Consider the following 136,530-nt stretch of genomic DNA (forward strand, 5'->3'; position numbering starts at 1 on the left):
GTGCTGGGATTACAGGCGTGAGCCACCGCGCCCGGCCCATCAAGCCTTTTAAAGCAGTTAGCAAAGGCCAGAGAATTATACAGTCCTTATTATTTCCCCCACATCTTCTATTACTGTAGCTGCCAGTATTTTACCTTCTACCTGTTGCAAGTGCAATACACTATAGGTAAGATTCTTAGCCATCATGATACTACATTACCCCAGGAGTTATCACCATTCCACTGAGCACCAACACATCAGTTTTCTTCCAAAAGACCTCTGAGACACATGAAGTACAGATTTAGAAATGAAGTACAGATCTATATTTGATGGTAATGAAAATAACATTCATTACAATCAAAACCTCTAAAAATCTAAGTGGTTTGACTCTATCTTACTTTTGTCAAGCAGCCAACTTGTGATTTAGCTATAATGCACATTCTATGGTAATTTCACTTTGAAACTATAAAAATGGAAAGATGGGAAAAGCAAAAGAAAATCATCACTTTCATCACTTAGCTATACTGGATGAGGTCAGTATCAGGAATATAGACTGATGACCAATAAAGTAAGACAGACTCTACTCTGAGTCCTGGGATGAGATTTTAAGTTCTGCAGAAAATGAAAACAAATCTTTAAAATGTCCTTTTACTTAGTCTTCAATGAGTAGCTGTACCTAAAACAAGAAAAGCCTATTTGCAGAAATTCAAATAATCATTAAACTGTATTAGGCATACCATATTTGTATTCCTTCATTTATTTTTATTTTATTTGAAAACTTTCCAATAGTTCAAAAATATATGCTGGTATTATCCCATTTAATTTTTAAATATTCATACAATATGTCCTGAAAACACATACTGAAATACAGCTTTGCCAGACTTAGGATGGTGTGATTAGTCATTTTCTTCTTTTCTCTTATGTATGTTTTCTAAATTCCTTACAGTAAAAATGTACTCTATGCAGAATAAAACACAACTGGCCGGGCACGGTGGCTCACGCCTGTAATCCCAGCACTTTGGGAGGACAAAGTGGGCGGATCACAAGGTCAAGAAATTGAGACCGTCCTTGTCAACATGGTGAAACCCCCTCTCTTCTAAAAATGCAACAATTAGCTGGGGTTGGTGGTGCGCGCCTGTAGCCCCAGCTACTTGGGCGACTGAGGCAGAAGAATCACTTGAACCCAAGAGGCAGAGGTTGCAGTGAGCCGAGATTGCACCACTGCACTCCAGCCTGGTGACAGATCGAGACTCTGTCTCAAAAAACCCCCCAAACAACACAACTACATTACATTAAATTTTTTCAACCGCATTTAGAATATCGAACAGTTGCTTGAGCCAGGTAATGTGTCAGGCATATATTCTGTTATCCTACCTCTACCAAATATTCCAGCTTAGTCCTTATATGTAACACTATTACAAATATAAATATCCAGTGAAGATGATGTCAGCCCTAACAACAAAAGTGATTAAGGATAAACAAATACATAAATATTTGCGAGACCTTAACAAAATCTTAAAGTGGGCAGGATTTATTTTATATTGATACTCTACCTTCTCTTTCTATACTTTTTCACTAATCCGTGCTCATCTTTTCACCATGTATCCAATGGTCTTAAGCTGTAGAGCTTCTGTGGCATCAGAAAAAAAAACCAAAAACACCTAATAAATTTATGTTTCCATGGGCATATGTTATTTCTTCTAGGAATATTTACATTATAAAAATAAATATTAATAATAAAAAACAGTGAAATTTTAGGCATTAGCAGGAGATATATTTTTTGCTTCTAATTCTCCTAAAATCAACCATGCGGGAAGCCTCAGGTGGCTAAAAACACCTCTAAGTTTAGCTGTCCCTTTGTAAATGAGAGATCTTCAGGAATAATGTGCTATAATGCCTTCTTTATCAGATAGAGACCATTTACTGCGTAACTTTGGAAAACTTATTCAAGACTTCTGAGCCTGAGGTTTTGTAGCTATAAAATGGGAATAATATCTACCCTGCAAGGCAGTTGTGAGAAGAACAGTAATGGCATAATGTGTGTATTGCATAGTACCTAGCACACAAACAGCTTCTCAGTAAAAAAAAAAAAAAAAAAAAAAAAAAAAAAAAGTTTTCTTCCTGCCTTTCCTCCTGTGTTAGTTTCCTAGGGCTGCCATAACAAAGCACCACAAACTACATGGCTTAAAATATCAGAAAAATATTCTCCCATTTCTAGAGGTTAGAAGTAAGTCCAAAGTCAAAGTATCAGCAAGGCTGGTTTCCTCTGAAGGCTCTACAGGTGAATCTGTTCCATGATTTTCTCCTAGATTCTGGTGATCACTGGCAGTCCCTGACATTCCTTGCCTTGCAATTGTATCGCTGCAATCTCTGTCCCAGCCACCACATGGTATTTTTCTGTGTGCACCTTTGCCCTCATATGGCCTTATTAGAAGGACACTAGTCATTGTATTTAGAGCCTACTCCAATCTTAACCTCATCTTAATTTGATTATATGTACAAAGATGCTGTTTCGAAACTAAGGTCACATTCATAAGTTCCAGAGGTTTGAATTTCAACATATCTTTTTAAGTGACACAATTCTACCCACAGCATCCTGATTCTATAATGACAAAGCATAGGTGGATTCCACAGTGTAACTGAGAGACTAACCTAAGTAAAGATGATTGAAGGAGTGGTACTCTATTAATAAGTAGAACAAGAACATGGCAGAAGTAGCTCAATAATTGAGAAATGTTTGTCATTTCGTGCTGAATACAGCACACATGTATACAAATAGTATACGTTCTCTCAGGCATTCAACATTGTATCAGTTCAAGGGCAAAATCCTTTTGGATATGAGATGTCCAGAAGTTTTTCTTGGTATGCATAGAAACGCACTTTACTGCCATTTCCCACTCCTTCTTAAATTCTATTACACTTTCAAACACTAGCAAATCTTTTTTCCCATTTTGAAAAAACGACTAAATTTCTGCAAATTCTCACTGCAAGCCATCATACTACTGACAGGCACTGGAACACAGAATTGAAAGAAAAACTCATTTCTTACTACACTCTTTTTACTTATTTTAATTTATCATCTGCCCATATTACCTATTTAAAATAATTGAATTTTAAAAGTTACCTGATATCGATCCACTTCTACCATCTTTCTCTGTATTTGTAAGTTCCATCTACTTAAAAAAACCCTCTTGCCAAGAATAATGTCTTCATCAATCTCCAAAGCTCATGAATATTTCTATTCTGGATATTTTTGTCATTCTTTCTTAGAAAATTTGTCTCTAGACAATGAAGTGTTGTTAAGGAATAGTCTAAGTGTGAAAGGCTGAGAAATCCTTGAATAAATCTGTTAACTGGACTGTTTTACATTTGTTCCCTTTATAAATAAGATTTGTAGCCTCATAAAACTACAAGGAAAATATGAAGCAGACAAGAAGCATATGCCAAATTATAAATGATAGGACATAATAGAAAATAAAATCAATTCATAAAGACTTGTACATAAATCTAGAGGAAAATGAAACAGTCATTCTTTGAAATGAGTTCAGAGTTGCACAAAATAAGATTATATCTCTCCAATTCTATAAAGTTATGTCTCTATTATTTTATGAAAATATGAGCTATATTTATAAACCCTTTCTACTCACATGGCAATGAAAAGGTTATATGAAAGAGCTTGAACTCAAAATTCCTTGGTTGAATTCCCAGTTCTACCCAATTCTACCTGCATAATTTGAGGAATCACCAACTTTGGTATTCCTTTCCTCACTTACAAAACTGCTGCTAAGCATTATGAGATATATATGTAGCATGATGCCTTGTAAACTGTAAATGTAGGTATGACTAATAAATAGAAATGTAGGTATTAATAATAAAAACCACATCTCCCAAAGGTAAAACAAAATACTATAAAAATGTTTTTTCTGTCACTTTAGGATTATCTAATGATCTCATAACTTTGTAAACACTCTAACATATTCAAACTGCAAAAGAATAAAATTATACCAGAAACTATTGCGCTAACAGCAAGACATTAGTAAAACTTTACAATAAATTACCAAATATATCATGGGCATGGCTGGATGTGTGTGTGTACATGTGGCTTTGAATATAGCTGAAACATCAGCTGTAAACCAGTGAAACTCAGAAGCTCTTGGATTAAAATTCATAAATTATCCAGCTACTGAAGAGCACATGAAAAAGATGGTCCCCAGCCTTAAGAAATGAGGCTGAAACCAAGCTATCAATGTAAGGCATATGGCAGTTTAAGGTATATGCAATATTTAGAAAAAAAAAAAGATTCATTGACACCTTCAGATGATGCCATGAAACAAGAAAGAAAATGCTCCTCTGAGAGAGTAGAAGAAAGAGGAGAATGACACTCTACATATATGCAGGAGATGTGAGAGTCAGAATCCTAAAATGATCCCATTGCCCCTCATCCTGTATAACCCTATTCCCTTGTGTGTGGGGAGAACCTATGAATATAAGATTCTCCTTATATTCAGTGATTGTTACATTGCATGACAAAAGAGATTTTGCAGATATAATCAAGGTCCCAAATCTGTTAACTGAGTAAATCAAAAGGTAGTTTACCTTAGTTGTTCTGACCTAATCAGTTGATCCCTTCAATGCAAGAATTTTCTCTGGTTGGCTTAAGAGAAAGAAAGCAAATACTGTAGCCATGTTGCAAGCTGTCTACAGAGAGGGATGGCCTTTAATTGCTTAGTGAGGTGCCCAGACAACAGCTAGTAAGAAAACATGGACATCGGTCCTGGAGCTGTGAGAAATTAAAATCTGTCAACAACCTGAACGAGCTTGTAAAAGGACCCCAAACCCAGATAAGAACCACAGCACAGCTGTCACTGGGATTGCAGCCCTTAAGACTCAAACAGAGAATTCAGCTAACCTGTGCACAGACTCCTCACCCTGGAAATCCTGGGACAATAAATTAGCAGTGTTTTAAGCTTCTCACTTTGTAATAATTTGTTACACAGCAATAGAAAGCTAAGACAGTAGCAGAACTGTGGAATCTGACTTCCCTCTCCAAATGCCTAGTATTGGCTTTTGTTTTTGAAGAAGGCATACACAAAAACATAGCTTCTGAATGACATGTTTGACATTTAAATGTTTATGCCTAGTGAGTTGACATTAACAGATGTTTAAAAACAGCAATTTTGTCATAAATCAATTCTCCTCCGTTGCAGAGTAATTTCTTCCTGTTTATCACAGAGATTAAAAAGATTCTTAAATATTCAAGTTGACATCTCTTCTGGATAATTTAAGAAGTTACACCAGATTGCAAGCTTTAATCGCTTTGCATTTAGGCGTATAATTTTCTGAGATTTTTATGCCTGACAGAAATGCTCTTACCTAATATATGCCCACATAGTAGAAAGAATAACAGAATTTAAATCAACAATTATTCAGTGGGCACCTTCTCTGTATCAGATATCAAGTTAGGTGCTGGAATCAAAGACAAATTCCCAACCATTGATTACAAGCAAAGATATGGTCAATGGTGAACTGTTAGAAACATTGCCATTAAAAGCAGATACAAAGTACTCCCCATGACTACATTATTTGATGTGGTACTAGAGGTTGTCCTAACCATGAAGCAAAACAAGAAAAAATAAAAATATGGAAGGGTTGGAAATAAGGGAAACAAAAATTGACATTATTATCAGACAATGTGACCACCTACATAAAAATCCTACAAGAAACTATAGACAAATTATTACAGTAATTGGATGTAATGTACCCAAAATATTCCTAAACTAGGAATAAAGAGGTGTATAATATAATTTTAAGAAATATCCTTTGTAATAATGGCAACAAAAATGTCAGGTACCTAGAAATAAATGTAGCAAAGTATATGTGAGACATTATAAGACTTTACGGAATTACATTAGAGGAGACCAATTAACATAAAGACACACATTCTGCCCAAATTAATCCGTAAAACTGATATAGTTTCAACTAAAAATCCAAAGAAAATTTTACTTATTCAACCAGCCGATTCTAAAATTTATATGAAAAAAATCAAAGGGCCACTAATAGCCAAAACCATTTTGAAAAAAAAAAATATATATATACATGAAAAATATGACAGGGGAGAGGGGGCTTACCCTACCTAACATGAAGACTTATAATACAGTTTAAATGGTATACTATGACCTCAGAAGTAAATAGAACAGAAGAAAGAACCAAAAACAGGTATGTCTTGAGAAACTTGATATTTCACCATAAGGAAAAGCTGAAATATCCAAAAAAAAAAAAAAGTTTGTTAGTAACTGGTTATCCAGTTATCTCAAGATAACTAAAAACCTACATATTAAAAGGAAATTTTTATACAGAAGAGCTTAAACAAATTTAAAAAAATAAAAAAAAAACTTTTTCCCAAATAGCCACAGCAATCCTAAGCAAAAGGAACAAAGCTGGAGGCATCACACTACCCTGCTTCAAACTATTCTACAGGGCTACAGTAACCAAAACAGCACAGTACTGGTACAAAAACAGATACATAGACCAATGAAACAGAATAGAGAGCGCAGAAATAAGCCTGCACATCTACAACCGTCTGATTTTTGACAAAGTTGACAAAAACAAGCAGTGGGGAAAGGACTCCCTATTCGATAAATGGTGCTGGAGTAACTGGCTAGCTACATGCAGGAGATTGAAACTGGACCCTTCCTTACACCATATGCAAAAATCAACTCAAGATGGATTAAAGACCTAAATGTAAAACTCTAAAAACCCTGGAAGACAACCTAGGCAATATCATTCTGGACATAGAAACAAAGATTTCATGATGAAGATACCAAAGCAATTGCAACAAAAGCAAAAATTGACAAATGGGATCTAATTAAACTTAAGAGCTTCTGCACAGCAAAATAAATTATCATCAAAATGAACGGACAACCTACAGAATGGGAGAAAAATTTTGTAAACTATGCATCCGACAAAGGTCTAACATCCAGCATCTACAAGGAACTTAAACAAATTGACAAGAGAAAAACAAACAACTCCATTAAAAAGTGGGCAAAAGACATAAACACTTCTCAAATGAAGACATTTATGCGGCCAATGACCATATTTTAAAAAGGTCAACATTACTGATCAATAGAGAAATGCAAATCAAAACCACAATGAAATGCCATCTAACACCAGTTAGAATGGCTATTATTAAAAAGTCAAAAAATAATACACACTGGCAAGGTTGCAGAGAAAAAGGAACACTTACACACTGTTGGTAGGAGTGTAATTTAGTTCAATAATTGTTGAAAGCAGTGTGGCAATTGCTCAAAGACAGAAAAACTATTCAACCCAGCAATTCCATTACTGGGTATATACCCAAAGGAATATAAATACTTCTATCGTAATGACACATTCATGCATATGTTCACTGCAGCACTATTAATAATAGCAAAGACATGGAAACAACCTTAATGCCCATCTATGGTAAACTGGATAAGAAAATGTGGTACATATATACTATAGAATACTACGCAGTTATAAAAATGAATTAGATCATGTACTTTGCAGGAACATGCATGGAGCTGGAGGCCATTATCCTTAGCATACTAATGCAGGAACAGAAAACCAAATATCTCATGTTCTCACTTACAAGTGGGAGCTAAACGCTGAGAACACATGGACACAAAGAAGGGAACAACAGACACTGGGGCCTAGTGGAGAGAGGAAAGTGGGAAGAGGGAGAGAATCAGGAAAAATAACCAATCAGTACTAGGTTTAGTACATGAATGACAAAATGATCTGTACGATAAACCCCCATGACATGAGTTTACCTATAACAAACCTGCACATGTACCCCTGAACTTAAAAGTTAAAAAAAGGAAAAAGCTCTATAAGATCTCCTAAAATAAACCATAAGAAAGTAATTTATAAAAATTTAAAATTTTTGAAAATTAAGAGTCCCCATTTTCAAAAGTGAAAAGACCAGACATAGACTAAGAAAACTTATCTGAAACTCTTTTATGTAGCAAATGATTAATATCCCAAATATATATTTTTAAAAAACTTTGGTAAGAAAAACAGTCCAAAAGAATAATGGGCAAAAATTGGAAAAAGTACTTGACTTTACTAGTAATGAGGGAAACACTAATGAAAGCTACAGTGAGATTTTTTACACATCCATCCAATAAATAAAAATTTTAAAATCAAGTAATAGTAAACCCATGTGCAGTTTGGTGCAAGTCACTTTGGAGAACAATTTGAGAACATCTGATAAAGTTGAAGATGCACAGATTCTATAACTTGCAGTTCTGCTGCTAAAGAAATTTTTGCAAATATGCCCAAGGAGTCATATACAAACATTACTTGTAAGAGTAACACATTTGGATACAACATAAACGCCCATCAATGACAGAACAGGTATGTAATTTGTAGTATATTTATACTTTGGAAACCACATGGCTATAAAAAGAATAACACAGAAGCACATGTACTAAAATAGGAAAACCTCACAGTGGCAGAAGGATAACTAAAGTACTAACATTTATTTGAAGTTTTGAAACTCCACTATATTGTTATGGGATGAATACAAGTGTAGTTAAAATAATGGCATGCATTTGGCATGAAATGATAAGTACCAAATACAGAATAGTGGTTCCTTTGGTTTGAAGAGGAAGGAAGGAGGGAATTTGATTGAGTTTAACGTTTAAGAGAAAGACACCACTGCCCATCTAAATAACCGGGTGTCTGGCAAAAAGAAATATCCTTACCATAAAATGAGTTCTAATTAATTAATGCACTTGGATCTATGGAAGCTCTGGATCAAAAATATCAAAGCCTTCATAATGCCAAGAAAGTGCCAGCCAGAGTGATTTCTGTTTTGAAATTATTCTAATGAGATACATAAGTCAAATAACAATGTCTCTTTTTCATTCTCGGGCTTAAAACAATACATATTACAATAATGGCATGTGGCACAATTATTTTTCTCAAAAAAAAGTAAACTCAAAATACAAAATAGTTGTTGTCAAGGGTGGTTGTTAGAACATCTTCTTTTAAAGTTTATAAAGAATTTTCTTGAAAATTTTTGATCAAATCAAACATTGTTTTTTCCAAATGGTTTTGTTATGAAAAATTATAAACATATAGAAAATTGATAAAATACTACAATAAACTAGATTTTTTCAGTTTCACTTTTAAGTTTTCAGTAAAAAAGACTTCAGAAGTATAAATTTTCTTGTCATAAAAAATATACATGCTTACAAAAACAAAAATTGACAAATGGGATCTAATTAAACTAAAGAGCTTCTGCAGAGCAAAAGAAACTATCATCATAGTGAACAGGCAACCTAGAGAATGGAAAAAAATTTTTGCAATCTGACAAAGCCCTAATATTCAGAATCTACAAGGAATTTAAACAAATTTACATGAAAAAAACAAACAAGCCCATCAAAAAGTGGGCAAAAGACACGAACAGACACTTCTCAGAAGACATTTATGTTGCCAATAACCATATGAAAAAAAACTCAACATCACTGATCATTAGAGAAATGCAAATCAAAACCACAATGAGATACCATCCCACACCAGTCAGAATGGCAATTATTAAAAAGTCAGAAAACAACAGATGCTTGTGAGGCTGTGGAGAAATAGGAACACTTTTACACCGTTGGTGGGAATGTAAATTAGTTCAACCATTGTGGAAGACAACGTGACGATTCCTCAAAGATCTAGAACCAGAAATATCATTTGACCCAGCAATTTCATTACTGGGCATATATCCAAAGGAATATAAATAACTCCATTATAAAGATACATGCACACGTATGTTCATTGCAGCACTATTTGCAATAGCAAAGACATGGAATCAACCCAAACGCCCATTAATGATAGACTGGATAAAGAAAATGTGGTACATATACACTACAGAATACTATGCAGCCATAAAAAGCAATGAAATCATGTCTTTTGCAGCAACATGGATGGAGCTGGAAGACATCATTCTCAGCAAACTAACACAGGAACAGAAAAACAAACACCCCATGTTCTCACTTATAAATGGGGAGCTGAATAATAAGAACGCATGGACACAGGGAGGTGAACAACATACACTGAGGCCTGTCGGCAGGGAAGGAGAGCATCAGGATAAATAGCTAACGCATGCAAGGCTTATTTCCTAGGTGATGAGTTGATAGGTGCAGCAAACCACCATGTCACATGATTACCTAAGTAACTAACCTGCACGCCCTGCACATGTACCCCATAACTTAAAATTAAAATTTAAAAATCCCCCCCCAAAATGCACATGCTTAAATTAATAAGCACACATAAATTTGGCTTAATGAATTAAAAATTACTACATTTTTTTAAAAATCATAGACAAGGGGCTGGGCCCAGTGGCTCACGTCTCTAATCCCAGCACTTTGGGAGGCCAAGGCAGGTGGATTACCTGAGGTCGGGAATTCGAGACCAGCCTGACCAACATGGTGAAACCCCATCCCTACTAAAACTACAAAATTAGTGCGGCGTGGTGGTGCATACCTGTAATCCCAGCTACTCGGGAGGCTGAGGCAGAAGAATCGCTTGAACCTGGGAGGCGGAGGTTACAGTGAGCCAAGATCATGCCATTGCACTCCAGCCTGGGAAATAAGAGGAAAACTCTGTCTAAAAAAAAAAAAAAAAAAAAAAAAAAAAACACACTCAAAGGGGTAAAGCTTGACATGGTAGCAAGAAACAGAGATTTTGCCAATTGCCAAGTATGTCTATTCCAACTCTACATTCAGGAACCAGGGAAGAAATCACCAGCTAACTTCTACCTCTATCTAAGTCTCTATCTATCACCTGGCCACCATAAGCTCCCATTTGACTGGTACAGTACAGTGAGTTTGGAGTGCCCAGGAATAGCATCCGTTCATGTTAAGTATCTAGGAATACCTGAAAAGTGTGGGTATTTCCTTTTTCCCTGCACACAGTCATGGTCTAGGTATCTCCTTTTTCCCAGTGCACAATCATGCTAGTAAGTCACCCTTTGGGAAAGAATCAGGGGAAATTTTACATTATATATTTGGTTCTGCTGTAGCATCCTTCTTCAAAAGAACCCGGCCTCCCCTTCAATAAAGGGGTTCTAACTCTGTGAACTAGTTTAGGTCTAAAAACTAGGTAGAAATCCATCATTCTCCACTGGGTGGCTCAAGTCAGGTTTTTAACCACCAGACCTGCAGTTTCTGTTTTATAAATTAAGCAGTGTTTTAGTAGGCTGCTCATCGTTTTCATTTCTGGTAACGACACGAATTAGTCACTACCAAAAATTCCTGCAGGTCAAAACAGTCTGATTACCTTTTCAGTAATCAGAATCTGCTGGCCTTTATAACAAATATGACTGCTTTGTCTTTGGCAGTTAAGTATTGTCCATTGGCTTCTGCTCTTTCAGGGCAAACGATTCTAACAAATCATTCCTGTTCGAAGATTTTAGAATCCTAAACTTTTAGATTCCTTTCTGTACATCTGAAGTCAACAAACATTTTCTGTAAAGGACCAGATTGTAAATATTTTAGACTTTGTAAGTCAACAGTCCAAACAGAAGAGATTCTGTCGCAGAGGGATTAGAATTGCTATATCTGGAAAAGACAGAACCATCCCTACTGGAATCAGGCAACCCATCACAATGGTGGTATTTGCCACCGTCATATATGGCTTACATATGAGAGCCACCACAGTGCTCCTCAGAATGTGGGTGTTCCCCTCACTAATGTGTTTCTCACTGCTTTCAAGGGAGTATCTTCTGGGTCTCCTCAGACAATGCAGTTGAGGGTAGAGGGACACAGTACCCATGTAACAAATCATTCCTGTTCGAAGTCTTTAGAGTCCTAAACTTTTAGATTCTTTTCTGTACATCTGAAGTCAACAAACATTTACTGTAAAGGACCAGATTGTAAATATTTTAGGCTTTGTGAGTCAACAGTCCAAACAGAAGAGATTCTGTCACAGAGGGATTAGAATTGCTATATCTGGAAAAGACAGAACAATGTCAATGCTCAACTTCCAAAACTGCAACCCAAAATGGGAGACTTTATAATTTCCAAAATCTCTTTCTTTCAAATAAAAAGTAAGCCCTTGGGATCTGAAAATAGGGCTTTATTAAAAGCCATAGTGTAAAGAATACTTGAGATATAATATCAAGGAAGTCCCATTAGAGATATTAGAGTCTGCTAAGGGAAAGGATTGGAGGAGGGAAGCGGGATGGTGCTGATGAAGATGCAACACCCCTCCCAACCCCTGGACTTCAGTCAAAGGGAAAAGAGATTCCTAAATGGGTGGAGAAGGAATCCAAAATTATCTGGGAGGCTGCTCCGTCCTTCTCAGTGTAGCATGGCTGAGAGGTATTAGTCCATGATCAGAGAGCAGTGAGTATTTAAGAGTAGCCTGACATAGCACCAATTCTCCACAGCTAACTTATGGTTCCCAAGGGCTCAGAGACGTGGAATTTGTAGGGGTGCTGAGAAGGATGCTGGACAACTAGGGATCTGCAGTCAAGACAGGAGATAGGGGCAGGCACATCACAACAATGACAAATGGTAGGAACCATGGACTTAAGCAGAGGGCACTTACACGTGAGTGTTACAAGCACAGCTCTGCAAGTCTAGACCAGACCAATCAACTTCACTTCAGTGGAGACTAGCATGAGACCAAAAAAAGGCAAAAAAAAAAAGAGAGGCCACCAAGAGTAACTGTAACCCACACACACACACACATGCACACGCCTAGACAGTCTCTAGAAATGCAGGAAAGGGCAGAGAGGTGTTGGGTTCGAGCCCAAACTGAGGTTCAAGGGGGAGTTGGTGGATGAGTGGTAGGTAGTTGAAAGAACACTCAGGGGGCTGTAGTCAGGTGAAATATGGCTTTATTCTCTCTCTGGGCACAAGCCTTCGTCTCTGCTGCCTGCTCCCGCCATAGCCCTTCTCAGCAGCCAGCTCTGTGGCTCCTACTGCCCCAACACCTGCAGCTACACTCCCTGGAGCACTCGCCGTTTCCTGGCTCCCCACTGTCCGCCTGTAGGGTGGTCAGCTCTGGCTCTTACAGAGTCAGCAGCTTTACTCTCTCTCTCTCCTGCCCTGTGCGAGCCGGCGGCAGCAGGGCAGTTACACTCCTTCAGACAATAGTGGCTAAGAGCCAAGTATGAGCTTAACAACAGGTTACATAATGCATAGGATTGTGAACCTGTGCTCCAAACCCACTGAGTCATGCTAGACTGGATGTTTACCTCGGCCTATTCTTGACCACAGCACATCCATTTTCCTTACAAGAGGCCTTTGATAGAAGAAACAGCCTTTCAGGAAGGTTGAACTTTGAATTAACTGTTTCCCCCAAAGAAGCCATTCTAGACTGAAGAGACCAAATAACCTTCAATAAGGCAAGATTAAGCGTACTAATCCTCCACTCACCCCAGATGCACTATTTACAGGACTCCAAAGATCATTCCTCAAAACAAAAGGATACTACTTGTTTTGGCCCATTTTGTTTGTTAGGTGTGACTTTTAATACAATGGCCCAGCAGGGTCAGGTGCTGCTTAAAGTGTTGGGAATTAATGTTTTGACAAAGTCAAAGACTGTCCCCAGATGTGGGTTTTTAACCATCTTTTAACAAATATTCCCACCAGTCAAGGAGAATTTGTTGAATTTTTGCTATAGTTTCAACTCATTAAAAAGCTGGAAGTTTTTGTTTTCTATTTTCAGTCTCTTCTCTGACTTTACCTTTTGCTAAGATCTCACTCTTCTTTAAAACAGCAACCTTCACTAGACTATTTTTCCCTTCTATTAAGCATGTCATTTCTTTCCCGTCTTCTTGGTTAAAGATTTTTAATGAACTCCCCATCAGGCATATTTTCATCATTAATTCTGTTTATAATCCCTTGTATTTTACATTCTATTCCCACAGCTCTTGACTGCCTTATCATAGGTTGTTCCCACACTTAACTCTCTCCTTTGAATCCACCTTTTACACCATGTGTATGGTAGACACCCTGATAACAATGACAAAAGCATACCCTGAGAATGCTCCAGTATGGCAGATGCGCCTGCATGCGTGCTCTGAGCTAGGGAATCCGGGAGTGGCCAACCCAGAGAGTCATTCCTTATCTATTAGGAACATCTGAGCCTTCGGACCATCCCATGGGAACATGGGCCACACATGGGCTCAGGGTCCTGAGTTTTGGATGATGAAGGTTGCCAGGTGCAGGTCATTAAGGGGATGGTGTTAAGTAACAATGCTATATAAACTACATGCTGTTTGCAAGCAGTTATGGTTTTCCTGGCCAGCTCACTGCCACAGGGCCATGCAGATATCTTGTCCAGCCCACCACCACTGGACTCTCTCTCCCCTGTATATAAGTGCCCAGTACAACCCCATGTCTCGTTTGCTGGCTCTGGGTCTCTTTTCGGCTTCTTGAATCAAAAGGTACCCAGAGGGTTTACCCTACATCTGTTTAGAGAAAAAATTCCAAGGTCTTCTTCAATTGTTCCCACCTAAACCATTTAACTGTTTTACAAGGACTAGTATTTCTCAACCCTTGATTGCACATTAAAGACTCCTGGGAAGCTTGAAAAATTAATATAGAGTCCTGAGTTCTACAACAGGGCAAGTAAATCAGTATCTCTCAGAGTGAGGCTCAGCTATCAATAGCTTTTAAAAGCTCTCCAAGCTATTCTCATGTGCAGTCAAGGCTGAGAATCATTTATCTAGAACTAGATCAAGTCAAAGTTGGGATAGATGGTCCTAGGCATATGGTAATGATGCATCACAATCACCTGGGGGATCTTGTTACTATTCCTGGATTTCAGACCAATTGAATTAAAATCTCTAGTGATGGGTGCCGAAGCCTCTTTTTAACAAGCTCTTCAGACATTCTTATTTAGCCAAAATGGTCCTGGTGTGGTGACCGGTATTTGGGAAACCAATCACCTGCCAATGTTTCTCACGCTTTAACAAAGATAAGAACCACCTGAGAAATCTTGTTGACGTGGAGGTTTTAATTCAGTAGGACTACGGTGAAACCTGAGATTCACCATTTCTTTTGGAGGGGAGGCGGGTGGTGGATGGAGTCTTGCTCTGTCGCCCTGGGTGAAGTGTAGTGGCGTGATCTCGGCTCACTGCAAACTTCCCCTCCTGGGTTCAAATGATTCTCCTGCCTCAGCCTCCCGAGTAGCTGGGATTACAGGCATGCACCACCAAGCCCAGCTAATTTTTGTATTTTTAGTAGAGATGGGGTTTCATGATGTTGGCCAGGTTGGTCTTGAATTCCTGACCTCAAGTGATCCGCCCACCTCGGCCTCCCAAAGTGCTTCTATTACAGGCGTCCAGCCACTGTGCCCTGCCGTACTATTTCTAATAAGCTCCCAGGTGATGGTTATGCTGCTAGTCTATGGATCACACTTTTGAGTGGTCAGCACTCAAACTACACAAACCCCATTTTCCCGATAGGTACAAAAAGCATCATTTGCAGCTTCACTCTGGTGGTTGTGACTTCCTTTTTTTTTTTTTTTTTTTTTTTGAGATGGAGGCTCGCTCTGTCGCCCAAGCTGGAATGCAGTGGCACGATCTCAGCTCACTGCAAGCTTCGCCTCCTGGGTTCATGCCATTCTCCCACCTCAGCCTTCCAGAGTAGCTGAGACTACAGGTACCCGCCACCACGCCCAGCTAATTTTTTATATTTTTAGTAGAGACACGGTTTCACCATGTTAGCCAGGATGGTCTCGATCTCCTGACCTCGTGATCCGCCCGCCTCGGCCTCCCAAAGTGCTGGGATTACAGGCTTGAGCCACCGCGCCCGGCCGTGACTTTCTAAATGCCCTCTCCTTTCTTGGTGACCATATACCCAGCAATACTCCCCTTACTCCAGCCACACCTCAGGTTCTGCCCGCTAAACCTCTCCTCTAAATTGCTAGAACATTTAGTGTCCATTCTAATTTTTCATGCTAAATAGCATACTTGCCAGTTATTTTTAAATTTTACGTTTTTCTTGGATCCCTAGTTTTCTTCAGTGACTATGCTGAGGATGTAGTAGGTATTTTTAAAATTCTGGCTAGTTGAACATTTGAATAGTTATAAGGTAATTGTTCCCATTGTTACCTATTGATTGAGAAAATACACATTGAAAAATTACTATCAATGTATTCATGTTTTTATACAAACATATTGTACTTCACAAAACAGCATGTGTGCACCTTAAAACAGCATTACTTTACCATTACTTTTAATGCAAAAACCACAGTTACTTTTCACCAACCTATTATTACAAAAGTGTAAGTTATCATGGATTTGGACTGTTGACAAATAACTCAGAAACCTTTAGTGAGTATTCACAAAAAAGGTTACTCACAGAAAAGAGAGTCAGTCACTAAACAGTTGTCAACAAATATAACAAAAACAGAATTTATAAAAGAAAGAGACGAGGTAGAAAAAAACACACATAGACTATCTGAGAGCAGTGTATTTTGTTTTACTTTTCTTTGAGTAAGCTGATTGGCTGGAAGCCATCAAAAAGACAACCTGGAGCAGGTTGACCAGCCATTAGTAACAACTATTGTAGTGAATTCTGGATTCTCTGAGAAAGTAAGCTGAGCAGCATTTATGATAAGCTGCCTCTGTTTGATGCCTGCCAGGTACTTCTGTTAACATTTCCACTTTAGTTGGGCTAAACTTACACCATATGCCCCTTCAGATCTTCTCAATTCTATCAGCGATTCTTGATCTTCCTTTTAATTTGTAATAAGAATTTTGTGGCTCATCACGTCTTCCTACCTCAGATTGACAATCCCCATTCTAAGGCACCATCCTCATCATATTCTCATGTGCATGTCCAGTAGTTATCAAGTGACTCATGGACTTGGCATTCTGCTACTCATGTCACTCCAGGATTGACTCTGAGAAAACAGCAGAGTAATTTTTCCGGTGTAAAACAATGGCAATATAACAGAAAAGGGGTCCTCACATGTTTTTGTGGCAATCCAGTTGCTACCAAATATTAGTGAAGATATGCCATTATATCATTAGCCACACCCCATTTTAGACATATCATTGCCTAAGCCACTATGGTGACTTCTATAATTCTGATTGTTTCAGATTGATGACTTTGTAATCAATGTTAGGCTGAGCTTTAAATTTCATGTTTTGATATTGTCTTCATTTGAACATGTGAGTTACTAAAAATTAATCAAAATAAATATATTATTTCAAGTTTTGATATTGTCTTCATTTGAACATGTGAGTTATTGAAAATTAATCAAAATAAATATATTATCGAAAGGTGTAAGTGTTGAAAGACAATGTTGCATGGATCTCTTGTGTTTCTGTACCTCTTATGAACCACAAAGAGGTAGCGAAGTACAAAGAGGTAAGAAATATGACTCCACTTCTTTTTACTGGTGTCTACCTTTTAGTTCAATACATCTAGATGTAGACAATAGCACGCTAAGAAAAATTAAACAATAAAAAATCATGAGAGAATTATTTTTCAGAAAATGTGTCACTTAAAATATATAGTATAATGGGGCAGCATTTCAATATAATATTAAACATTTTAAATAAGTAATTTTTGAATATATTGTAATCTAATTCCATTTAAGATTTAGTTTTAATTTTGTATAAATTAAAAGTCATGTATAAACATGACTATCTCAGACTCCTTTAAATAGAATTGCCTTAAATATGTTGCTTATTCAACCCAAATTTCTAAGATATATGCTCTGACATAATAAAAGCCAAAAATACTGTAATAGGAAACCTTAAGTATAAGAAAAACACCCTAATTTCTTGCTTATGTAAATCAGCTCATCTGTATTTTCTAGGCTGATCACCCTAAAAAGTGCTCATAAACAGGAACATTCAGCCATAAAACTAGGGAGAACTTACCATCCAATAAAAATAGTGATTCTTATCAAGTACTTATTATATCATAGGTAATATAACTTCTTATATATATGAATTGATTTAAGCCTGATGGTAAACTTTGAGGTAGAAATTAACATCCCTGTTTCTATGGATGATGAAGCTAAGGAATAGAAAATGTATAGGATTTGACCATGATCACAATTAGTAAGTAGTATAGCCAGGAACTGAACTCAAATCTGGCACCAAAAATCTATGTACTGAAACACTATACACTAAACCACTATGTGACACACCTGCAGTTGCATTGCTTTCAAACTTGCCTCATGATTCAGTCCTTTCTATACACTGATATTTGGTAAAGTGCCCATAGTGCCTTTTGTTAAGTACCATAGACAAACACAATGGAACAGGGTCCCAGCCTCCAGTAAACTTTCCCCCAATTATCTCATTAAATTGCTATTTATTTAATCTGTGTTCTTACCTTAAATTTATAATAATCTGATAGCTGTGTATGTAGAACTGGCAAAAAAAAAAAAAAAGCCAGTATCATCCCTACCAGCATGAAATCTTAGAATGCAGGGCCTAGGACAAAATAAAATTATACATTGAATCACATTTATTAATCTCATTCATAGATACATATATATATACCCCACCACCCCACCCACTCCTGTCCCACGAACAGACTCCTTCTTAAACCAATCAGAATTGCCACCTCTGATCATAGTGAGGCGGAAAACAAATTCAATGGTAGATTCAAAGGCATGTGCCTGAAGAAGTTCCATCTTCATGACTGTTTTTAAGAAGTTCAAGAGGAATACTTTCTACTTACCTAATTTTCTTCTGTACATCTTTTTTGTTTTGTTTTTTGTTTCAATGATTTTATTAACATGCCTAATAATCCTAGCACACAACATGTATTCAGCCAATGTTAATCAGTTCCCTAGGCTGCAACCCCATGATTTAATGGGCCATTTGATTTTCTTTTTTAAAAAATTTTTGGTGTTTCTATTTATTTATTTATTTATTTTTAACTTTTATTTTAGGCTCAGAGGTACATGTGCAGGTTTGTTACATAGGTAAACTTGTGTCATGGGTGTTTGTCGTACAGATTATTTTGTCACCCAGCTACTAAGCCTAGTACCCAATAGTTATTTTTTCTGCTCCTCTCCCTTCTCTCACCCTCCACCCTCAAGTAGGACCCAATGTTTGTTGTTCCTTTCTCTGTGTTCATGAGTTCTCCTTATTTGGTTCCCACTTACAAGTGAGAACATGAAGTATTTGGTTTTCTGTTCCTACATTAGTTTGCTAAGAATAATGGCCTCCAGCTCCATCCATGTTCCTGCAAAAGACATGATCTCATTGTTTTTTATGGCTGCATAGTATTCTATGGTGTATATGGACTGCATTTTCTTTATGCAATCTGTCATAGATGGGCATTTAGGTTGATTCCATGTCTTTCCTATTGTGAACAGTGCTACAATGAATATTCACATGAATGTGTCTTGTAGTAGAATGATTTATATTCTTTTGGGTATATACCAATAATGAGATTGCTGGATCAAATGGTAGTTCTGTCTTTAGGTCTTTGAGGAATTGCCATACTGCTTTCAACAATGGTTGAACTAATTTACACTACCACCAACAGTGTATAAGTTTTCCCTTTTCTTTGCAACTTCTCCAGCATCTGTTATTTTTTGACTTTTTAATAATAGCCATTCTGACTTGTATTAGATGGTATCTCATTGTGGTTTTGATTTGCATTTCCCTAATGATAACTGATATTGAGCTTTTTTTCATATACTTGTTGATCACATGCATGTGTTCTTCTGAGAAGTGTCTGTTCATGTTTTTTGCCCAGTTTTTAATGGGGTTGTTTTTCTCTTGTAATTTGTTTAAGTTTCTCATAGATGTTGGATATTAGACCTTTGTCAGATGCATAGTTTGCAAAAATGTTCTCCCATTCTATAGGTTTTCCATATACTCTGTTGAAAATTTCTCTTGCTGTGCAGAAGCTAGTTTACCTAGATCCCACTTGTCAATTTTTGCTTTTGTCACAATTGCTTTTGGCATCTTTCTTATGAAATCTGTGCCCATTCCTATGTTCAGGATGGTATTGCCTAGGTTGTCTTCCAGGGTTTTCATACTTTTTGGTTTTATATTTAAGTCTTTAATTCAGACCAAAAAAAAAATTCAGAAGATAAATGAATACAGAAGTTGGATTTTTGAAAAGATTAGTAAAGAAGAAAAGAGAAGCTCCAAATAAACACAATTAGAAATGACAAAGGGGACATTACCACTGACCCCATCAGAAATAAAAATAAACACCAAAAACTACTACAAACACCTCTACACACAAAAATTAGAAAACCTAGGAGAGATGGATATATTCCTGGACACATACACCCTCCAAAGACTGAACCAGGGAGAAACTGATTCCCTGAACAGATCAATAACGAGTTCAAAATTGAATCAGTAATAAATAGCCTACCACCAACAACAACAACAGAAAAAAGGCCAGTACCAGATGGATTCACTGCCAAATTCTACCAGATGTACAAAAAAGAACTCGTACCATTCCTACTAAAACTTTTCCAAAAATTGAGGAGGAAGGACTCCTCCCCAACTCATTGGGAGGCCAGCATCATACTGATACCAAAATCTGAAAAAGACACAACAAAAAACGAAAATTTCAGGCCAATATCATTAATGAACATTGATATAAAAATCATCAATAAAATACTTGCCAGCTGAATCCAGCAGCACATCAAAAAGTTAATCCACCATGAGCAAGCAGGCTTCTTCCCCAAGATGCAAGTTTGGTTCAACATACGCAAATCAATAAATGTAATTCATCACAGAAAGAGACCTAAAGACAAAAACCAAATGATTATCTCAATAGATGCAGAAAAGGCTTTCAATAGAATTCAACATCCATTCATGTTAAAAACTTTCAATAAATTAGGTATAGAAGGAACATACCTCAAAATAATAGGAGCCATCTATGACAGAACCACAGCCAACATCATATTGAATGGGCAAAAAGCTGGAAACATTCCCCTTGAAAACTGGCACAAGACAAGGATGCTCTCTCACCACTCCTATTCAACATAGTATTGGAAGTCTTGGCCAGCGCAATCTGGCAAGAGAAAGAACTAAAGGGTATCCAAATAGGAAGACAGAAAGTCAAACTATGCCTGTTTGCAGACAATATGATTTGATATCAAGAAAACCGCAGTCTTGGCCAAAAGCTCCTGCAGCTGATAAACAATGTCAGCAAAGTTTCAGGATACAAAATCAATGTACAAAAATCACTAGCATTCCTATACACCACCAACAGCCAAGATGAGAGTCAAATCAATTCCCATTCACGATTGCCATAAAAAGAATAAAATACTCAGGAATACAGCTAACCAGGGAGGTGACAGAGTTCTACAATAAGAATTACAAATCACTGCTCAAACAAATCAGATATGACACAAACAAATGGAAAAACATTCCATGTTCATGTATAAGAAGAATTAATATCATTAAAATGGCCATTCTGCTCAAATGATTCAATGCTATTTATATCAAAGTACTGATGACATTCCTCACAGAACTAGACAAAAACTATCTCAAAATTCATATGGAACCAAAAAGGAGCCGGAATACCCAAGACAATCCTAAACAAAAAGAAGAAAGCCAAAGACATCACGCTACCTGACTTCAAATGATGCTACAGGGCTACATTAATCAAACAGTATAGTACTGGTACAAACACAGACACATAGACCAATGGAACAGAATAGAGAGCTCATAAATATGGCCACACACCTGCAACCATCTGATCTTTGACAAAGCGGACAAAAACAAGCAATGGGGAAAGGACTCCCTATTCAATAAATGGTGCTGGGATAACTGGCTAGCCACATGCAGAAGACTGAAACTGGACCCCTTCCTTACAACATATACAAAAATCCATTTTTCTGTACATCTCTGACTGCCCATTTTATCAAATAGTCTCAGTTCAACCCAGGAATTCTATACTCCTTCCTAACAAAATAATCAAATAGGAATAGATAGAAACTTTCTTAATATATCGCAGCCCCAAAGCCAGGAGCATATAATAAGGAAATACCAGAAGTACCCCTTTTAAAGGCAAGTATGAGAAAAGGAAAACTGCTATCACAACTACTATTTCAGATTATATAGTATGTATTAGTTGTAATGCCATTAAGAAAGAGAAAATATGGCTGGGCACAGTGGCTCACGCCTGTAATCCCAGCACTTTGGGAGGCCAAGGCGGGGGGGATCATGAGGTCAGGAGTTCGAGACCAGCCTGACCAACATGGCAAAACCCTTTCTCTACTAAAAATACAAAAATTAGCCAGGCGTGGTGGTGGCCACCTGTAATCCCAGCTACTTGGGAGGCTGAGGCAACAGAATCACTTGAATCTGGGAGGCAGAGGTTGCAGTGAGCTGATATCATGGCATTGCACTCCAGCCTGGGTGACAAGAGCAAGGCTCTGTCTCAAAAAAGAAAAAAGAAAAAAAAGAAAGAGAAACTATTTAGGGCATGTGAATTGAAAAATGTCCTAATTGCTTTCTATTGCTTAATAACATAAAAATCATATCATATGATGTATACCTGCATGTGCCAAAAATTTAATGGGAAAAACAACTACAAATAAGATTTCAGGTATATTATTAAGGTAGCAGAATATAAAATTAATATACAGAAATCTGTAGAATTTATCAAAACAACCACCAGTTAAATGATATAATGGAAACGAGGATATTGTTTACTATAACAGCAAAAAATATAAAATGCTAAAGATACACTTAATAAAAAGTTGATCTCATACATGTAGAGATTAGTGGTTAACCAGAGGCTGCGAAGAGGAGGGAGAGGGGGAATGGCGAGGGTTGGTCAACAAGTAGAAAATTATAGTTAAATAAGAGGATTACGTTCTAGTGTTTCATTGCACAGTATGGTAATTATAGTTAACAATAGTATATTGTATGTTTCATAATAGCTAAAGAGAGAATTTTACATGTTGTCACCACAAAGAAATGATGAATGTCTGAGATGATGGATATGCTAATTACCCTCACTTTTGCTCCTTTTTTTTTTTTTTTTTTTTTTTTTTTTTTTTTTTTTTTAGTCAGAGTCTCACTCTGTCACCTAGACTGGAGTGCAGCAGTGTGATCTCGGCTCACTGCAACCTCCACCTCCTGGGTTCAAGCGATTCTCATGCCTCAGTTTCCTGAGTAGGTGGGACTACAGGCACGTGCCACCATGCCTGGAAATTATTTTTGTATTTTTAGTAGAAACAGGGTTTCACCATGTTGGCCAGGCTGGTCTCAAAATCCTAACCTCAGGTGATCGACCTGCCTCAGCCTCCCAAAGTGCTGATATTACAGGTGCGAGCCACCGCACCCAGCTCTAATTACCCTAATTTGATCATTACCCGTTGTATACATGTATTGAAACATCACACTGTACCCATAAATATGTACATTACATGTCAATTACAAATAAGATAAAACTTTTTAAAAAAGGAAATGTAAAATCCTCCATGAGAAAAAGATCATTAAAACCCTTCTTAAAAAAAAACAAACAAACAAATATAGACTTTAACAAATTTCTGGAGCCATTTCATGAAGAAGCAGACTCAGTAAAAGATGTCAGTTCTTTTTGTGTTAATTCACAGATTTAATGTGATTTTATTTAAATAATCAACAACTTTTGTCCTAGTGCTAATAAAATTGATTCTAAAGTCCATATGGAAAAACAGAGAAGTCAAAATAGGACAGGAAACCCCTGAAATATAGAAATGGGTAGGGGGAAGATGGGAGGAAGCAGCACTACCTCTACCAGATATTAAAACATTATCAAGCCTCAAAAATTAAAGTAATATGGCACTGGCATATGAGTAGTCAGACAGACCGTGAAACAAAATTGAATGTCCAGAAATAGAAAAAGTACACATGGAAACATAACATAAAAGCAGCATTTTGAATCAAGATAAAATATAGTCAGTGAGTTCTGCTAACATGGCAAATAACCATTCTTACAAATTACGCCATTAAGTAGAATCACAGAATAAAACCCACAGGGCATATGGGGTCAACATTAAAAAACTCCAACAGCGACATTTTTTTTTTTTTTTTTTTTGAGACAGGGTCTTGCTCTGTCACCTAGGCTAGAGTGCAGTGGTATGCTTACAGCTCACTGCAGCCTCAACCTGGGCTCAAGCAATCCTCCCACCGCAGCTTCCCAAGTAGCTGGGACTACAGGGATGCAGCACCACACCTGGATAATTTTTATTTTTTTGTACAAAATTTACAAAAATTAAATTTTGTACAAAATTACAGAGTTTCACCATGTTGCCCGGGCTGGGACATTTGTTTTTAAGCTGGTAATTTAATAAAAAGCATAGCATAGTTTTATACACGTTAAATAGTTAAGACATACATAGATACTACTTTTTAAATGGCACTTAATCTTAAAAAAGACCTGAAGTTTGCTTGTGAAAGTGTATGTAGGAAAGATTGCAGCTTGTGAGTTACTAGGAAGTGGTACAAGGAGGATTCTCACAGTTCGTGATGTTTCACAGCTTTAAATCCTTTTGATGCAGGGAAGGCAAGTCTCAAACTTGGGGTGTAGCCCAGGAAGGTTCTTGGCTTCACCCAGGAAAAGAATTCAAGTGTGAACCAGTGGTAGAAGAAAACAGCCTTATTGAGGCAGCAGCACTACAGCTCCATGACTGCTCCTGCAGGGCAGGGCTACCCCATAGGCAGTGCACAGAGAGTAACAGCTCAGGGATAGTTCTGCAGTCTTATTTATACATACTTTCAATTATATGTAAATTAATGAGCAGGTTATTCAGAAATTTCTAGAAAAGGGGCGGTAACTTTCAGGTTGCTGCCATGGAAAAGGGCAGTAACTTTCAGGTGTTGCTATGGCAATGATAAACTGTGATGGGGCTGGTGGGTATATCTTATGGAGAGGTACTTTTGGTGCCTCTTCTTTTCTTCAGCCAGTCTTCAATCTGATCTGGAGTCAAGTCCTACCTCCTACTTCACTGGGTCCTATTTTGGGGTTGTTTTTTTTTTTTTTTGGCCTTTGAGATGTAGATTCTTCAAGAAATACGTTTTCAATAACAGCTGTTTCCTCAAAACTGTAGTTTGATACAATATATAGCCTACCTCTTCCATTCACATGTGTTTCACTGCTAGAAATTCTTTTTTAATTATTTATTTATTTGAGAGAGAGAGAGAGTCTTGCTCTGTTGCCCAGGCAGGAGTGCAATGCTGCAATCAGAGTTAACTGCACCCTCAAAACCCTCAAACTCCTGGGCTCAAGCCATCCTCCTGCCTCACCTTCCCAAAGTGCTGGGATTATAGGCATGGGCCACCACACCTATCTGGAAATTCTTTTGTGGCCTTTTGTACACAGAAAAAGCCTGACAGCTGAAGACTTTGAAAACTATAGTGATGTTTAAAATTGCCAAACCAGGACCTTAAGAAAAAAAAAAAAAAAAGTTATTCAGGATTTGTCAATATCTACTTAAGGTCTTTGTATACATATTACTCTTCCTCTTTTTTTTTAGATGGAGTCTCGCTCTGTCACCCAGGCTGCAGTGCAGTGGCGCAATCTCAGCTCACTGCAAGCTCCGCCTCCCGGGTTCACGCCATTCTCCTGCCTCAGCCTCCTGAATAGCTGGAACTACAGGCACCCGCCACCACGCCCGGCGAATTTTTTGCATTTTTAGTAGAGACAGGGTTTCACTGTGTTAGCCAGGATGGTCTTGATCTCCTGACCTCATGATCCACCTGCCTCAGACTCCCAAAGAGCTGGGATTACCGGCATGAGCCACGGCACCCAGCCTACTCTTTCTCTTTGATTATAAGAAAGGCTGTTCTCAACACAGTTTGGTCTTCATTCTATATTCCACAATTTTTCCATTTCTTCTATTTCTTGAGACCTTTTCTTATTGACTTCACAGCATTTGAACTTGTTCCAGCCACAATGTTTCTTTTATTTTGTGGAGTTTCTGTCTACAATGTGACCTTCCATATGCTTTTTACCTGAGAGAGATTGTTACAGAAATACCAGGCATTTGGTCTAGGTCCAATTGCTTGCCACACAGAAGGCCAATCACTAAGATGAGCATTGCCAGAGAGGACTTTAATTGGGAGCTGTGTCTGAGGAGATGGGTGATCAGTTTCAAATCTATCTTCCTGACCAACTAAAAGTACGGGTTTATATAACAAGGAAGAAATGTAAACATATGTGGGAAAACAGTAATTAGGCAGGGGTAAGGAAGAAATGTTGCTCAACAGGAAGGAGGTAGTTGGTTAGGCAGTCATGATGGATAAAGGGTCTGGTGTCTTATTTTCCAGATGCAGTGATCTAGTAAGTTTCAGTTCCTTGATACTATCTGGGACTCCTGAGAGTTCATTTCCTGAAAAAGGAACTCAGATAAGACAATTATAACTTTCTCAAGTTCTAAGACTGGGAGGCTGTTTCTATGTTTAATCAAAGAAGCCTTAAATATCAGCCCTATGGAATAATTGGGCTGGTTTCAATATCACATATTTTCTCAATTCCCTCAAAACTTTTACTATGTCAAGAATTTACCCAGTATTTACAGTTTTTCTTTATCATGCACTGCTTAGCATTTTTTAATCAGCCTGCTTAGGCACGTTTGGGAAGTTAAATGAGTATTGTTGTTGTTGCTGTTGCTGTTGTTTAACATAGAAAAGTTTACAAATGTGTAAAATAATAGCAAAACACAACCTTATCAGATAAGATACACAGTGAACTGAGGTAGATGTCTGAGGACTATGTGTGTGTAGGGGTGTGTGTATGCATGTTGTACTCCTCCATAGTGCAGCCCAGTTAAGCTGGGTACAGTTTTTTGCGTGAGTTTTATGTTTCTAACATAAAATTGTGCATAAGAAAATGCAAATTTAGTGTTACAACCAAGCATATATGAATTGCATTGGAATATATGAATTGCATTGGAACAATTTTTGTTTGTTTGTTTTTTTGAGATGGAGTCTCGCTCTATGTTAGTTTCTATGTTTAATCAAAGAAGCCCTAAATATCAGCCCTATGGAATAACTGGGCTGGTTTCAATATCACATATTTTCTCATTTCCCTGAAAATGTTACTATGTCAAGACTTTTCCCAATATTTACAGTTTTTCTTTATCATGCACTGCTTAGCATTTTTGAACCAGCCTGGTTGTATGCCTGTAATCCCAGCTACTCACGAGGCTGAGGCGGGAGAATTGCTTGAACCTGGGAGGCAGAGTTTGCACTGAGCTGAGATCACGCCATTGCACTCCAGCCTGGGCAACAGGAGCGAAACTCTATCTCAAAAAAAAAAAAAAAAGAAAGAAAGAAATGCAAAATGGTTCAACAGAGGATAATTTTGTAATACCTAAAAGAAATTACATAAAAATGATACACCAAAACTATTTCTAAAGCTTCATTCCTAAAATAAACTGCCAAAAATACTAAGAAAATGTATTTGACAATACCTATATGTAATATATGTACATTGTGTATTATATATAGTATACATTTTATTTTATTTTCTAGCCAATACAGGTGCTAATTAAATAGCTGAGAAAAAATAAGCTACATCAATATTTAAACTAAACAATTCTCACCAAGAAAGAACACACTAGTTTATTTCTTACTCTGCTTTGAAGTAGAGACTACAAATCCAAACTGCAAGCCTTATGTAAGTAATCACATCAAAAACAGACTTTCCTGAAGAAGAAAATTCTACAAGTTTTTTAAGATGCAAAATATATAATTTTTTTTTTTTTTTTTTTGAGATGGAGTCTTGCTGTGTCACCCAGGCTGCAGTGCAGTGGCGCAATCTCAGCTCACTGCAACCTCCGCCTCCCAGATTCAAGTGATTCTCCTGCCTCAGCCTCCCAAGTAGTTGGGATTACAGACATAAGCCACCACGCCCAGCTATTTTTTGTATTTTTAGTAGAGACAGGATTTTGCCATGTTGGCCAGGCTGGTCTCGAACTCCTGATCTCAAGTGATCTACCTGCCTCAAAAACATGTAATTTTTAATTGACCATATAAATGTTAAAATTATTAATTTTTTAAACGATATACTACAGAGGTTATATTGGTGTCATTTATATATACGTATATAAATGACACATTCATGCATTCCCAATGAGAAAGGGAGGAGTAGATTCAGAGAGACGGCAGAAAGAAGAGATTTAGCATTTAAGAAGTGCCCTGCGTGGTTTCAGCTTTTGACAGACATTTTAACAGCAGCAGCACTGTGGTTATTCCGAATATATATATATATACACAGAGAGAGAGAGAGAGAGAGAGAGAGAGAACAGATAGATACATCTCCACAAAGTAACTTTGTAAAACCTCAACTATCAGAAGAGAAACAGATGGCTTGCCTGCTTTTAATGCCTAATTAAACTTATATATACTAAAGAAATAAAATAAACCCCACTGCTTATTGTTAGTCTTTGTAGTTAACAAAAGGACATTCTCTGCTTTCAAAGTTCACTGAAGTTTTTAGTAAATCAGCTAATGATGTATTTGTATGCTATGTATAATATGTTTATGTAATACTCATATTCTCATTATTGAAAAAGTGGCATAGTTGACTATTCTTTTATTTAATTATTTCAGTGGAAACAACACTGACTTTGGAGTCATACAAACTTGGAATTAAAATTTGGCATAGCATTTTGATAGATGAGTCACTTTGTGCAAGTTATTTAACCTCTCTAAAATTCAGTCGCCTCATCTATAAATTGTGAACAATCAGTGCTTGCTATCATTAAAATGCCTGTCAAAAGCTAGGACCATGGGAGGGACTGCTTGAGTGCTAAATCTCCTTTCCTGTCTGCACTCTGTCTGAGTGTGCCATTCCCTTTCTTGCTGGCCTCTGTGATTAGAGCACAGACATTCAAGGCTCACCCTAAGCCAAAGTGTTACATCAGCAAAATTAATCAACGCGCTTTTGCTTTTTGATGATGCACCTTCCTCCCCATCTTATGTGTCCATTTCTTTCCACTTCCCTAACAAAAGTCTCCTCTGCTAATTGGCAAGTGAAGCTGAATATATTATCCCTGCCAAGATAATTTGCATTTTAGTAAGACATGAAATCTATTCTACTAGTCATTAGAGCAATCTTAATCATCATATATCATATAATGATTCCATACCACATAATAAGCTTGATTTGAACCAAGTTGAACAGGCTTAACGGCCTGCTCTTCTAGAAAAATTGAAAAATATTTTATATACTCTTTTTTCCCTTCCCCTCCAATAGGCAAGTTTATGGACTGGAAAATTTTCTGATCACTCCAGAAGCCATCTGCAAAGTAGGGAGAGAACTGAACTAAAATACACCTTCCAAATATACACAACAATAACAAAAATGAAAAAATTTATTAATATAATTACATGATTTTTCTTCTTTAATCTGCTATGGTAATGACTTATATGAATAGATTTCCTAGGGTTAAACTATCTTTCAACCTTGAAATGCAAAACAGTACTTATTTATGGTTTATTTCTCTTGTAATACATTGTTAAATTTAATTTGCTAATATTTTATTTAGATATTTATATCTATTCATGTATTTTTTGTTTGAACTATTCTTACTAGTATTCAGAATTAAGGTTGCCTTTAAAAAATTAATTGTGGCCATTTTGAATCCATTTTTGGTCTGAAATAGCAAGTAATAGAGGAATTATATGATATTTGAAAGTTAGGCTGAATTCAGGTATAAAACAATCTGGACTTGAAAACTTTGTAGGGTTATCTTTAAGAACCTTTCCTAGTTCTTACACAGTAATCAGTGTAAACATGTCTGCCTCCTCTTGGGTCATTTCAGATAATTTATATGTTTCACTAGATATCTGTGATTATGTTTTACTTAATCAACGGTTACCTAATTTATTGATTTTAAAAATAAATCTAGTTTCCATTTTTATTGCCCCAATTATTTGGCACCTGTAGTCCTAGCTACTCGGGAGGCTTAGGTGGCATGATGGCTTGAGCCCACGAGTTTGATGTTGCAGTGAGCTATGATCACGCAACTGTACTCCAGCCTGGGTGACAGAGAGAGACCCTGTCTCCAAAAAAAACAAAAACAAAAACAAAAAAAAAGATAAGAATCCTATGAACCTTTGTTTCAAATTTCAAATATATATAAAATCAGTAAAGAGTATAGTGATTTCCCATTTATCTATATTCCCCAACTTCAACAAGTATCAATTTTGGTCACTTACATTCATTTAACTTCTACCCAATTCTCCCCATCCCATATCATTTAGAAGCAAATCACAAATATCATAACATTTCATCATAAATATTTGTATTCCTTATTTAATAAGGAATCTCTTTTAACATAACCACAATACTGTATTATTTGTATTTTCCTAGCAGCTAATAATGTTGAGCAGCCTTTTATGTGCTTGCAGGTCATCTGCATAACTTCTTTGCATAAATGTCTTTGGCCATTTTTAACAATTGGGTTACTTGGTTGTTTTGCTGTTGAACTGTAAGAATTTTAAATATATTCTGGACACTAGACCCTTATCAGACATATGTTTTTCAAGTATTTTCTTCCTTTCAGTGTGTTGTCTGGTCACTTTCTTGATAGTGTTTTGTTGTTGTTGTTGTTGTTGTTGTTGTTTTCTTTTTCTTTTTCAGATGGAGTCTCACTCTGTCATCCAGGTTGGAGTGCAACGGTGCAAACTCAGCTCACTGTAGCCTCCGCCTCCCAGGTTCAAGTGATTCTCCTGCCTCAGCCTCTGGAGCAGCTGGGATTACAGGCACCCACCACCACACCCAACTGATTTTTGTATTTTTAATAGAGACAGGGTTTTGCCATGTTGGCCAGGCTGGTCTCGAACTCCTGACCTCAAGTGATCCACCCACCTCAGCTTCCCAAAGTACTGGGATTACAGGCATGAGCCACTGCACCTGGCCTCTTGACAGTGTTCTTATAAAAACAAAGCTGTTTAATTCTGATGAAGCCTGTTTTATTTATTTCTTCTTTGGTTGTTTCTATCTTTGGTATTATATCTGAATATCTAAGAGACCACTGCCTAATCCAAAATCATGAAGATGTGCACCTATATTTTCTTCTTAGATAGATATCTTATATTTATGTCGTCGATTCACTCCGACTTAATTTTTGTATGTGGTGTGAATAGAGACCCAACTTCATTCTTTACCATGTGGATATCCAGCTGTCCTAGCACCATTTGTTGAAAACACTTATTTCCCACTAAATTGTTTTGGCTTATTTGTTGAAAATCAATTGACCATAAATTTATGGGTTCGTTTCTGGACTCTTAGTTCTATTGAGATATATTGACACATATGTCTGTTTTTATGCCAGAAGTGCAGAGTCTTGATGATGCAATGGGCTTGGATGGATTCTATGCATGCAGTGAGTTTGCACTGCACTTGAGAAACACTGAGCATGGGAATCCACTCTATCTACACAAGCAGTAATGAAGTCTACTCTGGTCTGAGAAATGATCCATGTAAAAGGGCAGTCAGATTTGACACACAGAAGACACGTAGGAATAAAAGAGATCCATGAAGAGCTCTCTTCTGACGGGCGGAAGGGTCTTTACTTAGAGTTGGAAAGAACAGATCTGTGTTAGAAAAAATGTTTACAGAAAAAGGCACATATCCTTGACTAACACAGCATATTCATATGCTTAAAAAAAATAACTCAGGAAGAAGAAAAATTCAGGAGAAGAAGAGTAATTGATGGAAGCAGACTCCTGAGAAAATGGATTATGGAACCCAGAGCTTCAGTGGAAGAATTGAAAGACTGTTGATATTACATAGAGGAAAAAAAAGTGGGGGGCAACAGTTGTTTTTTTTTAAAAAAAAAGAAAAAAGACAAGAAATACAAAAGAAATTATAAAAATGATTGCGTATGATGATGGGATTATTGATGCTATTTCTACTTAACATACTATCCCATTTTTTGGAAAGTAACATATTATTTTTATAATCTAAAAAATGGTTACCACTATAAAATTTATTTTAATTCAGAAAAGCATTTAGATTACAAAATTAAAGAATTTAGAAACTATAATTGGTGAGTATTTCCATTGTTTTCTTTGAAAGGCATATTTTAAATTTTTATTCCTCGCATGATTTAAAAGACAAGCATGGTTAGACTGACATGTAAGGGGCTTGGAAGTCACCACTGCATCCTAACAACAAGTAAAAGGCTGAGAAAACTGAAAAATCAATAACTCTTCTTAAATTCATAAGAGAAGAGAGGTCAGAGGGCAAACCACTGCCCCCAAAATTGAGTCACAATGTACCAAACCAGAAAACATCCAGCAGAACCTTTCATAGGAACCAGCATGGAGGTAGGAAAACTTAAACTATAATTGCAAATTGAAAGAGGTTCAGTGTGGACATGTCTGAGAGTTTAAAACTCATTAAAATTTAAAATTTCTGCTCTGCAAAAGAGAATGAAAAGATAAGCCACAACTGGGAGAAAATATTTGCAAACAATGTATCTCATAGGGGACTGCTATCCAAAATATACAATTAAGAAATTGGCCAAAGACCTTAACAGACACCTCATCAAAGAAAATATACAGATGGCAAATAAGCATATGAAAAGATATTCCATGTCATACGTCAATAAGGAAATCCAAATTAAAACAAGATACTACTACACACCTATTAGAATGGCCAAAATCCAGAACTCTGACAACACCAAATGCTAACAAGTATGTGGGACAACAGGAACTCTCCTTTGTTGCTAGTGAGAATGCAAAATGACACAGCCACTTTGGAAGACAGTTTGGCAGTTTCTTACAAAACTAGACATACTCTTGTCATAAGATCTAGCAATTGCACTCCTTGGTATCTACTCAAAGGAGCTGAAAACTTATGTCCACACAAAAACCTACACATGGATATTTACAGCAACTTTATTCATAATTGCCAAAATGTGGATGCAACCAAAATGTCCTTTAGTAGACGAATAGGGAAATAAACTATAGTACATCCAGACAATGGGATATTATTTACTGCTTAAATGAAATGAATTATCAAGCCATGAAAAGACATTGAAGAAACTTAAATGTACATTACTAAGGGAAAGAAGGCATTCCGTAAAGGCAACATACTGTATGATTCCAATTACATGACATTCTGAAAAGGCAAAACTATGAAGATAGTAGAAAGGTCAGTGGTTCCCAGGGTTTAGGAGGAAGGAAAGATTAGTAGGGAGGAATGAGTAGGCAGCATACAGAGGATGTTTAGGACAATGAAACTACTCTGTATGATACTATAATGGTGGACCCATGTCATTACACATTTGTTCAAACCTATAGAATGTACAACACCAACGGTGAACCCTAATGGGCTTTGGATAGTAATGATATGTCAATGCAGGTTCATCAATTGTAACAAATCTACCACTCTGGGAGGGGATGTTGACAATGAGGGAGGATGTGCATGTGTGGGGACAGGGGGAATATGGGAAACCTCTGTACCTTCCACTCCATTTTGCTATAAACCTAAGACTGCTTTAAAATAAAGTCTATTTTCAAAAATTTCCTATGAAATGTATGAAGCATGAAGCAATATAATTTGTTATAGATCATTAGGTCATAAAGTCTAATGTTTTAAGTTTAAATCATATAACTACATAACAATAAAAAGGCTCATAAGTATTTCTCAGGACAAAATTTGTCTTAGATTCTAAGCACTGATTTTTATCTCTCAGTTTTTTCTGTCTTGAGCTTGAACTGATCACTATATCAATTCTAAATGTTACATATAAGCTTATCGTTTGAGAAATGTCAAAAGGCCAAACTGCCCCAAATCTCAACCCCTCTGATATACCAAGATAGCTGAAATTCCCACCATGAGAGTCATTCCCATCTTTTAAGTGATTATGTCTGCAGAGAGCCTGTACTAAAATACAAATGTACTTGGGGGAGGTGGGGCTCATAAAGGCAGGAGCACTCAATAGCACAATGAAAAGAACATGGACCTTGGGGTCTCACACACCAAAGTTTGAATGTTGACTCAGCCACTTGCCACTTAACTGTGTGACCTTAGGAAATTGCTTAACATATCTGAATCTCAGCTTCCTTATCTACAAATATGATTCTAGTTCTCACAGTATTCTTTCAAAGACTATTTGTGATAATTTGGAGGAATGAGGGATCTGAATCCTAGATCCCTTCCTCAGTTTCCATGAGGACACTGCTTCCCTGCCCTAGTCCTTCTCCAGGGGAGGAGAAGTGGCTGACCTGATTGAATGTACAGAGAGGACCCTCTCCATAGAACTATCTTGACCAGAAGGCAAAACACCACGTTGCCAGGTGGACAGGTGATGGTCTCTCTTTCATTCTCTCGGGCCTGCTTGCTTGCACAGTAAGTATCTGTGTTTTTTGATTTTTATGTGAGAAGCAGACCAAGAGAGGCCTGCTTTGTCAACCCCAGCTTCTCTGCTGTAGGCAAGTAGATAAATCAGTGACACTTGGATTCCAAAGTCTAGGCTTGGAGGGAATTAGGAGGTATTTCACATACCTCAACCCAGCTCTAGCAGTACGGCTAAGACATTGAGCCCTGTTTGACTCTGGTCTCTGCAGCTATACTCTATTGACCGGAAAACCCTGTTGGGGAAAATAGATGAGTGCTACAATTCAGGCAACAAATCCCACTGTGTAATTCCAATAATAATAAATTTGAAATAACAATCAATGTGCCTGGAGCCAAATAGGCACTCAATAAATGTTAGTTCCTCTCTCTCTTCTTGAGAAATTCATCAAGTTGAAAATATGTTCAATTTTCTGTTAAACTCCTCTCAGGCATTGGAAGAGCAGCATTGAAGGTTAGTATTTTCTTCTAGTTGTGCTGCTGCTAAGATAACAAATGTAAGTAACAGAATGCCAGCTCCCATATACAGTTCTGACATGCCCTGCTGCCATTCCTAAAATACGGCTCCTCCTCAGTCCAACCTTCAAACACCAGATTTTAAAGAGCTGATTAGGATTGTATTAGGAGAAGGTGGTTCTTTATCATCTACTAAAATAAATCCTGCAGGAATATATCTCAGGCTCTTGGACCCTGAAATCAGCTCTTGGGAGTGTATATTAAGGTAAGAAATCTGAAATAGCAAAGGCTGATATTATATCAGCAGAATGATATTTACATCAGCACTATTTCTATGAGCAAAGGAAAACCTGGAAACAACTTTAAAAACTAAAAATAACTAAAGAGTAGTTAAATAAATTATGCTAACTCCATCAGTAAAATATTATATACTAGAGCATTATTAAACATGCTTATAAAGATTATGTTATGGAAAATATTTGTTATGATTTTGAATAGAACAAGCAGAATAAAAAATAATTTTTCATTATTTTACAGATTTGTAAAAACTGAATGATGGACATAAAAGTGCACATAGTAATTATATTAGCGTGGTGAATTTATTTTTCCTTTTTCTGCTCTTCTTTTATATTGCCTATTCTTATGGAAAAATATTTCTTTTTAAAGCCCAGAGACATTTGCATGCAGTGAGCACAAAACATACTCCATCACCAAGGCAAAGGGATAAAACTGCCTGGCTATGACTTCATTCCCCCCTTGAAGGCTGTTCTTAATGTTCTTTTCAAGCTGATTTCATCTCTAAATGCACTCCTGTGGGAGAACATAAGAACACAGTGCATTTGGCCCTGAGACCTCTAGTTCCCAAGGAATGGCTACAGACACTTGGCAATATTTGTCAACTAACATGAGGATCAGGCAGTAACACTATTATTCTTAAGCATTAAAGACTTCATGTCTATCCCTGAGGTAGCCCTTTATCAGTAAAAATAAATGCTGTATTGATCCCTGTTTAACTCAGATCTCTTTTTATCATAACTCAAGGTAAAAAGGGATAGGTGGTAATATTCTCACTCCGTAAAGGAGACCAGGGTAGGAATTGTTTTCATCAAAGTAACTAATGCTTCTAGGCGAAGCACTGCACTAATAAACTGACTATCCGTGCCTTCAGAAAGCAAATCATTCTACTGCTTTTCCCAGTAAAGAAATGGGTACAACCAGCCGATTGTTTGAGGTTCACTAAGTGTCACATTTTGGTAAATACACCAAATTTCAGAACCAAATTTTTCTTCCCTTTTGGTTTATGAAAATTGATTTTAGCAGCTCCCTGAAGAATAAAGCACTGACAATTTTGATACAAATAACATAGTTTACAATAAACTTTAGCATGCATAAACAGTAATAGTTTATTTTATAAGAATGCAGATCTATTATTTTCTTCTGTAAGATATTTGTTATTGGATTTGAATTAATTCCTCTTCAAAAAAATAGACTATAGGAGGCTAGTTAGAGTATGTAGAATTTTAGATGACAGTTACAGGCTCTTAAGAAATATTTCCACCATGCTAAAAGAGCATGATAAGATGTCATTCTGAGCTGTAAAAATATTTCTGTATAAAGAACAAGTTTGTTTATTCGTTTTTCTTTGACGTCACCATTTGTTGAATGCTTACCGTGTACCAGGCTTTTTAAAAACATGGTTTTTTAAAAATAATTCTCAAAGCAATTTTGGGAGATAAACAGAATTATTATGGCTGTTTTACAAAGAAGGAGACAAGAGGTTAACCAATTTGTCCAGAGTTAAAGTGGCATAGCTAGGATTCCAACCAGGCCTGCCTCTTTTTCCTATAATCCCTGCTCTTGACCATGAGGCTCAGCTGGCTATCGGTGCTACTGTCATCTAACCTCTTTCTCTTCTCTTGGAAAAAGATGGACAAGACTTTATTCTCCAGCTTTCCTTTCTCTATGAAAACTATTCTAATGAGGAAAACCACTTTCTCATTGCCTCTGTCATCGTACCACTCTTCTTGACATTAACACAAGTGCTTTCATACTAGGTCACATTTCCCAAGAATAAAAACCAGTGATTTACTCTCATGCTGGCTGAATTGTAAGAACACCTACTCTAGTGGCTTAACTGTTTCCAAAATACAACATACAACAAATTTGTTCTAAAATTTCTCATTTAAAAAAATATGTGGGCTGGGCGCGGTGGCTCATGCCTGTAAACCCAACACTTTGGGAGGCTGAGGTGGGTGGATCACCTGAGGTCAGGAGTTCGAGACTGGCCTGGCCAACATGGCGAAACTCATCTCTACTAAAAATACAAAAGAAATTAGCTGGGTGTTGGTGGGAAGTGGTGGTTCACTCATGTAATCCCAGCACTTTGGGAGGCTGAGGTGGGCGGCTCATGAGGTCAGGAGATCGAGACTATCCTGGCCAACATGGTGAAACTCCATCTGTACTAATACAAAAATTAGCCAGCTGTGGTGGTGGGCACCTGTAATCCCAGCTCTTCGGGAGGCTGAGGCAGGAGAATCACTTGAACCCGGAAGGCAGAGGTTGCAGTGAGCTGAGATTGTGTGACTACGCTCCAGCCTGGGCGACAGAGCAAGACTCCATCTCAAAAACAAAAAGCAAGAAAAGAAAAAGAAAAAGAAATTAGCTGGGCGTGTTGGCAGGCACCTGTAATCCCAGCTACTTGGGAGGCTGAGGCAAGAAAATCACTTGAACCCGGGAGGCAGAGGTTGCAAGGAGCTGAGACCATGCCACTGCACTCCAGCCTGAGCGACAGAGGGAGATTATATCTCAAAAAAAAAAAAAAGTAATTCATTAAATGCATGTCCTAATCAGTTTTCATCAAAAAAAAAAAAAAACTTTCCTGAATGAATATGAATATTCTGTTTACTTCCTGACTTTCTATTTTTGTTGTTGTTGTTGTTGTTTTGAGATGGAGTCTCCCTCTGTTGCCCAGGCTGGAGTGCAGTGGCACAATCTCTGCTCACTGCAAGCATTGCCTCCCAGGTTCACGCCATATTCCTGCCTCAGCCTCCCAAGTAGCTGGGATTACAGAGGCCCGCCACCACGCCAGGCTAATTTTTTGTATTTTTAGTAGAGACAGGGTTTCACCGCGTTAGCCAGGATGGTCTCAAACTCCTGACCTTGTGATCCGCCTGCCTCAGCCTCCCAAAGTGCTGGGATTACAGGCGAGAGCCACCGCGCCTCCCGACCTTCTGTTTTAGTAATATTTTCTATTCTAAAAGTTAAGGTTTGCTTAACTTTTTGTTGTTGTTGTTGATGTTTTGCTGTGTTGCCTAGGCTAGAGTGCAGTGGCGCCATCTCAGCTCATTGCAACCTGCGCCTCCTGGGTTGAAGCGATTCTCCTGCCTCAGCCTCCCAAGTAGCTGGGATTACAGACACGCACCACCACGCCAGTCTAATTTTTGTATTTTTTAGTAGAGACAGGGTTTCGCCATGTTGGTCAGGCTGGTCTTGAACTCCCGGCCTCAAGAGATCCACCTGCCTCGGCCTTCCAAAGTGCTAGGATTACAGGTGTGAGTCACTGTGTCCGGGCTGGCTTGCTTAACTTTTAAACCTGTGTCCAAATGACTAAAGTATCAGATTTGTCCCAAACCACCTATTCACTGTCATACTCTTGTGATTCTAGGTAGTCTTCAAAGACATGGGAGAGAGGAGCTGTGGTCTCCAGGATCCATTCTGAAAGCACAGAGCTTTTATTCCAGCAAAACTAACTGAGACACTGCTAACAAGATCAATTTTAATCATTGTTTAGATATCCCCCTGCCTTTTATGTTCACACTCATTTAAAGAATACAAATAAACAAAATTTAAGGAAGACTCAGCTAAATTGGGGGCTCTAGATTCTAGGTTTCTCTTAAAGAAACCAATTTATAGAATTTAATTTGTAGAATTAAGATTAAAATTGTGAGAAAAACTTTAGCATGCATAAACAGTAATAATTTATTCATATTACTTATTTATTTATTTATTTATTTTTGAGTGGAGTCTCGCTCTGTCACCCAGGTTGGAGTGCAGTGGCAGGATCTCGACTCACTGCAACCTCCGCCTCCTGGGTTCAAGCAATTCTCTTGCCTCAGCCTCCCTAGTAGCTGGGATTACAGGCATGCACTACCATACCCGGCTAATTTTTTATATTTTGGTTAGAGACAGGGTTTCACCATGTTGCCAGGCTGGTCTCGAACTCCTGACCTAAAGTGATCCACCCACCTCGGTCTCCCAAAGTGCTGAGATTACAGGTGTGATCTCACCTGGCCTATTCACATGGCTATTTATTGGATACAAAATATGCAAAGCAGGGTGCTGCTTTTGGTGAAGGACACAAAGATGAGTAACAGATTCTCTACTCTCAGGAGTGTGCATTCTAGCGAGGGAGAGGAGAAATGCACACAGAAGCTATTATGTGATGTACTTCATAAAATATGCACAATGAATTAATATAAGGAGTCACAGAAAGACACATTGTCTTATTTTTCATAAATATAAAAGTTATGAAAAAAGGTATTTTGCATAGAAAACATAAAGAATATTGAATCAGAGCAATACGTTTAAGAGCTATTTTCTAACTATTTAGAACTCTGATAAATTTATCACATATCATCTTCATAATTTTTGCTCTGAGTCAATCTAAACTCTTTATTAGAAGCATGGCTAGTGTTGCTTCTCCTTTCACATTGATATGATTGGGTTAAATTCAAGTCTTTTTTGTTAGAAGTGAAATGAATAAATAAGTGACAGTTAAAATATATCAGTTTGGATTTGTGTAAATTATCACTGTCTTTCTTGTGATCTTTCAGATAGGAAAATCACACAAAGTACTTTCTGAAAGAATAACCATTACTTTTTAAGACTTCAAGTTATAATGGCACATAAAGATGAAAGTTAATGATATGAACCTATTCATGTACTTAAACTGATTGTTAAAATGGAACACAACCAACCAAATTGGTCTAGATAACTTATTGAAAGCATGATAAAATTTCTTTCAGGAGCGGGTATGGGTAAGTAGTCAAGTTATATATTTAATGTTACATAAAAATCCTACTTGTGATTTGATCTTTATTTCTAACAACTCTTCAATCTCTAGTGGCAATTTATTTTGAAGTTCCTGTTAGACTAATTTCTATTTACATTCCAGAAGAAACAGGCCTATCTTTACTCATTAATTTTCACAGGCGTTGAAAGATCAGTGATTCTCCATGCTAAAAGAGCTCTGATTCTAATGTAGAGCATACAGTTATGAGTGTAGGCAATGGTTAGAAATTCCAATTCTGATCAGGTTGCTTAACGGTATAAGGGAAAGGGGAAAGAATCCTAAAAGAGCTAAGCAGGACCCAGCTCCTGGGTTGGGTAAAATTTATGCCTCCACTCTACAAAAACGGAGGATGTTAAACATGTTTTATAGTCCTGACCCACCCAAGGCAAAATCTAAAGAAGAAAAAATGTCGTAAAGAGAACTGAAAGGCACCTTCTCGTCACATAGCCTGGGATCTAATCAGTCCAGGCTGGGAATTCCAACTCTGCCAATTAGCTGTGTCGTCCTGAACAAACCATTTCACTTTTCTGAACCTAGGTCTCCTCATCCATGAAATGGATTCTTCTTCTGCAATTTCACAGAAGCCACAAGGATTAAAAATAAAATACATAAAGCACCTAATAGAATGTAAGGCACATTCCAGACCATCCATAAATAATAAGGTGCCAGCTCCGGTCAGTTCTTGTGGCCATGGTTACAGGAATGTGAAATTATAGGATAAATATTTATAAAAACTCAGTTCTGGCTAGGCACAATGGCTCACGTCTGTAATCCCAGCACTTTGGGAGGCCAAGGCAGGCAGATTACCTTAGGTTAGGAGTTCAAGACAAGCCTGGCAAACATGGTGAAACCCTATCTCTACTAAAAATTAAAAAAAAAGAAAAAAAAATTATCCGGGCGTGGTGGCAGGCACCTGTAGTCCCAGCTACTCAGGAGGCTGAGGCAGGAGAATTGCTTGAATCCGGGAGGCAGAGGTTACAGTGAGCCGAGATCATGGTCTGAGCAACAGAGAGAGACTCTGTCTCCAAGAAAAAAAAACACTCAGTTTTTTAAAAGCTCCCTGTTCCTACTCATAGCTCCTCACTCATACCTCTCCAGTAGTTTTGCCTCTCAAGTCACGAAGTTGCTGCAGCTATTCAGGGCTCTGTGAAACTCAGAATTCAAGGTAATTGATCTGGCAGTGAATCTGTGGCTAGGGGGAAAAGACATAATTAGATCCATGAACTAAAAATGGAAATTAAGGTTGTTAAAATGTATTGGGAAGTTAGTCAAAAATTTAAACATACGATTATTGGGAGAGGAAGGTCAAAGTAAGCATTTTCTTTGTAATCTTTGTTTATATGTGCTGTGTCTACTAATATTTACCATATTAAAAATTAAAACATAAATTTAAAATGTTTATTACTTTATTTAAACATAATAAATCCATTACATACTAACATATATATTTGTGAAAAATTTTCCCCAAAATTAATGAGTAAGATGGCAGCATTTTACCTTTCTGCAAATCTCTTAATGTTTGGCTTTATAAAGGTCAACCAGATTTTCATATCTGTGTCTACATTCAATCTACTGTGGTACCAAAATTTGATACATACAAGATTTTGTGGTCAGTTATGCCAACAGAACTGTTAAACCTAAATCTGACTATTATAGAAATTAAAACCTTTAAATGGAGAATAGAATAGAAGCCTATAGTCAAATGTGAGATGTTGGCTATCAGGTATAACAAATCCAAAAGGTCAGGCATCAGGTCAGGCATTTGTACCTACATCTAGACACACAGGAACAATGGTTCAGTGTCTTTAAACCTCAAAGAGCCTCTTAGTGCCTACTCCCTTCTCTGAAATTCTATTCCCTCCTTTAGGGACAGAGAATGCTTGTCCTATTTATTTAGCATCTCCATTCAACGTTGAGTAAGATTCTCAGCATATCAGCCTGAAGTTGAAATTCGAAATTTTTATTTCATCTGAGTTTTGATTATGTTAATTTGGGCAAAGACACATTCAATTCTGTCTGAGGTTTTAAAATGTTGAGGAGGAAAACGCCCCTGGAAAGAGCATTTCGCAAATAAAATTCCTTTAGGTCTAAAACACGCTAACCAAGAAGGAGTGAATCACATAACTTGAAAATGGTGGAAATGAGTAATATATTTCAAGGTGACCAAAGTAAACTTTTCTGATTTAAAAAGACAATCACAGAAACAAGTTGTCTTGCATTGTTTTGTTAACACCCAACCCATGTTCTTTCTTTGTTTTCATGTTCTGGCTACAAAATCTGAAAAGGCACATGGCTTCCAAAGCAAGCAGAAGTTGCAAAAAACAAATCATGGTTCCACAGCGTCTGTTAGTCAAAGAGACCAATTACATGCTAGGAACGTGCAAAAAGCCTGGGCATTTTGATTTCACAATGATAGTAACAAAGGAGTATGAAAGAGTAAGCAGTAACTTCAATATGTTCCAGGGTTTATAGCAGCAGAGGTAACAGAAAATTCTGTTTTCTCTTTAAAGCAGAATGAAGAAAACCAAAGGTAAAATTGGCAGTGAAAACAATGGCTGATGCATGGCAGTAATGGTCAGGTACTGTTCTGAAAGCACTTCACTTCTACAGTAATCCATTGTTCATTGTGCCCCACAGGATTATTTGAGGGAGGTACTAGTTTATTCCCCATTATATTTAAATAACCCATGGCCAAAGAAGAATTACAAGGGAAATTAGAAAATATTATGAACTGAATCAGAATAAAAACACAAGGCATCAGGATTTATGGGATGCCACTAAAACAGTACTTAGAAATTTAGAACTTTAAATGTTTATACCAGAAAAGAAGAATATCCAAAATCAATAACTTTAATTTCCATCTTAAAAGGCAAAAAATTTTTAAAAAGATTAAACTCAACATAAGCAGGAAAAAGGAAATAAAGATAAGCAAACAATAAACTAGAAAACAGAAAAATAAAAATCAATTAAATCAAAAGCACATTATTTGAAAAGATCTATAAAATGGACCAGTCAATAGTTTGATTAAGAAAAATGAGAAAGAGCAGAAACAACCAATGTCAAGAATGAAACAGGAACATCACTGCAGATCCCCAGATGCTGAAGGATAATAAAGGAACTCTGTGAACAATTTTACAGTAATAAATATGACAACTTAGATGAAATAGACAAATTACTTAAAAGACACAAATTACTAACACTGACTCAAAAAGAAATAGAAAATCTGAATGGCCCTATATCTAGCACAGAAATTACATATATAATTTTTAAGTCATATAAAAACCTTCTCATGAAGAAAACTCCAGGTGGATTCACCATGGATTCTATCAAATACTTAAGGGAAAAATAAATCTCTCTCTGCAAGTACAGGAGAAGAGTACACTTTCTGACTCATTTTATGAGGCCAGCATTACCCCCATATCAAAAGTACAGTCTAGGTAAAAGTAGCAATTAAATTGTGGTTATTAGAGGCTGGGAAGGGTAGCAGGGAGGGGAGAATAAGGAGAGGTTGGTTAAGAGATGCAAAGTTACAGCTAGGTAGGACGACTAACTTCTAATGTTCTATGGCACTGTAGAGTGACTACAGTTAACAATCATTTATTGTATATTTTCAAATAACTGGAAGAGAAGATTTTGAATGTTCCCAACACAAAGAAATAATAAATGTTTAAGGTGATGGATATGCTATTTACCCTGATTTGATCATTACATATTATATATATGTACCAAAATATTACTCTGTATCCCATAAATATGTACAATTATTACATGTTAATTAAAAATACACAATTTCAGACTAGGCTCCCCAGATTCGAATTCCAGTTCTGCCCCCACTAGCTTTGCAATCTGCCCCCATGATTCAATTACCTCCCACCGGGTCCCTCCCACAACACGTGGGAATTTTGGGAGCTACGATTCAAGACGAGATTTGGGTGGACACAGCCAAACCATATCAATAGGTTATTACGTTATTATGAAAAAATTCTATGAAAATAATGCCTCTGCTGACTTAAGTAAATGCTGTCACAAATATTTCAGTTAACTGATTTTGGTATTCTTTGTGGACTCCAGATCTACACTGCCTGTATTAGTTTTCACACTGCTCTAAAGAACTTCCCTGAGACTGCATAATTTATATAGGAAGGAGGTTTAATTGACTCATAGTTCTGCATGGCTGGAAGGTGACGCAGAAGCAAGCACCTTCTTCACAAGCCCATCAGATCTCTGAGAACTCACTATCACAGAACAGCATGGGGGAACCACCCCCATGATCCAATCACCCCCTACCAGGTCCCTCCCTCAACACATGGGGTTTACAGTTCGAGATGAGATTTGAGTGGGGACACAGAGCCAAACCATATTACTGCCTATGTTGGAATCCATATTCTACCGCTTACTAACAGTGTGACATTGGCGAGTGGCTAAACCTCTCTTTGTGTCAGCTTCTTCATCAGTAAAATTGACTTAATAACAGCATTTACCTCATAGGGCTGTTGTGACAATCAAATGTATTACTATAACTAAAGTGCTTAAAATAGTATCTGAGAATTATAAAGCAAATGTAAGTTTTGGTTATTTTGATGATCATTATTTCATACCGGTCAAAAAAAACAGGAACCACAGGTTATGTCCCTAAGTCATCTATTTGCATTTGAGTGTCTTTAGGCAAGTCACTCATCAATCCTCCTCAGCCTCAGTTTCCTCCCCCATGAATTGAAGGAATAGACTTCATGACCTCAAAGATTGTACCTGGTTCTAAAATTCCAAATCTTTTAAGGAATTCTTTAAAAAAAAAAAAAAAATTAGAAACACCCATACTTTCCTCTAATTCTCCTCTAAGCACTTCAGCCCCAAATTAAGTCTTTTGGGACAATATTGTTCATATAACTCATTTAACAAATATTTTTACATATCAATTGTTTGTTCTTCACCTACTCCCACCGGGCCAGACATAACAACTTTAGGAACAAAGGTCCACCCTTACTTCTTTGTATATAATAAACATTTATTCTTCATTTCATCCTAATGCATGTATTGAATACATGCCAAGCACTGTTCTAGCTAGGCATTGAAGGAAAGATAAACAAAACCGGATTCCTGATCTCAAAGAATTCAGTATAGTAGACCAACCAATGAAACATAATTATAATATATTGTGATAAATGCAATAGTAAAGGATGGAGTGATCAAATATGCTTAGCTGGAGCTTACAAAATGATTTTTCAGAAGAAGTATGAACTAGATCTTGAAAGATAAGTAGCATTTCTCAAGATGAAACTAAAAAAATGAAATGGTTTCTTTGTAATAACATATCTCATACATATATGATGGTGCTCTTGTATTGAACTTTGATTTATTACACTGAGACTGGCAAGGCCTTGGTTTCCCAAGCAAGTGGACATCCTTCACATCAATTACCTGAAGTAGAGATGTGTCTTCAAACATCTTTCTCTTCCCCATCATGACCAGTTTATCACCAAATCCTACATATTACTTTCTTTTTGTTTGTTTGTTTGTTTGTTTTTGTTTTTCAGACAGAGTCTCACTCTGTTGCCAGGCTGGAGTGCAGTGGTACGATCTGGGCTCACCACAACCTCCGACTCCCTGGTTCAAGCGATTCTCCTGCCTCAGACTCCCGAGTAGCTGGGATTACAGGCACACGCCACCATGCCCAGTTAATTTTTGTATTTTTAGTAGAGATGGGGTTTCACCATTTTGGCCAGGATGGTCTCAATCTCCTGACCTCACGATCCACCCACCTTGGCCTCCCAAAGTGCTGGGATTACAGGCATGAGCCACCACGCCTGGCCCATATTACCTTCTACACTTTTTAAATTTTAAAATATTTACTTGACAAATGAAAACTGTATGTATTCAACATATACAACATGATTGAATATATATTCTATACTGATTACCACAGTTGAATGAATTAACACATCTATCACCACTCAGTTACGTGTGTGTGTGTGTGTGTGTGTGTGTGGTGAGGACACTTAAAATCTGCTCTCTTACCAAATTATAGGAGACAATATATTATTAACTATAGTCACTAGGCTGTACATTAGATCCCCAGAATATATTCATCTTACAACTTAAAGTTTGTTCTTTTTGACCACCATCTCTCCATTTCCCCTCCACCGCATCCCCTGGCAAGCACTGTTCTACTCTCTGCTTCTACGAGATTTACTTTTTAGATTCTACAGATAAGTAAGATTACACAATGTTTGCCTTTCTGTATTTGGATTATTTCATTTCGTGCATGTAATGCCTTCCATATTTCTCTATGTTGTTACAATTGGCAGGGTTTCCTTCTTTTTATGGCCGAATAATATTCCATGGTATATATACCACATTTTCTTTATCTATTCATCTGTCAATGGATACTTAAGTTGTCTTCATACCTTGGCTCTTGTGAATGTTGCTGCAATGAACATGGGTTCCACTTTTTTCTTGAATCTGTTTATTTCTCCACATCTATGCTAACTCTACCCTAGTCCAAGCCATTGTCTCTCGCCTGGGCTATTTCAGTAGTATCCTAGCCAGTTTTCCTCTATCTTTTGTTGCTCTCCTCCAACATATTCTTCAAACTTTAGCTAAAACAATTAACTAGTTAAGACCAAAGCCATGAGAAGAGAGGCTGAGCAGTGTCAGAGCCCAACCAGTGTGAGAAGAGTGTTCATATAAGGCGGAGAGAGTGAGTCACTGTGTATTGGAACCCGTTGAGAATGAGATGTGTATCCCTGCCAGAGAACAGCCTGGAATAGGTTGGAACCTGAGCAGAGTAAACAGAACATCTGCTCAGGTGAGCAGTCCAGTATAAGGCATGGGAACCCAAGTGTGATGAGTGGGGCAATCACACAGGGGAGGAGCAGGAGCATCAGCAATGGAAGATTGGTCATGTACACATACTCATTCAATGATAATGAGAACCAGTTTTCTTATTGTCAGAGAGAAGAGCTACATGTATGGAAAGGAAAAACTAAAATAAATCTGACACCTGTGATATTACATTGCAATTGGAAATATTGGTATAAACTCACAGTTTTATACATATATAAATGTGGAAGTGTATGTGTGTGTGTGTGTATATATATATATATATATATATATATATATATATATACTCTACCTTGTCCACTGAGAAGACCTGGAAGCAACAGCAGCCCCAAATTATGATGCATGCCTAGCACCTAGATCTTACCATATAAATACTATTCTTCCAAAGGACCAAGGCTTCTTAGAGAAATGGCTAGTATAATGGCTGAGCCAGGAAAAGTCCTGGATGAGCCTGGAACATCTTATTGTGCACTAAAATAAGCATACCCAAAGAATGATGGGATTGTCAAAAGGACACATAAGCCAGCTTGAAAGAATTCCCATTGGTCAAATCTAGAACTACTTAAACATCCAAATAAATTGTAATAATGGATTTTTAACCCATTGAATAAAAATCTATGAATCCATAATAATATAAATTAATGAATAAATTGGAAGTTTGATGAGGAATAGAATATGTTCATAGAGTCTCAAAGTACCTCCTATAAATCACTTATTAATTACAAAAGGAAAAATGTAACCTTGCAGTAGAAAAGCCTCTCAGACATCTCTATAATGAAGCCATCTAAGTTAAAACTACCAACAATGAGACAAATCAAACTTTGGGGCCTGCAATGGATAGAACATAGGGTCAATTCTGTTAGATTCTTCCCAAATACATAACCTAAATCTAATCATGAAGAAACATCAGACAAACTGACACAGAAAGACATCTACAATATAATTGGCCTATATTCTTCACAAGTGTCAAAGTCTTAAAAGTCAAGGAAAAACTGAGGAACTGTTTCCAACCGAGGGAGACTGAAACATTAACACACTAAATTGAAACAAGTAGTTGCCAGGTAGATCTTTGTACTGCAAAGATGTTATTGGGACAATTGGCAAGACCTAAACGGGGTCCGAGGATTAGATGGTAGTAAGACATTAATGTTAATTTCTGGATTCTGATGATTCTGTTTGGGTTATGAAGGAGAATGTCCTTGTTTGTAAAAAATATAAACCAGTTTTGGGAGATAACGGGACAAGAAGTTAACAACCTACTCTCAAGTGGTTGAGGAAACAAAATTATTTGTTCTGTACATTTAACATTCTTGTAACTTTGAAATTCTTTTCCTTTTTTTTTTTTTTTTTTTTTGAGAGGAAGTCTTGCTCTGTCGCCCAGGCTGGAGTGGCGCGATCTCGGTTCACTGCAAGCTCCGCCTCCCAGGTTCACGCCATTCTCCTGCCTCAGCCTCCTGAGTAACTGGGACTACAGGTGCCCACCACCACACCAGGCTAATTTTTTGTATTTTTAGTAGAGACAGGGTTTCACCGTGTTAGCCAGGATGGTCTGGATCTCCTGACCTCATGACCCACCCACCTCGACCTCCCAAAATGCTGGGATTACAGGCATAAGCCACCACGCCCAGCCCAATTTTTTTTAATTAAAGTAATAATTCAATACTATAATGATATTCCATTGTTTAAACCCTTCTGTGGCTTCCTATTCCTCGTAGGAAAAGGTCCAAATTCCTTAAAATAAACTACATCTTGTCCCTATTTTTACATTCCTATTTTGTTGACTCTCTCCTTTTGGCTTGCTACATTCTGGTGATCTTTTTGTTCCTTCAACACCCATGCATTTTTTTTTTTTTTTTTTTTTTTGAGCCGGAGTCTCGCTCTGTCGCCCGGGCTGGAGTGCAGTGGCCAGATCTCAGCTCACTGCAAGCTCCACCTCCCGGGTTTACGCCATTCTCCTGCCTCAGCCTCCCGAGTAGCTGGGACTACAGGCGCCCGCCACCTCGCCCGGCTAGTTTTTTTGTATTTTTTAGTAGAGACAGGGTTTCACCGTGTTAGCCAGGATGGTCTTGATCTCCTGACCGCATGATCCGCCCGTCTCGGTCTCCCAAAGTGCTGGGATTACAGGCGTGAGCCACCGCGCCCAGCCTACCCATGCTCTTTTGAAGTATAGGAACTATGCACTTGCTGTTCAATCTGCCTATAATATTCCCTAATTTTTTGCCATATATGTTAAATTTCTTCTTTATTATTTTTATTTTTGGTAAAACTTTTGACAAATCTTTGCCCCTAGAGTAGATCACATCACGACACTATGTATTCTTCCTTCATAATTACAGATTTGTTTGAATAATTGATGTGTCCTCTATTATCCTACTTATTGAGGGTAGAGCTATGTCCTTGCTCACCACAGTAACCCTAATGACTTAGCCAAGAGAACAGTAGATTATTTTAATTAATAAATGAAATGTGCACTTTGGTAGGCTGAGGTGGGCAGATCACCTGAGGTCAGGAGTTCGAGACCAGCCTCACCAATATGAAACCCCGTCTCTACTGAAAATACAAAAATTATTTGGGTGTGGTGGCATGCACCTGTAATCCCAGCTACTCAGAAGGCTGAGACAGGAGAATCGCTTGAACCCGGGAGGCAGAGGTTTCGGTGAGCCAAGATCACACCATTGCACTCCAGCCTGGGCAATAAGAGTGAAACTCCATCTCAAAAAATAATAATAACAATAATAAATAAATGAACTGTGTAAGATTAATAAATCCATCTGTGCTCCTGACTCCATCCCTCTCGTATCTGTGGCCTCTCTCTTTTGTGGCTTTCACTCAGCTTATAAACTTGCTCAAGTCTTTCCAGGCCTAAAGCATTTCCTCTTTTAATCCACATCCTCTTCTAGTTACAAGTTTCCTTCCTCCTCTTTTCATCCAAACTTTGAACAGACTATATGTACTTGCTATTGTCCATTTCCTCAGCTCCTACCCAATCTGTAGTCTACTACAGTCTAACTTCCAGCCTTACCATCCACCAAAATTGTACTTACTAAGGTCCCTATAACCTCCTAATTGCCAGACCTAATTAGCAAGTTGTAGTCAGTATCTTATCTGACTCACTCTAACTTCCTTGATGTTTAGTTCCTTTTGCCCATCTCTGATCATCTCGTTTTTACATCCTGTATGGGTTCTTCTTCTTCTTCAGCCTATTTCTCAAATTAAAGTATATTCATTCGAGAAATAGTTATATAGTACCTACTGAGAGGTGACAGCGTGCTGGCAGCCCTCGCTGGCTCTGGGCACCTCCTCGGCCTCAGCGCCCACTCTGGCCGCGCTGGAGGAGCCCTTCAGCCCGCCGCTGCACTGTGAGAGCCCCTCTCTGGGCTGACTGAGGCTGAAGCCGACTCCCTCTGCTTGTGGGACGGTGTGGGGGCAGAGGCGCAGGCGGGAACCAAGGCTGCACAGGCGGGAACCAAGGCTGCGAAGGCGCTCGCTGGCCAGCAGGAGTTCCGGGTGGGCGCGGGCTCTGTCGGCCCCGCACTCAGATTGGCGGGCAGGCGCCAGCGCCGCTGACCAGGGGCAGCAAGGGGCTTAGCACCCGGGGCCAGCAGCTGCAGAGGGTGTGCCAGGTCCCCCAGCAGTGCTGGCCCGCCAGCGCTGTGCTCGAATTCTCGCCAGGCCTCAGTAGCCTCCCCACCGGGCAGGGCTCAGGACCTACAGCCCACCATGCCCGAGCCTCTTCCCTCCTCCTCATCGGCTGTAGGCTCCTACCTAGGAGCGCCACCCCCTGCACCGAGGCGCCCTGTCCCGTCGACCGCCGAAGGGCTGAGGAGTGCGGGCGCTTGGAGTGCGGGCGCTCGGCGCCGGACTAGCGGGCAGTTCCACCTTCAGCCCTGGTGCGGGATCCACTAGGTGAAGCCAGCTGGGCTCTGGGGTCTAGTGGGGACTTGGAGAATTTTTCTATCTAGCACTCTGTGTCTAGCTAAAAGATTGTAAACGCACCAATCAGCACTCTGTGTCTAGCTCAAAGTTTGTAAATACACCAGTCAACACTCTGTGTCTAGCCAAAGGTTTGTAAATACACCAATCAGTACTCTGTATCTAGCTAACCTAGTGGGGACTTGGAGAACTTTTCTGTCTAGCACTCTGTGTCTAGCTAAAGGATTGTAAACGCACCAATCAGCACCAATCAGCACACTATGTCTAGCTCAGGGATTGTAAATTCAACAATCAGCACTCTGTCAAAATGGGCCAATCAGCTCTCTATAAAATGGACCAATTAGCTCTCTGTAAAATGGACCAATCAGCAGGATGTAGGTGGGGTCAGATAAGGGAATAAAAAGCAGGCTGCCAAGCCAGCAATGGTAACCTGCTAGGGTAACTTTCCACACTGTGGAAGTTTTATTTATTTATTTATTTATTTTGCTCTTTATGATTAAATCTTGCTGCTGCTCATTATTTGGGTCCACGCTGCCTTTATGAGCTTTAACTCACCACAAAGGTCTGCAGCTTCACTCCTGTCAGCAAGACCACAAACCCACCAGAAGGAAGACGCTCCAGACACATCTGAACATCTGAAGAAACAAATTCTGGACACATCGTGTTTAAGAACTGTAACACTCACCATGAGGGCCCGCAGCTTCATTCTTTAAGTCAGCAAGACCAAGAACCCACCACTTCCGGACACACTACTATATAGTAAGAGCAGCTGGAAACATAACAGTAAACAACATAACAGTAAATAAAATGAACAAAAATCCACCTTCATGAAGCTTAAAACCTTTTCCCGTGTGTACTTTCATTCTTGATGTTAAAATTCCCCAAGGTTTTAATCCTTGGTCCACAACTTTACTTATTCTGCACACTTTCTTTGGGTGATCTGATTATTTTTCTCCTTTTTCTCCAATCTAGACATTATCCATGAGTTTCATGCAGGATATATTCACTAAAATATGATCTAGGAACCTTGAAGGAGGCATGTCCAAGTCAGAACCTTTTATCTTTTCCCTAAGCAGATCTTCATTCAGTGGGTAGTATTCAATAATGTGAAATCAGAAGTTAACCTTAAATTTTTCCTTTATTTCCCATATCCAACCAATCACCATCTCTTCCTTTTTTTTTTTTTTTTTTTTTTTTATTCAAGATAAAGTCTTGCTTTGTCACTCAGGCTGAAGTACAGTGATGTGATCTTGGCTCACTGCAACCTCCACCTCCCAGGTTCAAGCGATTCTCTTGACTCCCAAGTATGTGGGATTACAGGGGTGCGCCACCATGTCCGGCTTATTTTTGTATTTTTAGTAGAGATGGGGTTTCACCATGTTGGCCAGGCTGGTCTCGACCTCTTGACCTCAAGTGATCCACCCGCCTCGGCCTCCCAAAGTTCTGTGATTACAAGCGTGAGCCACTACACCTGGCACACCACCTCTTACATCATTTACCCTATTTGTCTAACATTCTCTTGTTCTTTCTCTCCAGTAGCTGCCAGGACGATCTAAAATACAGTCTCAGTCTCTTTTTTAAAAGCTTCGTCATCACCTGAGAGGCAGAAATCTGTATCTTCATCTTGGCATAAAAACCTGTCTGTGATCTGGTCCCTGCTTCATCTTCTAGTTTTCTGTTTTTCAATTTACTGTAAGATTTTGTTACAGTGTGTAACAAAATGGTTACACACTGTGTCATAATGCTTATCATAGTCCCCGAAGCCAGGTTGCTTAGATGTGAATCCCAGCTCTCAAATATTTGCCTCTGTTTCCTCAAATGGGAAATAGGTACAATAGCCACTATCTTGTAAGATTATTTGGATGAGTTACTACATGTGTGCTTAGACAAGTTCCTAAGACATATTAACTACTATTACATCAGGCTGCTTCTAACACTTTTGCCTTTGTTCATTCTACTTCCTCTTTTTTCCTACCACATATTAGCTTAGCCACAGATCCTGTATGGTCTTCCAAGTTTCTAGAAGCTGACACTTGATTTACTCCCCCTGAAACTGTTACCAATCACAACTTATTTCATGTTAGGGTTGATGTTATAAGTAGGTATCCTCTAGGCTCGGTTTTCTCTTTTAAAAATAGAAAATGTAGTAAATATAACCACTTCAGTTGTTATATTGCTGTGGGACAAAATGCAGTTTCTGTACCATTGCAGTAGGATGTCAAGGTAAGAGAGGAGAACACGGATAACTCCCCAGTTTCTAGCTTGTATGACTCAGAATCCAGAAAATATTGTAGAAGTCTCAAATGCTTGTTGATACACACGCTTACACAAAATTGTAAATGTTTTAATTTCCTTCAAGTTTCCTACTGCTTCTTCAGTCCGCTAGCCTGATACTGCAATCAGTGTCACTGCAATCAAGTTCTTCTTTCTCCGCCAAATTTCGCCTTTCGGCCTCACTCACCCATCACCCAAATCCTGCAAAGCTCCGTTTTCCCTTTAAAAGAGTCTCAGGGAAGTCAACCCCAAAACCCGCCCTCCGGGTTTCCCCGTCACCCTGGCAACGGAAGCAGGAAGAGGCGGGATTCGCCATCCACCCTCCCCGCCCGAGGCAGGCGCCAGCCGCATTGGTGAGAGGGCGCGGGCGGCTTGACCAGGGCACTTCCCTCAGCTCCGGGTTGGAGCCGGAGCCGGAGCCGGATCCCGCGCACACGGCCACGTCAACCTAAACTTACACCGCCCTCTCCACCCCACCGCCGCCGCCGCGCCGGCTAGGCCCGCAGCGGGTCTCCCAGGCAGCGTCCTCCACGCCTTTCCCACAATGCTCCGCGCCAGGCCCCGCCCCGACTCGCCTTGGACACCGGCGCGTGAGGAGCTGACCGGTGCCGGCCGCGCGCCAGTAGTGGCCGGTGTGGCTGGGCCTTCCCCGGCCCGTGCGCCGCGGCTGGGCCGTCGGAGAGTGCGTGTGCTTCTCTCCCGCACGCGGTGCTTGGGCTCGGCCAGGCGGGGTCCGCCGCCAGGGTTTGAGGATGGGGGAGTAGCTGCAGGAAGCGACCCCGCGATGGCAAGGTGGGCATGGGCCCGGGGCCAGGGCTTTGCTAGAGCCGGTGGTGGCCGGGGCCCTCCGGTCAGGGAGGGGCGGAATGGCTGAGCGCCTGAACCCCCCTTCCTCTGCGCTCCTATGACCTGGGTATTGTGTTCTCGCTCCCCACCTTCCTCCTCACTGTTATCCACACCACCCTTCCTCTGCCCAGTGGTTCCCTCTCGCTTACACTTTCTGCCAGAGTCCGACCTGAGACTTCAGACACCAGCGACTCCTGACAGCCCTGTTCCCCCGGGTCTCCATCTTTTCCCGTCTCCCCTGTCCCACTTCGCAGTGATGGCAGCGCGAAAGCTTTAGCCTTGCATTTACCTGGCGCTTCCACCTGCCCAGTAGCTCGGGCCACGGGCTGTTCGGTCACCCCGATGCTAAGAACAACCCCTGGGCGAGAAACATCTTATCCCAAAGGGTTGATTGAGACTCTGACCTCTCTTTTTCTGATGGTTGTTTTCTTGTTTGGATACTTGTTAATCTCTACATCATTATATTTTTCAAAGGTATATTTTTGTGGAATGAAAAGGAAGTATTAGAAATGAACTGAAGATCACTCACAGGTAAAGAGAATTTAAAAATAGACATTTAGGATTAGATGAAAAACAGAAATGAAGTGCAAGGAGAGTTAGATTTTTCAAAGCATTAGGAGATCTTTGGAACTAAAATATAGTGGTTGAAATGTGATATGAAGAAGTAATGATGGTTTTTGCCCTGCAGAGAGTATGTCTAACCTATTCCCTTCTCTTTTTGTTTTTTGTTTTTACTTACACCAAACATGAACTTTGCAACAAAATTACACTGGTAACTTACAATTATTTTTCTACTCTTTTTAGAAAATGGCCTCTGCTTAAATTCAATATAAGCACCTTCTGAGAAAACTCCGGGAAAAAGATCGACTGCTGTGTAGATTGTCTATTATAACAATGTACTTCACTGCCATTTCTGGTAGGGTTATATGAAAAGTAAAGAACCCTGTATTTCCTTCTAGTTCCTCACAAGGACATTTCCTACAAGTGAATTCTGCTGAAAATGAAAATTAGACAGCTTTAGGGGGTAAAGAAGTAGCTAAAAGGAAGAACTATTAAAGGCAAAGCTAAAACTGAGTAGAAAGAGGAAGGACATGTAGCTTATTGCCACCTTTGTGTTCTGGTGCTCGTCAGAGGTCTTTTCTCCATGTATAAATTGCTGAGTGTGTGTGTTCTAGCTAGTTACTACCACTCATGACCTTTTATCTGCTATCTTCAGTGATTTCACAAATCTAACTACATGAATGTAGAAAGAACGTGGGGCATTCACACTGATTTGCCATTTAATGGAGATTGTATTGCTGACCATGTTCTTTGATAAATAAATTGTGCTGTTATTGTTCAGTTCAAAATGTATTTTAACTGCCTGCTTTTCTTTCTTAGATTAATGTTTTTTGGGACAGATTTGTGATGCTTGATTCACCCTTGAAGTAATGTGGACAGAAGTTCTCAAATTTGCATATTACATCAACTGGAACCAGCAGTGAATCCTAATGTTCACTTAAATCAGAACTTGCATAAGAAAGAGAATGGGAGTCTGGTTAAATAAAGATGACTATATCAGAGACTTGAAAAGGATCATTCTCTGTTTTCTGATAGTGTATATGGCCATTTTAGTGGGCACCGATCAGGATTTTTACAGTTTACTTGGAGTATCCAAAACTGCAAGTAGCAGAGAAATAAGACAAGCTTTCAAGAAATTGGCATTGAAGTTACATCCTGATAAAAACCCGGTAGGTAAATGTTTGTTTTTAAAAATATTTGATTTTATTTTTGGTACATTTTGATATTTATTTAAATCGCTTTAAATGATCAAATGCTTAAGAATAATCACATGTCAAAATTATAATTCAACTTGTATGCTAGAAACAAAAGCACCGAAATGTTATGGATTATTTTGGATTATTTAGGAATGTCAGTACCAAAAATTCAGTTCCCTCTTAATTTGTGGACGAATTTCCAACAATTCTGTTGAAGACATTAACCCCAAAACAAACGATAATATCCATGAAGTAGTTGAAGTAGTTTTCTTATTAAAGTAGGTTAAGATCAAGTATTTTAGAACAGTTGCAAAAAATATTTTTTTAAAACTCAAGAGGGTATGACTTGCTAAAAATAGAAGTAATAGCTAATAATAGCATGTTTTAACTTTGACTATTTTCTTCCATGCACAAGTCCACAAACCAGTTAGAAAGTTTTATAAATTAATACTTGAGAGCAGCTGAATATAATGCCAGTCATAAATATTTATGTACCAATAACGTAAATCTTTCAAAACTAAATTCATTTTAATTTTTATGGTGTTTTTGTAATTAGTTGGTTATGTCTTAATGAGATTTAGCGTCCATCATGAACAAGGAGAAGATATAGTTATAATTTTCTCTTTTCTAGGTAGAAGTTTTAAAATAGGATTATTTTATTTCATTGCATAAAGCTGAGCAAGAGAAACAATATTTCTTTAAAACTCTTCTTTAGTTGATTATCTTTTCCTGAGATCCACATTTAAGATTTTTTTTTAAATTTCTTTAAAATGTCAAATAATGATTTTAAGTTTCCATATAAGATAGTAGACCTTCTATCATCCAAGTGTTATTTAAATGAAAGCATCCTTCAGAGACAAATTTTATGAAACACAGTAACAAGGAAGAAACATTTCCAATCCAATTTTGGATTGTTTTCTTTTTTTTTTTTTTTTTTTTGAGACAGGTTCTCACTCTCTTGGCCAGACTGGAGTACAGTGAGGCCATCTCGGCTTACTGCAACTTCTGCCTCCCAGGTTTAAGCGATTCCCCTGCTTCACCCTCCCAGGTAGCTGGGATTACAGTCGTGCGTCACTACTGCCCAGCTAGTTTTTGTGTTTTTGGTAGAAACGGGGATCTCACCATGTTGGCCAGGCTGGTCTCGATCTCCTGACCTCAAATGATCCACCCTCCTCGGCCTCCCAAAGTACTGGAATCAGTTTTGGGGTGTTTTCTGATATTGGCTTTTATGTAATTATTTGATGGATTGGGGCACATCCTTTTTTAATAAGTTGATTTTGCCTTAAATAGAAAAATAACCTATAAATGTATTGATTTATAATTGTTATAGGAGTAATAAATATGAAATTAAGAGTTTCAACAGGCTTATTAGTTTCACTCAGCTGCATTTTTTAGGAAAAATAACTTACATGGTCTGATAACATCTGTCAGCCTTTTGAAGAGTCAATTATTATTTCATTACTTTTCTTACTTTTTTTTTTATTGAAGATTATAGTTTCTCAAAAAATACTCATTTCAACCCATGGTAACTCATGTCATGTTGTATTACCCCTCCTCATGTTGGTATGTGGTCTCCCAGAAGTCACTAGATTAATTAAACTTACATATATTTTTTGAAGGAAACTTGGATTGTGTATCTGAAATAATTGTATTATATCTTTTTTAACAGAATAACCCAAATGCACATGGTGATTTTTTAAAAATAAATAGAGCATATGAAGTACTCAAAGATGAAGATCTACGGAAAAAGTATGACAAATATGGAGAAAAGGGACTTGAGGATAATCAAGGTGGCCAGTATGAAAGCTGGAACTATTATCGTTATGATTTTGGTAAGGTGATACGATATTACTTATGAAATGTTTTTTATCTGAGTAAAAGAAAAGTGAATTCTGTTTCACCACTTAGGTTATATATTTAATATGTGTCACTTTGATTAGCTCCTTTTAATTTGCTGTGGGAGTGAAATTTAAAAGGAAAGTCAGTGGGTATACAGAGATGATCTGTACAGATAACGAAGTTGTATTGGTCAAATCTTGTTAAATACTTTTAAAATAAGGATTGTTATTTAATAAAAAATATGCATTCATGGACTGCATAATGACATTTCACTTAGCAATGGACTGTATGTAGGAAATTGGTCCCATGAAATTATAATACCATATTTTTACTGTACCTTTTCTGTGTTTAAATACAAAGATACTTACCATTGTGTTACAGTTGCCTACAGTATTCAGCAGTAACATGCTGTACAGGTTTGTAGCCTAGGTGTGTAGTAAGATATGCTATCTAGGTTTGTGTAAGTACACTGTGTGATGTCTTTGCAACAACAAAATTCCCTAACCACATATTTCTCAGAATATGTCCCCGTTAGTAAGTGATGTATGACTATATATTTGCATTAGGGGTAGTTAAATATTTCTTTCAGTATTTTTTAGTATGAAATAATATTTCTTTCAATATATTTTAGAGCATCATATTTTCCAAGAAAGGCTAAACTTTAAGTTTAATAATGATCTCTTCAATAGAAATGCCATCCTTCTCATATGGAACCCTTATTGATGTTTTAAGGTGCTTTGGCCTTCGGTTGACATTAAGGTCAATACCTTGAAACATTATCAATAAAAGTTGCATGTGAGAAGGACGAAAGGTGTTCTTTTTCTTAAACATGAAGGAAAAAATAAGGTGGAAGGAGGAAACAAAGTAAAGGAACCAAGGAAGAAAGAATGTAAACACACAGTATTTTAAATTTATATCTGGAGGATATGCTTTTAGTAAATATAAATTTTCTTTTCAAAATAGTATTTTCAAGTATATTCTCTACACCTTGATAGTCTATATCAAGAGTTAGCAGACTGCGTTTCATAGGCCAAATCTGGCTTGCCATTTGCTTTTATAAATAAAGTTTTATTGGAATGCAATTACATTCATTTGTTTACATAATATATATGACTTCTTTCACACTTTGAGAGCAGAGTTGAGAAGTTGTGACAGAAGCCATACATCCCACAAAGCCTAAAAAAGTTATATTTACTAAATATTTGTGTCTGCCTCTGCAAATATTCCAAACTTTTTAGCAGAAGATATTCTAACATGATACCATGTATTAAAAACCGTATAATATGAAAATTGAATGAGGTCTGTAGTCTAGTTAACAGTATACCACTCTCAATTTCCTGGTTTTTGATATTATACTGTAGCTAATTAACATGTCACCATTAAAGGAAGGTGAGTAAAAAGTACACAAGAGTCTATATTTTTGTACCTCCCTGAATCTAATTATTTTTAAAACCATAATAATTTATAAAATTTTTTCTATGGAGATGAAATTATGTGAATATTAGGAACTACCACATACACACCTATGAGAGTCTGTATCAAAATTCTAGTATCTTTAGATCACCCTAAATATATTGATAGTATTATTTACTTTTTTTCCACTTAGGTTGTTGCATATTCTCTAAGTTTGAGATTTAATATAGTAGTTTGATTTTTTTTGATGATTAAAATGAGTAATCTATTTTTATGTGGCAATTTATATAGTGAAGTTTTGATTTTATAATTTTTATATACTTTTAAAATTAGGTATTTATGATGATGATCCTGAAATCATAACATTGGAAAGAAGAGAATTTGGTAAGTTTGTGGGCTTAAGGTTTTATGAAACTTAATACAAGTTCGATCTCATCTGAAACTCTTGGGGATATATATGTTTGAAATTTAGAAATCTTTTGGATTTTCGAACAGTAATAATGTAATATACTGTATATTAAATATTTCTAGCAGAATGTGGGGAAGTGTACCATAATAAAAACATTAATATTTCTGTAGCAAAATGTGTAAGTATATACTAAATAAAAGAAATGTAAAAATCAGTTCAGATCAGGTTTGGATGCCAAATGAGCTTGCTACAAACTTACAGCAAAATTTCTTAGAGCTTTTTGATTTTAGAGTTTTTGATAAAGGTATAGTTATTTTGGAAGTAGATTTAATTTGATTGGCAACTTGTGTGAAATGCCCATAAAAATACAGTTCTGCATTTTCCATTGCATTTAAGAAAATTGTATACCAGAATAGATTCTTATACTTTCATCCCTTTGTACAGTAATAATAGGTTTATTTTTTATACTTCAAAACAATAAATTATACTTCAAATTTCAATTTTATATTACTCTGTCACAATTGCATTTAATTTGGAAAACTAAAATACAGACAGGCGCAGTGGCTTACACCTGTAATCCCAGCACTTTGGGAGGCCAAGGCGGGCGGATCACTTGCGATCAGGAGTTAGAAACCAGCCTGCCCAACATGGGGAAAACCCATCTCTACTAAAAATACAAAAATTAGCTGGGCGTGGTGGCACCCACCTATAATCCCAGCTACTAGGGAGGCTGAGGCACAAGAATCGCGTGAATCTGGGAGTCGGAGGTTGCCGTGAGCCATGATGGCACCACAAAAAAAAAGAAAACTAAAGTGGCCTACCAGTCACAAAAAATACATATAAATCTATATAATGTTTTTCATATATTATTATCATTAAAAATTTATTACAGCTACTTGATTATATACAGTTTGTTCCTTCTAAGCAAGGGTGGCTTTTTTTGTTATTTTTGTTTGTTTGTTTTTTTGAGATGGAGTCTTGCTTTGTCGCCCAGACCAGAGCACAGTGGCACAAACTTGGCTCACTGCAACCTCTGCCCCCCCGGTTCAAGCGGTTCTCCTGCCTCAGCCTCCCGAGTAGCTGGGATTACAGGTGCCCGCTACCATGCCCACCTAATTTTTGTATTTTTAGTAGAGACATGGTTTCACCATGTTGGCCAGGCTGATCTCGAACTCCTGACTTCAGGCGATCCACCCACCTTGGCCTCCCAAAGTGCCAGGATTACAGGCATGAGACACCACGCCTGGCCAAGGGTGGCATTTTAATCTTAATTTCTACATCATGCTGGTAAGCTCCACATACAAAATAGCTGTTCAATGTGTTACTTTGTCAAAAGCCGTCTACACAAACACTTGAACATGTTCTAAGTGAATAGAAAAATATATCTTTCCTATATTCTGCAAATAAAATAAGACAATTTGATTCATTTGGATTGTTAATAGAATTAATGCTCATGTCACAGGCTGGTAGAATCATATCTGTTGTGTGAGTTATATAAACCTATACCTGTTCCTGTGTGGTTTTTACTGTCTCTCATCTCCCAATACATCACATCAGTAAGTGGTTTGTGAACCAGTGAGTTAGAAAACACTGGAATTACAGGTAGAGGAACTGAACAAAACTTGCAAACTTACTAATCCATGAGTCTACCTAGAATGAGACTTCACTGATAGTTGTATATGGGTTCATGCTTTTTCAGATGTGTCACTATGCAGAAAAGCTTAAGAACTGCTAATAGTTCATATAGAACTCTAAATGGTAGTTCAAGATAAATTGCAGCCACAAAACTTCAGAGATAATTCATAAATAATTAACCTTGCTTGATGAGAGGAATGAGCAGGAGCATTGTTGTGATAGAGAAGGACCCTCTAGTGAAGCTTTCCCAGGCATTTTTCTGCTAAGCAGATGGTATCATTTCTGACTCTCTAGAAAGTCAACAAGCAAATGCCTTCTAAGCTCTTCTATTATATTTAGCATAGGTTAAGTAGGTTAAGTCAATTCTGACAGCTACTTTAAACTCTGAAAGAATAAAATAAGAGACCTACATAATATAGTAAGGATTGTAGGGATTAAATTTAATCTAAGGCCTAAGTAAGACATTACCTTGGAAAAATTTTGTTTGAAAAGATTGAGTTTTTTTTTAACAATTCAAAACATTAATAAATATTTGCTAAAATTATAGATTTGAACAACATGTAGTATCTAGCCAATAGTACATTTTATATTTTATCTGTAAAATGACCTGATGCAAGTTACAAATTTTACTCACTTAAAAAATTTAACATTGTAAAAATGAGCTTTCACATTCAAGATAAAAAGGCGAGGATAATTTGCTTTGGGTTAAAGGATTTCCATATAATTCCATGTTAAAATTAGTTATTAGTTATTTTAAAATAAAAATTTCAGAAATGACTGTAACACATTAAATCATACATGGTATTCTAAATATGTGCAATTAATTCAGACTAGTTAGAAACAGGTGCAGGACTCAGTGTTCACCTACATTTCAAGTATAACATAGACCTGTGGGAAAACGGTTCATCTGTACGTTACAGGCAAAGTAATTACACTTTACTTTCCTAACAGAAGCTATTAACTATAGTTTTATGTATTTTAACAGACAATACCTCTAGTTGTATAGTTTAGAAGTGGAACGTTGCATTTTGAAATGTAGTAATTCTGTTCTGGGTCACTGTTATGCACAACATCCCGTTGAGCTGTGATGATACAGTATGAAAAATATTTTAACTTTATTCTTATTACTCAGCAATCAGTGGGACCTCAGCAAATATGAGAAGTGCTCCATGAAGACAAAATACAAGTGTACCTCATTTTATTAGACTTTGCTTTATTGCACTTCATAGATAATGCCTTTTTCTTTCTTTTTTTTTTTTTTACAAATTGAAGGTTTTTAGCAAAACCCTATATCAAGCAAGTCTGTCAGCTCAACATGTTTCCAATAGCATGTGCTCACTTCATGTCTCTGTGTTACATTTTGGTATCCAAACTTTTTCACTATTATTCTGTCTGTTACGATGATCTGCAGTCAGTGATCTTTGATGTTACTATTGTAATCGTTTTGGAGTGTGCCCATAGGATGGCAGACTTAATGTTTGTGTCTATTCTGACTGCTCCCTCTTCCTTCTCCCTTTTCTCTCCCTATTCTTGGGCCTCCCTACTCCCTGAGATAAAACATTACTGAAATTAAGCCAATTAATAACTACAGTGACCTCTAAATGTTCAAGTGGAAGAGATGCATGTCTCTGATTTTAAATCGGAAGCTAGAAATGATTAAGCTTAGTGAGGGAGGCATATCAAAACCCAAGATAGGCTAAAAGGCCTCTTTTGCTAGTTAAATTTATAAATGCAACGTAGAAAGTAAACGTGCTACTCCAGTGAACACACTAATGATAAGAACACAAAACAGCCATATTGCTAACATGGAGAATGTCTTAGTGGTCTGGGTAGATGAGATCATCCACAACATCCCCTTAGCAAAAGCCTAACCAAAGAAAGGCCTAATTCTTTCCAATTTTATAGAGGCTGAGAGAGATGAGGAAGCTGCAGAAAAAAGTTTGAAGCTAGAAGAGGTTGGTTCATGAGGTTTAAAGAAACTAGCCATCTCCATAACATCAAAATACAAGATGAAGCAGCAAGTGCTGACATAGAAGCTGCAGCAAGTTTTCCAGAAGATCTACCTAAGATCATTGATGAAGATGGCTATACTAAACAACAAATTCTCAAGTGTAAATGAGACAGCCTTCCATTGGAAGAAGATGCTATCTGGGACTTTCATAGCTAGAGAGAAGTCAATGCCAAGCTTCAAAGGATGGGCTGACTCTTGTTAGGGGCCAGTGCAGTTGGTAACCTTAAGTTGAAACCAGTGCTCATTTTACGAAAAACCATTAAGAATTAGGCTAAATCAGCTCTGCTCTGTAAATGTAACAACAAAGCCTGGATGACAGCACATTATTTTATGAATATTTTAAGCTTTCTGTTGAGACATACTACACAGAAAAAAAGTTTTCTTTGAAAATATTAGTGCTCATTGACAGTGCGCCTGTCAAGAGCTCTGATGGAAATGTACAAAGAGCATAATGTTTTTTTCCATGCCTGTTAACACAGTATCCATTCTGCAGCCCATAGATCAAGGAGTAATTTCGACTTTCAAGTCATACTCTCTAAGAAATACATTTCACAAGACTCTACCTGCCATAGATAGTGATTCTTCTGATGGATCCAGGCAAAGTAAATTGGAAACCTTCTAGAAAGGAGTTGCCATTCTAGTGTCATTAAGAACATCTGTGATTCATGGAAGGAGGTCAAAATATCAGTGTTACAGGCGTTGGGAGGAAAGTCATTCCAACCTTCATGGATGACTTTGAGGGGTTCAAGGCTTCAGTGGAGGAAGTAACTGCAGATGTGATAGAAATAGCAAGAGAACTGGAGCCTGATTATGTGACTGAATTACTGCAATCTCATTATAAAACGTGGGGCGGTGAGGAGTTGCCTCTTACGGATGAGCAGAGAAAGTGGTTTCCTGAGATGTAACTTACTCCTGGTGAAGGTCCTGTAAACAATGTTGATATGACAACAAAGGATTTAGAATATTACATAAACTTGGTTGATAAAGCAGCAACAGGGTGTTTGAGGCCAATTTTGACTCCAATTTTGAAAGAAGTTCTGTGGGTCAAATGCTATCAAACAGCATTGCATGCTTCAGAGAAAATCTTTCAGGAAAGGAAACGTCAGTCAATGTGGCAAACTTCTTTGTCGTCTCATTTTAAGAAATTGCCACAGCCACCCCAACCTTCACCACCACCATGATCAGTCAGCACCTATCAACATCATGACATGCATGACTTGCTGAAAGGCTGAAATGACTGTTAATGTTACCATTTTTTACCAATAAAGTTATTTTTTGTTCCTTGGTTTGAGTTTTTTTTTTTTTTTAAGAGATAGGGTCTCACTTTGTCATCCCAGCTGGAGAGTTCAGCAGCAGGGTAATAGCTCACCAGAGCCTTGAACCCAAGCCTGGGCTGAAGCGATCCTGCCACCTCAGTCTCCCGACTAGCTGAGACTGCAGGCACGTGCCACCATGCCCAGCTGTTTTTGTAGAGACAGGGTCGTGCTGTGTTGCCCAGGCTAGTCTCAAAACTCCTGGGCTCAAATGATCCTTCTGCCTCAGCCTCCCAAAATGCTAGGATGACAAGAATGAGCCACTGTGCCCAGCCTATTTTTTAATTAAGGTATGTACATTTTGTTGTTGTTGTTGTTGTTAAACATAATGCTCTTACAAAATAGATTATAGTATAGTGTAAATATAATTTTTTTATGCACTGGAAAACCAGAAAATGTGTGTGACTCCTTTATAGCGATACCAGCTATGTTGTGATTTGGAAACAAACCTGCAATATCTGAGGTATGCCTGTTAGCAGGGTAGGAGACATTTTCACTGCTAGCAAGGTTTTATGTCAAATACCATTCAAATTTGTTTTACAGCATATTTTTATTTAAGACTTATGAACAGTAATACCTTGTGTAATTATTGCTTTCTATTTTTATATAAAAATACCTCATTACTTGTTTATAGCTGATAAGATAATCCCTTCTTTCATTAAAGTTTGCATTAATTCTGTTACTATTTTTACTTAAATTTGTACTGGCTTGTGGTCTAAACCAATATGGCAATTTTTTCCACCACCTCTATAGAACGGTCATTTGCCAGACTTTGAAAACACTGCCAAAGAACAGCCGATAGTTCTGAATTATACACCTTGCCTGTAATGTACAGATTAACTGTTTTCCCACAGGTCTGTCTCATACTTGAAATGTAGGTGAACCCTGAGTCCTGCACCTATTTCTAATTAGCCTGAATTAGTTGCACATATTTAGAATACCATGTGTGATTTAATGTGTTATAGTCATTTCTGAAATTTTTATTTTAAAATAACAAATTTTAACATGAAATTATATGGCAATCCTTTAACCCAAAGCAAATTATCCGTGCCTTTTTGTCTTGAATGTGAAAGTACATTTTACAATGTTAAATTTTTTAAATGAGTAAAATTTGTAACTTGCATCAGGTCATTTTACAGATAATAATGTAAAATGTACTATTAGCTAGATATACGTCGTTCAAATCTGTAATTTTAGCAAATATGTATTAATGTTTTGAATTGTTTAAAAAAAAAAAAACCCTCAACCTTTTCAAACAAAATGATTTTCCAAGGTAATGTCTTTTTTTTTTTTTTTTTTTTTTTTTTTGAGACGGAGTCTTGCTCTGTTGCCCAGGCTGGAGTGCAGTGGCTGCGATCTCGGCTCACTGCAAGCTCCGCCTCCTGGGCCCAGGCCATTCTCCTGCCTCAGCCTCCCAAGTAGCTGGGACCACAGGCGCCCGCCACCACGCCCGGCTAATTTTTTTGTATTTTTAGTAGAGACGGGGTTTCACTGTGTTAGCCAGGATGGTCTCGATCTCCTGACCGTGTGATCCGCCCGCCTCAGCCTCCCAAAGTGCTAGGATTACAGGCGTGAGCCACTGCGCCCGGCCTCGGTAATGTCTTATTTAGGGCTTAGATTAAATTTAATCCCCACAATCCTTACTATATTATGTAAGTCTCTTATTCTTTCAGAGTTTAAAGTAGCTGTCAGAATTGACTAAACCTACTTAACCTATGCTGCATATAATAGAAGAGCTTAAATCTCAGTCACTCTATTTGTCTTCTTTATTTCTCTAGTGCACACATACTCTTCTGTGAGGTTTGGCTGCTGTTTCTTGTGCTGTCACTTTTTAGAACTTTATGGCCATATTTATCTTGCAGTTTGAGGCTGCTGCTTTTTCAAGTATGGGCATAGGAGAGTTTTCTTAAAAAGTTACCATTGGTTTGAGATTTGAAAATGTTTCTCGTGGAAAAAAATTTTTTTAATTTTTTAAGAATGTCATTTATGTAGAAGATATAGAAAAAAATTGCACAGAAAATGAGAAAGACAGTATGAAAATTTTATGACTTTTTTTAAAAATTCTGATCTCCACAAAAAGTTAACTAAAACATGCATGAACCTTTAATAAATAATTCTAAATTGTTTCCATTTTATTTATTTTTAGATGCTGCTGTTAATTCTGGAGAACTGTGGTTTGTAAACTTTTACTCCCCAGGCTGTTCACACTGCCATGATTTAGCTCCCACAGTACGTATTTTTCACATCCCCATTACTAGTTTTATTTCTTTTTTTTTTTTTTTTGAGATGGAGTCTCGCGCTGTCGCCCAGGCTGGAGTGCAGTGGCCGGATCTCAGCTCACTGCAAGCTCCGCCTCCCGGGTTCACGCCATTCTCCGGCCTCAGCCTCCCGAGTAGCTGGGACTACAGGCGCTGCCACCTCGCCCGGCTATTTTTTGTATTTCTTAGTAGAGACGGGGTTTCACCGTGTTAGCCAGGATGGTCTCGATCTCCTGACCTCGTGATCCGCCCATCTCGGCCTCCCAAAGTGCTGGGATTACAGGCTTGAGCCACCGCGCCCGGCCTTACTAGTTTTATTTCTAATCTGCAATTTATGTGTTAGAATTTTTTTTTCTATGAATAGTAGTTATCAAAAATAATTATCAAATACTTTCAAACGTCTGGTTTAAAAATGTATAGCTTGGAGTGTGTTCAAGGGAAGAAAAGTGGTCTCATCAGAAAAATATGTTTTCTTTTTCTCTCATAGTGGAGAGACTTTGCTAAAGAAGTGGATGGGTTACTTCGAATTGGAGCTGTTAACTGTGGTGATGATAGAATGCTTTGCCGAATGAAAGGAGTCAACAGCTATCCCAGTCTCCTCATTTTTCGGTCTGGAATGGTAAGGGATAAAGTTAGCCTTTTTTAAATTTGTGAAACATTATGACAAGTTAAATACTAGAGAAAATACAGTATGTGGAATTTGCAGAACATTTTAAGTCTTGTTTTAGGTGCCATCTCACTGGTCTTCTGTGATGATAAACATTTTGGATTATGGTTTTTTTTGGTTTTTTTTTGAGACAGTCTCGCTCTGTCACCCAGGCTGGAGTGCACTGGTCGATCTCGGCTCACTGCAAGCTCCACTTCCCATGTTCACGCCATTCTTCTGCCTCAGCCTCCCAAGTAGCTGGGACTACAGGCGCCCGCCACCTCGCCCGGCTAATTTTTTGTATTTTTAGTAGAGATGGGGTTTCACTGTGTTAGCCAGGACGGTCTCTATCTCCTGACTTCATGATCCGCCCGCCTCGGCCTTCCAAAGTGCTGGGATTACAGGCGTGAGCCACTGCGCCTGGCCTGAATATTTTTAAACACCATTTCTTTGTGTTTTTGTTTTTGTTTTGAGACGGAGTCTCACTCTGTTGCCCAGACTGAAGTGCAAGGGCGTGATCTCGGCTCACTGCAGCCTCTGCCTCCTGGGTTCAGGCAATTCTGCCTCAGCCTCCCGAGTAGCTGGGACTAAAGGCACCCGCTCCTATGCCTGGCTAATTTTTGTATTTTTAGTAGAGACGTTGGCCAGGCTGGTCTTGAACTCCTGACCTCAGGTGATCTGCCCACCTCAGCCTCCTAGAGTGCTGGGTTTAAAGGCGTGAGCCACGGTGCCCAGCCAAACACCATTGACTTTGCTATATTTTAAAATTAAATGTTTGCCAATTTCAGTTTCTATCTTAAGGAACATAATTTATACAATATGTATATTGTATTTGCTAGTTTACAAAGTATTTTACAAGTATTGTCTCATTGAATGTAAAGCTCTGATATCTTTTTCCTTAGTTTCCAGTGATGAAACTGAAACCATTATAAATGGTATTATTAAAATATCTTCCATAGAATCTGTACTGTCAAGATCATCAGGATATCATTTGGAAATACATTCTGCTATTGAGAAATAGAACTTTGCTGCATTATTCAAGAAAATATAAAAATCAAACTCTATGGTATTATTTTTACTGAGTTTTTAAAAGAAAAAGTAAAAGATGTTTCTCTTCTTCCAAAAACCAATAGGCCCCAGTGAAATATCATGGAGACAGATCAAAGGAGAGTTTAGTGAGTTTTGCAATGCAGCATGTTAGAAGTACAGTGACAGAACTTTGGACAGGTAATTTTATTTTCTTAATTTGCTTGATTTTCAGGGTATTTTGAAATTAGTATTTTGTTTTTAATGGCAATATTAACATTTTGGTCATAGTATTGAAATTTTAAAGTGTCTTTTCCATGTTTCTTAGAAGGGAATTGTGTCATTTACTCTGAACTCCGCTGAATTTAACAAACTAGTTAGATTTGTACAGAAACTGAAACTATTGAGATATGGGAAATGGATATGAGAGAGGGCTAGGGTAAAAAGACTTCTCTCAAAGTGCAACTAAATATTTTGTGATACAAGTGTTTCATTGCCTTTTTAAGTATGCTTTTCAGTCAGTAAATTCAAACCTATTCTGTTTAAAGTTTAAAAATGCTTCTAATCTTAGGCTTTTAACTCATTAAGTGCCTTTAGGCAGATTAAGCTATCCAGGAAATAATAGTATTCGTGGCTCAAGATGTTCATTTTATTCGTTGAGTAAAGTTACATGTCAGAAACTATTAAATAGTAGGGCTGCAGTAGTAAAATACATAATCCTTGCCATCAGTGACTTCATTAGTGAGGAAAACATTAGTAAACAATTAAAATGCAATATAGTAACTATTGTTATAGAGCTTAAGGAAGCATAACATATGTAAAACAACCCAGTTGGGGAAAAGAGAGTTAGAAAATACTTCTTGAAAGAAGTCATTTCTAATCTGTCATGAAAATGAATAGGAAACCTTAGGAGATCACTGTGTATTTGGGGAACTGGCAATACTTCATGAATCTGACAAAAAGATGAATAATTGGGTCAAGTGCTATGGAGAAATACAATATAGCTGGCTGAATAGGTAGACAATGCTCAAGTCACAGGGGCCTAACTTGCCAATTTGAGTTTTTTTCTTAATGAAATAATGAATTTAGGTTTTATATGATGAAAAATTGGAGAGCCATTGAAGGAATTTGTCATACTCAAGAGTATCTTTGGAAAGATAACTGGTAAAACTCAGAGTGGATTAAAAGAGGGTGGGATTAGAAAGGAAAAATTACTTAGAAGACTGTTTCCATTAGTAAAGGAGTAATAGGTGATCAGAATTTGCTTTTTTTTTTTTTTTTTAAGGAAATTTTGTTAACTCCATACAAACTGCTTTTGCTGCTGGTATTGGCTGGCTGATCACTTTTTGTTCAAAAGGAGGAGGTAATATTTTTTAATTTTGCTGGAATGAAAACATGACATTTAAATTTTCAGTGACAGTTTTAAGTATGCTACTATAATTAATTATTAAGTACTTGAAACTACAGTGTATGCCCAAGATTGCAATTGTTTTTCTTAATGAATATTTGCCTTTTTCATTATTTTACACATGAGGTTATTATTCATTTTTTAATGTATTTTTTAATGTAATTTTACATTCAATTTTTTAATGTAATTCATTTTTGAATGTTCTTATGTTCAGTGGACCAGTTTTTCAGCTTAAATAGACTCATGATAAATTGTACCTTCAGGTAGCCACAGATGTTATTTGACAATTTGCAAAAATAACTAGTTGTTTACAGCTCTAACCCATCCCAAAATAATAATTTTTTGGAAATACGGACTTTGCTTCATGCTTATATATATATCTCTTAAACATACATAGATTTGCCTCATACAATTATATATTTGAAGATGACAGCTTCTTCTAGGAACCTTTCCTTGAATAAATTATGTTGAAAATTCAGTACTCTGCATAGCAAGCCACAAACTGTAACTGTTCAAACAGTGTGGTTGGTTAAAAATTGGTCCAAGATAACAAAATATTGTAACTCAATGTATTTGCATGTATTTAATCCCAACATGAGTATTTTCCCCACATTTCATCTCTCAGCCTTCATGCTACTATATCGAAAAGATACTGCCTTTTAACTAAAATCAACCCATTACCCCATCCTGTAAGTCCTATGCTAGGAAGACACTGCCTTGCAGCAGAACATCAGCCTTAAACTTAACTAATCACCAAGGGATTTTGTCTCATTTTGGCCTATTGCCCAAATTTCTGTTCATCAAGAACAAAACTTCTTACACTCCCTGAGATTCTTTTACTTCTCACCTCAGGTAAATTGCTTTTCCCTGTCTTTGTAGGCTCTGTGATGCTGTAGCTCTTTCTTCTAAATCTTCTCTCATTGTATTCTAGTGTTCATGTTTACAGAACTTTCATAAAAATAGTGAAGGCACTATTTAAAGATTTTATTGTATTTTGAGGATCCTTTACATACTTTTATCAAATATCTGTTACATTTTATTTTCCCCCAATTATGAGATCTCTTGGGTAAAAGGGATTGTTGATAGGAGGAGAGATTGAGAGTATTATCCTAAAGAGAGAAAATTACTCTTTTCCTCTGTAGCTAGAAATCCTAGAAATTAAAGGGAGAGAATGAAAGAATGTGAGAGAGAGAGTGAGGGAGCGAGGGAGAGAGAGAGAGAGAGAGAATGTGTGTGTGTGTGTGTGTGTGTGTGTGTGTGTGTGTGTGTGTGTGTGTAAGTAGAAGGATTTCCAAGAGTCCAGCTCAATTAATTGCCTTCGAATGAACATGGTAATTTGGGGGAAAGGCAAATACAAGTATTTTCATTAGGCTTCATAAAGGTAAAACTGCCTCATGAGGTTTTTTTGTCCCCAGATTGTTTGACTTCACAGACACGACTCAGGCTTAGTGGCATGTTGGTAAGCATCAATCATTTTGTAAAATTATATCACCATGTAAAGAAACACGTTTAGAAATTGATTTGAAACATTTTCTTCCCTTGTTTCTTGAACATTTAACTCACCTATTTGTAATCTTATTTTCTGATGACTGTATTCATAGCTATGTGTTTTTTTCTGAGTAATTAGCTACGTTCAATAAATTTTGACGTATTAATTCTAAGTGTCATTTACTTTTTAATTATTCTGCAATTTATAAATTCCTCTTCAACTAAAGTTACATGTTAGTGTTTTTGTCATTTCCAAACTTTATTTTTTGTTTTCTTTTTTAGTCATTTTAAAATTTATTTCACTCTCATGTTAATGGCTTGGAAGTAGTCTGAGTGATGTTAATTTTTTAACACCGTTGAAATACCCTTTGTGGCTTTGTGGCTTGACACTTTGTCAGTTGTGAAAATTGTGGAAATTCTTTGTGAGCTTGAATATAATAATATCTTCTAAGTTAGGTATAATATTGTATTTATTAGATCAGATTTATTAATCATGTTATTTATTTTTGGACTGCATGATCTGTAATTTCTAAAAGGGATGTATTAAAATCTCTACTTTCAATCATTGATTTCTCTCTTACATTTCTGTCAGTTCTTCCTTTACATATTTTGACATATTGTTCGCAGCAGTATGAACATTATATCCTTTGGCAGCTATTTATTTCTCTTTGTGCATTATGGATTTTTTTACACAAATTCTGTTTTATTTGATAATAAAATCACTAACTTAGTATGCTTTTGTTTCATTCCCTTTCCTTATTTCACCCTATGCCTAGGCCTTTAGTTTTTCAACACTACACATTAGAATCACCTGAGGAGATTTTAAAAATAATAAAAAAACAAAACCAGGTCCCTCAGATCAATTAAATCAAAATATTTGAGGGTGAGGACTGAGCATTAGTATCTTTGTTTTTTTTAATATTTGGTGATCGGAGTGATCGGCCTATATTTTTCCTTTTCAGTAAAGTCTGTGCGCTTTTAGCATCAAAGTTAGGCTGGCCTTTAAATGTGTTGGAAAGTATTCTCTTTTTTTCTCTTCTTTGGAAACAGTTTCTGTACAACTGGTGTTCTTTCTTTCTCAAAAAGAATTTTTTTTTGGTAGAATTTATCAGGAAACCATCTGGGCCTGGAGTTGTCTTTGAATCTGTTTTTATAGACTTTTCTCCGATCTCTCTTGATTGATTGATTGATTGATTGATTTTCTACTTCCTCTATTTGGTAAATTCTGTTTTTCTAAGACTTCATTCTTTCTACCAAATGTCTAAATGTATTGCTATAAAAATTGTACATAATATCCTATTTTTTTATATCTGTAGTATCTATAGTGATGTTCTTTCTTACTTTCTGATCATATTTTTTGTGTGTGTGTCATCTGTTTTTATTCTTATTCTGTCCAAGGAGAGGTTTTTTAAGCTTTATAAGTCTTTTCAAAGTCTCCAGTTTTAGCTTTATTGATTTTTTTTTTTTACTGCACGTTTCTTTATTTCATTGACTTAAGTACTGTATTTCCTTCCCTCAACTTTTTTATGATTTAATTTGCTGTTCTTGAATGATTAGTTCATTCATCTTCAGGCTTTCCTTTCTAATATATGAATTTAGATTGTAAATTAGTATAACTTTAGGTACATCTTCTATTTTGATATATGTAGTATTTTGATTAGCAGTTCAAAATATATTTTAATCTTCCATTTTTATTTCTCTTTGAATCACAGATTCTGTATTTTTTGTTCCCAATCATAAAGGGTATTTTTAAAAGTACTGTTGTTATTTTTTGGCTAGCTTAATTCTACCGTGGATAATGAACATGGATTCAGTTTTTTTAAGTAGTTAGGCCTTTTTTCATGGCCCAATATGTGGTAAATTTTTATAAAATGTTTCATGTGCATTTGAAAATGAATCCTGTAATTCACAGGTGCACATTTCTATAAAATCAGTTGGGTCCAATTTGTTAGCTATGTTGATCAAATCCTCTAGATCTTAATAATTTTATTGTCTGCCTATTCTATCAATAACAGAGAAGTGTCTTAATATCCTCTACTATTTTGTGGATATTTCTATTTCCTTTGTTTTCTGTCAATTTTTATTCATTTTGGTGCTTTGTTATTAGGTAGATATTAATTTAGAATTGTATGTTTTCTTGGTGATTTGAATCTCTAACCTGATGAAATAACCCTCTTTATCTCCTTTCATGCCTTTTGCCTCCAAGTCTACCTTGACTGATACTAATATAGCTACACCAGCTTTCTTTTGTTTAATGTTGGCATTTTTCCATTTTTTACTGTCAGCCTTACTGTATCCTTATATTTATTAGCCTGCAATCAGCATGTAATTAGGTTTTGTATTTATCTAGTTGCCATTCTTTATTTTAGTCCATTTATATTTAATATTATTCCTGACATAGTTGGCTTTATACTTACCATCTTGTTAGTTTTATATCTGTCCTACCTGTTTTCTTGTCCTTTTTCCTTTTTGCTTCTTTTGGATTAATCAAGTGATTTTTAAAATTTCATTTCCCATCTCTACTAGATCTTTAGTTACCCATTCTTTTATTGTTCATTTAATGGGTACCCTAGAAATTTTGTACATGTATCCTGACTTACTCATTTGTTACCTAACGCAAGAGTACTAAACAAATTATTTTACTACCGCTGAAACTTTGCTGTTACATATTTTAATCAAATACTTTTTCTAAGTTCTATCTTAAATGCAGTTAAGTGAATACATCTTAAGTGTACAACTTAATTTTTACATATATATGCTCCCATGTAATACCACCTACATCAAGATCTATTCTTTCTTAGCTTTTAATTGTTTGTGATTTTTCTGAAGTTTCATTATGATGTACATAGGTCTGAGTTTCTTATTTATACTGATTGAGATTAACTGGACTTCTTTATTACTATAGCTGTGTTAGTATCTTTCATCAGTTGTGGAAACCTGTCAGCTGTTATTTCACTTGTTTCTGTCTTACTCTCCCTTATCTTTCCAAGATCCCAGTTGAATGTATGTTAGAACTCTATTTGTTTACTAACTTGCCCAGTCCAAAAAATTTTTTCAGTAACTTAAGGTTCTGAGAAATGTACTTTTCATATAGGATTTTGGAGCTTAGCTGCTGTAGATGATTAGCTTAGCTGCTGTAGATGAAAACTGGGAAGATACTAATTTAAATGCACATTATAGACACATACAGAGAATGTCTCATAAACTGTATAATTATTAAAAGGATAGCCATAATGAAAAGTCTTAAACAGTAGTTTGGTTTATTTTCTTTAACCTGAAAGACTATTGGACAGCTCACTTTCTATAAAAATTGTAAATGTAGTTTTTTGTGGATTCGTAGAAAGAATTATAAAAAGTAGATTTCTACTATTAGGGAAAAAACATTTCTCAAGTTACAAAGTACCATTTTTTGCACTTAATATTTCTAAATTTATTAAGTAATTTATAATATTGGAAATATTGTCTACTTTCCAATATTTCTAATAATATTAGAAATCTACTTAACTTTGCTGTAGAACTAAGGCATGAAGTTTTAATTTTGTGGTAGAAAAATTGTGTTTTTAGCTAAGTAAAGCTCTAAATCCCTTTAACTTTTTGCCTCCTATTTACAACATGGTTTGTTTTCTGTTTCTTTTCCATTTTAGGATGGTCTTGTTAATGTAGGATGGATGGACTGTGCCACCCAGGATAACCTTTGTAAAAGCTTAGATATTACAACAAGTACTACTGCTTATTTTCCTCCTGGAGCCACTTTAAATAACAGAGAGAAAAACAGCATTTTGGTATGAATCACTTTAAACTAATTCCTTTACATATAATATACAAATGCACTCAAAAATAATACATTATTTTTGTAAGCAGTGAGCAAAGAAATGAACAATTTATATTATCTTGTGGAACCCTTATTTAGAACAGATATTTAATTTCTGAGATTCTTTTTAATACATGCTTCAGATTATAAAATTTAAGGATTATTTTTAAGCTGAAGATTACATTTCATTTAAAGTCATTACATCTTTACATTTAAAATTACCTTACATTTAAAACCATTATATTTTTAAACCCCAAAAGTATGGAGTACATTCCTAGGTTATATGAAAGAGCATTTATACCATGAGTTTTCATTGTTTTTGATTTAATTGTTTATTTTCTCTTTTTTGAGACGGAGTCTCGCTCTTGTCACCCACTCTGTAGTGCGGTGACACAATCTCAGCTCAGTGTAACCTCTGCCTCCCAGGTTCAAGTGATTCTTCTGCCTCACCCTCCTGAGTAGCTGGGATTATAGGCACCCACCACCACACCTGGCTAATTTTTGTACTTTTAGTAGAGACGGGGTTTCACCATGTTGGGCAGGCTGGTCTTGAACTCCTGACCTCAGGTGATCTGCCCACCTCGGCCTCCCAGAGAGCTGGGATTACAGGCGCGAGTCACCACTCCCAGCCTAATTGTTTATTTTCTAATGTTAAAAATATAGATCAGTGGTAGTTTTGGCTGGGGCCTAAGTATTTTTCTAAAGTACCCCATGGGATTCTGGTGTAAACTCAGTTTTCACATCTACAAATGTGGCATACCTCCCTAAGTTTGAATGAGGAAACTGAGGCTCAATCTAGTTGTCAAGGAACTGAGATAAATAGTGGGATATTGGATGGGTCACTATGTAATCCCAAAAGAAAATAAGGACTCTGATAAGACAAATCTCCTTTAGTTTTCCCTCTGTATTTTAATTCTGCTTTTTTTAGATGTTGATAAAGATAACATATACTCTTTTCAGAAATTCACATATGGCACAAAGCTGTATAAAGAAGATGCAAAATTCCCTAAAACCAAATCACTAATAGACAGCCACCATCAAATCTTGGTAAATACCCATCCAGATCTCTACTGACATATATATGCAATTATGACTTTGTGCCAGCAGTTCTCTAGTTTATATCTGTGGCTGAAATCTCTGTTTTCCACTCCAGATATATTATACACATGCACCTATATATATGTGTGTGGATGTGTGCATGTGCGCTTCTGTATTTATATGTATGTATGTACATACGTATATATCACTGCTCATTCAGTATCTCCCTTGGGATATTAGTCTGTGTCTCATATTTAAATGCCTATAACCATATTCCCAATATCCCCCCATAAATCTGCTTCATCCAGATTTTTCCCATATTATTTGATGAAAACTCTGTCCTTTATTATTCAGGCCAAATGCCCTGGAGTTATTCTTGATTTCTCTTTTTCTCATACCTTATAACGAATTCATCAAGAAAATCTATGGCTCTATCTTTAAAATGTGTTTATATGCATAAAATGGATGGATGGATACAGATATGTAATTTTTCATAAATGGGATAATATAGTAGATTCTATTTTGTAATCTAGTTTTTTTCACTCAGTGTATCAGGAAAATACTTTCTTATTTAAAAATATACATTTTATATGCATACTTTATTATTTTATGAATGAATATGTATACATTATCCTTGAAGTAATTAATGATACCTGGGTGGTAAGTCATTGACTACATGTGACATACTTAGTTTAATCAGTTCCTTCTTGGTGTGTGTTTCTACTTTCTTAAGATTATAAGCAATGTTGTAATGAGCAATCTTGTGTATTTATCCTTGTGCACTTTTTTAGTTATCTTTTTAGAATGGGAGTGCTGTGGCCATTTTAAACTCAATTGGTATTGCCAGATTGCCCTCCAGAAAAGTTGTGCTAGTTTATTCTGTGCCATCAGTCCACAAGGATTGCCTACACCCTGTCCAACAATAGAGCCTCTTGCCGTCAGTATTACAGTCTCTGGGCTTCATGATAGAAAATTGCAAGGTCAAAGACAGGAAACAGGAATGAATGACTCTGGAAATGTAATAACAGGGAATGGTAAATTAAACACTACTTGTCCCTTCCAAAAGCATTCAGGTTTTGAAATATGAAACAGTATGCCAGCTAAATATATATGGTTGGTGGAATTCAGAGGCTAGATAAGACAGCAGTCCTTTATAGGTGTAACTATCAAATTCTCCTCTAACAGAAACAGGTTTATAATGAGGTTCTAGTAGATTAATCACTGCAAGTTTATATAGGCTGTGTAATAGGCATTTTAGTAAAATCTTCATAGTGAATAGGACTAAAGTGAATAAGCTGTAGAACTGAGGCGTGAAAGATTTGTTTTGGCATTTTAAGCTCTTTGGTAGCAGAGCTATTTCATATAGACCTCTAAGAATGTTTATGCTATAGATTTTTTTTTTTTAAGTTTTAAGGAAAGAATCTTAGGAAAAAACCTGAATTTTTATTCTTATGTTGTACCTATTGTTTTTAGCCATATGTTTGTTCTCATGCTTAGCATGATTAAGCTGTGGATTCCATGATTGTTCGTACAAGTTTGTAATGAGTTTAAGGAATACGTAAACTGTTAAACATAGATGGTTCATAATTAAAGACATATATTAAACTCTGTTTTGTCACCTTTCATATACATTTTCTTGATGTAACCATTGCTGCATTCTTTATAATAACAGCTGCTTCATTGAGAGAACAGACCAGCAGGGAGAGAGAGTTCTATGACAAAAAAAAGTATGCTGAGGATAATTATTGACAGAAATAAAGGAGATTTGTTAGAAGGGCCTTTTATACTCATTTGTGTTTTAAATAAGAAACTCAGGCCTAAAACAAGTTTAAGATAAGATCTGTATCATTATATTTTACTCTAAAAATTCCTAAGTGGTTTGGTTTTTAGATGAAAACCTCTATAATGAGCAATAAGATCCATTCCAATTTTCCAGTTTTAAGTTCCTCTTAATTAATCTTGATTATTCGTTGGGGAAAGAAGTGTCTTCGATAATCTATTCTTCTTCTTCTAGTGTAATAAAAATTCTTAAGTGAATGTGTAAAGCATTGGCATTCTGTAAAACATGGTTAGCATTAAAATTAAGCTAAACATAATGTTTTTCTTGATGATTGAGAGGTCACTCAGGATTATTCTGAGGATTTTTATAGAATACACAGCATAATTAATTAAAAATTCCAGTTAATGCAACACCTTATAATGGAATTTATTGTATATCACTATTCAAGAAACAGCCTCATTATATAATATTTTTGATAATTGCCAAAATACACTTTTTTGTTTTTGAAAAAAGACATTTGGAATTGTTTGAAAAGCTGTTTACCTTCTATAATCATTTTCCTAAAAATACTACATTGGAAATTGAAAAAACAAAAGAAAGATATCAAATATAATGAATATTTATTCAAAAAGATTACAATGTGATTTTCTTTTTCTAGTTTCTTAACTCATTGGATGCTAAAGAAATATATTTGGAAGTAATACATAATCTTCCAGATTTTGAACTACTTTCGGCAAACACACTAGAGGTAATGTTTTTATTAATAATGATAAATAGCAATGAACGTTGGTAACATTTCAAGTCTTAACATTTTAAAATCAGCATTTGTTTTATTCATCTCTAGAGAGAATTGAAAGTAGCAGTTTCAAAGGATTATATATTAGTCATTTGTAGGTTAAATTATAATTGGAGTTCTGGTGTTGCTAATTCAGGATAGATCTGTAGTTATGGAAAACCTACCCAGTCCTGAAGGTGGGCTTCAAAAGGAGCATGAGAAAAGGCAGAATTTTAATCACAGCAACTTTGGATCTGATTCGTAACTTTTTGTTCTTGCTTACAGAACAGATTATATTGATTACTAAGAAGAAGTATTCAGTTTATGGATAGAATGCTGAGAAATATTGCTTGTGGTAGAATCATTTTTTTTCTATTAGGTTGATGCAAAAGTAATTGAAGTTTTTGCCATTTAAAAGTACTGGCAAAAACCACAGTTACTTTTGCACAAAATGAAATACTTCCTAACCACGGATCTTTTGAAGTCTGTATCACTACCAGATCTTATGTGTTAAGCCTGAAAAACTGACAACTTTGCCACTCAACTTTTTAGCTATATGCTGTTAAAATCATGTATTTGTTTTTGGCAGTCATCTACTTTAAGATTTTATAATTTAGTGGCTAACCCTTCTGGAATACTTGTTTATTTTACATAGCATTATTGTAAGTAAACTACAAAATAAGAGAATGAGTGGGTCCGAATTTTAGACAGTATTTTGAAATAATGGGTAGGGGAGGTAAAACTAACTTCAAGTCATAGAAATGAAGATTACAACCTTTAGAATTTCCCATCTCTGACATGTCCTTTCTTTATCACTTTTAGGATCGTTTGGCTCATCATCGGTGGCTCTTATTTTTTCATTTTGGAAAAAATGAAAATTCAAATGATCATGAGTTGAAAAAACTAAAAACTTTACTTAAAAATGATCATATTCAAGTAAGAAAAATGTATTCTGTCTAGCCTTCTGCTGGTGTACTTTAAATTTAACACATATAGTAATTAAATTTTAAATTACATAAAAAGTCTTATTTGAAATTATAAGAAGCCTATAAGTGCTTTTGGTCTTGATTTGTGCTTTCTTTTTCCTCTTTTTTATTAAAAGTTTATATGTAATCTGAAAGTGGCTAATTTTCATTTATTTCAGCATTTGATAAACCTGTATCATACAATTTTTCTGGAATGCATACTATAGGAAGTTATCTTTCCCTTTTAAAAATTCTTATTTCTTTATATAAGTAATTCTCGGTCATTGTTTAAAAATCAGGACAATAAATAAGTACAAAAATGAAGTAATTGTCTAAAAACATCACCCATACTCTTAACATTGTTCATAACCCTGCTAAGTATTTACTGTATTACCATTTAAACATTTTGTGAGTGCCCATATGCGTATGTAGGCATATGTATATGTGTGCACATGCATACATATTGTAATGGCCATTGTAATAGACCTACACATGCAAATGTATATGTCTGCGTTTTAATCAAAATGAATTCACTGTATACTTTTTTTGTTAACTTTTGTCATTCAGCAATATCATAAACTTTTTCACAGGCTTGCAAAAATGCATATATATTTATATGTATATAAAATCTCTATATCCATGTACACATGTATATCCTTATTATTCCCTAAAGGCTACATAGTGGCTTACTATATGGCTATGCCATAATTGTTTAGCAAATCTTCTCTTACTGATTCTATGTCGTTTCCTTTATTTTTTATATCAAATTATGCAGATCTTATCTTTAGTGTGGGAAATTTTGTTTTCTTTTTTTTATTTTGAGACAGAGTCATTCTGTCACCCAGGCTGGAGTGCAGTGGCATGCTCTTGACTCACTGCAACCTCGGCCTCACGGGTTCAAGTGATTCCGGGTTCCAGTGATTCCCTCCTGAGTAGCTGGGACTACAGGCGCATGCCACCAAGTCCGGCTAATTTTTGTACTTTTAGTAGAGACTGGGTTTCTCCATGTTAGCCAAGCTGGTCTTGAATTCCTGATCTCAGGTGATCCGCCCACCTCAGCCTCCCAAAGTGCTGGGATTACAGACATGAACCACCACACCTGGCCATATGGGAAATTTTCAACTCAAGGTTATGTTTTCTTAAATGGTTTTTATTCTCATTACTAGAGTCCTCCAGAAAGTTTTATCAGTTTATAATCTCACTGACAGCACATGGGTGGCCATTTCTCCATACTATGCCCACCATGGTACTCTCATTCTTCATAATCTTCACAATTCCAATAGGCCACAAGTGATATGTTAACAATATTCACTTTCATTTAGTTGCTTTCTACTGGTTGGGGGAAAAATACTTTTTCATGATTATTAACAGATCATAATTTTTCTCCAGTTAATTTTCTCTTTGTATCTGTGGCCTATTTTCTTTTTTCTGATGGGATGTTTGTCCAGTTTTGTTTGTTTGTTTTTGTTGATGTGATGTAGTGTTGCTCTGTCAGCCAGGCTGGAGTGCATTGGTGTGATCTAGGCTCCCTGCAACCTCCGCCTCCCGGATTCAAGCAGTTTTCCTGCCTCAGCCTCCCAAGTAGCTGGGAATACAGGCGCAAGCCACCACACCTGGCTACTTTTTGTATTTTTAGTAGAGACATGGTTTCACCATGTTGGTCAGGCTGATCTCAAACTCCTGACCTCAGGCGATTCACCCACCTCAGCCTCCCAAAGTGCTGGGATTACAAGCATGAGCCAGCGCACCTGGCCCATCTTGTTTCTTAATGGATCTTCTGTCTAAAATGCCACGAATTTGTTCCCGGTTTATCATTTGGCTGTTGTGCTTACGTTCTTCTTTTTCACACAGTTTGAAAACATTAACCTTTTTCTTCATTATTTCTGCTTCTGAAAATGATCTCTCCTCTATCTCAAGATTATATAAACGTTCTCTACATCTTCAGAAAGTAGGTTTCTGGAATAACTTCATATTTTCTTGGGAATTTCCTCAGGTTTTTGTTAACTCTCTAGGAAGCATTTTTTTAACTAAATTGAGTCTTATTATTAAATATAAATGAATTATTTCTGTCTCTTATTTTCATAGCCTATTAGCTTCTGTTTAAAAACTGTGTCATTAGGGCAATGCCATTTTTGGATTATCATGAATATTTACAAATCAAATGGGTAAGACTATTTTTATCAAATTTGGCCTTCTTTTTCTCCTTTAGGTTGGCAGGTTTGACTGTTCCTCTGCACCAGACATCTGTAGTAATCTGTATGTTTTTCAGCCATCTCTAGCAGTATTTAAAGGACAAGGAACCAAAGAATATGAAATTCATCATGGTAAGAATAGAAAACATGATAAAAAATGTAGCTTCATTTTCATATAGAGGTTTTCTAATTGTGCTTTTTAAATTTATTTTGTATGGACATGCTTATTGTAAATAACTTTTCTCAGTAAATATGAGGACAGATATTTTGAATTATATGTAGTCATTTTATTCTCTTTACCCTTCTGTTTAACATAAATGCCTTTTCTCTATTCAATATTTTGATCAGGGTTTCTGGTGATAAGTCAAGCTAGTGAGAAATTCAAGTCCTGCTTGTTGGCAAAAGTAAGCAACACCTGCAGTTTATATTCCAGCTTGCCATGTGTATCATCTCAGCCATTATAGGCAATTTCCAGACATTCTTTTTGGTTTTTCTCCCACTAGACTTCCGATTAACTGCCTTGTTATCTTTCTTGCATTTATAATTTTATTTCAGCTTATTTGGGACTTTAGCTCTGCATTTATGTGAGTGCAGTCTCAACTCCAAGAGTTCGGACTACAGCAGAGTCCTTGTCCTGAAAGAAGTCAAATGTAGCAAAAGAAAGACACAGACTACCAACTGTCATACAGTTAAGTGAATAACACATACCGATGAAATGCCCGTTAGCACCTAGCACTGCTTTCAATGTTGAGGATATAAATTTGTAAGACATGAACTCCTTCAAGAAGTTTAAAATAGTGTAGTAGGGAACGGAGGAGGGAGATCCATAAGAAAACATAAAAAATACCTTAATGGTCATTATATATTAACTACAACAAGATAAAATAGACTTCTGCATAGTAGAGGTCAAGAAGTGGTATTTGAATTGAGCATAAAGTGCTCACTTTCCCCAAGCAACTATAGGGGAAAAAGAAGTGAGACCTCTAGGCTGGAGGAACTTTGTGAGCAAAGGTTTGGGGTAAGATAACCCTCACAGTAACTACTGTTTATTCACTGCTTTCTACAAGTCAGACATTCTGCCAAAAGCCTCGCATACGTGATTCATTTTTATCTTTACAACAGCCCAGTGAAGGAGAAAATGGAGACTCAGAAAGGTTAAGTAACTTGCCCTATGACAGACAACTGGAAACTAGCCATGGTAGATTTTGAATCAAAATTTGACTGACTCCAAAACCTAGGTTTAAACTGTACATCATGCACTAAAAGTGCTAGAAATGACTAAGTTTTAATAATAGAATTATATTATTTTTAATCTCTCAAATAGTTATCAGACATCCCTCTTCTCTGTGCTTACTGCTTTGTTTTAGGCCCATTATCTCCTTCATCTATTATAATAATATCCTCTAGGAGGGTTGCTTATCTCCTAGCCTTTCTTCCTTACAATCGATTCTTTGTTTTGTTTGCAGTTATTGTCCATTCCATTCTTGTGTCACTTTTCTGCCTTGACTTTCCTGATTTCTTATAGCATAAGCTTCAGATTCCTTAGCATAGAAGCAATAATCTTGTCTGTTTTGCTCACTGCTCTATCTCCAGCACCTAGAGTGGTGCCTGGCACATAGTAAGAACTCAGGAAATGTTTGTTCAGTGAATGGGATATGTTTACAGTCTGGCTCCGCCAGTTTTTCCAATCTTAATTCCCACTGCTGCCCCTCCAGATAGTCTTAGCTCCAGCTACCTTTGGATCCTTGTGAATGCCATATTCTTTCACTCCTCTAGGTGCCTTCACACATGATTTTTCCTCCTGCATTGTAATCACTCCTTCCTGTTCCACAGGATATTTAGCAAACACCAAATTGCCCTTCAAAACTTAAAGCAGCTTCTTCCCTGGGAAATACATTGTGAATCTCCAAGCACTTCCTTTTATGTGCTCTTACAAACTTTGTAATAGAACTTACATTGTTTAGATTAAAATAGTTATTGAGCATCTACATGTACCAGGTACAGTACTGAAGAATAGGAAAAAATGTGAACTATAATTAGTAATCTCTAATACAAAGAACATTGTGGGCTATTAGGGAAAACAGACAAATAAATGGACAATTATTTTTTTTATGGACAGGTTTTTAAAAATGTTTGCAGTGGGAAGTATTTATTGTCTATTGCTTAGTAGTAAACTACCCCAAAACTCAGTGGTTTAAAACAAACATGTATTAATTCAGTTTTTTTGGTCAGGAATCTGAGAACAGTTTAGCTGGGTAGTTCCAGACATGGATTTTCTCATGAGGTTGCATTCAAAATACACAAGGGCTCTGGTCCTCTGAAGGCTAGACTAGCTACAGGGTCTGGTTCCAAGCTTACTCCTGCGATGGTCAGGAGGCCTCATATGGCAGGAGGCCTAAGTTCCTCACTGGCTGTTGGCAGAGGCCTCAGTTCCTCATCATGTGGTCCTTTGTAGGGCTGCTCTCAATATGGTAGCTAGCTTCTCTGATAGTAACAGAGATGAAGAGAAGTAGATTTGTAAAAGACCAAGAATGCAAAATCAGTATTACTTGGTGACTGTTGAGATGTGTGGGAGGTCGAGAGAGAGAGAGTCAAGGATAATACCTATGTTTCTGTCTTGACGAAGTTGCAATTGAGTGATTGTACTATTCAGTGTAAGTGGACTGTGGTAGCAACGTAGAAAACGGATTAGTTAAGGAAAGCTGAGTGAAGAAACACTAGCCAGGTTATTACCAGTGCCAGATTGAGTTCAGGCAGTAGCAATGGGTTGGAAATGGTAAGAATGGAATGGATAGAATTACTATGATACAGGGCAGAGAAAAAAGTCAAGGCTTACTCTGGGGAATTATATTTAGCCAGCTAGTGGATAATTATGTTATTGCCAAGATAAGGATGGTGAGAAAAGGAGCAGGTTTGGAGGAAAGTAACACAGCCTTAATTTGAATATATGGCCATGTGTCAACGACAGAGACGTCTTCTGAGAAATGTGTGGTTAGGTGATTTCATGGTTGTGCAAACATCAGAGAGCGTACTTTAAAAACACTAGATGGCATAATCCACTACACATGTAGGCTATACAGTATAGCCTATTGCTCCTAGGCTACAGATCTGTACAATGTGTTACAGTGTACTGAATACCATAAGCAACTGTAACAGTGGTAAGAGTTTGTGTGTCTAAATGTATCTAAATATAGAAAAGGGGTAATGTGTTGCACTGCAGAGTTACAACAGCAACACCATCACTGAGCCATAGGAATTTTTCAGCTCCATTATAATCTTATGGGACCCCATCATATAGGTGGTCCACCATTGCCTGAAATATCATTATTCAGGACTGTATTGTGTTTGATGTGTTTACGTGATATCCAAGTACAAATTTTTCACTGGGAAGTTGGTAACACGGGTTTTGAATTCCTAAGAGAAGTCTAGGTTGTAGAAAACGATTTAGGAGTTAGGCCATAATAATCACCGAAGTAAGCGTAAATAAAGAACCCTATAAAAAAGTCATTGTTCTACCTCTGAAGATGAGGGAACATTTCAAAAAGATTTGACTTTTTTTTTTTTTTTTTTGAGGTGGAGTCTCACTCTCACCAGGCTGGAGTGCAGTGGCGAGATCTCCGCTCACTGCAACCTCCACCTCCCAGGTTCAAGTAATTCTCCTGCCTCAGCCTTCCGAGTAGCTGGGACTACAGGCACACGACACCATGCCTGGCTAATTTTTTGTATTTTTAGTAGAGACAGGGTTTCACTGTGTTAGCCAGGATGGTCTCAATCTCGTGACCTTGTGATCTGTCTGCCTTGGCCTCCCAAGTGCTGGGATTGCAGGCGTGAGCCAGCGCGCCTGGCCAATTTTGACATTTTTAGTCCAGGAAACAGAAGAGTGTGCAAGAAAAGGGTACTCCTATCAGAGCTAAGCCCTGTATAGTATACAGAACACTAAAACCTCACCAAAATCAGGTTGTTCATAATTTATCTTCTTTAATATTTTGAGTGTAAAAACTTTGAAATGTATCTGTGCATACAAAAAGCAGAATTTGGATTTTAATTTCTCTCATTCACTTTGAAAGGAAAGAAGATTCTATATGATATACTTGCCTTTGCCAAAGAAAGTGTGAATTCTCATGTTACCACACTTGGACCTCAAAATTTTCCTGCCAATGACAAAGAACCATGGCTTGTTGATTTCTTTGCCCCTGTAAGTTATTTTTGTCTGTCAAATTCTAACATTGTCAGATTTTCTCCTGTTATGGCAAAAAGACATTTTCTAGATAACTTTGAATCATTAGTACTAGAACTGTGTCATCCATTGTGGCCACTAATGTACATTGCTTCTAAATGAGTGCTAATGTAATTACCCCTCCAGGGAAGGTTTGCCACTAAATACAGTTTGTGTTACTTAGCATATTACTTGTTGCAGAAATGATGGGGGGGTGCGGTTTGTGTCATTTGGCTCGGTGCTTATGAATATTTTTTCTTCCCTAGTGGTGTCCACCATGTCGAGCTTTACTACCAGAGTTACGAAGAGCATCAAATCTTCTTTATGGTCAGCTTAAGTTTGGTACACTAGATTGTACAGTTCATGAGGGACTCTGTAACATGGTAAGGCAAAGTATCAAAAATTATTCTAATTAATTTTATAAAATGGAGACCTTTGGGCTGTTTATTATTAAAACAATAAAATAACTTAGAAATAATACATCTTCTATTTAGAGTAGTAACAAATTATTTAAACAAATAATTTTTTTAGAAAATGGTATCAAATATGATTGGATTAAACCATGAATAGCTATCAGTGGATTGAATGTAAATAAGGTCTTATTTATCAAATTCAGGCAGCTGTTTTCATTAACTTGATAAAATGCATATATGATTTTCCAGTTATTTAAGATTGTTATATTTATTTAATATTTTTGACATTTTATAATTTTTTTCCTTTGGCTTTCCTCATACTTCTAAGTATATTTGCTGGAAGGAAGTTAAAACAATGAACAAGCCTTTTGAAATCTTTGTTTAAATGAAAATATTTTCTCAGGTAAATATTCACTCCTCAATTGCAGGAAAAACTAGAAATTATATACCGTAGAATGAAAGTACATAATATCACCTATAAAATACTCTTGGAGAAAAAAAAAAAAAAAATCAATCCTATAGTAGATCTATCTCCAGATCTATTAGTCTATAGGAAATCGAATGACAAGAGAGCATATTAAGTGACACCATGGATATGAAATCTGTAATTTCCAGTATGTGGAGAACTTTACAGGACAAACACCCAGTTTATTGGTCAAATACATTGTATATAGTGGAGGAGAGATTAAAGAGACTTAACAAACTGTCAGTCAAATACAACATTTAGACTTTGTTTGGATGCAATTTAAACAAACCAAGTGCAAAGAAAGATGATTGAGGAAATGTGAACACTGACAAGATATCTGATGATTTCAGGTAATTATTGTTAATTTTTGACAACAAAACTGATACTATGGTTATATGGAGGGGAGTCCTTACATTTTAAATATACTGAAATATTTGTGGATGAAATCACAGATCATCTGAAATTTGCTTTAAAATAATCTTAGGAGTAGACTAGAAAGGGAGTATAAGTGAAATAAAAAGCCGTGAGTCAGTGATTATTGTAGCTATATGAATACGCGAGACTTTGTTGCTCTCTACTTTTGTGAATGTTTTAAATAACTCATAAAAAAAGTTAAAAAAAAATAGATGGAGAAAAGACAAAGGGAAAAAAGAAATGGGAAGAGGAAGGAAAACAAAAGAAAGCCATACATTTTTAGAACATCATAGAAGTTTAAGCCAGCAGCAGTGGCACATGGCTGTAGAAATTTCATTAAAATACATTTTTATAAAAGGAAATGAATAAGGCCTTTGGTTTTGAATGTTTTATCTGTAACTTTGAAAGAAATGCCAAAGATACAAAATTAATGTGGTAAACAATAATTATCTTAATTTTAATTCCTTCAGTTTTTCTACTTTCCATCTTAGCTCGTTAAACAAATGTGAGTTCAGTGTAAGCGTTTAAAACTGATATCCGATTTACCTGGAATAGAGGCCAAAATTCACACTCACCAATTAGTTGCCACTCACTAATTGGTTGACCTTGACCAAGTTACTTAGCCTCTCAGTAGCTTAGTTTCCTAATCTATACAGTGGGTTTTATAATTTTAGCAACTAAGTAGAATTGTTGTGAAGAATAAATGAGAAACTACATGTTAAATGCTAAAATAATGCTCAACACATAGTAAACACATTAAATTTCAGCTGTAATCGCTTTGTTAATCAATGAATTATTTGAATTTGCACACATTTTTCAAGACTAATATAAATGTTTCCATTGTTTTTTCAAAAATTATTTTGAATCCTGGTCAAAGATTCCAATTTGCTAATGAGTACTTAAAACTTTAAGAGTACAAAGTTCAGCTACAGCAAATCTACAGACAGGGATCTCTTTATAACTTAAAAAGTAAAAATAAGAGCTTGAGAGAGATGCTTCCTGGGCTGGTGCCCATTTTATTTCTGAGAAGGAAATTAAGCATTTCCTACTATAAAGGCTATCTTGAAGAAAGAATACAAAGTGATTACATTCATAGGGCATGATTCATAATTCTTTAACCTAAAATATAATCATGTACCCCCTAATTATTTGTGTCTTTATTCTTGCTATGTTATTTCCTGATCATCATCATCTATTTGTAGAAAAAGTATTTATTATGGTTTAAAAAAAGACTCAAGCTAGAGATACAGCCTGTTCTTTATAGCCTCTTCTCACCTTGGTTCAGGAGAGTAAAAAGGGACCATTCGTGTAATTACCATGTCGATTTCTCAATGTTTCAATGTCTATGGTTTTCATGGCTAATGGAGCAGCTATAAATAAGGATCAGGTATTCATCAGTATTTAGCAGTATTCATTGCCATGAGTGCTTCGCTAAATTTGGTGAGACTAAAATTTTTGTCACCAGCAATTTAGAAATGGGTTTTTAAAATCCTGTTAGAGGCAAACTTGTTATAAATTTGTAACAAATAGGTGAAATCTATAAAATCTTTAATTTGTATTCTCCTTCCTATCAGTATAACATTCAGGCTTATCCAACAACAGTGGTATTCAACCAGTCCAACATTCATGAGTATGAAGGACATCACTCTGCTGAACAAATCTTGGAGTTCATAGAGGTATTTCAAACTATAGACTATGTGGCTAGAAATTTGTCTTTTTATATGTTACACCCTGTATGAATATTTCATATTGTTTAATAGGATTTATTCTTTCCATGCCCAAACTATTTTCTGACAAAATGATTTTTAAAGAATTTTTCTAATGTTTTACTGTTACTAAACTCAACGTAAATCTGTGTTTTACTTGTTACCTGGTATGTACAGTGCCTTATAAACAATGGACACAATTCTTTATTGAACATATGCAGTATACTTTCACCTCGTCACCCGCTTGCGCTGTTTTCTCTGAAAATGAGTGTCCGGCATCTACAGCATCTTTTTTTTTTTTTTCTTCTCAGTAACACTCTTGATTGACTGAAATACAGGGGCCTCCTAGAAAAAAATGAAAAATTCTTGTTTGTTATTATCCATTTAATGACTCTCCAACCTTGTCCTACTCATCTGTTCCTCCTTCTCTAACGTAATGTTTTGTGGTGGTTTCCCAGTGAAGCTACCCTCTTCATTAGTATTACCTGATTGTTGTAGGCTGACGCTTTGTTAAAATATCATTTGGAGCAAAGAATCTGTAGAACGGTGTAGTATCGCCAGTCAGAATGTCAGAAAAATGAGATAGTAGGCTTTCCATTAGTAATTAAAGAATCATTTCCAAGCCAGTCATTCTTGGTTCTAGAACAAAACTTTATGGCCTCTGTAGACATCCAGGCAGCCCTTGAAACTTTTGTATTATCCACGCGGAAACTTAAAATCGCCTCTTTTCCCTGCCTGTCATTTTAGTGATATGTAGAGATAAAGGAAAAATAGACCTTGATTTTTTACAAAACTGATGAGCAAAATCCAAACTTTAAAAATCTAAGTTTTATTTTCATTTTTTAAGTTAATTCACATTAGATTTCTTTTAGCTATCCTTAAGTATCTTTTAGTTTCTCAAAAATGAGAACTTTCTAAAGGACATACACGGATTGAGCACCCCTAATCCAAAAATCTTAAATCTGAAATGCTCCAAAGTCTGAATTTCATGTTTAGCCTTGGGTTTCATCCCCAAGATACATGCAAATATTCCAAAATTCAAAATTCACAATACTTCCAAGTATTTTGGATAAGAGATACTCAGCCTGTACCAACGATTTTCCAGGAATATATGAACAGCTGTGTTTTATATACATGTTATAATGGAAGCTATGTTCTCTTCAGGATCTTATGAATCCTTCAGTGGTCTCCCTTACACCCACCACCTTCAATGAACTAGTTACACAAAGAAAACACAACGAAGTATGGATGGTTGATTTCTATTCTCCGTGGTGTCATCCTTGTCAAGTCTTAATGCCAGAATGGAAAAGAATGGCCCGGGTATAGTAAAAATCAATTATTTTTAATCTTAACATTTACTAAGAATGTTTATTTAACAGAATTATTTTGAAACTGATGTGAGTGAACCCACAATTAAATTATTACTTAATAACAGTTCTGATCATACCACTTTGATTCCAGCTCTGTTTCTGTCTGGTACGTGAATGGCATAGCCTACCCTTTTTGTGTGTATAGCATCTGGTACACATTTTTTTTTTTTCTTTTGGTCAGCGAGGTACAGTCTCACTCTGGAGTGCAGTGGCGCAATCTTGACTCACTGCAACCTCAGCCACCCTCGTAGCTGGGATTACAGGCATGTGCTACCACGTCTAGCTAATTTTTGTATTTTTAGTAGAAACAGGGTTTTGCCATGTTGGCCAGGCTGGTCCTGAACTCCTGGCCTCAAGTAGTCTGCCTACCTCTGCCTTTCCAAGTGCTGGGATTACAAACATGAGCCACCGTGCCCAGTATATCCGGTGCTTTTAACTAAATTGTTGCCAAAAACAACCCAAAACTTTACCTCATTTTTTGTTTCAATTTTTTCTAATTTTTTTTCTGCTTTATTTTTAGAGCTTAAAGATAACATTTCCTCACATATTGTAGGACTTAAAAGTAAGAAAACAAAAAGCTTTCAGCATGTGTATTAGAAAATTTCCTGAAAATAGGCACCATGTTTTAAGTTGTACAAGATTGGAAAGAAATTACTTAAATACCAGAATGGAAAATGCAATTACTACTTCACATTTATTTACAAGATAAAAAATAAATCTGAGTTAAAGTGATTTCTAGTATCTTAACATTTAGGATTACATATTTTTGTGCTCTTTTCAATACAATTTTTAAGTTCAGGTGTGAGTCAGTATAACATATTAGATACCTACAATGCTTGTTTTCATTGGAAAGAGTAATTCTTTGAAATATTGCAAAGACTTTCATTAGTTTCTGGCACTTTGAATTTTAGAAGTACATAGTTTTTTCTCATGTAACAGGTAAATGAAGTAAATTGTTTAATCTGCAATAATTTTAGTAAGTGCTTAATTACAAAATTAGATTACAAATTCATTAGTATAAGTGGTCTATTTTATGTTAAACCCTTGTCCATTTTTACTGGGTGAAAGTCACTGATACGTAATAACTATTTCACTATAATAATATAATGCTTGTTTCTTTATTGTAAACATATGTAAAAAGTGATGGAGGTAATCCGTTTCTTCTTTTATAGACATTAACTGGACTGATCAATGTGGGCAGTATAGATTGCCAACAGTACCATTCTTTTTGTGCCCAGGAAAATGTTCAAAGATACCCTGAGATAAGATTTTTTCCCCCAAAATCAAATAAAGCTTATCAGTATCAGTAAGTATTCTCTCATATTTGAAGGCATGTATTATAATTATTTAATTATACACTTAACAGTTAAGTTACCTGAACAAAATAAAAGTTAACCCAACAAATATTTATTGGGAGCCTAGTACGTAAAGATAGTGTGTTAATGAGCACTTCAGAAGATGAAAAGAGAGTACTGAACAGTCTCAATGTGCATAAAGCTTATAGTCTAGACAAAAAGATAAGGAAAGGAAGAGCTAACATTTATTAAGTCCTTATTTGGTTTCAGGTACTATATTAGATACTTTACTCACCTTATTTCCAATAATCCTCACATATACTTTGTGAACTAGGAATTACTGCCCTTCCTACTATTACAGAGAAGTAAACTGTGATTCTCAGCCCTTAGAATCCAAGGTCTAGAAGTTATCTAAGGCTTAGATAACTTCCCCAAGTCACACAGTTGTTAAGTTGAAGCTGGGGTTTGAACCCAAGTCTGTCTCAGCACCCATGCTGTTTCCACAACACCATGTGGTGTTTCAGGTAGAAAACGGAAGTGTAAGGTACATATGATGAATGTTATTAAACAAGTAAAATTGAACCATGGATTTCAAGGGAGGAAAGGATCTCAACTATGAGGAAATTATGAAAGGCTGCATTTTGTAGGTAGTTTTTGACATGTGTCTTTAAAAATCGGTAGGAATTTAACAGACAGTAATAACTTGAATAAAGATTCAGAAACTAAAACCGTGGACATTCTGAGTTTTGCAGTTCCCATAGGTCTACAGGAGATGTCCAGTAGGTAGCTAGACATTCTGGGCTGTCTGGGACACAAAGATACCAAGACTAGAGAAAAATACATTTGTGAGGCCTTGTAAACAGAATTTGTAGCTAGGAATATCTGAGAAGAGAGATGCCAGATGAAATCAATCAGTATAACTTGTTTTTTAAATTGCTACAATAAGATTGTTTTCTGAATACATCCAATAATAGATAATCCTATTTACAACTGACGTTTTTTCTTCTCTCAGCAGTTACAATGGTTGGAATAGGGATGCTTATTCCCTGAGAATCTGGGGTCTAGGGTGAGTAATTAAAATGTATGTCATTGTATAAAATAGATTCAAAGCTATTTACCCCCCTTTTATGTCAATAGTTAAATTTACTATGGGTTAAGGTTCTAGCCTTTTAAATTACTTAGTAAAGGATTATATTAACCAAGATGGTACTATACTTTATTACGTTGCCATTCCTTGACATCATTTTTAACTTAGAAAGTATTACAATATTACTACATTTTAGATGTTTGCTTTGGTTTTATATAATGAAAAATGATTTTGATCCTTTGCCACAGATTTTTACCTCAAGTATCCACAGATCTAACACCTCAGACTTTCAGTGAAAAAGTTCTACAAGGGAAAAATCATTGGGTGATTGATTTCTATGCTCCTTGGTGTGGACCTTGCCAGAATTTTGCTCCAGAGTTTGAGCTCTTGGCTAGGGTGAGTCTTACCTGTCTTAAATAAGTTGTAACAACGTTCGTGTTTAGTAATTAGATAAAACATTGTAAATACATAATTTTTAGGTTTTTTTCTTAAATGTTTCCTCTGAATTTAAAAATAACTATTATATTTCTATGATTATAATCATTGTAGTAGATTTCCTCTTTCTTTGTTAAAGCTTTTAGCTAACATCTTCTCTATCTTGGTAGACATCATCATCTACTAACCATAAAAGCCAGAAACTTCTCTTTCTTCTCCCTTTTGTCTATTTCCTCTTCCCCACCCAAGTACTCTGTTGCCTTCCAGGCAGTCACTAGATTCTGTCAGTTTTATCTCCTAAATGTCTTTCAAATGTCATTTCTTATTCATTTCTGCTGCTAACCTGTTTATTCAACCCTTTATCATCTGTTGTCTAGACTTAACCATATTTGCCTTTTAAGTACAGTCTTCCCTTGGTATACTCAGGGGATTGGTTCCAGGAACCCCCATTCCATACCAAAATCTGTTCATGCTCAGGCCTCACAGTGGGTTGTATGCAGGGTTTCACATCCTATGAATATTATATTTTCCATCTGCAATTGCTTAGAAAAAAAAAATTCCCAGTTCAAGCAGTTCAACACAGTTCAAGCCTTTGTTGTTCAAGACTGTCAGTCTACCTTTGTCAGTGCTGCCCTGGTGATCTTCTAAAATATTTCCCTCTCTGGCTCACTAAGTTTCTCAATATGCATACATTGACTTCAGGTATCTGATATGAGCTCTATCTCTATTGTCCACCTCACACCTTAGATTCCAGTATAACAGAGTACTCCAGGTTCTCTGAACATGTATCCTTATTTACATGCCACCCCCTCTCTCTAAAATGCTCTGTCCTTACCTTGGTCATCTGTATTTTTTCTCCTCTTCCTACAAAACTTAGCTCTGATGGCACTGCTCTATTCTCTGCCCTTCTCAGTTAATCATTGTCACCTGGATATGTTATCAGTGTACTGATACAATGCATATTATTTATTTATTTATTATTACTTGAAAGATTTTAAATTTGACCGGAAATAAAAGGAGCTGAATACTAATGGAAATATTTAGTTGTAGCAATTTTGGGTTTTGGTTGGTTGGTTGGTTTTGGTTTGGTTTTTTTTTTCGATATAGCATTGTCCATCTTCCTTTGAAAATGGCTGTCTCTTCCTGAGGGCAAAGTCCATGTTTTATTTATTTTTATATCCCCGGGGCCTAACTCAGTAAATGCTTATATAAAATTAAACTGAATATGTACCCTCAATGTAGTCTGAGTTTTTAGTGTTTCTTTCTGTCATAACAGTCTTATTAGTGACCTAATCCAGGTTGATAGCTTTCTTGCCTCCATAACTCAAGGAACTCTTGCCACTAGTGTTGGTATAAAACATTCAGCTAGAATGAGAAAGTCAGTGCCAGTTCCACCAGTTCACACTAAAGCTTAGCATCCCAGACCATGGGAATTTTTTAGCAGAGGGATTTTAAGTCTTACTAGCTATGAAAGATTATTTTTGTTATTAGCTGGTGCATCAGATAAGAGGTTTATTCTTTCCATTTATTCTAATCTTCTTATGCTTCCTTCTGTAATAATTGTGTTTTACTTCATTTCTCATGTGCTAAAAACTGTACTTAATTATAAACTTTGTAGTGCAACTCTGCATTATATCTAGTAGAAAATTATTAAACATGAAAAAGACCACTCATTCAACAAATTTTAAGTACCACGTGAAAAGCAATTATGCTAAGTAGTAGGGCCATATAACTCCAGATGAAAGAAAAGGAAGATGAAAAGGAAGAAATTCCATGTCTTTAAGGAGATTTTAATCTAGTGAAAAGAGAAAATGGAAATAAATATAAGTAATACAAGATAGTTGCTACAGTAAAATTAGAATGAAGCTGGAACATGGACAGAAGAGTGTCAGTGATGCCAGAGAAATATGTTTAGAGCACCAAAAACAGTATGGTGCCATCTCATAAGTAGTTGGAAATACAAGTAAGCACATACACAAACATTTTGTAAATGACATAGAAACTTATGAAAATAACATTCCTACATTTTTCTTACTTTCAGTATGCAAGTATGTGTGTGTGTGTGTGTGTGTGTCTGCCTACATGCTTGTGCCCTAACACAAGTTAGTCTTTATATTAGTATACCCCTGCCTTGGGGACGAAACTAGAGGCAGCAAAGATGTTTTAATTGTCCTGAAGTGAGAGGTGATAACTTTAACCAGGATTAGGGCAGTGATGATAGAAAGAAGGGGACAAATACAAAAGAGAGATGAGAATAAATAGTATTGAATGTGATAGATGAAGGATAGAGAGGAGTCTGGATAAGCCTAATTTCTGGCTTGAAGTGAATGAATAGGACAGGAGGAAGAGTGGGTTCAGGGGACATGCTGTGTTTGGGTGCTTATGCAGCATTCACCCAAAGCAGGCCAGTTTGTAGTTAGCTATGAAATCGAAGAGAGTGATTGGGGTACATTAGCATATAGATATGGAAAACCACCCTGGGCAGCTGTTCACAGTGAAAAGATTGTTGATCAAAGATGGAACTCTAATAACTTGAGGGGCAGGTGAAGCAGATCCTCGTGCTGGAAAAAGGAAGAACAGTCAGAGGGGTAAGAAAGCCAAGAGAGAGTAGTGATAAATGCTAAAAAAGAAATAAGAAAAGAAAGGAGTGGTCAGCCTCGCACAGTCCTTCTGAGATTGTTAAACAGATTACTTCCATCAGTTTTGAGCCAGGAGTTGAGGTGGAAGTCACCATTGTAGATGCTTAAGTTAACTATTTTAATAAATTGATTACCAGTTGTTTAAAAAAAAAAAAAAAAAAAAGAGTGGTCAGCAGTAAACATCAGTTGCCCAATAAGATCAAAAAGTGCCCAGTTTGGTCAAGCGGTCACTGGTGAACTTACAGCAGTTTCAGTGGAGGGAGCAGTAAGCACAGAAGCCAGACTAAAATGTTGCCAAATAAGCAGACAGTGGGGAAGCAGTGAAAGAGTAGACTGCTGCTCAGGAAAAAAAGAGAGAGCATGAGAAGCACGATGGCAGAGGAGCTGTAATCCAGGAAGGAATCCTTTCGTGATTATATACATCTTCACTGGAGAATATGCATTCTGACAGGGAGGGACTGGAGAATACAGATGGAGTAGTCAGCCTTCACAAGACAAACAGTCCCCAAAGAGTCCTACCACAGCACACCCCCAGTGAAAGGAGAAAAAGATAGAAACAGAAACACATTTATGGTATGATGTGCCAGTTGTGGGTGGCAGGAAGTTGAGACATTTCAGGATAAAGCCACTCAGTTTTCTTGATAAGGCAAAGGAGGGTTTATTTGCTGTTGGAGAGGTGGTGCTAGGTGAATAGGGGCTTAAAGGGATAATGTGGAAATAATCTTGTTTGAGTTGGAAGAATTAAAGTTTTTTAAATAAATTCTTAGATGCAAAATGTTTTATATCCTATTGCTTTGTTGTTGCCAAAATAGTTTATGCCAAACAAAATGACAAACCATATTTTTCTTTTTCAGATGATTAAAGGAAAAGTGAAAGCCGGAAAAGTAGACTGTCAGGCGTATGCTCAGACATGCCAGAAAGCTGGTATCAGAGCCTATCCAACTGTTAAATTTTATTTCTACGAAAGAGCAAAGGTATGTCCAGACTTTCCTCTCTTCCTTCCCTTAGTAGGCCAAGCTCAAAAGATGTGTTTTAGTCTGAGTAATGTTTTTTTCTATTTTCTGCTTCCTGTCATTTTTTTTATATTATTACATATTACTGATAAAAGTTTTTAAAATTTACGTGTATACCAAGCGTTCTTAAAAGGTTTTTTTGTCTCATGGTTGATACAGATTCAATTGCCTTAATATTTTTATACTAATTAATAGAAAAATACTAGAAAGAGACAAAAAAAGTATTATTCATTATTATCTTTGGGTGCTGGAATTCAAGGTAATTTTCTACTTCCTGTGAAAGGTTATGGTGACTGTTGAGGTCACTAAGAATACTCTATAATACACACTGCTGCTTGGAATAATATTTCCTTACTATATTTCTATTCAGTATACTTTTTACTGAATAAGTTTCAAAGTAATGAGCTTACTTTGTGGGGAGGAAAGAATGATAAAGTATTTGCCATCCACTCATGTTTTCTGTTAAAACATTAAAAATACATAATTTCAAATATTTTCATGCTTTTTATGCAGCGCTTACAGCTTGCACTGAACACCAAGAATGAGTTCTCAGACAATTCCAGCCGAAGGGGAGCCCGCCCCAGCATCCATCCACCAAGTATTTATTGAAAGGGCTTGTTAAACCACAAACATCCACTAGATGGCTTTTTTGAGGTCCGGTCGTGAGACACCCGTGACCTTGTAAAAGCGCTCAAACTGCGTTCTCAGGAGGCTGTTTTCAGCATTCCTTATCACACCACACCCTCCGCTCCCTGTCCTGTTTTCAGGGTCAAGGAGTTTCATTCTTATGCACAAATAACATACACACAGTGCCCCAGTGTTTTTCCATGCCCCGACCTCAAATGCCATGTACATAAGTTTGAATATGTTGCCGTGCGCCCCCCCACATTTTGAGGGAGAATTAGGTTTAGATCTGATGTTATTTATTGGTAGTGATATTTTAAGATGAGTAGGGCTAAATTAAGAAATTGGATGATGAGGCCAGGCGCGGTGGCTCAAGCCTGTAATCCCAGCACTTTGGGAGGCCGAGGCGGGCGGATCACGAGGTCAGGAGATCGAGACCATCCTGGCTAACATGGTGAAACCCCGTCTCTACTAAAAATACAAAAAACTAGCCGGGCGTGGTGGTGGGCGCCTGTAGTCCCAGCTACTCGGAGGCTGAGGCAGGAGAATGGCCTGAACCTGGGAGGCGGAGCTTGCAGTGAGCCGAGATCGCGCCACTGCACTCCAGCCTGGGTGACACAGCGCGAGACTCCGTCTCAAAAAAAAAAAAAAAAAAAAAAAAGAAATTGGATGATGAATTTCAGAAATCTAGAATTGCCACACATCTAGATTTTTCAGTGAATGTTTTTGATTTGTCAATAATCTGTCTCTGTCTTCAGAACAATCTAGAGCAAGCAGAACTTGATGGAGGTGAGAGGCAGCTTAATACCAGAGCCTGAGTCTTCATTTCTTTGAATCAACAGCTCTGTTTCTCAGTTTTCAAAACAGCTGAGAGATGGGTGACATAAATAGGAGTCTTCTTCAGATAATATCAGAGAAGCATCAATTTGATGATCAGTCACAAGAGTTAACCATACCATAGACAGAGCTGTTTGAAAAGATGTTGCCATGTGTCCAGAGAAGTCTAGGGGACAAAGTTTGGAACCAAACATCCCTGTCCAAATTGAAATACAAGGGTGGCATTCAGCCATTGAGGCCAGACAGGAAGACCAAAGCAGAATAATGGTTGGAGTAGAGTGTCAAATGAAACTGTTGTTTAAGAATCCAGGTGGGCAGTTGACACACAAAACAAAATCCTAGCATGTAGTTGGAGATTAGGGTTCACACCAAGATTAAGACAACAGGTGGCCCCAGAAGCAAATAAGCAGGTCAGGTTATATTGACCTGTTCCTTCCCTGCTTTTCAGTCGCCTTCCTGCTGTGCGCAGATGAAAACTAGGAGATATATGTTGCCTTCCATTATTGTTGTTGGTCATGGTTGGCAGTGCTTATGACTGTATTAGAGTGGAATGAGTTCAGTCCTCTGGGAACATCTTTGGTTTGTTTTTGTTTTAATTTAAGTTCTAGGGTACATCTGCACAATGTGCAGGTTTGATAGGTATGCATGCACCATGTTGGTTTGCTGCACCCATCAACTCATCATTTACATTAGGTATTTCTCCTAATGCTATCCCTCCCCCAGCCCCCAGCCCCCAGCCCCCCGACAGGCCTCAGTATATGATGTTCCCTGCCCTGTGTCCAAGTGATCTCATTGTTCAATTCCCACCTGTGAGTGAGAACATGCAGTGTTTGGTTTTCTGTCCTTGTGATAGTTTGCTGAGAATGATGGTTTCCAGCTACATTCACGTCCCTGTAAAGGACATGAACTCATCGTTTATTTATGGCTGCGTAGTATTCCATGGTGTATATGTGCCACATTATCTTAATCCAGTCTATCATTGATGTACTTTTGGGTTGGTTCCAAGTCTTTGCTATTGTGAATACTGCTGCAGTAAACATACGTGTGCATGTATCTATAGTAGCATGATTTATAATACTTTGGGTATATACCCAGTAATGGGATTGCTGGGTCAAATGGTAATTCTAGTTCTAGATCCTTGAGGAATCACCACACTGTCTTCCACAATGGTTGAACTAACTTACACTCCCACCAACAATGTAAAAGCGTTCCTATTTCTCCACATCCTGTCCAACATCTGTTGTTTCCTGACTTTTTAATGATTGCCATTCTAACTGGTGTGAGATGATATCTCATTGTGGTTTTGATTTGCATTTCTCTGATGACCAGTGATGATGAGCATTTTTTCATGTGTCTGTTGGCTGTATAGATGTCTTCTTTTGAGAAGTGTCTGTTCATATCCTTTGCCCACTTTTTGATGGGGTTTTTTTAATTGTAAATTTGAGTTCTTTGTAGATTCTGGATATTAGCGCTTTGTCAAATGGGTAGATTGCAAAAATTTTCTCCCATTCTGTAAGTTGCCTCTTCACTCTGATCATAGTTTCTTTGGCCATGCAGAAGCTCTTTTGTTTAATTAGATCCCATTTGTCTATTTTGGCTTTTGTTGTCTTTGCTTTTGTTGTTTTAGTCATGAAGTCCTTTCCCATGCCTATGTCCTGAATGGTATTGCCTAGGTTTTCTTCTAGGGTTTTTACGGTTTTAGGTCTTACGTTTAAGTCTTTAATCGATCTTGAATTAATTTTTGTATAAGGTGTAAGGAAGGGATCCAGTTTCAGCTCTCTGCATATGGCTAGCCAGTTTTCCCAGCACCATTTATTAAATAGGGTATCCTTTCCCCATTGCTTGTTTTTGTCAGGTTTGTCAAAGATCAGATGGTTGTAGATGTGTGGTGTTATTTCTGAGGCCTCTGTTCTGTTCTATTGGTCTATATCTCTGTTTTGGTACCAGTACCATGCTGTTTTGATTACTGTAGCCTTGTAGTATAGTTTGAAGAAAGGTAGCATGATGCCTCCAGCTTTGTTCTTTTTGCTTGGGATTGTCTCGGCAATGCAGACTCTTTTTTGGTTCCATATGAACTTTACAGTAGTTTTTTCCAATTCTGTGAAGAAAGTCATTTTCTTGATGGGGATGGCATTGAATCTATAAATTACTTTGGGCAGTATGGCCATTTTCATGCTATTGATTCTTCCTATCCAGGAGCATGGAATATTCTTCCATTTGTTTGTGTCCTCTTTTATTTCATTTCTTTTATTTCGTTGAGCAGTGGTTTGTAGTTCTCCTTGAAGAGGTCCTTCCCATCCCTTGTAAGTTGGTTTCCTAGGTGTTTTATTCTCTTTGTAGCAAGTGTGAATGGGAGTTCACTCATGATTTGGCTCTGTGTTTTTCTGTTAATGGTGTATAGGAATGCTTGTGATTTTTGCACATTGATTTTGTATCCTGAGACTTTGCTGAAGTTGCTTATCAGCTTAAGGAGATTTTGGGCTGAGATGATGGTGTCTTCCAAATATACAATCATCTCATCTGCAAACAGGGACAATTTGATTTCCTCATTTCCTAATTGAATACCCTTTATTTCTTTCTCTTGCCTGATTGCCCTGGATAGAACTTCCAGTACATAAGGAGTGGTGAAAGAGGGCATCCTTGTCTTGTGCCGGTTTTCAAAAGGCATGCTTCCAGCTTTTGTGGGTTTGTCATAAATATCTATTATTTTGAGATACGTTCATCAATACCTAGTTTATTGAGAGTTTTTAGCATGAAGGGCTGTTGAATTTTTTTGAAGGCCTTTTCTGCATCTATTGAGATAATCATGTGGTTTTTGTCTTTGGTTTTGTTTATATGATGGATTACATTTATTGATTTGCGTATGTTGAACCAGCCTTGCATCCCAGGTATGAAGCTGACTTGATCGTAGTGGATAAGCTTTTTGATGTGCTGCTGGATTTGGTTTGCCAGTGCTTTATAGAGAATTTTCGCATCGATGTTCATCGGGGATATTGGTATAAAATTCCCTTTTTTTGTTTTGTCTCTGCCAGCCTTTGGTATCAGGATGATGTTGGCCTCAAAATGAGTTAGGGAGGATTCCCTCTTTTTCTGTTGATTGGAATAGTTTCAGAAGGAATGGTACCAGCTCTTCCTTGTACCTCTGGTAGAATTCAGCTGTGAATCCTTCTGGTCTTGGACTTTTTTTGATTGGTAGGCTATTAATTATTGCCTCAATTTCAGAGCCTGTTATTGGTCTATTCAGAAATTCAGCTTCTTCCTGGTTTAGTTTTGGGAGTATGTATGTGTCCAGAAATTTTTCCGTTTCTTCTAGATTTTGAAGTTTATTTGCATAGAGCTGTTTATAGTATTCTCTGATGGTAGTTTGTATTTCTGTGGGTTCACTGGTAATATCCCCTCTGTCATTTTTTATTGTGTCTATTTGATTCTTCTCTCTTTTCTTGTTTATTAGGCTTGTTTGCAGCCTATCAATTTTGTTGATCTTTTCAAAAAATCAGCTCCTGGATTGATTTTTTTTGTTTGTTTGTTTTGTTTTTGAAGGGTTTTTTGTGTCTCTATCTCTCTCATTTCTGCTCTGATCTTAGTTATTTCTTGCCTTCTGCTAGCTTTTGAATTTGTTTGCTCTTGCTTCTCTAGTTCTTTTAATTGTGATGTTAGGGTGTTGATTTTAGATCTTTCCTCATTTCTCCTGTGGGCATTTAGTGCTATAAATGTCCCTCTAAACACTGCTTTAGCTGCATCCCAGAGATTCTGGTACGCTGTTTCTTTGTTCTCATTGGTTTCAAAGAACATCTTTATTCCTGCCTTGATTTCGTTATTTACCCAGTAGTCATTCAGGAGCAAGTTGTTCAGTTTCCATGTAATTGCAGTTTTGAGTGAGTTTCTTAATCCTGAGTTCTCATTTGATTGCACTGTGGTCTGAGAGACAATTTGTTGTGATCTCTGTTCTTTTACATTTGCTGAGGAGTGCTTTACTTCCAGTTATATGGTCAATTTTAGAATAAGTGCAATGTGGTGCTGAGAAGAATGTATATTCTGTTGATTTGGGGAGGTGAGTTATCTAGATGTCTATTAGGTCTGCTTGTTGCAGAGCTGAGTTCAAGTCCTGGATATCCTTGTTAACATTCTGTCTCATTGATCTAATATTGACAGTGGGGTGTTAAAGTCTCCCCTTATTATTGTGTGGGAGTCTAAGTCTCTTTGTAGGTCTCTAAGGACTTGCTTTATTAATTTTGGTGCATATATATTTAGGATCATTATCTCTTCTTGTGGACTTGATCTCTTTACCATTATGTAATGACCTTGTCTCTTTTTATCTTTGTTGGTTTAAACTATGTTTTATCAGAGACTAGGATTGCAACCCTGCTTTTTTTTTTTTTTTTTTTTTTTTTTTTTGCTTTCCATTTGCTTGGTAGATCTTCCTCCATCCCTTTATTTTGAGCCTATGTGCATCTTTGCACGTGAGATGGGTCTCCTGAATACAGCACACTGATGGGTCCTGACTCTTTATCCAATTTTTCAGCCTGTGTCTTTTAATTGGGGCGTTTAGCCCATTTACATTTAAGGTTAATATTGTTATGTGTGAATTTGATCCTGTCACTATGATATTAGCTGGGTATTTTGCCTGTTAAGTGGTGCAGTTTCTTCATAACATCGATGGTCTTTACCATTTGGCATGTTTTTGCAGTGACTGGTACCAGTTGTTTCTTTCTAAGTTTAGTGCTTCCTTCAGGAGCTCTTGTGAGGCAGACCTGGTGGTGACAACATCAGCATTTGCTTGTCTGTAAAGGATTTTATTTCTCCTTCACTTATGGAGCTTAGTTTGGCTGGATATGAAATTCTGGGTTGAAAATTCTTTTAAGATTGTTGAATATTGGTCCCCAGTCTCTTCTGGCTTGTAGGGTTTCTGCCGAGAGATCTGCTATTAGTCTGATGGGCTTCCCTTTGAGGGTAACTCGACCTTTCTCTCTGCCTGCCCTTAACATTTTTTCCATCATTTCAACGTTGGTGGATCTGATAATTACGTGTCTTGGGGTTGCTCGTCTTGAGGAGTATCTTTGTGGTGTTCTCTGTTTTTCCCAAATTTGAATGTTGGCCTGCCTTGCTAGGTTGAGGATAATATCCTGAAGAGTGTTTTCCACCTTGGTGCCATTCTCCCCATCACTTTCAGGTACACTAATCAAATGTAGATTTGGTCTTTTCACATAGTCCCATATTTCTTGGAGGCTTTGTTCATTTCTTTTTACTCTCTTTTCTCTAACCTTGTCTTTTTGCTTTATTTCATTAATTTGATCTTCAATCACTGATACCCTTTCTTCCACTTGCTCGAATCGGCTGTTGAAGCTTGTGCATGCATTATGAAGTTCTCGTGCCATGATTTTCAACTCCATCAAGTTGTTTAAGCTCTTCTCTATGCTGTTTATTCTAGTTAGCCGTTCATCTAATCTTTTTTCAAGGTTTTTAGCTTCCTTGCAATGGGTTCAAACATCCTCCTTTAGCTCAGAGAAGTTTGTTATTACCGACCTTCTAAAGCCTACTTCTGTCAACTCATCAAAGTCATTCTCCATCCAGCTTTGTTCCGTTGCCAGCAAGAAGCTGCGATCCTTTGAAGGAGAAGAGGCGCTCTGATTTTTAGAATGTTTAGCTTTTCTGCCCTGGTTTCTCCCCATCTTTGTGGTTTTATCTACCTTTGGTCTTTGATGTTGGTGACCTACAGATGGGGTTTTAGTGTAGATGACCTTTTTGTTGATGTTGATGATATTCCTTTCTCTTTGTTAGTTTTCCTTCTAAGTCAGGTCCCTCAACTGCAGGTCTGTTGGAGTTTGCTGGAGGTCCACTCCAGACCCTGTTTACCTGGGTATCACCAGCGGAGGCTGTAGAACAGCAAATATTGCTGCCTGCTCCTTCCTCCAGAAGCTTTGTCCCAGAGGGGCAGCCGCCTATATGAGGTGTCTGTTGGCCCCTACTGGGAGGTATCTCCCAGTTGGGTTACACAGGGGTCAGGGACCCACTTGAAGAGGTAGTCTGTCCATTCTCAGAGCTCAAACGCCGTGCTGGGAGAACCACTGCTCTCTTCAGAGCTATCAGACAGGGACATTTAAGTCTGCAGAAGTTATCTGCTGCCTTTTGTTCAGCTATGCCCTGACTACAGAGGTGGAGTCTAGATGCAATAGGCCTTGTTGAGCTGCAGTGGGCTCTGCCCAGTTGGAGCTTCCCCGTCTGCTTTGTTTACCTACTCAAGCCTCAGCAATGGTGGATGCCCCTCCCCCAGCTAGGCTACTGCCTCGCAGTTCAATCTCAGACTGCTGCGCTAGCAGTGAGCAAGGCTTCATGGGCGTGGGACCTGCCAAGCCAGGTGCAGGAGAGAATCTCCTTGTCTGCCTATTGCTAAGACCTTGGGAAAAGTGCAGTATTTGGGCGGGAGGGTCCCGTTTTTCCAGGTCGTCTGTCATGGCTTCCCTTGGCTAGGAAAGGGAAATCCCCCAACCCCTTGCACTTCCCTTGTGAGACAACACCTCCCACCCCAAGCCCACTTCAGCTCGCCCTCTATGGGCTTCACCCACTGTCCAACCAGTCCCAGTGAGATGAACCAGGTACCTCAGTTGGAAATGCAGAAATCACCTGTCTTCTGCATCAATCACACTGGGAGCTGCAGACCAGAGCTGTTCCTACTTGGCCATCTTGGAATGCCCTCTCACACTTTCTCCAGGAACATGTGTTCTTGCACGGTTTTGATGTTTTGGGGCTTTTGGAGTCAGGGATGCTTTTTTTTTTAACAAAGAACAGTTTCATGTTTCCATGACACTATTATTAATATTTATTTTAGGTACATTATGGGTTAACTGTTTTTGCAGCATTATTTCCTTGAAGAGAAGAAATTTGAATTTCAAACACTTCAAGTTTTGGAACAAAAGAACTTGAAAGCATATTTAATCAAGTTTCTTAGGTGGAATTGTTATGTTTTGATTAAATACTTAAAAGATAACAAGTGTTTTTAATTTTAGAGAAATTTTCAAGAAGAGCAGATAAATACCAGAGATGCAAAAGCAATCGCTGCCTTAATAAATGAAAAATTGGAAACTCTTCAAAATCAAGGCAAGAGGAATAAGGTATGGACTAAGCCTAGAGTTGACTTTGGCAAAAGTTAGCAAAATTTATTTTTCCTATACATTACATGTATCCAGAGGCAAGCAAAATGAGGCATCAAAAAATAGTAAGATAGCTAAAAATTCTACTTTGGGAAATAGGACAATCAAAATGTAGCCTAGACACTGAAGTGCTTTTAGAAATTTGGACAAGTAAAACCACTTAACAAAAAATAGTGACTGTGGTCCATGCAAAAACATGTATACAAAAATTTTAGTGGTATCATTCATAATAGCGAAAAAGAACGAAACCAAATGTCTGTCAACTAACAGATAAACGAAATGTGGTGTATCCATACAATAGAATATTTTCAGCCATAAAAGGAATGAAGTACTGATCTATGCTACAACGTGGATGAACTTTGGAAAATGTTTAGTGAATGAAGCCAGTCACAAAGACCAAATATTATATAATACTATTGATGTAAAATATCTAGAATAATCCGTAGAGACAGAACGTAGATTAATGGTTGCCTGGGGCTGAAGTGGAGTGGAATAGAAAAGAGCGCAAATTGGGTAACTGCTAATGGGTAGTAAGGAGTTTATTTTGGGAATACGGAAAATATTTTAAAATTAGATTGCAATGACAGTTGGACAACTCTGAATATGCCAAAAACCACTAAACTCCTTTAAATGTGGGAATTTTATAGTATGTGAAATATATCTCAACAAAGCGTAAAAAAAAAATAGTGACTATAGCCATAAATTATTTAAATTTTGTTCAAACGTAAATAAAGCATTGAATTGTTAGGAATAAATATACTGGAGCCTCATAACACGTTTTGGATAGCAAATTTTCTTTTGTTCTTGGTGTAATCAGAATGTATTGAAACCCATATTTCTCCTGGCCCCTCTTTGAATCTTTAATCTGTCAAGAAGCAGCACAACCTTTTTCCTGTTACTCTTCAGAAGGCAGTTCAGTTTTACCTTTTTCAAATCCATGTTACTGTAGGTCATACTTAAAAACAGAACAAAGAGTCTATGAATGTTGTAGTGCTTTTAAAATGGAATTTAATACAATCACATGAGGTATCTTGGATTCTTTCCCTGTGAGGCGAAAGGAGGACAAAATAGCTCAGCCTCTGGAAAGGGATAGAGAAGTCTGGCTTTATAGCACCATATTAGACTATAGGTTCTACTGTAATCCAGTTCAAACTGCAGACCCCAATAGACAAAGCCTTACAATAACCTACTTCAAGAATATTCTTTACCAATCTGAAATTTGTACAAATCTGAAATAGGAAAGAGTTATGATTCTGTATTTTCTTGGTTCCACAGAACAAACATATTTTTCTAGTGTTTTACCATATTAGTTTTCTCAAGATATTTTATTTTGAAAGGTATAACTTTTATCGTGTTAAATATTTGAAATTTAAAAATTGTCATAATCTAGAATATCATACCTGAAATTAAGTTAAAGAGCTTACTGAATATGCTTGAAATTATGTAAACCTATATAGTTAGTAATATCTGCTGTGGGCAGGTGAGAACTAGGAGATACTCTTTTCTTTTTTATTGTTATGTTTTGGCAAAGTATATTTCATGTCATGATCCATTAAACAAGAATATTGAGTATTTCTGAAAATAAAGTGTTGGTTAGTTTGTGGTGTTTTACCTTATTTTTAACATTGCAAACTCATACTTTCTCCTTTCTCTATTGCCTTTACATTATTATTATAGGATGAACTTTGATAATGTTGAAGATGAAGAAAAAATTTAAAAGAAATTCTGACAGATGACATCAGAAGACACCTATTTAGAATGTTACATTTATGATGGGAATGAATGAACATTATCTTAGACTTGCAGTTGTACTGCCAGAATTATCTACAGCACTGGTATAAAAGAAGGGTCCGCAAACTTTTTCTGTAAAGGGCCGGATTATAAATATTTTAGACTTTGCAGGCTATATGGTTCACACATGAGGACAAGAATGGAGTCGTCATGTATTCTTCTCTGTTATTTGCTTTTAACAACTCTTTAAAAAATATAAAAACCATTCTTAGCTCAGAGCCATACAAAAGTAGGCCAGATTCAGTCCATGGACTATAGATTGCTGTCCCTCTCTACGGACTTATGTTTCAGGTGGCTGGCTTGAACATGAGTCTGCTGTGCTATTATCTACATAAATGTCTAAGTTGTATAAAGCGCACTTTCCCTTCATGTTTTTTGGCTGGTCTGAAAAGAGGTAACTTGGTTTTTGGTCACTTGTTCTCCTAAAAATGCTATCCCTGACTATATATTTATATTATGTTTTAAAAACACTCATGATGTGGCACAGTAAACATACCCTGTTATGCTATATTATTATGAAGAGATTCTTCATTGTTTTCTTTCCTTCTCAAAGGTTGAAAAAATGTTTTTAATTTTTCACAGCTGAGAAACAGTGCAGCAGTATATGTGCACACAGTAAGTACACAAATTTGAGCAACAGTAAGTGCACAAATTCTGTAGATTGCTGTATCATCCAGGAAAACCTGAGGGAAAAAAATTATAGCAATTATCTGGGCATTGTAGAGTATCCTAAATATGTTATCAAGTATTTAGAGTTCTATATTTTAAAGATATATGTGTTCATGTATTTTCTGAAACTGCTTTCATAGAAATTTTCCCACTGATAGTTGATTTTTGAGGCATCTAATATTTACATATTTGCCTTCTGAACTTTGTTTTGACCTGTATCCTTTATTTACATTGGGTTTTTCTTTCATAGTTTTGGTTTTTCACTCCTGTCCAGTCTATTTATCATTCAAATAGGAAAAATTACTTCACAGGGTTGTTTTACTGTAGCTCATAATGATACTGTAGTTATTCCAGTTACTAGTTTACTGTCAGAGGGCTGCCTTTTTCAGATAAATATTGACATAATAACTGAAGTTATTTTTATAAGAAAATCAAGTATATAAATCTAGGAAAGGGATCTTTTAGTTTCTATGTTGTTTAGACTCAGAGAATCACAAATTTGTCAGTAACATGTAGTTGTTTAGTTATATTTGGAGTGTACAGAATGGTAAAAATTCCAATCAATCAAAAGAGGTCAATGAATTAAAAGGCTTGCAATTTTTTCAAAAACCTGTTAAAATATGCTTTATTGTGTTTGGAAGAGTTTTCTTTTTTTTCTTTTCAATATCACTTTATCCTGCTTGCCAGTATTTCCTCATAAAGGTTATTATAGCCATAATTAATATTAAAATAGACTTTGTTCTTCATATTCTCCCATCTTTTTCTCTACTGTATACTCAACTCTGTCTGGATTCTGCTGTATGCCTATGGGCATATATGGAACAGTCACCACTTCTCACACTTAACACCAGCTTTTTGAATTATGATCAGTAAAGGCAAGAGCCTTTCATTCTCAAATGTTTAAATCCTAGAAGTTCTACAAATTTGGCTTGTTTCTACAAGAATCCCAAAATGGAATGCCTAAAGAAGTCTTACTTGAAATATTTACTAAAATGTACTGGTTATGTGCATATCACCACACTGGACACTGAGGAGTGTACAAAAGGAATCTAAGACATGGTCCCCATCTCCCAACTGTCTGTAATTCACAATTTTGTCACTGAGCTCATAGGGTACTTACATTACTACCTATAAATGTTTCCTACACTTGTTAGTTGAGAAATACTTTAGGCAGTAAATAAAATAGTAAATATTATGTGTCCTATAATTTGACCTAAGCTATGTGCCTTTGGAATCAGCTCTAAGCCAGGGCCCCCTAGTAGTCATGTTAAGTAACATGTATCATAAAGTGATACACATCAAGGTTATCTTATACAGTCATAACAGTATTACTGAGTCTTTCAAAAATAGCTGGCAGATTGAGCTTTTAATGGCTGTATTGATGCAGTAGATAGAGCACCTCTAAGGAGTACCAGGTATAATGTGCCAATTTCTCTGAGCAACACCATTTTTGTGTGCAGCTGACCCTGTGTAACAAGTTATCAATTTTAGCTGACCAAAGCACATTCTATCACACAGCCAGCTTTGGAAATTTGGTCCATTTAAAGTATGTGGCTTACAGCCAGGTATGGTGGTGTACACCTGTTGTCCCATCTACTTGAGAGGCCGAGACAGGAGGAATTGCTTGGGCTTAGGATTTCGAATCCAGCCTGGGCAACATAGCAAGACGCCATCTCAAATAAATTGTGTTTTGGGCATTAATGATGTTTGTCCATTCTAGTTTCTCAAATTTTATTTAGGTCATTCATAGCTTTTTTTTTTTAAAGGTATATGATTAAGATAAAGGAAAAGTAAAATGAAATGGTTATTTAATAACATTTTACATTCTCAAAATTTTCTTTAAATTTACTCTTTGTTTTCTGATAGTGCTCAAAGTGGGAATTTTTTTAGAAGTACGGTTATCAAAAAAACGTTTCCTATGGGACACACATTTCAAAGATGTTTAGTACAATAAAATTTTTAGCATTTTTAAGTTAGTTGAATAGAATTTTTGTGTAATATTTAGTCTAGTATTAGTCCTTAAATCTGCCAACAAAACCAGATAGATGTCTTAAATTAGGGACATTTCTTCCATTGTGACTGTTAAGAAATAATACAAAGATTAAATTAACAAAATACATTTTTAATTTTTATACCTATAGAATAAAAATTGATAATGAAGATGAAAAGTAAATAGCCTTTCTGATAATATTCTACTTTACACACATACTGAAAACTTACATATACCCAAATTCTTCTAGTGAAGAAGTTTGTAATATGGTTTGGGTATTTGTCCGCTCCAAATCTCATGTTGAAATACGATCCCCAATATTGGATGTGGGGTCTGATTGGAGGTGTTTGGGTGATGGGGGCTGATCCCTCATAAATGGCTTTGTGCCTTCCCCAGTGGTAATGAGTGAGTTCCTGCTGTGTTTGTTCCTGCAAGAGCTGGTTATTAAAAGGAACCTGGCACCACCACCTCCTCTCTTTCTCGCTCCCTCTCTGTGTGACATGCTTACTCCCCCTGTGCCTTCTGCCATGAGTAAAAGCTCCCTGAGACCTCACCAGAAGCTGAGCAGATGCTGGTGCCATGTTTTTATAGCCTGCAGAACTGCAAGTCAAATAAACCTTTTCTTTATAAGGTAACCAGTCCCAGGTATTCCTTCATTGCAACGCAAAACAGACTAATACAGTTTCTTTTAAGTAAGAATTACAAAATTTAGGCCAATGACCAAGCTGAGTATAAATCACTAATCATACACAAAAATGTGTTTCACTGGCTTGAGTCATTTTTCTATTTAACACTGAATTTACACTTAGATTCTTGTACTGTCACTGAGTACCTTTGTGAACAGCTAGGTATATTTTGTGAATAGTAACAAGCCAAAAATATAGCCAAAGTCTCATGCCAAACTGGTCTACATCAATATGGACTCCATAAATGCATCTTTCAACCACTTGATTGCATTAAGTAGTCATTTGAGTGCATCACCTAGTGGCCTGTGGTCCTGAAAGTTAGTCATCATCCCCAAAAAGGTGTAAATTAACTACTGATAGACAATCTTCATTAAACAATTGCTATTTCCTTTTTTGTTTGTTTGTTTTTTTTTTAATACTTTAAGTTCTGAGATACATGTGCAGAATGTGCAGGTTTGTTACATAGGTATACATGTGCCATGGTGGTTTGCTGCACCCTCAATCTGTCGTCTACGTTAGGTATTTCTCCTAATGCTATCCTTCCCCTTGCCCCCTGCCCTGCCGACAGGCCCCAGTGTGTGATATTCCCCTCCCTGTGTCCATATGTTCTCATTGTTCAACTCCCACTTAGGAGTGACAACATGCAGTGTTTGGTTTTCTGTTTCTGTGTTAGTTTGCTGACAATGATGCTTTCCAGCTTCATCCATGTCCCTGCAAAGGACATTAAAGTCATCCTTTTTATGGCTGCATAGTATTCCATGGTGTGTGTGCCAGTTTCTTTATCCAGTCTAACATTGATGGGCATTTGGGTTGGTTCCAAGTCTTTCCTATTGTGAATAGTGCTCCAATAAACATACGTGTGCATGTGTCTTTATAGTAAAATGATTTATAATGCTTTGGGTATATACCCAGTAATGGGATTGCTGGGTCAAATGGTATTTCTAGTTCTAGATCCTTGAGGAATTGCCACACTGTCTTCCACAATGGTTGAACTAATTTACACTCCCACTAACAGTGTAAAAGCGTTCCTGTTTCTCCACATCCTCTCCAGCATCTGTTGTTTCCTGACTTTTTAATGATCTTCATTCTAACTGATATGAGATGGTATCTCATTGTGTTTTTGATTTGCATTTCTCTAATGACCAGTGATGATGAGCTTTCTTTCATATCTTTGTTGGCCACCTAAATGTCTTCTTTTGAGAAGTGTCTGTTCATATCCTTTGCCCACTTTTAATGGGATTTTTTTCTTGTATATTTAAGTTCCTTGTGGATTCTGGATATTAGCCTTTTGTCAGATGGATACATAGCAAAAATTTTCTCCCATTCTGTAAGTTGCGTGTTCACTCTGATCATAGTTTCTTTTGCTGTGCAGAAGCTCTTTTGTTTAATTAGATCACATTTGTCTATTTTGGCTTTTGTTGCCATTGCTTTTGTTGTTTTAGTCATGAAGTCTTTGCCCATGCCTATGTCCTGAATGGTATTGCCTAGGTTTTCTTCTAGGGTTTTTATGGTTTCAGATCTTACATTTAAGTCTTTAATCCATCTTGAGTTAATTTTTGTATAAGGGATAAGGAAGGGGTTCAGTTTCAGTTTTCTACATATGGCTAGCCTATTTTCCCAACATCATTTATTAAATAGGGCATCATTTCCCCGTTGCTTGTTTTTGTCAGGTTTGTCAAAGATCACATGGTTGTAGATGTGTGGTGTTATTTCTGAGGCCTGTGTTCTGTTCCATTGGTCTATGTATCCGTTTTGGTACCACTACCATGCTGTTTTGGTTACTGTAGCCTTGTAGTATAGTTCGTTCTTTTTGCTTAGGATTGTCTTGGCTATATGGGCTCTTTGTTGGTTCCATATGAAATTTAAAGTAGTTTTTTCTAATTCTGTGAAGAAAGTCAATGGTAGCTTGATGGGAATAGCATTGAATCTATAAATTACTTTGGGCAGTATGGCCATTTCACGATATTTGATTCTTCCTATCCATGAGCATGGAATGTTTTTCCATTTGTTTCTATCCTCTCTCATTTCCGTGAGCAGTGATGTGTAGTTCTCCTTGAAGAGGTCCTTCACATCCCTTGTAAGTTGTATTCCTAGGTATTTTATTCTCTTTGTAGCAGTTGTGAATGGGAGTTCACTCATGATTTGGCTCTCTGTCTATTATTGGTGTATAGGAATGCTTGTGATTTTTGCACATTAATTTTGTATCCTGAGACTTTGCTGAAGTTGCTTATCAGCTTAAGGAGTTTTTGGGCTGAGATGATGGGGTTTTCTAAATATACAATCATGTCATCTGCAAAGAGAGATACTTTGACTTCCTCTCTTCCTGTTTGAATACCCTTTATTTCTTTCTCTTGCCTGATTGCCCTGGCCAGAACTTCCAATACATAAGGAGTGGTGAGAGGGGGCATCCTTGTCTTGTGCCAGTTTTCAAAAGGCATGCTTCCAGCTTTTGCCCATGCAGTATGATATTGGCTGTGGGTTTGTCATAAATATCTATTATTTTGAGATACGTTCCATCAATATCTAGTTTTTTGAGTGTTTTTAGCATGAAAGGGTGTTGAATTTTATCGAAGGCCTTTTCTGCATCTATTGAGATAATCATGTTTTTGTCATAACTGCTATTTCAAATGTTTGGAGGAAGTAAAATGTCTTTAAAAGAATAAGTGTTGATTTTTGGAAAATATGAAATTGGAAACTTAGAAAACTTGGAATTCTAAGTGGCTGTTTATATTACCAAATGGTAAAACATTGGCTAACTAAAACATCGTTCTGAAGCCAATAAACTAGCAAAAAGCCCCACCTATGCATTGAAATATCTTTCTCAGGTCATTAGATAAAGTATATGGCACTAAGGCAAAAAATACATATACACACACACATAAAATATTTCAGTAGCCACTGCCAACTGAAAGTAATAAAATGAAACAATTTGTTGGCTTTAGTGTATTTAGGAAAAATCATTTATTTACAAGACATCTTCCCTTTCTTCAGTTATCATGAAAATTATGAAGGTAAGGTAAAGTCTGTACCATTTTTCCTCTATTTTTGAGAAGCCTTAGATTTATATTGTCTGTAACTTAGCTTTCTTCTTTTATATTTTAACTATACTTTCTATTTTGTGACAGGAGTGAAAAGGTTTTTAATGATTTTAAACATGTTTATATTTATTTTTCAGACTCGGAACAGCAGTATCTCATGTTTTACTATAAAAACTTGGGGATATTACTTGAAGATCAGCTATATTGTTATTTTTAGTATCTTAGCAATTCATCTGTCAGTAATCACCAAAGAACTCAGGAATGAATAACGTGATATATCAAAAGGCCTATAATCTCAATCATCATGTTAAGACTTTGGAAAGTTAACTTGTATTAATTAACTAATTGTAAATTAATCCTATCAAGTTAATTTGTAATAAATTCAAGATGCAAAATGAAAACCTATTTCACTACAGGAATTAAGTAAACTTTAAAATTCATTTTGTTGGCTGGGTGCGGTGGCTCACACCTGTAGTCCCAGCACTTTGGGAGGCCAAGGTGGAAGGATCACTTAAGGACAGGAGTTCAAGACTGGCCTAGCCAACATAGTGAAACCCCGACTCTACTAAAAATATAAAAACTAGCTGGGCATGGAGGTACATACCTGTAATCATCTACCCAGGAGGCTGAGACAGGAGAATTGCATGAACCTGGGAGGCTAAGGTTGCAGTGAGCAGAGATCACACCACTGCCCTCCAGCCTGGGTGATGGAGCGAGACTCTGTCTAAAAAAAAAAAAAAATTGTTGATATTTTATATAAACTTAAAATTAAGAAACCTCCTACACATGCACACACACACAGTCATATTGTCATCTCTGAAGATAGCAGCCATGTGTGTCTCATTCCCTGCAGTGCTGGCAGAACTTAGCACATTGTTGATCCATAGAAGCAGTGTATGTTGAAATTGACAAACAGTCAGAGTAGTATGCTGTTGACTGTGTTTAAAATTAATTTGCCAGAGTTCTCCTGTGATAAGAATTTCTGACTAGAAATTATAAATTCATTGTTTTATGCCTTAAAAATTATAAATAATGATAAGTTTAATTTGTAGCCCTTATAGCTTAGAGGCATTGTAGTTGATATTATAGTAACCTTTTTAGATGTTAGTAATTTTTATTGTAAAACTTAAGGTAGCTTTACCTATTAAAGTAGCACCTATTCTTTTGAAAGGGATTTTCTCAAAGGATTTTTAGGGCTTCATAATTTCTTGTTGCTCTGTGTAAGTCCCTCTGATAGACTTCCCTGAAGGATTTTAAACAGAAATAACATCAGGTACCAGTAGATGGCAGTGAAAAATAAGCAGACACAGTTCATTATTCCAATAAAATGCCATTTCTACCTCAGTACTGGACAAGAATCACACAGCCTAATTGGCCTTTGTTTTTTCACTAAAAATATCCTGAATTATCAGTTACTTATGTTTGACTATGAGAAATTGCAAAAAAGTTAAAACTATTTTGCATCCAAAAGTTTGTGATCTAGTGTAATAAGACAAGTGTATGAACGGTATGACAATAAATTTAGAAATTTATTGCACACACACTACTATAGACATGTAAGATACATGCATGTATTGGAGCTCAGCAGATTCCCATTCATGAAGAATGGTGCCTGTATAACAGTATAAATGGATCACTTTTAATAAATAAAACATAAAATTGGACTAATAGCTTTTTTTTTTTCAATTCAAAAGTCTCAGGGTTTTCTAGGGTTTTTAGTACTCCTTTAATTTGTGAAATAAGAGACACAGTCTTCAGGTAAAAAGAGGTCTCGGTCAAAGCAATGGGTTTACTGAATTCTTGCCCTGTAGTCAAGTACTTACTATGAGTTTCAAAAAATTGCTTACTTCATGTCTCTGTACCCTAATTAACTCATTTGTTAAGTGGAAAAAATATTTCATTAAGTAGTCATATAGATAAGATGAGGTAATGTGTTTAGAAAAATCAGTGTGCAGGCAAGAATCAGGAATGTGGGAAATTTTGTAGGACAAATGATATGATTTATTTAATGAAAAAGGGAAAGATATCATATAGCTTAAAAGGAAAAAGAAAAAGGCTTTTCAGTCATATGAGCCAAATGCAGTGTGTGGGCTACATTGGCATCTTGATTTGAACAATTATATATAGAGAGAGCGAGCGAGCTAGAGAGAGAGTAGGATATATTTCATATATATAAAAAAAACAGTTGGGGAAATCAGAATATTTGAATTTGATATTAACTAAGAATTGTTTGCAGGGGTTGTTCCGTTGTTACGTATTCTAATGACATTTTTTTAATAATGAAAATGTTTGGGATTTGCTTTAAAATAATCCAGTAACCAGGATGAGAGAGAATCCAAAGAGGGGGAGATAATAATCCAGGGACTTTGGGTAGCTGTTAAATGGAACAAGATTGTCTGTAACGTAAGTATTGAAGCTGATAGAAGATAGATACGGGTTGATTATATATTTGTTTTGCTGGAAAATGTTCCGTAATACAGTTTTAATAACTAAGTTCTAATTTCAAAGATGCAAAATATTGTTTTTACAACTAAGATAACATTGGAATTTATACAGAACCCCCAATGACAAGTGTCTAATCAACTGTTTGCCAGGAAATCAGTTTACCAGTTAGAGGTAGAATAGTTACAGGATAAAAATGGAATTGGTTGGTTCTAAGTGGGACCACTTTCAAAGAGAATGGTTAGAATTCATTTTCTTTTCATTACTTCCTTTCAGCTTGGAACCTGAGCATCATTTCACCATTTTGAGCCTCAACATCTCAATATACTGGAAAATTGTAATCCTCTTCCCTTCACTGAGGTCATAATACTGAATTCTGAAATGTAAATAATTGACTAGAGATTTTCTAGTTAAACTAGACTGATGAGGTCTCACCACTTTCTTCAAGGAAAGTTGAACCTGCCTGAAGGCACAGGGTACACCATCTTCCTAAGGTGTGACCTCCTGTTCCCAAAGGAGTAGACCTAGGTGACCAACCAGCAGCACTTAGCTTTTGCCAACTATACAGCTTTGAATAGCCTTCCACCCTTGTGTCCTTCAAACCCCATTCTTGCCAAAGCCAAGTTCTCTCCCTCTCAACAGATTTCTCAGCACACATCAGATTTCACACCAATCTATGAAAAACTATTTTTAGAGATTATTACTATGGTCCGAATGTTTATATCCCCTCCTGCTCTCTCTAAAATTATGTTGAAATCCTAACCCCCAAGGTGACGGTATTAGGGACGTGAGGCCTTTGGGAAGGGATAAAGTCATGAGGGCAGAGACCTCCTTTTTGAGATTAGTACCCTTATAAAGAGACCCATCTCTTGCTCATCCCTTCTGCCATGGGAGAACACTGAGAGTGAGCCATCTATAACCCAACAAACAAGGCCCTCACCAGGCACTCAGTCTGCCAGCACCTTGATCGTGGACTTACCAGCCTCCAGAACTGTGAGAAATAACTGTGTTGTTTTAAGCCACCCAGTTCATTTTGTTACAGAAGCCTGGACAGACAGTATATTGAAAAAAATCAGATTTGCAGCTCCACTGGTCATGTAAATGCCAGAGGAGCTGATCCACAGTCAGACATTAAAGCTTCTTTTGGAAGCTATACTGGCTTGACAATCTCCCCATACTGATTCAGACTCCAGCAAGGTGCACATCACCCGCTAGTCATTGTGGCTTCTGCTACTTTAAGGCTCTGGAATTATGGAAGAAAATAGGGTGGGCCTACTGTCTCTTCCTACTGTTTACCTGGTGCTTTGATTCTGAAAAGTTTATAAGCTCTGCTATTCAAGAAGTTTATACAAACCCATAATCTACTACCAAACCATTCATTTGTCATGACAGAACTGCCTACCAGAGCCACATACTTTAGATTTTAGATCTTTGCAAGACTACCACTGAAAGTTCACATGCTTGGTTAGCAGTCTTAACCTCTAACCAATCGAACAAATCAAAGACATCTAATTTAGTCAAAATAGGTATGGGAATGAAAGTGAGACATAGAGGCCAGGTGTGGTGGCTCACACCTGTAAACTCAGCACTTTGGAAGGCCCAAGCAGAAGGATTCCTGGAGACCAAGATTTCAAGACCAGCCTGGACAACCTGGCAAAACCTCTCTACAACAAAATTCAAAAATTAGCCAGTCATGGTAGGGTATGCCTGTATTCCCAACTCCTTGGGAGGCTGAGGTGGGAGGATTGCTTGAGCCCAGGAGATCGAGGCTGCAGTGAGCCGTGATCACACCACTGCACTCCAGCCTGGGAGATAGAGGGAGACCCTGTCTCAAAAAAACAAAAGGCAAAGACTGATTTTAGGAGTTTGGTGTCTCCAAATTGAAGTAACACTCACATAGAAAAATTAAGGCATATTCTTTTACTGTACTCCCAGAAATATGTTTAACAAATACTTGAAGAGCCACTCTTTAAGATAAATGAGGTCTTTCCAATTTGAGCCTCACAGAGTGGCTCCTACAGAGAAGGGTGGCAAGAAAGGCTGTTCTGCCATCAATGAGGTGGTGACCCGAGAATATTCCATCAGTGTCCACAAGCTCATTCTGGAGTGGGATTCAAGAAGCATACCCCTCAGCACTCAAAAGAGATCCAGAACTGTGCCACAAAGGAAATGCACATTGATACCAGCCTCCACAAAGCTGTCAGGGCCAAGCAAATAAAGGATGTCCCATATCTTATCCATGAGCAATCGTCCAGAAAATGTAGTGAGGATGAAGATTCACCAAACGAGCTCTATATTTTGGTTACCTATGTACCTGTTACCACTTGCAGAAATCAACAAAGTGGATGAGAGCTGTTAATCATCAAGTTATAAAACCACCAAAAAATAGGAGAAAATAGGAGCAAAAACAAAATATATAAATAACAAATATTAAAATTTGAAAAATATATTGGAAATAAGGATGGAGAGTTTAAATACTTATCTAAAAAGGAAAAATGTTAGCAATGGGTTGTAGCAATAAGTCCGACTGTAAGTGATGGTCATATTTGTGTTCTTTAGTCCCAGAGAACAAAAGGAAGTGAGCTTATTCCACAACACAAGCAACGTCTATTTATCTCAGAGGAAGTCCAGGGAAGTTCCTTCCTGGGAAGACGGAAGGGTAGACTATTCAGAAGTTCTCTAAAATGGACTTCAAGCTCTATGACTTTATGATCACTTAATATGTCTACAGATTTTTGTGGGGAAGAGAGATTTCAAGTTAAAGGTCATTTTGTGTCTTTTTTAAAACTCTTGATTCCTTTTAGAGTTTTTAAAATTGTGATAAAGTACATGTAACAAAATTTATTATCTTAATCATTTTTAAGTAGTAGATAGCTCAATAATGTTAAGTAATTTCACATTGTTCAACCAATCTCTAGGACTTTATCTTGCAAAACTGAAATTTTATATCCATAAAGCAAAACCTTTTTATTTACCAATGCTGCTAGACCCTGACAGCCATCACCCTACTTTTTATCGATTTGACTATCATAGATATTTAATGTAAGTGAAATCATACACCATTTGTCTTTTTGTGATTGCTTACTTTACTTAGCATAAGTCCTTGAGACTCATCCATGTTGTAGTATGTGTCATAATTTTCTTGTTTTGAGACAGAGTCTCACTCTGTCCCCCAGGCTGGAGTGCAGTGGTGTGATCTCAGCTCACTGCAACCTCCACCTCCCAGGTTCAAGCGATTCTCCTGCCTCAGCCTCCCAAGTAGCTGGGACTGCAGGCAAGTGCCACCACACCAGCTTATTTTTGTATGTTTAATAGAGACAAGATTTTACTGTGTTGGCCAGGCTGGTGTCGAACTCTTGACCTCAGGTGATCCACCTGCCTTGGTCTCCCAAAGTGTTAGGATTACAGGCATGAGCCACCACACCTAGCCAATTTTCTTCCTTTTTAAGGCTGAATAATATTCAATTATATATACATTCTACATTTTGTTATTTGTCCATTGATAGGTTGCCTTCACCCTTTGGCCATTGTAAATAACGCTGCTATAAACGTGGGTGTACAAATTCAGAGACCCTGCTTTCGATTCTTTCAGCTATATACTTAGAAGTAGAAGTCTATATCATAGTAATTCTGTTTTTAATATGGGGGGACCTCCATACTGGTTTTCATAGCAGCTGCACCATTTTACATTCCCACCAATAGTGCACAAGAGTTCTGGTTTTTCCACATCCTCACCAACAATCACTTCTTTAAAATAGTAGGTATCCCAATGAATGTGCGTTCATATCCCATTGGAGTGTTGATTTGCACTTTCAGAGTCTTTATTACTTTTTCCATAACAAAGCACTTTGTGGGAAGTTAGTTATTTTACATTCTCATACTGTGCTTTGTATTACTTTCCCATTTGGATGCCCTTTTCATCCTTCACCTTATCCTATAAACCCCAAATCTAACTTAAATCCCAAATCCAACTTCCATTGTAAAGTCTTTGCTGACTTCTTTACTTCACATTGATTTCTGAATTTCTAAAATTTCCTCACTGTCTACCACAAAACTTAGTATTTGTTTATAAGAAAAACCTTTATTCAGTCCTATATTATTCTCTAACTGTTCCATATGTTATCTTCCAAACTAGATTGTTAGGTCTTCAAGAGCAGAAGAAATTTGTTTTATACTTACAAACTTCAAGATTTGCTGAAGTGCTTTGGGTGCCAAATGCTTCTAGCTTATTCATTTAATTTACATGACTTTCTGCATGTGAAACTTGAGAAAACTGCAAATCGAATACCTTGGTCTTACAGAACTGAACAATACTTAAATGTGTTTAAATCTGCTATATAAAATGTCAGACATAAAAACCAATATCTAATGAAGCACCTTTTCCCTTTTCTAAAATTCAATAGCAATGGCTGGGCACAGTGGCTCACACCTGAAATCCCAGAGCTTTGGGAGGCGGAGTCAGGTGGATCACTTGAAGTCAAGAGTTCGAGACCAGCCTGGCCAACATGGTAAAGCACCGTCTCTACTAAAAATACAAAAAAAAATGGCCAGGTATGGTGGTGCATGCCTGTAATCCCAGCTACTTGGGAGTCTGAGACAGGAAAATCGCTTGAACCCAGGAGGCAGGGGTTACAGTGAGCCGAGATCACGTCACTGCACTCCAGCCTAGGCAGCAAGTGAAACTCTATCTCAAAAAAAAAAATTACAATAGTAATAATTATGCCTTCCAACACTATAATCAAATAACCTTACTTATCAGTTCCATTGCCTGCTAAGCTGACTTTTTTCCAACTTTTCCTTTTTTTTATTCTCTTATTTCTTCCAAGTAACCATATTCTCTTTTCCCCTCCTGTTCAAGAGTCTATGCTCTTTCTCTCTTTGTTCACTATTTTGGTATTTAAATGTTATGACTTATTTTCAAGTAAATATTTTTTAAAGTTCTTCATTTGGGATAAAATATTCACTACATAAATTCAGTGGATAAATACCCCCACACAGATTGACCCTGCATGAAATCTGTTCCCTCAGAAGTAGGGCAATTCATTCATTATGAGATCAAGCCATAAAATTTAAATCCAAGCAGTAATTCTCCAATTAAAGTAACTCTAGAGCTTAGTTTTCAGTCCTCCTGAATCATAACTAGTTGGCAACAAAAACTAGTATGCCATCATGTGAATAAGCCTTAACATAAAAACTCACCCAGCCTCAAAAGTTAAAAATTAAGAGAGAGATGTATTCAGGTGGCCATTTATACACAATATTTTTGAATACTGTTCTGGCCAAATTAGTATCAAATGAGTTACTGTAAAATGAAATTGTAAAAGTATATAAACATCTTAAACTTTAAAAGCTCAGCCCAGCTAGAATGTGTGTTTCTGAAACTATGCTGGGGAAAGTAGCTCCGTCCATAATGGTTATATAGTTGTTAGCAAAATATTGGTCAAAACTTTTTCAGTTTAATGAGTTTCAAGATACGCTTCAAACTGGCCTCCTCTGAACTCTTTCTTGACAACTGAAACGTGGCTCCAAGAATGACTACTTTATTCTTCTTCTCATTTATTTTCTGTTTAATAAATCCAGTATTTGGGCATACAAACTATATACAAAATTTTAAAACACTAATGTGGATAAGACACCTCAAAAACAGGAGTTTAGTCATTTCAGTCACATATTTCTAATATGTGATAAGATTTTCAGTTAGTAGTTATCGTTTAATTGCAATATGGAAATAGATGCTAAAAAATCTAAGTTGCATCTTACATTTCAACAATGGATGTTTAAAGTGTTTATAAATTGTGTTTTGCATTTTACAACATATTGAAGATACAAATTTTAAATTTAACTCTAAACAATGCAATAATCTAGAGAATCAGAGAACTGGATCCTAAAACACCTTGTAAGTTCAGCCCTGTTGACTGGTCTGTTTCCCTGTCCTAGAGTGCGTGAACTTTCAAAGCCAGGACGCAATCTTCACTTTTCATGCCATCATCTTGACACTCAATACATGTTCATAGAGTAAATTAAAGAAAAACAAGATGCTCAAGTCAATTTATAAGTAATCCAAAAGTTTGCATACCATCAATGAACAATTATTTTTTAATCTCTATGCTATAATCCTGCACAAGTTTCATTAGAATTAAATGCACTAGCTGAGGTCTATGTTTATTAAATGAGGGTTACAGTAGTTGGTTATCTTTGTGAGGGATTTTGAGGGTTGTGGAACAGGATAACATTTTGAGGTACAAAAATAATGAAGAGGATATATTCCAATGTCTTTCCTTCCCCAAAACTTTTCATTACATCTGTTATAAACCCTGGTAGAATTGGTTTCCTTTTCAGCTTCCTGTTTTGTCCCTCAGTGTTCACAAAAGTCCCATCTGATAAATGTATTGTTTAACATCATTATTTGAAAGAAAACTCTTTGCTCCCTGCAGATTATAGACCTATTGACTTAAGCAGTCCATCTAAATGCATGCCAGTTTCTTTCTTAATAAATTAGAGGCCTATAACCTCAAACCAGTTTATCTGCAAGAGAAGTGTATGATGTTAGACTCAACTCTTCCACTAATGGAACATCATAATCCTCCTTGTCATCTTTCCTTTGGCCTTCCTGAATAGAAATCATTTATGAGCTAGTTACATGAGCTCAACATGAGCCCCATGTCACTCAGCAAACATTTATTTCAGTACTTACAATGTGCTAGGCTTTGTTCTGTGCATTTAAGATAGTGCATTAAATGTACTGACCTCATGAAGATTCTATTCTCGCAGCGGGGAGATAGACAATAAACAATATAAGTAAATGTTAAGTATATTAGAAGTATGTTAGAAGATGTGCTGTGAAATAAAGAAAAAGGTAGAACAGGGTATGAGGGATTAGGAGTGTGGGGACAGCAGCAGGAGGGTTGGGGTATTAAATAGGGTGGGCAGGCCTGGTCTCCTGGAGAAGATGCCATTGAAGGAGGTGGACAAAATGTAGCCACTAACTGGGCTGAGGGTAGAGCATATGAACAGAGAAAACGGCCAGAGGACAGGCTCCAAGGCATGCTTAGCAGATTCGAGGAACAGCGGGGAGGCTCACATGACTGGAATGGAGTAAGCTAGCAGGAGAGAAGATGAAGTTAGGGGGAGAGAGAAAGTGGGGAGCTTCATTATAGAGGGCTTCGCAGATCATTGTAAGGACTTTAACTTTTTAACTTTTGTAAGAACTTCAACTTTTACTCAATGAAATTGTGAAATTCCAAAACCAAAAAGAAGATCCTGGTAAAAGAAAAACTTTCAGCAAAATAAATTTAACAGTTTATTTGGGTAAAGAACAATTCATGAATCAGGCAGCACTCAGAACCAGAAGACATTCAGAGAGCTCTGCTTTGCAAGGTATGCAGTGAACATTCATAGACACAAAACAAAATTAAGTACAGAAATAGCTTGATTGGTTCCAGATAGGCATTTGCCTTATTTGGACATGGTCTTCTCCAAATAAGGCAAGTTGGCAGCATGCAGTTGGCTGTGACCTATCTGTTACAAAAATATATCTATATAATCCTAAATTTAGGTTTCAGTTTATTTATGTACCAAGTTAGGTTACTGTTTATTACATGGGAACTCAAAGTCTGGAGACAGCCTCAGGCCAAGGTCCTCTTGCTTATTTAATTTAGTAATCCTAAAACTTTCCGGAGAGGAAACACATCACACACACACACACACACACATATTACCTACAAAAAAATAACAATTAGATTGTAATTGGAGCTCGAAATATTCTAGAAGACTTTGGAGGAAAGCCTTCCAAATTCTGAGAGGAAAATATTTTTAATCTAGGATTCTATTCATATCTACACAGACTAACAAGTAGCAGGCAGATGATAAATATAATTTTAAGTGGTTAGGTGATGAAACACCTCTTCCAAATGAAAGCATAAACAAAAATGCATGGGGATCCAAGAAACAATGACTCCAACCCAAGAGAGCAGTGAACAAATCCACAGGATAGCAGCTAAGCAGGAGGCCTAAACATGACCGGGGCAGATGGGGGTGAGAGAGCAGAGAGCCTGGGAAAGAAGTCTCTGAGGAGGAAGGAGGAGGCAGTAGGTCAGATCCATATTTGTGGACTTCAGAAAAATTTGACTACATAGGAAACAATAGATGAAGGATAGAAATTCTCTCCTTTGTGTGATGACCACATTAAACTTATAGAGTAAGAAATGTCATTCTAGATTTGATTCTACTGTTTGTCTTTGCAGTGAGCTATGTTTTTTTTATAACCCATAGAAGTGAAATAAACTTGTCACAAAAATGCAAATGCTGTCACCAGTTTTCAGCTTAACAACATATACACTGACCCAGGTTAAGGATAGGTAGGAGCACAAATGTCCTTATCTTCCAGAGTGAAGAGAGGCTGTAGTCAGGCATTGCAAACTCACATAGTTAAGGGTGTTTGGTAGGCAAAGTACATGTCGGTAGTTAGTGCATGCACTATTTTAAAAAGGCAGTAGTTTCTCTGCTCCAAAAGAGTATTGTCATAAAGAAAGAGACCCAGATATTCCAGTTTACCCAGAATTTACCCCAATCTGGGTTTTCATGTAAAATATTTCAGATGTTCACAACTACTTAAAACATTTAAAAATACGAAGGTCAAACAATACCATATCCAGCCTGGGGTTTCCAGTTTGTGACACTGCGATAGCAGATGGATAAGTAAGGTGTTTGAATGTATGAAATTAACCAGTACAGATGTTAAACTGGCAGCAGCAGCAGCTTTACAGTATGGAAGGGCCATCCAGCCAAAGTCAAGGTGAGGGGAATTTTTTTAAAGCTGTGTTGGCATTGCAAGGATATTATTTGCATTTATTGGGGAAGATGGTAGGGAGAATTGGGGAACTAAAATTCTTCCCCCAACACTTGGAGAGCAGTGATAAAACTATATTGGGAAGGAAGAGGTAAGAAAGAAGAGAAAAAGGTGTAAGTGTGCTAAATCCTCACGTATCATAATCAAATGCCAATAGCTAAATTAATATATTTTTAAAGTACTATAAACATGTTATTTAAATACTAAAAATGAAAAATTAGTAAAAATGGCTGTCTCCGGAAACAACAAAACTAATTCTGCATTTATCCCTTGCCTAGCAATCCTATTTTTAAGAACCTACACTGAAGATATACCTCAACAATTAGAAAATACATATATACAAAACTTCATTGTTGCATTATTTGTAATTTAAAAATACTATAAACCACCTAAATGTTTATAAATAGGAGATGAGTTTTACAAATTATAGTATATATACTCAATAGAATACTGGGTGTGAATTTTTTCATTTTTTAAGAGAAATCTATATAAACTGATACGGAGTGATTTCTAGGATATGTTATTAAGTTAATACAAACTTCAAAAGAATATTTAGTATGGTACCTCTTTTTGTAAAAGAAACACATGAAGGATAAATGAGAAATTAACAAAACTGGAGACTACAAGGGTATGGTAGGATGGGGTAAAAGGATAGAGGAGAGAGTAAAAAACAACCCCATCAAAAAGTGGGCAAAGGATATGAACAGACACTTCTCAAAAGAAGACATTTATGCAGCCAACAGACACATGAAAAAATGCTCATCACCACTGGCCATCAGAGAAATGCAAATCAGAACCATAATGATATACCATCTCACACCAGTTAGAATGGCAATCATTAAAAAGTCAGGAAACAACAGGTGCTGGAGAGGATGTGGAGAAATAGGAACACTTTTACACTGTTGGTGGGACTGTAAACTAGTTCAACCATTGTGGAAGACAGTGTGGCGATTCCTCAAGGATCTAGAACTAGAAATACCATTTGACCCGGCCATCCCATTACTGGGTATATACCCAAAGGATTATAAATCATGCTGCTATAAAGACACATGCACACATATGTTTATTGCGGCACTATTCACAATAGTAAAGACTTGGAACCAACCCAAATGTCCATCAATGATAGACTGGATAAAGAAAATGTGGCACATATACACCATGGAATACTATGCATCTGTAAAAAGGATGAGTTCATGTCCTTTGTAGGGACATGGATGAAGCTGGAAACCATCATTCTCAGCAAACTATCACAAGGACAAAAAAACCAAACACCACATGTTCTCACTCATAGGTGGGAATTGAACAATGAAAACACTTGGATACAGGAAGGGGAACATGACACACTGGGGCCTGTCGTGGGGTGGGGTGGGGAGGAGGAAGGGATAGCATTAGGAGATATATCTAATGTAAATGACGAGTTAATGGGTGCAGCACACCAACATGGCACATGTATACATATGTAACAAACCTGCACGTTGTGCACATGTACCCTAGAACTTAAAGTATTTTTAAAAAAAGGATAGAGGAAAGAGCAACACTCCTCCAAGTACACCTTTTTGTACTATTGGAATTACGGTAATGTTCTACGTCTCAAAAAATAAAATTAAGTCAACAAAAATGTGAATAAAACTGTGAAACTGAATGCAAACAAATAGAAATGAACTCAATTTTATTTCAAATGAAACATAACTGAAGGAAAAAGGGAAACTCATTCATGGAACTATGAAAAACTAATTTGACTATATGTGTGCAGTCTAGGGAAAATGCAAATAAATCTTGAACTCTTTTTCATAGGTTTTTTTTTAATTATGATATGGGTGTAGCAATTCCTAAATTATTCCCTGTATACCATGGAACTGAGCAAATGAGTTAATATGTTGATGTTGTTGAGAGCTGGGATTCTCATTATGGAGGAAAAGAAGTTCAAATGCAGAATGAATGAAGTCAATAAAGTGCAGTTGGATTGAAATTGGAGGTGTAAGCCAACAAGGAAGGTAGGTGTGTGTATGGATGAATGGGCAGACACAGGGGTGTGTTGGAGTTTAGTCCTATTGGCTCATTAGACACAATTATGCATCTTTTCCCAAATCTGCATGTAGTGACCTCACATTAGTAGCTTGAAACCAGCCACAGTGACAGTACTTACACCATGGAAATTGGCAAATACTAGAAATTAGGTCTTCCTGGCCCCTTCCCCCAGACCTAGTTGTTAAACTTTTCCAACTCACCACTGGATTGATAGGTTTTGTAGCTCTATCTGCTCAAAAGGTCTAAAAGCGATTACACCTCAGCAGAAATAAGCACGTGTAATGTCCAGATCTTAGCTTCCAAATTTCATTCCTTGGTTGGAAAAATTACTAATTTCAGGATCGCCACAGAAAAGGTACAGGTGGGGCTTCAACATCTTTTTATGACAGAAAGTAAGGATCCGCTCAAAAACTAAAACACCTATAGCATAAGGACACACAAGGCAGCTTGAAGGGACGTCCTCTGTCCAAATCTCAGACATCAATATAAGGTCAGTAATAAATTATAACCCACTGAATAAAATAGGAATCCCTGAGGCCATACTGATCATAGAATGAGAAAGGGAGGGGGGCATAAAAGAGGAGGGAAGGAAAGACAGAAGCCAAACAAACGCTCTTCCTTATAGCACCATGTAAACCGATAAATGAAGGAGTGCTGGAGTTATTAAAAAAAAAAAAATCAACATTTTGTGATGATACTAGCGAAAATTGGCTCAGAAAAAAGTAATCCCCCAAAATAGGATGTTAAATTGGGGAAATTCAATAAGGAGTGGAAGCATTTCTGTGGTCTCAAAGTGTCTCTCTACAGACTGTTTATTAGTTACAAGGGGCAAAAGAGTAACTACAGAAAGATGATTACACCTCAACTAGGTGATTGCATTACCAATGGGGAACAAAGAGATAAAGTTTATCTCCAGATATAATGTCCCGAGAAGGAACTATTACTCTTATGGTATTCCAGCTGGGTGTGTATAATCTGAATCTAATAAAGAAGGAACATCAGAGAACCCTAAATTGAAAAACATTTAAGAATATCAATGTCAAAAACATCTTTGAAAAAACACCACCAAAGAAAATACAGTTAATAAACACATAAAGTACGCTCAAGATAATTAGTCATTAGGGAAATGCAAATTAGAACCATAATAAGGTACTACTACACAACTGCTAGAATCATTATAATTAAAGATTGGCCATTGTAAATATTGGCTAGAAAATGGAAGATCTGACCAGGTGTAATGGCTCATGCCTGTAATCCCAGTACTTTGGGAGGCCAAGGTGGGTGGATCACCTGAGGTCAGGAGTTCAAGACCAGCCTGACCAACATGGCAAAACCCCATCTCTACTAAAAATACAAAAATTACCTGGGCGCGGTGGCAGGCACCTGTAATCTCAGCTACTCAGGAGGCTGAGGCAAGAGAATCACTTGAACCTGGGAGGTGGAGGTTGCAGTGAGCCAAGATTGTGCCACTGCACTCTAGCCTGGGCAACAAGAGTGAAACTCCGTCTCAAAAAAAAAGAAAATGGAAGATCTGGAACTCTCATATAACGCTATTTGAATACAAAATTGTACAACCACTTTGCAAGTTTAGCACTATAAGTTAAACAACCACCTATCATATAATCCAGGCATTTCCTTATAGGTATTTACTTAGAAGGTATGTAAGTCTATACGAAGAATTGCAGATAACTATTCATGGTTTCATATGTAACAGCCACGGAAATAACCCAAATGTCCATCAACAGGTGAACAGATAAACAATCCATGATATAACCATACAAAATAATACTTCTCAATAAAAATGAATGAGGCTGAGCACAGTGGCTCATGCATATAATCCTAGCACTCTGAGAAACTAAGGTGGGAGGATCACTTGAGTCCAGGAATTTGAGACAAGCCTGGGCAACACAGCAAGACCCCATCTCTAAAAAACAAAAAGTTTTAATTAGCCAGGTGTGATGGTGTGCACCTGTAGTCCTAACTACTTTGGAAGCTGAGGCGAAAGAATCATTTGAGCCTAGGAGTTTGAGTCTGCCATGAGCTGTAATCACACTACTACATTCCATGCTGGCAACCAAGAGAGACTCCATCTCTGATAAATAAAATAGTAACATAAAATAGATAAAACTTAAAAACGAAACACTGATACATGCAACAACATAAATAACTCAAAATAGTTATGCTGAAACAAAAAACTACATTGTCATTTCATTTATACAAAATTCTAAAAACAGTGATGGAAGGCAGATTAGTGGTTGCTTCAGAAAAGAGAAAAGAATGAGTGGCTGGAAGAAGTTACAAAAGAACACAAGGAAACATTTGGTGGTGAAGAGTATGTTTCTTATCTTGATGATGCTGATTGTTTCACAGATGTATACACATTAAAATTTTTTAAATTGTGCAATTAGCTACTGTACAATTTATCATGTCATAATTTTATCTCAATAAAGCTTTGTTTAAAAGTGAGAGTGTTTTAGGGTGTTAATATTGTGAAAGACAGAAAAAGTCTAAAAAAGTACTCCAGAATAAAGGAGATTAAAATGAGTGACAAATGCAGCTCCAGGACCCTCCCCCCAACAACGGGTACCAAAATTTGCAGATACTCAGGCCCCTGATATAAAATGGCATAGCATGTGTATATAATTTATGCATATCCTCCAGTATACTTTAAAATCATCTCTAGAGTACTTATACCACCTAATATAATATAAATGCTATGTAAATAGTCATTGTACTATATTTTTTAGGGAATGATGACAAGGAAAAAAAATTGCACATATTCAGTACAGACACAATTATCATTTCTTTTCTGAATATTGTGGATCTGCAGTTGTTTGAATCCTTGAATCTGGAAACTGGATATAGGGGCTGACTGTTCATGCAGTACTTAATCCTAAACTGGATTTAGCAATAAAGGATAATAAATCCTCTAACAGACATGACTGAGTCCGTTGAGATAATTGGAATACAAACTACAGATTAGATAAAATGTTGAACTGTTTAGTTTTCTGAATTTAACAGTTGTACTTAGATTATATAAAAGAATATTCAACTTGTGCTTAGGAAATACGTTACTGAAGTATTTAGCGGTAAAGGGCCATGATGTATGCAATTCAATTCTGTACTATAATTCAATACTAATTCAAAACATTCAAAAAATAATCATATATATATATATATATATATCTGTCTCTATATATGTACATAAAGTGAGAAAATGGTAATATAAATATGGCAAAATATTAAAAACTGGTGAATATCATAAAATGTAAAACATAAAACAAAAAAATGTTTAAGTGGTGGCATCTGAGTGAAACAAGAGAGAAGAAGTTCGGTGCAAAGAATTATTGATTTTTTGTTTAGTGTTTTTATGCTACTTTATTTTTAAAATAATGTTGATATGCTTATTAGTTTGGCTTTAAGTTTAAAAATTCTATGAGTCCTTTACTGAAACTTTTAAAAAATCATCAAGGTTGCACCTGCTTTAGAATTCAGGATGGAGTGCTCTATGGGGAACTTTTTGATCACAAAAAGCCACGGAGTCATTTTGGCTCCATACATTTTGGAGGCAGTCAAGGGCTCAGGTTTGGTTTCACTCAGTGTGGCCCTATACAGACTGGGTGGCGCTCTATTCAAACAGCATCCTTGCAGTTCCTCAGCTTTTACAAGAATGTCATCCTTCCCCCATCAGTTGACTACTAAAGCTAAAGCTCCACATTTAAACAGCACCAGAGAAGAGCTGCACTCCAGGTGCTGGCCTGGAAACAACCTCAAATTCACTACCACTCTAAGTTCTACAAAAGCCCAATTGAGAGGAATAATAATTACAGATGGTGGCCTGTAGGATCTACAGTTCATTCTTCCCTCTAAATAGCCTAAAATGTTTTCCTAAATTAAGCCAGACCAGCAGAGATCCACAAACCTGACCACATCTTCTGAAATCCCCACCCCTCCTGAATTGCCTTTTACTGAATTTGGCTTTGGTGTGTGTTATGCATTATGACACAGTGAGGGATGTTGTAAGAAGCAGCCCTATGAAAATCTGTTGGACTTATTGGAGAATAGTGTCTATTTCATCACATAGTGACTTCTTTGTGAGATTTACAAGAGAAATTTCTTTCTGGTCTCCCAACCAGAAATAATTTTGCTACTCTTAAGCAACCAGCTTGTTTTTATCTCCTGAACACTGTGAATCATTTAACTGATCATTTTTCCTTCTCAATTTTTTTGGCCAAAAATCTTAGAGGCAAATTTGTGGTTCATCTCTAGCAGAACCACAGGACCTTATAATTTCTGTTTTGTGTATTAACCTTATTCCCAGCTTCATTGTTGAGTCAGTAACATATGATAGAGCAGAGGGCCTGGCTGGGTTTGAACCTCAGAGCTCTACCACTTACAATTTGTATGGTTTTAATCACGTACCTGTGCTTCAGTTACCTCATCTGTAAAATGGAGATGATAATACAGGTTTAGTATCCCTTATCCAAAATGCTTGGGACCAGAATTGTTTCAGATTTTAAAGTTTTTCTGATTATGAAATAGTTGTGTGTGTATATTTATATAATGATGTCTTAGAGATGGGATCCAAGTCTAAACATGAAATTCATTTGTGTTTCATATACACCTAATACATGGAGACTGAAGGAAATTTTATACAACATTTTAAATAATTTTGTACATGAAACAAATTTTATGTTAAGTACTTATGTGTGGAATTTTTCACTTATGGTGTCATGTCCATGCTCCAAAGGTTTTTGATTTTGAAGCTTCTCAGATTTCCAGATTAGGGATGCTCAGTCTGTAGTATTGTTCCCATGAAGCTGTTGTCAGGACTGAATGAATTCATATACACAAAGTGCTTAGAACAGTGCTGATCATGTAGCAAACTGTCTATGTTTAGGCACTATTGTCCTCATCTCACCTTTCCTACTCTCACTTTTCCTCTCCCATCAATTTTTAATGTAATCTTTTTTCTTGTTATATATATACATTAAGCCACCTTAAATGGTTCTTGGAACAAGACTGGGAGAAAACAAAAGCAAGGAGTACAAAAATACCAAAATGCGCGTGGCAATCAAGAATAAATCAGGAGTAACCAAATGAAAATACTGATTTTTATTTAAAAAAAAAAAAAAACCTTACACAATAGCTACAATATGGACCATCATCTTGCTAGACCTTAATCTGGTACTTGCATCTGTAGAAGATACTAGAAGTCTGATCATGCGCTGATTTGCTCCCAATTATAATTTGTTCTGATGATGGGTTCTGTGAGAAAAGCTCTTTATACCAAATAGCTGTTTGAAAATTGCCACTGGGAAACTACCTGAAACTTTATCAATTGACAAGATAAGCCTGGAAGAAAGGCATTTCTGTGCTTCATCTTCGGTTAGATGAGGGTCTGAGCCTCTAAGGAAGCATCCGATTACTTGGCAAAGGCAACGGCTCCTTTTTTTGTGTGTCTGGAAAGCATTTCAGATAAAATAAAAGTCAGATGCAAGACACAGGAAAGATATAAAATAGAAAAGGATATTGTTTAGAAAGCATTGAGAAGTTTTACTCTGATATTAAATATGCTTTAATTAAAATAAAACTTTGTGTTTTACTTCTCCACAATTCAAGCAGCATTGCTGATGTGCATTATACAATGTCTATTTCTCGTCTACTTTTCTTCTCTCACTCCCTGTCTCCAGCGATAGCTATTGGAAGGGCTGACCTTGGTGTTAGGTCAGAGATCATCAAAGGAATCCCTTGCTGTGCAAAAATACTTTCTCCAAATACGAGTTGCTATGAATTAGAGCTTCACTCCTTTGATTTAAATCACAGCAAGGTTTCTCCTATTCTAATGAAAGTAGCCCAAAGAGAATGTCTGGCATTGAGCCTTCTCAGCCTTGAGATATTGGATTCTTAACTAAAAGTAAGTTTTAATAAAAGAGGAAATTTAGTCAACAAATGTTTACTCAGCACCCACTATGGGCTCAATAGGGATTGGAATTAACAACAATATAGTATTCAGTCATGGGTCATCCTGATGAAGAGATATCAGAAATAACATGACAGATGATAAGGGCAAAAAAAAAAAATTATAAAGCTGGGAAAGGAAAAGAGTGATGGCAGAGGTGGGATGGAGATGGAGGGATACTGCTTCGATACGAAGGTCAGGGAAGATCTCACTGATGAGAGAAGAGCTATCACAAGAGGCCTGTGCTGAGGGAACGGGTTATACTAAGGAAAGGAAGGAAGGAAAAGCACCCAGCAGTGGAAGAGTAGGGGTCCTAGAGTTAGTTTTGCTGGTTGCTGAATAGGAGTCCAGTTCTGAGTCCTCATCTTGGCTCTGTCAACTCCCTGCCATGCTTGACCTCATCTTTCAGATGAGAGTAATGCTTGTCCTGTCTGTATCTTGGAACTGCTGTTTGAGGTCATGTTTGGAGAATATTTTTGAGCTCTACAGGCAGAAAACATTAGGAAAGCGCAAGGTACAATTATGTTGTTTTCCCTGTATTTTTCTCCTATCTTTTTCAGTTTGGCTGTTCTTTTATTAAAAACAAACAAACAGAGCTGGTGACCTATTCCTCCCTCTCTGTAAGCCAGCCTCATGTATCAATTTAAATGTGTCTCATCTAGCCAGGGCAGGCCTGAGATCCTTCTCCATACTGAAAGGTCAAGGTCAATATGAAACTAAAAAGAAAATGTTCTACCATTAAAGCTAGACTTGGTGTGTAAGAGTTAACCCTACAAGGAGGATTCCCATATAGAATGTATTCTCAGAAGAACAAACAAACACAGGATGTCACTGAATCCTTGAGGCAGGAAAGAGAGTTTTGTAGATTAACTCTCCGGCAACAGCTCACTTATTTAGCATTTTGATGGTACTGGAGAGGTGGCAGAATCTTACAAGATATAATGTACTTTTTCTAGGTTTGCAAAGTTCAATTCACTTCTTATAGCCCTCAGATTCTGTTCTAACTTCCTTTCATTTTCTTGTAGCTATAACGGTAAAACAGGGTAAAGTAGGAGAAAACAAGATAAAGGAAGGGAAAAAATAGGAAAATTTCTAGTCAAGTACTAAGATTCACTGGGAGCAGCAAAAGTTCAGGAAAATTTTTGAAACTCAAGTTTTTAAATACTCATAAAGGTATTTTTTAAAAAAATGTTCTATCATAGAAAATGCCAAACATATACAGAAATAGAGAAAATAGTTGCGTGAACCCCAGGTACCCATCATGTAACTTGAGCAACTTTCAACTCATTGCCCATTTGTTTCATCTGTGCCGGATCCAAATTCCCTATGTCTCCATGGATTTTATTTTATTTATTTACTTACTTATTTATTTATTTATTTATTTATTTTTGAGATGGAGTCTTGCTTTGTCACCCAGGCTGGAGTGCAACAGCGTGATCTTGGCTCACTGCAGCCTCCACCTCCCAGGTTTAAGTGATTCCCCTGCCTCAGGCTCCTGAGTAACTGGGATATTAGGCGCCGTACCACCATGCCCAGCTAGTTTTTGTATTTTTAGTAGAGACAGGGTTTCACCATGTTGGCCAGACTGGTCTCAAACTCCTGACCTTGTGATCCACCCACCTTGGCCTCCCAAAGTGCTGGGATTACAGGTGTGAGCCACTGCACCCGGCCTCCATGGATTATTTTTAAGCAAACTCCATCACATCCCTTCATTAGTAAGTACAGTTGATGGTCATTATTCTCAGAAGTTATGTTCTATGGAGTCATCACAAACACAATTCAAGCAGATACTAAACCACTCCTCCTAGGAGAAATGAGAAGGTCCTACAAGCCTCTGGTCACATTTTTGTCAGCTGGTCAAAACATAATCTTGTTTTATGTGTGTTTCTGTTTAGACACCTGATTCAACATGTGTGGCTGACCTATTAACATTGAACTAATGGCCAACAGCACCATAACTCATGCCTGAATGAAGCATATTTAACATGTGTATTTTCTCTGTAAAGCAATCACAGACTTGTGTATAGAAACCCTAGACAGCACTTTAGCACTTGCTTGGGGGCCACTGCAAACAATACAATTACCAACAATGAAAAACACAAAAATGTGATAAACACAGCACTAAATAACCCATGAGAAAGACACTCGTTTACAGTCTGAGGGCTGAACTGAGAAAGCAGAGTTCCACTTTGCTCAACCTCAGCTAGGAATGTATACTTCAGATAACTCAAATTTTTCCCACCCTGCACCTATGTATAAGTGACCACGAAAGCACCATGAGTATTGATTTTGGGGTTAGAAATACATTTTAGTGAGTAGGCAAATTTATAAATATGAAGCCACAAATGAGGCCCAACTGTATTTTGTCATGTATTTCATGTAAAGATTGATTTTTAATAAGAAACATAAAACCATTTTTTTCACTGAAAATTAGCTCTCAACGATGGGTATTTTTATTTATTTATTTACTTTTAAGCTTTTATTTATATTTGTGGGGACCTGTGTAGGTTTGTTAACTGGGTGTATTGTGTGATGCTGAGGTTTGGGGTAGGAATGATTCTGTTGCCCAGGTACTGAGCATAGTACCCAACAGTTAGTTTTCCAACCCTTTCTCCACTCCCTCCCTCCCCTAGCAGTCCCCAGTTTCTATTGTTACCATCTTTATGTACATGAGTACCAAATGTTGAGCTCCCACTCATAAGTAAGAACATGTGGTATTTGGTTTTCTGTTCTTGCATTAATTCACTTAGGATAATAGCCTCCAGCTGCATCCACATTGCTGTAAAAGATATGATTTTGTTCTTTTAAAAAAATTGGTATTTTTAAGTGACATTTGTCATTCACACATTAATTCAAACATTAAGTACCTACTGCATGCTTTAATATTGGTTGTGACTTAGCTTTGTTAAAGACAAAACTAGGATAGTAATTAGGTAATGTCCCATCTCAAATATGATAGCATAGGCATCCTTCATTATTAATGGAAAAATGGTTCTAGGACCTCTTACAGATACTAAAATCCACAGATGCTCAAGTCCCTTATATAAATTGACATAGTATTTGAAATAACCCACTCGCATCCTCCCATATATTTAAAATCATCTCTAAATTACTTATAATACCTAATACAATGAAAATGTGTATAAATAGTTACACCATGTGTCATTTTTTATTGTTGTATTGTTACTGTTTTTTTCTGAATACTTTTGATCCATTGTTGGTTGAATCTGGGGATGCAAAACCCATGAATACAGGGGACTAACTGTAATTGAAAGTATATCAAGGGTTTTGAAAAAATTTTTCTAAGGTGTTCTTGAGGGCAAGATTTCCGGTCAGCATGAGGCTTCATTCAACATTATCAATATTATGTAGAAAGTACTCTTTAATTGCCCACACCCTTAAATAGGTGTTAGCTAATCAGCTACTGTGCTGTTCACTTTTATATTTCTGTTTTTGTCTTGCCATATAAAAACTGCCCTTAATGGAACTTGTTAGTTGTTTAATGTTTACTTAGCAAATGTCCATTTTAACATGGCCGAGATCTTGACTTATAATGGCAGTTTTATTTTTCACAGGTAGTAAAATACAAGAGTGCTAGCAATATGATTTATCCAGGAGAATTATCTCTGAATTGTGGGCGAAGCACTTTAAAATGTGGAAAGAGGCCGGGCGTGGTGACTCAAGCCTGTAATCCCAGCACTTTGGGAGGCCGAGACGGGCGGATCATGAGGTCAGGAGATCGAGACCATCCTGGCTAACACGGTGAAACCCCGTCTCTACTAAAAAATACAAAAAATTAGCCGAGCGAGGTGGCGGGCGCCTGTAGTCCCAGCTACTTGGGAGGCTGAGGCAGGAGAATGGCGTGAACCCGGGAGGCGGAGCTTGCAGTGAGCTGAGATCCAACCACTGCACTCCAGCCTGGGCGACAGAGCGAGACTCCGTCTCAAAAAAA

At 36.9% G+C, this 136,530-nt stretch overlaps 1 protein-coding gene across 3 annotated transcripts; it reads left to right on the forward strand.

Annotated features, from left to right (window-relative positions):
* The first annotated feature begins 53,194 nt into the window (after nt 1–53,194).
* Nucleotides 53,195–108,791, forward strand: DNAJC10 (DnaJ heat shock protein family (Hsp40) member C10). 3 transcript variants are annotated; one of them, XM_025404117.1, is made up of 24 exons: nt 53,199–53,643; nt 54,172–54,228; nt 55,078–55,427; nt 57,124–57,286; nt 59,040–59,090; nt 66,221–66,303; nt 66,820–66,951; nt 68,112–68,205; nt 69,290–69,367; nt 70,828–70,871; nt 74,545–74,682; nt 78,188–78,277; nt 79,127–79,240; nt 81,479–81,593; nt 85,529–85,656; nt 85,944–86,060; nt 88,545–88,646; nt 89,841–89,996; nt 91,219–91,352; nt 92,354–92,407; nt 92,677–92,824; nt 96,357–96,476; nt 104,981–105,085; nt 106,802–108,791. In XM_025404117.1, the coding sequence occupies exons 3-24, from the start codon at nt 55,224–55,226 to the stop codon at nt 106,811–106,813; spliced, it is 2,382 nt and encodes a 793-aa protein (XP_025259902.1). In that variant the 5' UTR covers nt 53,199–53,643; nt 54,172–54,228; nt 55,078–55,223; the 3' UTR covers nt 106,814–108,791. The 3 variants fall into 3 exon arrangements, with proteins under 3 accessions (XP_025259901.1, XP_025259902.1, XP_025259903.1); XM_025404116.1 differs by lacking the exon at nt 106,802–108,791 and having other exon boundaries at nt 53,195–53,643; nt 104,981–105,347; XM_025404118.1 differs by lacking the exon at nt 74,545–74,682.
* The last annotated feature ends 27,739 nt before the right edge of the window (nt 108,792–136,530 follow it).

This window comes from Theropithecus gelada, chromosome 12 (assembly GCF_003255815.1).
Source record: "Theropithecus gelada isolate Dixy chromosome 12, Tgel_1.0, whole genome shotgun sequence".
In the NCBI taxonomy this organism is placed as follows: domain Eukaryota; kingdom Metazoa; phylum Chordata; class Mammalia; order Primates; family Cercopithecidae; genus Theropithecus; species Theropithecus gelada.

Excerpts from the sequence above, each read along its gene's own strand:
- DNAJC10 (XM_025404116.1), top strand. The coding sequence starts at position 55,224 with ATGGGAGTCTGGTTAAATAAAGATGACTATATCAGAGACTTGAAAAGG. Across the intron at positions 66,304-66,819 it reads GCCATGATTTAGCTCCCACA|TGGAGAGACTTTGCTAAAGA; the intron begins GTACGTATTTTT and ends TTTCTCTCATAG. Across the intron at positions 79,241-81,478 it reads TTAAAAATGATCATATTCAA|GTTGGCAGGTTTGACTGTTC; the intron begins GTAAGAAAAATG and ends TTTCTCCTTTAG.